Below are 144,179 nucleotides of genomic sequence, written 5' to 3'. Positions count from 1 at the left end.
CCTGTCAGCAGCATGTGAGGTGTCTGTTTAGTGCGATTGTTAAAACATCTATTCCTTACTTGAGCTGCAGTCTGTACTGCATAAGGCCATAATGCTTTTGGGAGCTTGCTCTCTAATAGCATGCATCTAGCCATGTCGAAAAGAGTCCTAAACTGGCGTTCTGCAGTACCATTCTGATGTGGCGAATATGGTGATGACGTCTCATGCTTTATACCATTTTTCCTCAGTAGCCCTTGGTACTCTTTACCAGTGTATTCTGTGCCATTATCAGACCGGATGCGTCTGATCCTCCCATATGAGGCGGTGTCAGCTATGAACTGCTCTGTTGCTTGCACAGTATCACTCTTATGCTTCAGATGATAGATAAACACAGTACTTGAGTAGTCGTCAGTAAACGAAAGTGTAAATCTATGCCCATCTATGGACACTGGGTCAATAGGACCTGCTAGGTCTGTGTGTACCAACTCTAGAACCTTTTTGGCTCTCACATCAGGCTTCCTGTTGAAGCTTTGTACAAACTTTCCCTGAGTGCACACTTCACAGTTCAATTTAGACTTGTCAATTTTCCCTTTAATAGTCATACCATCAACAATAGGCTGGAGTTTCTCAACATCAGCATAATTGCAGTGTCCTAGAATTTCATGCCATGTCTGTATATCAAAACAGCCCTTGCTCTGATCACATTGGTCATCCACCATGGGCAAATAATACAGCCTATTATGCTCATGGATGTGAAATTCAGTACCGTCTCTGTGCTGTAGGACGTCTTCTCCTTGTCTGAAGATCACAGTGGCTCCAGTACCAGTGGTGGCTGCTCTCACAGAGAAGATGTCCTGCGGGAATGAGGGGATGTACAGCGCCCCTCTCAGTGTTGTAGTCAGTCGCCTGCCTCTGCTGTCAATCAAGCACACCTCCGCGTCCCCTCTGCGCTCTGCGACCCCGTTGCTCCTCGTGCCGTCAGCCAACTCCACGCAGTGAGACTCGGCCTGGAATCCGTCATCGAATACCTTGAACTTGGCCAGGTCGGTGATTATATGCGCAGTCGCACCGGTGTCCACCATCAGGCCCTTCTTCTTAACACCACGTCCTGGATCGCCTTCCCTCGTCAGAAACGCATATGTGTTGTTGTCATGACAACTCACTTGCACAGACACGCCTCGCGCATCGTTCTGCTCCGGTCTCCGTCTGCAGGTCGCCCCTTGATGTGTGGAGCTTTTACAGTGGTGACACCACAGCTTGCGTCGACAGGTCCTTCTCATATGCCCACTTTGGCCACATCTGTAGCATATCATGTCTGTACGCTGTGCGCTCTGAATGCGCGCGCTCTGGGCATTCTGTGCACCCCGGTCAGACAGGGCTTGGGCTCGCATAACATTGTCATCCGATGTGGTAACGCGCATTTTCTCAGTGTCCTCAAAACTCCTGAGCTTAGTCTTAAACTCAGAAAACACTATAGTCTCATCACTCTGTGTGACATGTATCGCAAAGGGTTTAAATGCCTCGGGCAGTCCTTTTAATACCATAGCCACGAGTAGACTATCACTCAAAGTCTCATTTGCGTTTCTCAGTGCAGTTATTGCCCTTTCTGCCCGAATTACATAGTCAGTCACCGTTTCACTGCTAGACTTGTGCAGTGTAGTCAGCTCTATATAGAGACTGATAATCCTTGGCTTCCCTGAACCCGCATAATAATTGCGCAATATTCCGATGGCTTTCCGTCCATCATCAGACGCTTCTCACATTACCAGCGATAAACTCTTATCGTCCAGAAACTGGATGAGCTCTGCGTATATCAATGCGTTTTTCTCACCATCTTCTCTCAACTCGACAGCAGACGCCTCGTCAGGGAGATCCGTTTCGAGAGTGTCCTTTAGTCTCTGTAGCCGGAGATGGCCCATGAACTTAGTCTCCCACAGTTCATACTTTTGTTCATCTCCGTCAAACGCTAGACGAGACCAAAGCGAATTCCCTTCCGATTGTCTGGTCGTCATGATTCTAGCGCTCTGGGCCCATAACCTGTTGAATGTCGGATATTGCGTATTGGCTAGACATCATAACCTGGACTATACAGTATATAGAGAGAAGGAATAAAACGCTGTGAGACAGGATTTGTGTATCAAGGAAGCAACATTTTTATTTGTGGAGGTCACTCTTATATACACACACTCAGCTGATATTAATGAGTCCATCACTCAGCTGGTGTCAATCAGTCAATCACTTTGATTGGATGATGGGAGAGCACACTCATTATTGTCAACAATTTCACATCACCTAGCTTTCGATGTCAAAATCCGACTGGGCTTTGAGTAAAGCCCCAGAATGCCACGCAAAAGGGGGCGTGGCAGAATTTGGATAGGTTGGTTCTGAGTGGACGATAATGGCTTACATTCCGTTATATATATATGAAATTTGACCATCGACAAAGAATGACAGGATGTGATGTCATTACTGGGGGAGGGGGGGCTCAGCCTTTTTCACAGGGAGCTTAAGACCCCGCTAGCCCCTCCGCCCCGCCGCCACTGTACCAGCTAGTGCCATTAATGACATGATGCCAGTCTCAAAGTGCCAGTGTTACTAATGACTGCCAGGATACCAGCCAGTGCCACTAACGACATGATGCCAGTCTCAAAGTGCCAGTGATGACTGCCAGGAACCAGCTAGTGCCACTAACGACATGATGCCAGTCTCAAAGTGCCAGTGATGACTGCCAGGTACCAGCTAGTGCCACTAACGACATGATGCCAGTCTCAAAGTGCCAGTGATGACTGCCAGGTGCCAGCTAGTGCCACTAACGACATGATGCCAGTCTCAAAGTGCCAGTGATGACTGCCAGGTACCAGCTAGTGCCACTAACGACATGATGCCAGTCTCAAAGTGCCAGTGATGACTGCCAGGTGCCAGCTAGTGCCACTAACGACATGATGCCAGTCTCAAAGTGCCAGTGATGACTGCCAGGTACCAGCTAGTGCCACTAACAACATGATGCCAGTCTCAAAGTGCCAGTGATGACTGCCAGGTACCAGCTAGTGCCACTAATGACATAATGCCAGTCTCAAAGTGCCAGTGCCACTAACGACTGTTAGGTAACAGCTAGCTCCACTAACAACATGATGCCAGTCAATGGCGTATGCTAGTCGTGTGTGTCAATGTCACTAAAGGATCCAGGCCGCCTGAATACTTTCGACAACAAATGTTTGTTTCCGCGTCTCTGATTGGCCCACGCGTTTCTGGTCATGTGACATGTGCGCCAATCGTGGGACCGCAAGTTTCTACACTGGTTAAGCTTAGGCGCTCTTTCGAAGTTGGTTAAGGTTAGAGTTTGTCTTAGAGCAGGGCGATAGAACGCCAGGTAGTTTGCAGGCTGTTAGACCCGGAAATAGGCGCAGAACTTGCTGGCCCACGATTGACGCACATGTCACATGACCTGGCCAATCAGAGCGCAAAACTCGAACGCGGAAACAAACATTTGTTGTCGAAAGTATTCACGCATCCAGGCCTGACTGCTCTCCTGGAACAGATGTCACATCAGTCTCGCTCTTCCTTGATACAAACTCACACACACACACACACACGCACACACACACAAATAAACACACAAGAGTGTGACTGTGATACACTACTAGCCTGGCAGTAGGTAGCTTGTGATTGGTCCTGACAGAACCAATTAGATTCAGAGAAAGATATGGACATGGGGCTGTCCTCAGGGAGACGAGGTACAGTAGATGAGAAAAGATAAATGGAGACAGACAGACAGGCAGGCAGGCAGGCAGGCAAACAGGCAGGCAGGCAGGCAGGCAGGCAGGCAGGCAGGCAGGCAGGCAGGCAGACAGACAGACAGACAGACAGACAGACAGACAGACAGACAGACAGACAGACAGACAGACAGACAGACAGACAGACAGACACGCAGACAGACAGACAGACAGACAGACAGACAGACAGACAGACAGACAGACAGACAGACAGACAGACAGACAGACAGACATGCAGACAGACACGCAGACAGACAGACAGACAGACACGCAGGCAGACAGACAGACAGACAGACAGGCAGAGGCAGATGGACAGGCAGATAGAGGGATATTGTGAGAACAGAGACACAGTGAGAGAGAGAAAAAGGGAATAATTATATGTAATTATATGTAATTATATAATTATACATAAAGGTGTGTGTGTGTGTGTGTGTGTGTGTGTGTGTGTGTGTGTGTGTGTGTGTGTGTGTGTGTGTGTGTGTGTGTGTGTGTGTGTGTGTGTGTGTGTGTGTGTGAAATGTTTCCTCTCCATGTCACATGCACTTAGTGTTGTCATGCCTCTTTATTTACCATTGTGATAGCAGTCATCTGACAACACACACAAACCTTCACACATGCTCAGTTCCAATGTTACATTAACTGTTTTGATCATGCAGCAATGTGTTTTATTATGTAGTCATGTGTTTTGATCATGTAGTGATGTGTTTTATCATGCAACAATGTGTTTGATCATGTAGTAATGTTTTATCAGGTGGTAATGTGTTTTTTTCATTCATGTAGTAATGTGTTTTATCATGGAGTAATGTGTTGTATTATGTATAATGTGTTTTATCATGTAGTAATGTGTTTTATCGTGTAGTAATGTGTTTTATCATGGAGTCATGTGTTTTATTATGTAGAATGTGTTTTATTATGTAGAATGTGTTTTATCATGGAGTAATGTGTTTTATCATGGAGTAATGTGTTGTATTATGTATAATGTGTTTTATCATGTAGTAATGTTGTTACAAAGGGTCAGATTAAACCGAATATATGTATTTATTGATTGATATATATTGCATAATATTTATATATCGTTTGATATCCCTTGTATATTCTTTGTACATATACACGGAATGTCCCTTTAATCTAGTAGTACAGACCATAATATTTCATTCTCCTATTGGATGGCGTGCCACCAGCGCCAGGGTGCCCCTAGAGCCGACTTGAAAGCTACCGACATGACTTGTCTCAACATGCCCAGCTCTGCCCAGGGATACGGCGACAGAAATGAGATAGGCACTATTTGTTCCCCGTACATATAAATATGGCGCAGGCGAATACCAGAACTTCCCTTTCAGTTCGAGTTGAAGTTCAGTCTTGTTCAGTTACCCAAGTGACGTCTCACCCACTATGCAACGTGCGGTGCAGTAGGGCTCGTATTGCCCCAAAATAGAGTCGTGTTATCCTAATACGTTTGTTCAACGTATCGTTCGCTCCTTACTAGTAAGCCTTCATTACGAGTCAAAGACCACGTGAAGTGAGTAATTGTGCGTCTACATAGAGCACTTATTGCCGCGTGCTAATAGGATAGTAACGTCAAGTTCAACTGTGAACCACCGCGCACCGGAGGCTCTCCCCGGCGCCAGCAGAGCCTTTTCCGGCAGGATTATTATTATTCTTCATTGCTTTGACTGTGGCGGCTGGAGCAGAGAACCGTCTACCCCGCTGCTGTGTGGGATCTACCGTGAGGACATCACTCGAGCCCGTCTCGGTTGGACCAGAGGCTCTACGGCTTCACCTGTGCGGCGCGCACACTGGGATTACAGCTGCCTTTCCCCGCTGACACAGGGAGTAAGATCGCCTGTGGAACCATTGACTTTGCATAGAGCATTGCCTCCCCCTGCTGGCTTACAACCGGTAGTAACCCCTTTCCAGCTATCTCCCCAGAGTACCAGAGATATAATTCCTAATATCCATATTGACTTGCCTACACACATTCTTTGCCTTATAAGCGCATCTAAGTAATGTAATATAATACCTTTGCTGTAATAAATATTCTAAACGAGTATTTGTGTGGAAACCGTATCATTGTGGAGGAGTTCTCATCATATACTTGTGTACGGTATGGCCAGAATAATGTACATAAGACGGTAGTGGTTTAATGATACCAATACTTGATTAATACAGTCAGGGAATTGTACCCCTCAGTTACAATTGGTCCTTCGAGCCGGATAATAATTAGCGTAATATTAATATAATATTAATATTGACATGGCCGATGACGAACACTCCACAAACGGTTCTCCTAAGCTAGATCGCCCGCAGCGCAGACGGCAGCCACCTCCCTATCTAGAGGCATACGCTGTCAGTCCAATACCTAGCTTTAAAGGGAAGTTAAATACGGATAAAATAACTAAAGCGGATAGTAAAATTATGTCCGACCCTATCAACCAGGCTACCCCGCCAACAGAGGCCCTAATGGGTTCTAATGTAACTGACCAAGCTCACGGTGGGGACCAGGAGGGAACTGACACGACTTTATCCCCAGACAACGTCGACGAGGTAGTCCCCGGAGAGCTCCAGGATAAAGAAAGCCCTCCCGGGATGGAACCCGACCCACCACAAGAAGAGACGCGCACCCAGGAGATGGATCTCCTCGGTACGCAACAGGAGAACGGATCTCCAACAAGTACTGCCGGGAGCCGATCGCCCCGAACGGCGTCTTCCCCCAGCGAGGCGGACAAGATGCTGGCGCAAGCACTCATCGCCACCCTGGCAGCCTCCACCGAACGCGATCGACTTCAAGCGCAACAGACGCGCGAGCGCGAACATTTTGCAGGCGAGCGAGAGCGCTTCCAGGCGCAACAAAGGAGTGAAGACGACCGCATAAGACTGGAGACCAGACGCCTCCAGACAGAAGAGAACATTGAGAGAAGCCGCGCCGATGCACAGCGCGACGTCGCAAATGCACAGCTCCACGCCGCCCATGCCAGCGCCAATGCCCAGCGCGCCGCCGCCAACGCACAGCGCGACGCCGCCCAGGCCAGCGCCAATGCGCAGCGCGACGCCGCCAATGCCCAGCGCGAAGCAGCGCGCGACGCAGCCCATGCCCAGCGCGAGGCAGAGCGCGACCGGCTGCAGGCGGAGCTGATGGACAAACTGGTTGCCATGGCGACACCCCCTCACTCCGCACGGAGCTCTCAGAGATCGTCAAGACATGGGTCTAGGACACATTCCCCTACCCGACGAAGCGACCCGGGACCCCGCCAACAGGAGGATCCTGTCCACGTCTCCGAACCCCCTCCCCGGCCGGTCCATACGAGACCCAGCAACCGGGAAGAACCGGACCACGCCGAGAGACTGAACAGAAGACTCCAGGTCCTAGCAGAGGGAGAGGAGGAGGAAGAGGAGGAATGTCAAGCCGACCAGCAGCAACGTACTCTGGCCCAGGAGGCCCAGTACAGCCCCGACCAGCAGCAACGTACTCTGGACCAGGAGGTCCAGTACAGCCCAGAAGTTAGCCCTGAGGCCCTGCGCTACAAACCCCCGACTCCACTCACGGGTGAGTTTGACGCACCGTCAGCCCCGAGGAACAGCACCTGGGTACCCGACCTTCGGTACCCACCAAGTACCAGCCCAAGACGACACGCACGGGGAGACTCGCCTAGGAGGCCTCTTCCCCAACGCTCACTGATGTGCCAGTCATCCATGGCATCGTACCTTGGCACACCGACCATCCCGGACTTCACCCATGAGAACAGAGCACAGTACACGGAGCTACGAATGTGCTTAGAGACAATGTTGTCAGATGTAGCTGACGAACCGTACAAGTATGCTATCCTACTGAAGCACCTCAAGGTGCCCCGAGCGCACAATATAGCGCTGGCCTATGCCAACTCTACTACCCCATACACAGCGGCTCTAGCAGCACTCGACCAACATTATGGACGCGTATGGGACTATGTGATACAGGAGATAAGAGACATTGACCGTCTCCCCCCAGCCAGAGACAACCGAGCATTAGATGACCTGTCTATCAAGGTACAGTCCCTGGTAGGGATGCTGGGGTCCCAAAAGGAAAAGGGTATCTATGAACTGTACGCTAACTCTAATGTAGAGAGGATATTAGAGAAGTTCCCTCCCGCCCGACAAGAGCGCTTCAGGCGGCAGAGAGACTACCGCGACCCCAACGGTCCAGAGGCATCCCTCCTAGACCTATCTGAGTTCCTCGCCAGGGAGGTCAGTAGCCTACGACTCGACACGTTCGTATGGAGTGGACCAAGCCCAAGACTCGGACCTCGGGGACAAACGGATAACCGCCGGTTGGTGACCGTTATGCACCAAGCCGAATCAGTACCGCAGCACAAGAACCACCACACCCCCTCGACGAAAGAGGACCAGTGGAAGATTGAGTGCCAGTACTGTGAGGGAGAACATCGGCTGTACCAATGCGACACTTTCGGTAAGCTGACCACGGACGAGGTGAGTCAGTGGACCAAGGACCACCGCCGCTGCTTCCGCTGCGCGCGCAGCCACCTAGCAGCTGAGTGCCGCTTGAAGAAGAAGTGCAGCAGGTGCGGTGGCACCCACTTGGAGGTCCTGCATGACATCAACAGGCGTCAGCCAGGACAACAGAGTGGGCCCGTCGCGGTGATGTACCATGCCGAGGCGGTGGCACCAGTACCGAAGAGCCACCAGACCGCTCCCTACTGTACCTACTGCGATGGCGGACACTGGCTGGCACAGTGCGCCGAATATAAGACACTGAACCCCGTCCAAGTGGACCAGTGGCGTGAGGCGGCCCAGGCGGGCGCCGCTTAGCACGCAGGGGCGGCCCAGGCGGGCGCCGCTTACCGCGCAGCACGGTGCGGAGCCCACCAGAAGGTCCAAGGCAACCAACCAACAGGAGTGCTCCACATTGACCAGCATAGCGGGACCCCCCGTGTGCTCCTCAAAGTGGTCAGAGTGCTCCTGAGCTACGAGGACAAGGTCCTGGACACTTACGCCGTCCTGGACGATGGGTCTGAAAAGACTCTCCTCCTCGCTTCCGCAGCAGCCCAGTTGGGCCTGCGGGGTGTCAAAGATACCATGACCATACGCACCATCAGAAGGGACCAGAAGACCATAAAGGGTGAAAGGGTCTCCTTCAAGATAGCAGCGGTGGACCAGCCCGAGAAGCAGTATAGTATAACTAACGTCTTCACCAGCCACGACATAGGCCTGTCTCAGTACACCTACCCCATCCCACAGCTGATGGCTAAGTATGTGCACCTACGTCAACTACCTATACCGCTTATCGACGGCGCCACACCGACCCTGCTCATCGGCTCCGACCACGCGGACCTCATTCTCCCAATTGAGGCGGCCCACGTCGGACCCAAAGGATGCCCAGTCGCGGTTCAGACCCGACTGGGATGGACGCTCCAGGGCCCCCTCTACGGACTTGACAGTCAACCCACGTCTACACGCTGCCTACACACAGAGGCGAGCGACACCGGCCTCTCCCCCGTACAGCAGAGGCTATTGACATTAAGCGAGAGGCCCGTGAGAGAACCGTGGGCACCAGAGGGAGTTCGGAACTCCACCCCCCTCAGCTGCGCTTCAGACGTAGCTGACCTCGAACCCAGCACCCCAAGCGACTCCTTGACGGGGCGGCCGGGACCGGCCCCTCCTCAGATGGGGTACAGAGCAAACAAGAGAAACAGACGGAGGAGGAGAAAGCACAGCCAAGCACAGATCAAAGCAGTCTCAGGCCCGCTTCCTCCTAAGCCCCCCTTCATCCCGTCCAGTCGTCATGACCATGGACCAGTCACTACCCCGAGCTGCGTGGCCGGCCGGCCGCGTAAGCAAAGTGACCACTGGTGCCGACGGGAAGGTCAGAGTGGCAGAAGTGCTCGGCCAAGGGCGGACCTACAACCGACCCGTGGCGAGGCTGATAGAGTCGCCAAGGCTCCCCGACTCGCTTAATGACGACCATGACCCCTGACTTTGTGACCTGCCTACCCTCACAACAGACATTGAGTAGTGGACAGTGCGGTTAATCTGTCTCTGCTTAGCTAATTAGGTGGGACTAATTAGGGGGCGGCTGTTACAAAGGGTCAGATTAAACCGAATATATGTATTTATTGATTGATATATATTGCATAATATTTATATATCGTTTGATATCCCTTGTATATTCTTTGTACATATACACGGAATGTCCCTTTAATCTAGTAGTACAGACCATAATATTTCATTCTCCTATTGGATGGCGTGCCACCAGCGCCAGTGCCGTGCCCCTAGAGCCGACTTGAAAGCTACCGACATGACTTGTCTCAACATGCCCAGCTCTGCCCAGGGATACGGCGACAGAAATGAGATAGGCACTATTTGTTCTCCGTACATATAAATATGGCGCAGGCGAATACCAGAACTTCCCTTTCAGTTCGAGTTGAAGTTCAGTCTTGTTCAGTTACCCAAGTGACGTCTCACCCACTATGCAACGTGCGGTGCAGTAGGGCTCGTATTGCCCCAAAATAGAGTTGTGTTATCCTAATACGTTTGTTCAACGTATCGTTCGCTCCTTACTAGTAAGCCTTCATTACGAGTCAAAGACCACGTGAAGTGAGTAATTGTGCGTCTACATAGAGCACTTATTGCCGCGTGCTAATAGGATAGTAACGTCAAGTTCAACTGTGAACCACCGCGCACCGGAGGCTCTCCCCAGCAGAGCCTTTTCCGGCAGGATTATTATTATTCTTCATTGCTTTGACTGTGGCGGCTGGAGCAGAGAACCGTCTACCCCGCTGCTGTGTGGGATCTACCGTGAGGACATCACTCGAGCCCGTCTCGGTTGGACCAGAGGCTCTACGGCTTCACCTGTGCGGCGCGCACACTGGGATTACAGCTGCCTTTCCCCGCTGACACAGGGAGTAAGATCGCCTGTGGAACCATTGACTTTGCATAGAGCATTGCCTCCCCCTGCTGGCTTACAACCGGTAGTAACCCCTTTCCAGCTATCTCCCCAGAGTACCAGAGATATAATTCCTAATATCCATATTGACTTGCCTACGCACATTCTTTGCCTTATAAGCGCATCTAAGTAATGTAATATAATACCTTTGCTGTAATAAATATTCTAAACGAGTATTTGTGTGGAAACCGTATCATTGTGGAGGAGTTCTCATCATATACTTGTGTACGGTATGGCCAGAATAATGTACATAAGACGGTAGTGGTTTAATGATACCAATACTTGATTAATAGTCAGGGAATTGTACCCCTCAGTTACAAATGTGTTTTATCGTGTAGTAATGTGTTTTATCATGGAGTAATGTGTTTTATCATGGAGTAATGTGTTGTATTGTGTATAATGTGTTTTATCATGTAGTAATGTGTTTTATCGTGTAGTAATGTGTTTTATCATGGAGTCATGTGTTTTATTACAGCATTTATTACAGCATTTATTACAGCATTTATTACAGCATCCCCATGTCCATCAAATCTGCCCCCTCCATCGAGTCTTTTAAATCAAAACTCAAACACCACCTATATCGCCTGGCCTTCTCTGACTCACTTTGACTCTTGCCGTACTTGTTGACGTGTTGTTCTGTTTTTCCTTTGTCTATCCGTTGATTTTATATTATTTTTCTGTTTATTTTATACTTTTCTTTGTACTTAGCTTAGCTATGTGAAGCACTTTGGTTGACAAGCGTCATGTTTAAACATGCTATACAAATAAATGTGATTGATTGATTGATTATGTAGAATGTGTTTTATTATGTAGAATGTGTTTTATCATGGAGTAATGTGTTTTATCATGGAGTAATGTGTTGTATTATGTATAATGTGTTTTATCATGTAGTAATGTGTTTTATCATGGAGTAATGTGTTTTATTATGTAGAATGTGTTTTATCATGTAGTAATGTGTTTTATCATGGAGTAATGTGTTTTATCATGGAGTAATGTGTTGTATTATGTATAATGTGTTTTATTATGTAGAATGTGTTTTATCATGGAGTAATGTGTTTTATCATGGAGTAATGTGTTTTATCATGGAGTAATGTGTTTTATCATGGAGTAATGTGTTGTATTATGTAGAATGTGTTTTATTATGTAGAATGTGTTTTATCATGGAGTAATGTGTTTTATCATGGAGTAATGTGTTTTATCATGGAGTAATGTGTTGTATTATGTATAATGTGTTTTATCATGTAGTAATGTGTTTTATCATGGAGTAATGTGTTTTATTATGTAGAATGTGTTTTATCATGGAGTAATGTGTTGCATTATGGAGTAATGTGTTTTATCATGGAGTAATGTGTTGTATTATGTATAATGTGTTTTATCATGTAGTAATGTGTTTTATCATGTAGTAATGTGTTTTATCGTGGAGTAATGTGTTGTATTATGTATCATGTGTTTTATCATGTAGTAATGTGTTTTATCATGGAGTAATGTGTTGTATTATGTATAATGTGTTTTATCATGTAGTAATGTGTTTTATCATGGAGTAATGTGTTTTATTATGTAGAATGTGTTTTATCATGTAGTAATGTGTTTTATCATGGAGTAATGTGTTTTATCACGGAGTAATGTGTTTTATCATGGAGTAATGTGTTGTATTATGTATAATGTGTTTTATTATGTAGAATGTGTTTTATCATGGAGTAATGTGTTTTATCATGGAGTAATGTGTTTTATCATGGAGTAATGTGTTGTATTATGGAGTAATGTGTTTTATCATGTAGTAATGTGTTTTATCATGGAGTAATGTGTTTTATTATGTAGAATGTGCTTTATCATGTAGTAATGTGTTTTATCATGTAGTAATGTGTTTTATCATGGAGTAATGTGTTGTATTATGTATAATGTGCTTTATCATGTAGTAATGTGTTTTATCATGGAGTAATGTGTTTTATCATGGAGTAATGTGTTGTATTATGTAGAATGTGTTTTATCATGTAGTAGTGTGTTTTATCATGGAGTAATGTGTTTTATCATGGAGTAATGTGTTTTAATATGTAGAATATGTTTTATCATGTAGTAATGTGTTTTATCATGGAGTAATGTGTTTTATTATGTAGAATGTGTTTTATCGTGTAGTAGGGGTGGGCAATATGACGATATTAAATAAATATCGGGTACAGTTCATTAACGATACACTTTTTAAACGTATCGTGGACATCGTGATGTTTTGCACAAACCCTCATCCATACAGTATATATGTGTGTGTATTTTTGGCTAAAGTGGATAGAAAACACAGTACTGTGCAAAAGTCTTAGGCACCCAAGAGTGTTTATATAATGTTAGATGTTAATAATTTTCTTTCTGTATTAGTGTGTCAGTAGACTACTCTTTTAAAATGTTTGAAACTTTTAATTTAATTATTTTTGAAAGCATCTTCATGGTTTAATGCAGACATATGTTGCAGGGACTATTATAATCATCATATTTGTGTGACCGTATCCATCAATAGGTTAAATCAAGCATTTTTAAGTGCTTTAGAGGAAATGTCAAAATATTGCAATATATATCGTGTATCGTGATAGAGCCAAAGAATAACGTGATATCATTTAGATTTAGAGGCCATATCGCCCAGCCCTATCATGTAGTACATCATGTAGGTTAAGCACAATTTTTAAAACAGCGTTTTTTCAAAACACTACACACAATTAGCAGAACACCTCATGCTCCTTTGCTAAATGAAACAGTATTGTACAAACTATACACTCATCTATAAAAAAGAAAAACATATTTTGTTACAATATGAAACACACTCATTTTATATGACTTAATTCTGTTTGAACCAGTTACACACTGCTGAGCTTAACCTAAAACACAATTCTACTTCTCAGTGATTACTGTACACAGTAAAGTGAAGTACACAGATAATGTGTAAATATACAATAAACACTGCAAGACCAGTGCTGCAGACTGATGAAAATACAATTTATTTCTCTCCATATACCCAAATCAGTCAACATGTCAACATGGAGAATCAAAACATGTCCCAGTTCTCATGCTACTACAGTAGTGTGCATAACACTGTAAGCTCAGCAAATATCAGACAAACATAAAATATTAATATGTACAAATAAAAAAAGAAATTTTGAAAGAAAACTGCTTCAGGTCTTCCTCTTCCTCTACCTCCACCTCAGCCTCTACCTCTGGCACGGCATCCACCTCTTCCTCTACCTCCTTCTCCTCCTCCCTAGATTCCTTCTCACCCTCACTCTTCTTCTGACTCCTTCCATTTAGATTTGAGTGTTTATGCAATCGAAAAAAATTCAGTAATGTGTTTTATCATGCAGCCATGTGTTTTATCGTGTATCATGTGTTTGTGTGTCCTGCCTTCAACAGGGTCTATGACTACCAACGTGTGCCAGTGTCCTTGCCTCCTCTGTCCCAAGGGCCCGGTCTGGCCAAGCGGCCCCGTTCCTCCTCTTACTCCTCTGGGCACAGACGCAGCAGAGATAGGCCCCCCTCCAAGAGCTCCAGAGCCCACTCCTCCACCAGGGCCAAGTGTGAGTGATACACACATGCTTTGATTCCGAGTTGGCCCGACTTAGAGGGAGAACGCGGATTGTTTGACACAGAGGTATGAAATATGCAAGTGGAGTAAACGTTGCAGCTGACATACCGAGTCACATTCAGATTCATATTCAGATTCATATTCCTTTATTAAGCCAATGTGTAACCACATTGGTAATTGTCTCAGCGTTACAGAGTATGCATTTTTCCATACATTTTCTTTTCACATAACAACAGCAACAACAGACACAGGACAAAGACAGTGCAGTGCAGGATTAATCATTTGAATAAGTATATATATATATCTATTCTAAAATGTATAAAGTGTAAAGTGCAGTGCAGAGTTCCAGGTCAGTCCCAGTGCAGTATTCTTGCCAGTGTCATTGTTATTGTGCCAGTGTCACTTGGGGGCGGAGGGGGGGGGGCTTCTCCCAGAGGGGAGCAGGGTGAAGAGGCAGTGGCCGGGGTGGGAGGGGTCGGCCATGATCTTTCTTGCCCTCTTCAGCGCCCTGGAGTCATGCAGGGACCTGAGGGAGGGCAGGGGACAGCCGATCACCCTCTCCGCGGAGCGAATCACCCGCTGCAGCTTGGCAAGATCTTTTGCCGCTGCAGCGGGGAACCAGGAGATGATGGAGTGGGTGAGGATGGATTCAATGATGGCCGTGTAAAATTGGGCCATCATGGTCTTCGGTAGTTTAAATTTCTTCAACTGCCGGAGGAAGAACATCCTCTTTTTTTGGCCTTTTTAAGCAGGGCCATGATGTTTAGCTCCCACTTCAAATCCCAGGAGATTTTCATGCCTAGAAAGCGGCATGCTGTGAGGGGGCGGGGCTGCTTTCCTCCGGAAGTCCACTACCATCTCCACTGTCTTTAGAGCATTGAGCTCAAGGTTGTTGCAGCTGCATGGTCAGAGTTCTGCCGGTGTGCCGGGCCAGCCGGAGAACTTCAGACAAGCAGCACAAACACATATTGAAGGTGCTGTAAGTGTTCTGAAATAATAATAAAAAACACTAACCTTCTTACTGTCCTATACTACCATGCACTCATCCTACTATACTATGTGTTATGTCTATGCACTCAGTATTGCAGCATCCACGTTTCAGCACTGTTTGATCATTGTTACTCAGCTGAAAGAGTTGTACCCTTCCTGCTGACTTGTCATACATAACTTGTAAGTCGCTTTGGATAAAAGCGTCAGCTAAATGACTAAATATAAATGTAAATGTAGGTGGTATTTTATGTTAAAATAAGTGTTAAATAGCTCTACATTCCATCAGCCATCACTGATATAGAGTGTTTGGTCAGTAACATGGGTCTCCCAGTCCCTCCACTCTGCAGTAAACACAAAATATATTTCCTGGTATCCCGTTCCCACTTTATCCAATTTTACTTGTTTCAAGACATCTTGCCAAGCCTAATTTGTTTACTGCACTGGCAGATTATTTTACTTATTTTAAGCACATAATTGCTTAAAACTATTATTTCTTATTTTTGTTGGACCATTTTTGCAGTGTGGAGTTCTCTGGGACGGGAACAGGAGTGTTTACTGCAGAGTGGAGGGACTGGGAGACCCATGTTACTGACCAAACACTCTATAGTATATCAGTGGTGGCTGTCAGAATGTAGAGCTGTTTAACACTTATTTTAACAATGAAATATAATTTACAGCACCTTTAAAGGAACACGCCAACATTTTGGGAAATTAGCTTACCGTCTTCTCCAGAGAGGACAAGACGATAGATACCAGTTTCCTCTCTGTGTGTTCAGTAGAAAGCTATCTGGCTGCACGTTAGCCTAGCTTAGCACAATGAATGGAAGCGGACAGTGCCGGTTAGCCTAGGCATTGTCCAACTAACACCTCTCCCAAACACCTCTCCCGGCACTGTCCGCTTCCATTCATTGTGCTAAGCTAGGCTAACGTGCAGCCAGATAGCTTTCTACTGAACACACAGAGAGGAAACTGGTATCTACCGTCTTGTCTCTCTCTCTCTGGAGAAGACAATAAGCTAATTTCCCAAAATGTTGGCATGTTCCTTTAATGTTAACAAATATATCTGAAGCCACACCACGACATGAAAAGAAACGTTTTAACCATCGTCAACAGAATATCGTCAGCCGTGTGAATACGGTCATTTGAGATCCTGTATGTATTCCACATTATCTTACTTCACCATACAGCTGTGGTTTAAAGATATCCCTGTACATATCCCCCTGTTCGTTTTCCAACGCTTCATCCAATGCATCTTCTCTGTCACCTCCCTCCCCCCCGCAGTGCGTATGGAGGAGCTGCAGGTGATCAAGAGGGAGCTGACCCTGATAAAGACACAGATCGACGGGCTGCTCGACAGTCTGGACAGGATGGATACGCAGAGGAAGGACCACACAGGTGAGACGACAGCCAGCCACGGAGACAGTAGAGGCAGAGAGGTGTGAGAACCAAAATTTCACCCACTCGGCTCCTCTGAGAGGTGTTCACACAGGGGACGTCTAATCAACTCCCCCCGCTCACAATCCCAATCAGAATGGAAACGATGTTCATCTCTGCTGCAGGCTGATGATTGAGAAACAAACGACTCCCCCTGCTGTGCTTGTTTTGAGAGGCATCTTTTAATCTACTACTTTAAAGGAACATTTTGGGAAATTTGTTTACCGTCTTCGCCAGAGAGAGACAAGTAGATAGATACCAGTTTCCTCTCTGTGTGTTCAGTAGAAAGCTATCTGGCTGCAGGTTAGCCTAGCTTAGCACAATGAATGGAAGCGGACATGGCCGGTTAGCCTTTGGGAGAGGTGTTAGTTGGACAAGTTAGTTGAGACTGTTCTGACAGCACAATATTGATGTAACTAAGAGATTCGCTGGGATCCGGTCTCTCTTTCGGCCAGTGCACTAAATGTCCGGTCCCTAGTTGTTCAGTGGCCGATACGATCAATAGGGTCCAGCTGCAAACCCGGAGCGAGCCTCTCAAGCGGCAAGCCTCTGGCACCAGAGTGGGGCGTGGCCGTTTTTGGTCCCAGACAATAAGAGTGGCTGCAATTGGTCACCGTGATAGCTAAAGATGAATTATTTTTTATTTTCCTTTGGTTCATTACAATTTATCAAGCCTAGTAACAGACACGATATTTCTGACACTGGGAATACATTCCCTGAGATCCATAGATGTCCCTATAGATAAGAGGTTAATGGTGTTACATCTTATCCTGAGTGATCAGTCGACACCAGTCGAAAAAAAAAAAAAAACATTATTCATTGCCAGAACCAGTCCCAGGGTCCCTCCACCATGCTGCTATGATACCTGAATTTCCCCAAGGGGATCAATAAAGGAATATCTTATCTTATCTTATAAATTAAATTAATAAGGTAATATAATAAGGCTTACCTTGTAATTGCATTTCTCCATCTTTGATAAAAGTTGTTTGCTAAGGTAGAGAAACTAACTGCATTCTGCTTTCTGTTGGCAATAAATAAAGTTATTATTATTATTATTATTATTATTAATAACGTTCGCTAAGGTAGATAAACTTCCGTACTTTACGGCAGACGTGCGGGAGACCGGGAGTAGAGAAACTTCCGTACGTATGTTACCCCAGCGCGGCCTGTTGGCGTGTATACCTTCCGCAACGGAATTCGGTTTCCGGGTTCCTCTGATTGGCCGCGACCGCCACGTGACCCGCCCCCCTATCCACCGCTCTGCCGCTGCCCCCTGCGTTGACGCTTGCCTGTGTGTTGACGCGCGCGCGGCAGAGCATGGACTTGACTTAGAGCGTGGAATATTATTAAACAGCAGCTCTGTCATTGAAGTGGGAAAAGTGATTCTTGACTCAAGATGACTATGTGAAAAGCGACAATAGCATTAAACAGCAGCGTTTCTGCACTCAGAAGATGACGCGACAATATTATTAAACAAGAGAGCTCTGTCATTGAAGTGGGAAAAGTGATTCTTGACTCAAGATGACTATGTGAAAAGCGACAAGTCCATGCCGCGCGCGCGTCAACACACAGACAGCGGCAGAGGCAGAGCGGTGGATAGGGGGGCGGGTCACGTGGCGGTCGCGGCCAATCAGAGGAACCCGGAAACCGAATTCCGTTGCGGAAGGTATACACGCGGCCTGTTGGTGCCAGAGGCTTGCCACTTGAGAGGCTCGCTCCGGGTTTGCAGCTGGACCCTATTCGATACGATACACTCAGTCACTCACATGTACTCACTATGTGTAACGGCTCTGAGCAGCAACCTGTGTAGTAGCGCCCTCTGGTGTTCAAAAGGTATAACTGTATACTGTACAATGATGGAATGATTAAAAAAGTATTCTATTTGGGTCCTTGGCCTGCTGTCAGCCTATGTCCAATGTTTCACACATATCACATCAGATAAGATCTGAGAAGGCTGGTGCAGACAGACAGACAGACAGACAGACAGACAGACAGACGGACGGACGGACGGACGGACAGACGGACGGACGGACGGACGGACAGACAGACAGACAGACAGACAGACAGACAGACAGACAGACAGACAGACAGACAGACAGACGGACAGACGGACAGACGGACAGACGGACAGACGGATAGACGGATAGACGGATGGACGGACGGACGGACGGACAGACGGACAGACGGACAGACGGACAGACGGACAGACGGATAGACGGATAGACGGATGGACGGACGGACGGACGGACGGACGGACAGACAGACAGACAGACAGACAGACAGACAGACAGACAGACAGACAGACAGACAGACAGACAGACAGACAGACAGACAGACAGACAGACAGACAGAACCTCCTCCAGCGCTTTGCACTGTGCGGATATAGTAAAGAAAGGTATGCCAGCATTATCCTTTAAAGGTATAATCTGTAATGCTGTCAAACAGAGACCTCAAGTCAAAAGAGCCCTGCTTGGTGCTGCGCTTTGTTTAAATGTTTTTTTTGTCTGACGTGTGGGTTGGAGTATTAACTTATTAGACTGGGACTTTCTCCAGACATCTCTTGGTAGAACCTGAGGTACCAGATGACTGCTCTAGCTCCCGAGCCACTGTCGCCCCATAATTGATGTAAGACCTGCTGCCGCCCTCTAGTGGTCATTTAGACACACCACTACTACTGTGTCTGTCATGGAGGAGTAGTAGTCAGGTCAACTTTACTAATCCCCTTGGGGAAATTCACGTGTCATAGTCGTGTGGGGGGGGGGGGGGGGTACAGGTCGGATAGGTAGTAATAGAGCATAGAACAGTAATAATAGTGATGATAGTGATAATAGTGATAACAGTAGTGAACAGTAGTGAGTGGCAGGATTCAGTCAAGACAGTAGTAATAGTGATGATGGTATACATGGTCCAAACCATAGTAACACACTACACCAGAGTCCATGCAGTGTTTATTATTAAGAGTCAGACAGTCCTAACAGTTCTCAAGTTTACCAGCCGTTAGCATTGCAATGCAATCCTACCTGGAGGGCAGAGAACAGATGGTGGAGGTAAACAGTACTCTATCCCCCCTCCTCCCAGTGAGCTGTGGTGAACTTGAACTTGAACTTGAAGCATTCTAGGACCATTACTGTTCCTAATTTATGCAAATGTATGTCGTCAGCTTGTGACTGCAACTTGTTCCTGTTCAAGTCAAGTCAAGAGTTTTATTTGTCACGGCATACAAGTATACAGTGAAATGCGGGGGGTCTTGCCCGCAACGATTGTGCATAATACAATAATACAATAATAAGAATCCAATAGGATGAGAATGCGACATTTGTGCAATAATACAAGTAATAAGAGTAATGACATATCAGGTATATGTACATGAGTTTTACAAAAGCATGGTAAGACATGCTAGGTCCTGTGATAGTGCAATACACTGTTAGCTACGGATGAGGCACTGGGTCTTATGTACACTACTATACAATGCTATACTATACAATCTACAGTTATACTATGTGTCCTTATGCTAGCTTGCTATCCTTCTGTTTACTATACAAGAAACACTCCCGTTCTTTTTTTTTTTTTTTTTTTTAGTTGACCTTTCAATGTGTAAAGTGACCATAAGTGTGAGCGTGTGCAGCATGTGTGTGTGTGTGTTCATGTTAAAGTGACTGCTAGTGTGTGGGCGTATACAGTGTGTGTGTTGTGTGTGTGCTCATGTGTGCTTGTGTGTGGAGAGTTCAGTGTTCGAGACTCTGATGGCCTGGGGGAAGAAGCTGAGCCGAAGTCTCTCTGTCCTAGTTGCTGGTGTTTGCAGGCGTTTGCCTGACCGCAGCAGCTTGAACAGGCTGTTGTTGGGGTGGTGAGGGTCTTTCATTATTCTGCAGGCTCTGGATTTGCACCTCTTGTTATATAAGACCTGCAGCAGGGGTGGTAGTGCAATACCCGTAGTACGCTCAGCTGAGCGTACCACTCTCTGTAGGGCATTCTTGTCCTGTGCCGTGCTGTTTCCATACCAGGCAGTGATGTTTCCAGTCAAGATGCTGTCTACAGCTCCGGAGTAGAAGGACTGGAGTATCTTCCCCAATACTCTGAACTTCCTTAACTGTCTCAGGTGGTAGAGGCGCTGCTTCGCCTTCTTTACGACTGAAGGCGTGCGACTGTTCGCGGACGACTCAGCCCTTCTGGTCTCTGGCAAGAACAAATTACAGGTTGAAAAAACCCTCAGCTCGGAACTCGGCAGAATCTGCACCTGGCTCGCTGATAACAAACTATCATTACACCTGGGTAAAACAGAGTCCATTCTCTTCGGATCAAACTCAGCAAGACCAACGGCTTCTTGGTTACAGTGGGTGACAATATTGTCACAAGGAAAGATGAAAAAATTACATACCTGGGCCCTCATTCATCAACGTGACGTAGAAAATGTTCTATTTCCATACTTAAGCACAGAATTTAGAATATGTGCACGCACAAAAAAAACGGGATTTATCACACGTGCGTACACAGTTCCTACGCACACCTGTCTTGATAAATATGACTTTGATCCTACGTTTGAGCTCGTGCACTGTTTTAAGTATTTGCATACCAGAACCGCCCCGATTAACCATATACGGTAATGGAATACCCCCATGAAATGTGGAAAAATGGACTAAGCCGAGGGAAGCGTGTTATGTGACAGGCTGACAGACGTGTACACGTACGGTGATGTCGGATATGATATCTATTAACCATTGCTGCCTGGGCAGCGCAAACACTAATAAAGACCGTGCTGGAATATGACTGCCTTTTCCCGTTTTGTTTGATTAATACCCAGGGATTAAAGTTCTCCTCAATTTTATTCCAAATCGCGACGGATTTTCCGTAGATTTTCTACCTGCTGCATATGATTTCTAGAGGCATACAATCTATTTTGATGTCAGTATTGGGTAGCCTATATAAACAATAATACGAGAGCATATACAAGAACAATGAATCTCACTGCCATGTATGATGTAGCCTATACGCCATGTGTAGCCTGCCTATATGTGATCAATACAAACTTGAACTTGAATTCCATCATGTCTGTGTGCGGGTCACTGCGAGAACTCACAAGGCTGTTGTCACAATGTAAATAAGAACGTGCACTGAAAAGTTACAGTATGTAGTTGGTTGATTATCTGTATAATCAAACCCTTGCAAAAAGTATCCGTTTTATTTAATGAATTGAAAACATTCAGCATCGCCTTCCTCCCGGCATGCAGCAACAACATGTATCAGGCAAATGCGCATCGCAACATTGACTGAGTGGAATCCCTTTCTATTCACATAACTGCATTTGTGATGGAGCTTTGACAGCTACAGTAACAGTCTATTGCTCGATCCATCTCCAATATCACGATGGACCATGCCGGTGGCAAAGACCCGAGGGTGGAGAGGACTTGAATGAATTCCATCATCATATTTATATGTTGTGTCTGTCCACTATGTTTGTTACTTTGTTATTCCCCCCCCCCCCTATCTATGTAAAGCGACCTTGGGTCTCTTGAAAGGCGCTATATAAAATGAAGCTATTATTATTATTATCACATCTGTGCGGGAGCTCACAAATAGACTGTTAGTCTCAGTGAAGTTTCAACGGAGGTCATCTATTCTAACCAACAAATTGAAGTAGAAAGCATTTCGTGACCAATCTTATTTGGAAACATGACACACAAAATAATTCGCTTTTTATTTGAAACAATATTTAATCGCGTTTGGAGGTTGGTGTTTTGCGTCTGCCCCCCCGTGCCAAACAAGCAGGCCAACCTCTTGTTCGCGTGTGAGCCCGTTATAATTACACTACTGTCGCTATTTTACAATGAACTATAATGAATTACGGGGCATACAGAAGTTGAACACTAATGCACGGAAGCTTATTTCCACGTTGAAACTAATGCAGAACTGAGGAGCGCTTATGCCGTAGTAACGATGTTCTACCACTGGGTGTCAGCTACGCATGCTCCGAGCTGTGCGTAAATATAAGCACGAAGTCAAGTTCAAGTTGAAATTGATGAATCCCACACTTTGCTTAGAAATGGTCGTACGCACAGGTTAAGCACATATCTGTGCGTAAGTCACGTTGATGAATGAGGGCCCTGGGTTCCATCCTAGAGCAGTGGCGGCCGCTGGCGCTGGTGCCTTGTAGGTCGCAGTTCAGGTCGAGTTGAAAATGTAATGCTCTGAGATGCTCTGGAGCAATCTCTCTCTGTCTCTCGGATCAATCAAATCAAATAATTAACACATGTATGTTGTCATTTTAAGCAACTCACCATTCATTCATTATGCATCAGCAGCAGCTAAATTAATGTTATAGTTCACAACACAGCAGCGCGTTTTGAATCGCTAGCCTATTAATTATCGTCTCAGCAAGCACAGTCAATACTTTTTTCCGTAGCCGCATTTCGCGGAGACAGCTGTGTATAGCGAGAGAGAGAGAGCGAGAGAGAGAGAGAGAGAGAGAGAGAGAGAGAGAGAGAGAGAGAGAGACTCACTGTTTAGTTGAAACGTCCAGGGCAGGAGAGCTTGATAAACGTGTATAATCCACTGTTGAATGATGTATTCCAGACCACTGTCCACTGTCTCCAGACTGCATCCGCCAGTTAGCTTGTTAGCACAACACAAGTACATTTCTTTGTCCATTTTTCCGCGTCGAACAGACTGCAAACTACCTGGCGTTCTATCGCCATGCTCTAAGACAAACTCTAACCTTAACCAACTTTGAAAGAGTGCCTAAGCTTAACCATCTAAAGAACTTGCAGTCACGGCACGCTCTGCTGCCTGCATTTCACAACAACACAACAACACAACTATCTCTCACCAACGGACCGGAATAAGCTAGAATTGGAACATTAGAAATTGGATTCGGCCAATCAGAGATCGTCTCTGTGAAATTCTGCTACGGAAAAAAATACTGGCGTCGGCCAATCAGAGAGCGTCACCGCGAAATGCGGCTACAGACAATAGGCTTGTTCAAGATGGATTTCGGTTTGCCTCGACTAGTAGACGAGAGTAGCCGAGTGAAGCCGGGGGAGGAGTTAAGAGGGCGGACACTGCCGATTTCACGAGAGCCTCTCGCCTAGTCTCGCGCGGCAGATACGCTTTCACGTCACCACACACACATTACACACCTGTCCAGCTCATTATAATGCAATGGCCGTGTGCAAAATTAGATCAGATTCAAATGTACAGCACACCATATACTGCTACAGTGGAATATACTATTCATATACCATAATGTATACCATCTTGTTGCGCGCTCCTGGCCGCACGCACACACAACACACTGCTGTATGTGTGTGTGCGTGTGTGTCTGACAGCTTGAAGTTTATCATGATGATATGATGATAAGTTGATAACGCATAACATAATAAAGTTTTCAATCAATCAAACGTCTCATAGCTCCCTGGCTGTCACATGGCTGGTGACTGACAACTTTTCTGAGCCAATAGGCGCTTTGCGCGACCGTAGCAAGTCGCTTCCCAGCCGGGAGCAGCCGGCTGAGAGGTACTGTGGAGCCTCGCTCTGAAGGCTGCTTGTGGCTCGCTCCCGCGGGAGTTCCGCGCCTCGCCTCGCCAGATTTTCAGAGCAAATCGGACAACATTCTAACCGTCATGCAACGCGCTTGGCGAGGCGGTAGTCAAACCTGCGCAGATCTGCGTCCGCCTATCCCATCTTGAACAAGCCTATTCTTGACGCTACTGGCTAGACCGCTTCAAATCGCGCCCGGATTCCAACATAATAGTCATATTTCAACGCACAACGCGTTACGCACTGATTGGCTTCGACGGATACAGCGATCAAACCGTGACGCGCACTCAGAGCGATATTGCGTCTAGCCCGGGCCGAGAAAAAAAAAAAAAAAAAAGTGATGTCACTTCCTGTTCAAGAAAACGAGTATTTTTTTATTTTATATAATAACGTTATATTGTGCATTGGAAACACAAACATACTTAAAATGAGTAAATATTATTAATTTTAAACATGTTTATATTATTTATATGGCTATAAAACTAAAAACTAAAACGTTTTATTTTATTCTTCTTCTCTGATTTAACAGCAGTCAGCAGGTGGGTCGGCGCCCTTGCGCCCCTAGTGGCAGAGCCGCCACTGTCCTAGAGGCAAATCTTTCCTGTGACAAAATGGCAACCAATGTAATCAAAAAAGTCAACCAACAAATTCGATTCTTGTACCGGATCTTCTCTCTGGTAAACAAGAATACCCTGAAGACTCTGGCAGGAGCACTCATTCAAGGGTACTACGACTATGCTTGCACCTCATGGTACCAAAACACCTCAGATGCACTAAAAACAAGATTACAAACATCACAAAACAAACTGGTCAGACTACTGCTTGACCTAAAACCCACCTCACCCCTGCCAATTTGACAACCTAGGATGGCTTAGAGTAGATGACAGAGTACAGCAACTGGCAATGGGCCTGGTCTACGACTACAAGATACACTACACCACTAAGATACCCATGTACATGTCAAAATACTTCCCAAAGGTCAGTGAATACCACGACCACAACACCAGAGGGAGTTCCACAAATCATGTTCAACCCAGATTCGGCACAAACAAGGGACTAAACACGTTTAGCAATTATGCCACAACAATGTGGAACGCCCTACCCACAGCCGTAAAAACATTTTTAAATCCCTACCCACCTTCAAAACCACTCTCAAAGAGCACCTACGGGAGGCTGCAATTGGAAACTGGCCACCGTAAATGTCCAAACCCCCCCTCCCACCCACTCACCCCCTCCTAATGTACAGTTTTCTTTTGGTGAAGTGCCCCTTTAAGAAGGAAAGGTCATTTTAAGCACCAGTATGTAGTACTACTTTAAAGCACCAGTATGTAGTGCTACTTTAAAGCACCAGTATGTAGGACTACTTTAAAACAGATGTGTATTTCAGTATGTGGCGTAAAATTATGGAATTCTCTACAGAATGATTTAAAGAGTTGTACAAATATCTTTCAGTTCAAGAAAATGTATAAAGAAAGAACAATTCAACTTTATGAAGTTGAGAGGTAACAGGTTTCCGTTAGACTTTTTTTTTCTCATGTTATTGTAAGTATTGATTGTTAAATAATTGTAATGAGATATTTTCTTCTCCCTGCTCCTTTTCGCTCATGGAATGTGCGAATTGAGAGGTGCTTTGATTATGAATTTTTTTTTAACCGTGCATTACCATGAATGGAACAAATAAAAAAATGTAAATGATCAAATCAAATCTAATTAAATATTCTATAGGGCAGGAGCAGCAGATTTTCCAGGGACATCAATACGGCTCTTATCTCCTTCCTTTTAAAATAAAGATACAAATCCAACAAATTGTAGCAGCTACAGAACCATGAACCTTCTGTGTGTTGATCTTAAGATTTACACCAAGGTCGCGGCCCATCGGAACTACAGAACTATACCACATCTCTGGCTCTATTAAAGGATCTCCCGTCTATACGGAGCTACTGAGCAGTTTGATCCCGTAGCTAGACTGGCTGACGCGCCGTTCTACTTGTCTGGTCTGATACCAAAACAGTCCTTTGTCCCAATGATACATGTAGGCAGCTTTACTGTGAAAATGGTATTTATGTTCCCTCACCGTCAAACAGAATGTCTTCTTAAACTGATAAAATAATAATGAATACAATAACTAATTAGATACAAACATTTCGACCTGTGACCTGCATCGTGCGTGCGGTCAAAAACCATTGCCCTTTCCGGGTCAAAACTCCTCCTCATACAGGTGTACCTGACACTTAAATAAAAGAAGCTCCACCCCCTGGTCACATAAATCCACTGCTCATTAAATCCGTTTTGGCCGTTACACTCCGGCCCCTAATTGTTAAGGCAGGCAGACATAACAATTCAAAAATAAATAAACAAAACAAATAAGAGCCAAAACATGTCATGGATTAAGTGCATCTACATCCCATGAACCAAACACAGTTTTGTCACCGGCCTTACAATGGTGCTACTTTTAGTCTGCAATTTCACAGAACGCACCAGACCTTGTTTGTCTGGAAATACCTCCAGAACCCTGCCAAGTGGCCAGGACCCACGAGGAGCTGAAGAGTCCATGATGACCACAACATCACCAGCCGCCAAACTCCTTTTCCTCTGGTTCCACTTTTGCCTCTCTTGAAGCAAGGGCAAGTACTCATGTACCCATCTTTTCCAGAAAAGATCTGAAAGATACTGGACTTGCTGCCATCGTCTTCTTACATACTGGTCATGTGGATCGAACACTCCAGGTGGCAAAGCTGGTTTACCCTTCAAGAGAAGAAGATGGTTCGGTGTAAGTGGCTCCAGGTCGTTGGGATCATCCGAGAGTTTGGTTATTGGACGGTCATTCAAAATGGCCTCCACTTCACAGAACACTGTATGAAGCCCATCATCATCCAACCTCTGCTGACGTAGGACAGAACTGAGAACCCTTCTCACCAGGCGGATCATTCGTTCCCAGACGCCACCGTGATGTGAACCTGCTAGTGGATTAAAGCTCCAACGGATTCCAACTTGTGCCAGAACTCCATGAATCTTGTCTTGATTCAAAACGGCCAGAGCCTCCTTCAGTTCTCGTTCTGACCCAATGAAATTGGTACCATTATCGGACCGTAAGTGTGCCACTTGTCCTCTCCTGCTGATAAAACGCCTCAGAGCATTGATGCATGCGTCTGTGTCCAATGACACCGCTACCTCCAGATGGATGGCCCTGCTTGCCATACAGGTAAATATGACTCTGTACCTCTTACAGGTTGATCTTCCTTTCTTTACTTCGACTGGTCCAAAGTAATCTACCCCTGTGTTGGTAAAAGGTGGTAGGTCAGGAAGGATTCTGTCTGCTGGAAGATCTGCCATCTTTTGCTCCACTGCTCTGCCATTGTAGCATTTGCAAAATCTGCATTCAGTGATGATCTTCCTAACAGCTGCATGGGCGTTGGTGATCCAAAATCTCTTCCTCACTTTGGACAGTGTGTGAGTCCTTCCACCATGTCCCAGATTCTGGTGTACATGCTTGAGAATGAGCATTGAAACATGCTGGTCCTTGGAGAGAATGAGCGGATGTTTAGCTTCCTCTGGCATTGATCCTCTGCTCAATCTTCCTCCAACCCTCAAGAGTCCATCTTCAAACACTGGATCCAGCTTATATATGGGACTCTGTCGACTCACTGCTGCCTTCCCAGATGTTAAAGCAGCAATCTCTTCACTGAATCTCAATCGCTGACAGTAGCCAACGATGGCAACCTCTGCTCTCTGCAGATCCTCCAGCGTCAAAGTGCTGCTCATAGATGTTGCTGTGAGCTTTTGACTTGTAGCCTGCTTTCTCAGATGGCTCTGTTCCAACAACATGACCCTCAACCTGAGGAACCAGGCAACTGCAGTCTTCAGCCTCTTCCAGTCTGAGAAGTAGGAAATGAGCTGGTAACACTGATAGCGTTTACTGTTGCCTCCTTTTTGACCTCCTGGTCATTTGAATCCACTGAGACGTCCAACACAGTTTTGGGCCAATCCTCTTCTGGCTTCCAAAGAAATGCAGGACCTTCAAGCCACCTGCTGCCATTCAGGAAGTCCAAGACCCTCATTCCTCTTGACGCATCGTCAGCTGGATTGTCTTTGGAACCGACATGTCTCCACTGTGAGGATTCAGATGTTTCTCTGATGGTCGAGATCCTATTGGCTACAAATGTGTGGAAATGCCTGTCCTCATTGTTAATATACTTCAACACTGAAGTGCTGTCAGTCCAAAATACTGACTCCTCCAACTGGAACTTCAGCTCTGCCTTCAACAGTGAGTCCACTCTGACAGCAAGGACAGCAGCCATCAACTCCAGCCGAGGAATAGTCACAGCTTTCAGTGGTGTTACTCTGGCTTTGCCAAGCAGAAAGGTAACCTGGATGTGGTTCAACATCCGGACATACGATACAGTTCCATATCCACCTTCACTGGCATCGGCAAAGTGGTGTAGTTGGGCATGTCTGACCTTCCCAAAAGCCACTGGCTTAATGCACCTATTCGCATGGAATGCAGCCAGCTGCTCCAATTCCTCCAACCACCTTTTCCATTGGTGTATGATGTCCCGTGGCAAGTCATCATCCCACCCACAACCTCTTCTGCAGAGTTCCTGCTGCATTATTTTTGTACGCAAAGTGACTGGTGCCAGGAAACCTAGAGGATCGTATACTGAGCTGGCAATGGACAGCATACCACATCTGGTGAGAGACTGTTGTTTCAACTCGATCTTGAACCTGAAAGAGTCCGTCTCCACACACCATAGTAGTCCAAGAGCCCTTTCCATTGGAAGTTTGTCTCTGTCCAGATCCAACTCCTTTAGATCCTTGGCCCTTTGCTCTGCTACAATGGACTGTAAAACACCACGACTGTTGCTGATCCACTTCTCCAAGATGAAGCCCCCCTTGCGACACAGAACAATAAGATCCGTTATCATCTGGATAGCTTCTTCTTCAGTCGCTGAGCTCTTCAAACAGTCATCCACATAGAAATTCTGCTTGACAGATTGAGTGACTTCAGCTGAAAACTCAGCCTGATTATCATCAGCAGTTTTCCTCAGGGCATAGCTTGCGCAACTAGGGGATGATGCAGCTCCAAACAGGTGCACAGTCATCCTGTACTCCTCAAGGTCCCTAGTGACATCTCCCTCTGGCCACCAGAGGAAGCGCAGAAAATCCCTGTCTTCCTCAGCGACCTTCACCTGGTGGAACATGGCTTGAATGTCACCCATGAATGCCACCGGTTTCTCTCTGAAGCGAGTTAGCACTCCAAGCAGTAAACTGGTAAGGTTAAGACCCTGCAGAAGTTCACTGTTCAGAGATGCTCCTTGGAATGTGGTTGCACAGTCAAACACCACACAGAGGTTTCCTTTCCTCGGATGGGAGATACCATGGTGTGGGATGTACCACACTTTTCCTTTCTCACCATGCAGTTGTTGCTGCGGTACTTTCTCTGCATAGTTCTTCCCAATAAGCTTGTTCATGTATGCTGCATACTCCTGGTGCAAGCTTTTGTTATTTAGGAACCGTTTCCTCAAACCCTGGATCCTTTGCCTAGCGACTCCCACATTGTTGGGCAGACAGACCTCCTTGTTCTTAAAAGGCAATTTCAAACAGTACCTTCCCTCCTGAAGCACTGCTGAACTTTCCACAATTTCCAGAAACCTTAAGTCTTCTCTGGACATTTCCTTCTCCTTCACAGCTACTTCATTGAAGTCGTGATTGTACTGATTGGCCAGTCTGCACACTGAGATCCGGTTGACCATAGCAGAGGGAAACTCTGTCTCCACAACACCACTGTTTCCATTCAGTGGACCATTAACGACCCATCCCAGCACCGTCCTTATAGCATACGGGCCATTCCCGTGACTGTTGATGACCTCCCAAGGTTCCAATATCTTGGGAGCGTTGGTTCCAATCAACAGGTCGACATTTGCTTTTAGGCGTGGGATGTGTACGTTGGACAAATATGGCCATTCCGACAGTTCTTCAGGTGTCACCATGTTCTCAGCCGTGACTGCATTTTCTTCTGTGTGAGAACTTCCGGAAGAACATAAAAGTCATCGCTGTCCAAATCAGCTATCTCCAACCCAGTCAAGGAGTAAGCTGGAACAACTGTCTCTTGCCCCATGGTGCTCAACAGGAAGTTGGTTCTTCTGCCTGTGATATTCAGCCTCTGCATTAGGTGTTCGGAGCAGAATGTGGCTGAGCTACTAGGGTCTAAGAAGGCGTAGGTTTGTATGATGGTATTTCCTTTTGCTGCTTTCACACGTACAGGGAGAATGGATAACACACACCGGTCCTTACCGGCCCCTGTATGTCCACATGTTTGCAGTGAAGTTGGTTGCTTATTGGATGGTTCCTTTAACTGTTCTGGAGAAGATGGTTGCCTTTTGATGTGAAGCAGGGTGGGGTGAGTTTGACCACAGACTTTGCATATCAAGCACCTTTCGCAATCTCTGCTCATGTGACCAACACATAAGCATGCAAAGCAAACTCCCTTTTCCCTAAGAAAGTGTATTTTCTCCTTGTGCTTCTTTTCCTGAAGTTGTTTGCACTCCTCCAATGAGTGACTGCGAGCACAGAAAAGGCATCCAGCTCTCCTAGCATTCATTGTACCTGATGTTGGTGATGTCAGCTCCTTGGCACTCTCAGATATGTCCATGGTTGTTACTGTGGTGGCGACAATATTTCCTTTTACTCTGTTGGGTGGATATGATTTAAACCTGGTGAGAGATTTTGTGCCAACCACACCAGAATTTGGATCCTGTATGTCACCAAACAGAGGGTCAGAAAGAATACTGACGCGTCGCTCCACAAACTTGATCATATCCTCGAAGTGAGCTCTTTCCTGGGTATTTTCCATGATGCCATGAGCCGTACTCCTCCATTGCTCCCTCATCTTGAATGGCAATTTTGATATTATGGCCCTCATGTTGACAGGCATGTCCAACTCCTGCATGTACTGAAGCTCCTCCATTGCATTGCAGCAGCCACACAAGAATAAGGAGTAGGCTTGAAGTGCCTTGACATCCTCCGATTTTATTGTTTGCCATGCCAAGGCCTTTTGCATGTAGGAATTTCCTATTTTGTACTGATTTCCAAAATGTTCCTTAAGAAGACCCTTTGCCACTGCGTAACCACGCTCAGGAGCCATATGCTCGCAGCTACGCACCAATTCTTGTGGCTGTCCTCTTGTGAACTGCTCCAGATAATACAAAGCATCAGCTTCTGTTGCCTTTTCCTCCACTCCTTGTTCAAATGCTTTGATAAATGTTCTATATTGGAGAGGGTCACCTTCAAAGGTTGGGATATTTCGTGGTGGCAGAGACCTGGAATGCTGATGATGTACCAGAGCAGCAGTTATTTAATTTTGCCTCTCCATGATGGTAAGCATGTTTGCAGGTTGGTTTGAATTTATTTGAACATGATTAGTTGTTCCCATTCTGCTTTCCTGTTCCTTGTGGTTGTGGTTATATTGGCGGTTAGTAGCAGTGCTATGCCATTGGCCACGTTCCTTTGGTCTCACATCCACAGGCTTGTTTGGTGGTATTGACAATTGTGTCAATTTACTTCGTTGTGTTAATGTCCCAGGTTGATATTCTCTTGTAATAGGGTTTAAGACCTTGTGGTGTTCCTTTTCAACATAGGAATTCATTCCATTTGAAGGTGCACGAGATGAATGTTTACTTTCAGAGGAGTGCAACACAGCCAACCTTGCAGTGGTTGCAGCCAATTCAGTGTCCACCTCCAGTTGTTCCTTTTTTCTCTTCAGCCTTAGTTCCTGCTCCTTCAACTGTTGTTCCTGCTCCTCCAAAGCATGTTTTTCCTTTAGAGATTCAGCACGAGCGAGAAGTGCAGCTCTATCGGCTTCAGCTAAAATCCTGGCAGATGACCTGCTACTTGTTTTTTAATATTTGCTCACAATGTTTGACACACTGTCATTTGGAGCAATACCATCATCACTTAAATGCAAATCACCTTCAGTTGTTTTACCATCAATTTCATCATGTACATTCGTTATACCTTCAATATTTGAAACCCACAGTTTTGCATTTGAAATACACTCATTGTTTGACAAAATGTTTGCTTTAAACCAGATGTTTTGTTTTTCTTTTTCATCATGTAACGTATAACCCAACAGATTGTCATGTATGCATTTCGCCTCATAACACACCTGACTCAAATCTGTAAGAGCATTCTCTACTTTTGCCTTCTCATTATTTAACATGAAACCAAGAATTGCATCTCTTATCTTGGCTGCCATGTTAAATTTACGTTTTCTGCTGGCTTCCAATTTGCCACAATGTTCTGCAACAGCCTTTGCAGTCATTTTAACGACACGTTTCCCAGTGACGTCACCGCTAGCAGCGGAGCGCACTGCGGTCTCCATGGAAACGTTTGACGCCGGTTTGCGCGTCTCCGTGATATTAGATAGTCAGTGAGTTAAACGAGATGGCTGGCGAGTCGCGCAACAAAGTCAATACAAAAAGGTCCGCGTGTAAAAGTAAAAGTCAAGTGTCATTCCACTTCAGCAACCATGGATTTATGCTCAACCCCAAGTTATGTGCGCACACAATTTACATGGCCATGCATTTATATAGCGCTATAAACATACCTCCTTGCGTTGGGTACCATGCTGTCGCTCGCGGACCAGTACTCGCAGTCCAGTACTGATCCTCAGCCAAACTTCGGGTCAGCACCGGTGTGTTCCTCGTCCACGAACGGCTGCAGGCAGCTCCCCGATGCAGCAGCAAACACAGTGGAATCCTCTTCCTCCACAATGACAACAGCAGCTCCTCGTCTTTCTCCGGTGGCGATTCTCCGACGTCCCAAACGCAGCGAATCTTCCCCAGTCTCAAAACGAGAGTCCAACTGGTGCGTGGTTTTTGACTAATACTGCTACTGAGCAGTTTGATCCCGTAGCTAGACTGGCTGACGCGCCGTTCTACTTGTCTGGTCTGATACCAAAACAGTCCTTTGTCCCAATGATACATGCAGGCAGCTTTACTGGGAAAATGGTATTTATTTTCCCTCACCGTCAAACAGAATGTCTTCTTAAACTGATAAAATAATAATGAATACAATAACTAATTAGATACAAACATTTCGACCTGTGACCTGCGTCGTGCATGCGGTCAAAAACCATTGCCCTTTCCGGGTCAAAACTCCTCCTCATACAGGTGTACCTGACACTTAAATAAAAGAAGCGCCACCCCCTGGTCACATAAATCCACTGCACATTAAATCCGTTTTGGCCGTTAAAGGCTCATTGTGACTAAAGTGGTTTCTCAACGTGGTTGCTCTGCTTCCAGGCGAGAGACCCATGTGTTGTGTGTATTTCTACACTCCACTGCAGGGTCTCCACTGCGGGAGGACAGTCTCGGCGGCTCACCGTACACCTTCAGCAGCCCAGAGTGCTCCCCCTCCCCGCTCTCTCCCCCCAGTCCTCGCCTTTGCATCCAGAGAGAGAGCCCCGGCCTGGGGGAGGCCACTGACGACGATGACCACCACACGGTAAGCACAACCTCATGAACCAGGTTTACCTGAAACCTGCACCTTGTGTATACTGTTACTTACTCATAGTATATTCAAATTAAATAAATCTATATTTATTGTAACGTATATTACCAATAGGGCATACAGACCCTCATCTGCACCTTTGTTTACACTGTTGTATGTTGTATGTATTTTTCTCAATATTCTTATATTCAGAATTAATTATATTGTTTACACTGATTATTTTTATCATATTTTTGTATTCAGATTTAAGCTTATATTTGTCTTTATTCTATTACCCTGCCCATACCTGTACCTCCCCTCACCCCTCCCCCATGCTGCTATGATGCCCACATTTATAAACTATAACTATAAACTAGATAAGCTATAAATAAACTATGAACTAAAACTATAAACGAAACTATAAAACGAAATATAATACACAACTTATATTCTATCTATACAAACTATGCTATGCTAACTGTATAAATAGCTATAAACTATAGACTATAAACTAGATATATAAACTAGATTATAGACTAAACATAATACACAATATATATTCTATCTATACAAATGTATACAATACAAGGTATGTTAGCAGCAGTGTGTGCATGAAATACGTGTGCTTGTGTGGTGTGTAAGTCACTAAGGTGCTTGTGTGTGTGATGTTACAGGATGTTACGATGCTTTATTACACATTGAAATGAGTGCAACATGAATAATGGTGAAACTGACCAATACAGAGGATATGATGTAATAGAGACCTTGCATGGAATGTCTGTGTAGTTCTCTTTCTTCCAACATGGCTGCCTGTAACCATTGGTAACCACTTTTTAAAGAAAATGCCTAATTTCTTTGCAGTGGTAGAACACAATGTCCAATAGTCCAGTTTAGAATTTACTCAGAAATGTATCTTTGACAGCCCTAATACATACATATTTATATTTGATGTTGAGTTGATGTTCTCTTTCATCTGACATGCAACAAAGAAAAGACGAAAGAGGTGAAAAGATCATACTGACTGAAAGATGATGTCTACACATCACCAGGCAACTCTGGGACTTGGCTTCTGTGAAGCAATCTTTGTTTGGAAGATGAACATTCACTTGGTCATTTCAGGACTGCTTTTTGACGAATTGTCTCTCTGTTTTCTCTCTTATCGTTCTGTCAAATTGTCTGTCCGTTTGTCTTCTGTCTGTCTGTCCATCTGTCTGTTCGTCTGTCCATCCACCTGCCTGTCTGTCTGTCTGTCTGTCTGTCTGTCTGTCTGTCTGTCTGTCTGTCTGTCTGTCTGTCTGTCTGTCTGTCTGTCTGTCTGTCTGTCTGTCTGTCTGTCTGTCTGTCTGTCTGTCTGTCTGTCTGTCTGTTTGTCTGTGTGTCTGTCTGAATGTCTGTAAGTCTGTCTGTCTGTCTGTCTGTCTGTCTGTTTGTTTGTCTGTCCGTCTGTCTGTCCATCGGTCTATCCGTCTGTCTGTCTGTTTGTCCGTCACAGATGAGCAACCACAGCTCTGACCTTGAGGAGGAGATGTGAGGGGAGCTCTGGACTGCTGAGGAAACAGCAGAGACAGAATGAGTGCTGTACTGTACATAGAGGAAGAGAGGGACATCCATCAAACCAACCCAGTGGGCATTTTTCCAGAGGCTCCATTCCCTACAATATAACATTATAACAGGCAAGAGGAGTGCAATTGAGAAAAATGACTTCAACCGTAATCTCCCATCTCAACTAAAGGACTGGTACAAAAGTAGATAGCACATGTCTCGTACTATATCTTGTACTGTAGTAATACCTTTGGCACAAAGGGAGATAAACTCTGAAGTAATTCTTCTGTTTTTTGCCTTTGTAGGGCAGAATGCACACAGCCGAGTGGCATAGTGGTAGTTTAGGAGGCAGCTATATTTTCAACGTCATTATATTTGTCACGTCAATGGTTGATATAGGCTGGTATTATATTCCCAGAGAAAGAGATGGGTGTAGCCTATATATACAGTACAGTCAGACTGTATACCCTCCACTATACTGCCAGGGTTGGGAAGTAACAGATTACATGTAGTGGGATTATATTCATCAGATTACAGATACGTTTAGGAGCTAGAAAACGAACAGAAACTGGCTATACTAGTTGGATTACTAAGAAACATTGTGTTTAAGGTAAATGTATTTTCTTTTCAAGGTTATGTATGCTATTATTGATGTAATTTTTTATTATGGATACTTGTGGTTGTAGGTAATAAAGTAGAGTGGAATAAATTTACTTTTGGGCTTCTGCAGATTTTGAAAAGTAATCAAAATAATAATTGCTAGTAATTTCTTATGAGTTGGTGAGTTGGTGTAATCTAATAGATTATACTACTGATTATTACAATTTTAAGCAGGCAATCTGTAATTTTTTTAAGTAATCTTCCCAACCCTGGCCACGGCATACAGCTGTACCACAGCATCTCCATTTTCATATATATTATATTTCATATAATATTTGCTTTTACATATTAGGTTATTTATAAATCAAGAGTAAAGGAACCATTTTTTCTTTTACACATTAGGTTCTTTATAAATCAAAGGTAATCTTCCTCCCTAACCGTTCTCTTGTCCTCCCTCTATACAGTAAGAGATGTGTCAGGGAACATATACATGCTAACAGATCATTACACCCTCTTACACACCACAGTAATCTACATACTAATCTTCCCCAATCCTATTCAAGCAGCTCACACTATTTGATTTGCATACTCGCACACCAATAGACCAGTATTGCCAAACATTGGACAGTATTCAGAATAATAATTTGTAAACCAGCCTATTGTGGTTATCCGATTGAGGTTTTATTCTCAGTAAGCATGTGCTGGTTAAAACTGGATATGAATTACCTTATAGCAACTATTCCAACTACTACTATTGTAGTTTGCACCACTAGTTTGCACCACTACTACTGTAGTTTGCACCACTAGTTCGCACCACTACTACTGTAGTTTGCACCACTAGTTTGCACCACTACTACTGTAGTTTGCACCACTAGTTCGCAACACTACTACTGTAGTTTGCACCACTAGTTTGCACCACTACTACTGTAGTTTGCACCACTTTGATACACTTGAGTGTATCCAAAACAGTACAGCTAGTAACAATACAATAATACAGCTAGTATACGGAAATGGTACACCACTGTAACATGTACACAGTAACACCACAGTAACATGTACACAGTAACACCACAGTAACAGGTACACAGTAACACCACAGTAACATGTACACAGTAACACAACAGTAACAGGTACACAGTAACACCACAGTAACATGTACACAGTAACACCACAGTAACATGTACACAGTAACACCACAGTAACATGTACACAGTAACACCACAGTAACAGGTACACAGTAACACCACAGTAACAGGTACACAGTAACACCACAGTAACATGTACACAGTAACACCACAGTAACATGTACACAGTAACACCACAGTAACATGTACACAGTAACACCACAGTAACATGTACACAGTAACACCACAGTAACAGGTACACAGTAACACCACACAGTAACATGTACACAGTAACACCACAGTAACATGTACACAGTAACACCACAGTAACATGTACACAGTAACACCACAGTAACATGTACACAGTAACACCACAGTAACATGTACACAGTAACACCACAGTAACATGTACACAGTAACACCACAGTAACATGTACACCGTAACACCACAGTAACACCACAGTAACATGTACACAGTAACACCACAGTAACAGGTACACAGTAACACCACAGTAACATGTACACAGTAACACCACAGTAACAGGTACACAATAACACCACAGTAACATGTACACAGTAACACAACAGTAACAGGTACACAGTAACACCACAGTAACATGTACACAGTAACACCACAGTAACAGGTACACAGTAACACCACACAGTAACATGTACACAGTAACACCACAGTAACAGGTACACCGTAACACCACAGTAACAGGTACACAGTAACACCACAGTAACAGGTACACAGTAACACCACAGTAACATGTACACAGTAACACCACAGTAACAGGTACACAGTAACACCACAGTAACATGTACACAGTAACACCACAGTAACATGTACACAGTAACACCACACAGTAACATGTACACAGTAACACCACAGTAACATGTACACAGTAACACCACACAGTAACATGTACACAGTAACACCACAGTAACATGTACACAGTAACACCACACAGTAACATGTACACAGTAACACCACAGTAACATGTACACAGTAACACCACAGTAACATGTACACAGTAACACCACACAGTAACATGTACACAGTAACACCACAGTAACATGTACACAGTAACACCACAGTAACATGTACACAGTAACACCACAGTAACATGTACACAGTAACACCACACAGTAACATGTACACAGTAACACCACAGTAACATGTACACAGTAACACCACAGTAACATGTACACAGTAACACCACACAGTAACATGTACACAGTAACACCACACAGTAACATGTACACAGTAACACCACACAGTAACATGTACACAGTAACACCACACAGTAACATGTACACAGTAACACCACACAGTAACATGTACACAGTAACACCACAGTAACATGTACACAGTAACACCACAGTAACATGTACACAGTAACACCACACAGTAACATGTACACAGTAACACCACAGTAACATGTACACAGTAACACCACAGTAACATGTACACAGTAACACCACAGTAACATGTACACAGTAACACCACAGTAACATGTACACAGTAACACCACACAGTAACATGTACACAGTAACACCACAGTAACATGTACACAGTAACACCACAGTAACATGTACACACTACAGTAACACGACAGTAGAGTAACATGATGGCAGTTTATCTATTGTTTCTCTGTAGTTAAAATTTAGAGCATGCGCAGGCTATATAAACTCTTATACAAACGAACACTTAATTGGACTATTAAACTAAACAGGAATATTAAATGGGTGATGTGCTTTTGTTAACCACATACACAACTGAGTATTTACATTTTCAGAATGAGGGAAATAGCTGGGATATTGTGTGTACAGTGGATAAAGGTTTATATTGCAATACTTCATATTAAGTTCACAAAGCAGTGTTGCTTGTGAAATGGGAAAACTACTCCCCCTAAGCACTCAAATGCATTTTTGTTCAAAGAGAGTGTTTGAATGACCTCTGAACTCTCTGACTGACAGTGTTATTACAGTTTTACTAGAGTGTTATTTTCTGTCAACATGTCGAATGGGTCTTTTAGAATCACATGACCTCTTCAGAGATATAGGGAGGGGATTTACTAGGTGTCCTCATCACTCATTGACCTATCTCAAACCCTGGGGCCTGCCCTCTCTTCTTGATCCTCCAATCACTCTCTCCTCGGACAAAAAGCTGTGATTGTAGGATCAATGTAGTTTGAGATAGTTGTTCCAGTGTTCCAGGACACAACCTTTGTCATCTTCTGTAAACACAAGTCTTTCTACTTTAAAGGGGAATACCACCCATTTTAATTCCCATAGCTCTTGCTGTGCTGCAGGACACTTCAGTGAGTATTTGTGAACACGCTCCACTCTCTCTTAAAGGAGCAATAGGCGGCCATTGATTTTGGACAGAACTTAGAAATATTTTCAGATCCTTAAACCGAATTCAACAAGGCCTTTGTGTACACGCACAACTGTTATGCACATAACAAGCACGCCTGTCACTAGAGGGTTTGATAGACAGCTCGCTCGTTCCAATCATTTTACTTGGTCGTTTGTTTGATTGGATGTCGTTGTTTAGCTCCTGCCCCCTATTGGAACGACAGATTATTTAAATTTCGTAGTTATCTGGATGTAAAATCTGAAGCTGCTCCATAGATAATCCAATGAATGGGGCTCTGATTTTGTGAGGTCATAATGTTTGTTTGAATGTACACACCCAAATGAGGTTTATCTTATTATTATAGTACTGTAATAGGGTCTGAACCAGAGACGTAAGAGCTCACACAAACATTTTATTGCGTGACAAAGGCAGAGCTCCATTCATTGTATATGTAGCAGATTTTACATGTGACGTGTGAGGGTTCTTCTCTTGGTTTCTACCTTCAGGATGGCGCAAGGCTGCAACACGGTCTCATCAGAACATTTTAAATAAGTACTAATCGACCACAGGAAAAAAAGTACATTATGTTATAGCCATAAGTAATATATTTACTTATTGTGTAAGTAATATATTTACATTTCGTATCGGCAAAAGTCCGAAACAAATCACTGTGACCAGGAGTCAAACCAACAATGATTGCTGTCGCAGGCAAGTAAGATTAGACTAAGACACCCATCCTGATAGCCTGATTGCTTTTACCAACGCGTTCGTGTTTCCGCGTCTCTGATTGGCCAGGTCATGTGACATGTACGCCCAATCGCGGGACCGCAAGTTTCTACACTGGTTAAGCTTAGGCGCTCTTTCGAAGTTGGTTAATGTTAGAGTTTGTCTTAGAACATGGCGATAGAACGCCTGCCCTGATTTCAAACTCTAACCTTAACCAACTGCGAAAGAGTCGCCTAAGCTTAACCAGTGATAAACTAGGCGTTAGGTAGTTTGCAGGCTGTTCGACCCGGAAATAGGCGCAGAACTTGCCGTCCCACGATTGGCGCACATGACCTGGCCAATCAGAGTGCAAAACGGGAACCCGGAAACACGAACGCGTTGGTAAAAGCATAGACGCATCCTGATACAAACACAGCTCTCACCACTAGACTAAGACACCCACCCTGATACAAACACAGCTCTCACCACTAGACTATGACACCCATCCTGATACAAACACAGCTCTCACCACTAGACTAAGACACCCACCCTGATACAAACACAGCTCTCACCACTAGACTAAGACACCCACCCTGATACAAACACAGCTCTCACCACTAGACTAAGACATCCACCCTGATACAAACACAGCTCTCACCACTAGACTAAGACACCCACCCACCCTGATACAAACACAGCTCTCACCACTAGACTAAGACATCCACTCTGATACAAACACAGCTCTCACCACTAGACTAAGACAACCACCCTGATACAAACACAGCTCTCACCACTAGACTAAGACATCCACTCTGATACAAACACAGCTCTCACCACTAGACTAAGACACCCACCCACCCTGGTACAAACACAGCTCTCACCACTAGACTAAGACACCCACCCACCCTGGTACAAACACAGCTCTCACCACTAGACTAAAACACCCACCCTGATACAAACACAGCTCTCACCACTAGACTAAAACACCAACCCACCCTGGTCCCTGATACAAACACAGCAATAATATAATGATGGTTTGTTTGAATGTTTAATGGTTATGATTAAGATAGAAAGTTAGGGTTAAAGTTAAGGTTAAGGTTAGGGTTAAAGTTAGTTTAGTTAGTTTAAGGTACAGTAACAGTGTGGTTAAGGTTAGGGTTTGGGTGAGTATCAGAAAAGTGTGTCTTGGTAGTCTTGAGGTAAAGGTACTTGACTCCCATGCAAGTGTTCTTTGTTTTTTTCCCCCACAGGGGACCTCAAATGTTAAAAGTAAAAGAAAAATGTAATGTGTAATATATGTACTTATTTGTAATACGTACACATTGTACATTTTCGTAAAATACGCCAATATATTACTTATGGCTATAACATAACGTACAATATGTACCTTTATCCTGTGGTCCATAAGTACTTTATGTACATATTTTAAGCGAGATCTGGAGAGTGAGGAGAGAGTGGTGTCTATACTGAACTGTCCTGGGATGCGTGAATAACATGTGACGTCTTAAACTGACATTTGAGTGACATTCCCCTTTAAAGCTAAAGAACGGCTGTGTCCTCGTCTCCTTCCACTATGTACAAAGCTGCCAGAGTGTCCACGGTCAGTGTGTAATATTGTGTATTTCTGTAAACTTCCCTGTAATCACTCAGCTGTCTGATTTTAAATCCTGCATTTTCTTTAGGGGTTTTATTTTTTTTTTTTTTTTTTTCAACAGAAGCAAAGAATGATGTTATTGTGAATCAATGGTGTTTGATGTTTTTCTGTTTTGTTTTGTTTGCATTCATATGAAAACCCTGAGTGGAAACATCGATGTAACTGTAGTAAAGTATTTTCATATTGACTAAACATGACTGGGAGTGATGTTTATTATTCCTTTCATCGTGCTGTTGATATATAGCCTATATAGAGAGAGACAGAGAGGGGGGGGGTGAGAGAGAGAGAAAAAGAGAGAGGGAGAGAAAGAGGGAGCTAGAGAGAGAGGACAGTGGAGAGGACATCCTATCAAGACATAAGGAGGTCAAGGGGGTAGAGGTGGGGGGTTACAGTACTGTAACTGTAAGTCAAACAGCGTTTCAGCCATACAGTATGTACTGTATGTAGTATGTAGTACGTACTGTATGCATGCTTCAGTGTAGAACAATAATATTTGTGATTTATTTATTTTACCACTGAAAGGAGTAAACCTCCAGGTATCAAATAATTGCTCTGTTTTGGCAAAAATGGGAAATTATCACCAACCCATTATTGTCACCCTCAACACACACACACACATACACACGCACACACTCATCAGTATGTCTAATGATTAATGCAGAATAATGCTGTTAGGATTACATAGTTCACAATTCAGAATACACAATAAAAATATGTATTTATTTATAAGCTTCTAAAATTGTAGAAATTCAGATGAGTCAAATTGTATCAAAAATAGAACGTCTTGTTTACATCAGGGTCCCCCATTTTCAATTCATCATAATGATTACACACCACATTTATATGGTGAAAAGAAAACACAGGTTGGGGCTTTAAGAATGTGAGAGTCTCACTAAAGGATTCAGAACTGTGTTTTGTGATTATCTAACCACACACACACACAGTTCAAATACATTCAATCTTTATTTAATCTCAAAAGATCATTGAGAGCAGGCTCTCATTTATTTATTTAGTCAATCAATGAAACAATTTGAATCAATCAAAACAACTACAGACTGAGGTGAAATGGTTGCCATTATAGATTTCCTAATTCGCTAAATGTTTGTTAATGTTTGAACGTGGGTCTCGAAGAGGGGGTGTAGGCCTGTGGTCAGAGAATATGAGGCCATTGACCCAGAAGTCAAAACACCCGTTCTACAAAACGACTGGAACGTAAAACAGATCTACAGTATTTTATTACATCAAGATGGACTGCATTCACTTTTATTTCAAAACAATCCACCTCGTCATCTATTAGCCCACCGTATAAAATAAAACATTATCAAATAAAAAGTGACAGTGAAGAGTGAACCTAATGTTTACACAAGCGCTTTGAGAGGAGTGAGTTCACTCTGGTGCTGCACACTCACACAGAACCTTGTGATCTGATGCAGTGAAGTTCACCATCAGGTTCTCAGGTTGAGACTGCTGGCCTGCTGTGGTTTCCTCTCTCGTGGCTGCTGCTCGTTCGTCCGGATGAGTGCTCACAGGCTGCAACACATACAAAGACATATTCTGTCTGGAAATAAGGTAGGTTTATAACTTACATAAACTACTTATAGTAGGATATGTTATGGAGACTCAAACTAAACAAAAAAAAACTGTTAAAAGCAGGTGAGACTAAATGGGTAGCCCTTTGTGTTGTTCAATTAACACTGCATTTTGGCCAATAATGTCCCATTAGACTGGTGCTTCTATATAACTATTTATACACCTGCAGATAACCCATATACCTCTCTATGATAGCATGTACAATAATGCTGTATATACCGTATATACATATATTTATATTTACCATATATATTTATCCACATCTGTCTGTATATAACTAACTTTTCCTGCATTGTGTAATTTTAATTAAAAGACAGACACTTGCTTCACGGTCTTGGGTGGTTTATTCTGGTAGCAACACACAAAAGATCCTGGTCAGACAGGTTATGTGGTCGGCTCATCACACACCTCGAACACCGCTCACATGGACTCATTCCTTGTGTAATGGTCAATATAATAACATGAAATAAACAATGTACAATCCAATGACAATGTTTAGTACCTGGTAACACACAAAAGATCCTGGTCAGACAGGTTATGTGGTCGGCTCAAGTTACAGGTTACAGGTTGAAAAAACACTCAGCTCAGAACTCGGCAGAATCTGCACCTGGCTCGCTGATAACAAACTATCATTACACCTGGGTAAAACAGAGTCCATTCTCTTCGGATCAAATAACAAACTCAGCAAGACCGACAGCTTCTCAGTTACAGTGGGTGACAATATTGTCACAAGGAAAGATGAAATTACATACCTAGGTTCCATCCTAGAGGCAAATCTTTCCTGTGACAAAATGGCATCCAAGGTAATAAAAAAAAGTCAACCAACAAACTAGATTCTTGTACCGGATCTCCTCTCTGGTAAACAAGAATGTGTAACTAGCAGGGATATGAGGGCTGTGTGTAATTAGTGTGACCAGGTGTCCCCCTTTTGGTTGTACTGTCCCACCATTTGACCAAATGTCCCGCGTCCCTCATATTGAGAGGATGTCCCTCTTTTCGAAGCCAAAAAAAACATGCGTCTAAAAGCCCCTCCCTACAGACAGTAAATGTAGCAACCCGCCTCTTGTCCACACACATTGCTCTGATTGGTTATAGTACTTTAGCGTGCTGCTTGCCTGCTTGTGACGTGACTGAGACTGAGTCGTGACGCTACCTCATATCGCAAATCTGATTGGTCAAAAAAAACACAACAACATTACAAGCGAACTAGTTCAAGATGGAAAGCAGTAAAAAGAAACGGACCTGCAGTTACAACCAAGACTGGCAAACGACACATGACTGGGTGAGGCAGATGGCAGGCAATCCGCAGCAGGCTTTCTGTGTTTTGTGTCATAGTTCGTTTTCAATTGCGCATGGAGGAGAATACAACTTGAAGCGCCACAGTGGACGTGAGTCTCACTTGAAAGTGGCTCACCAAAAAGAAACATCCAGATCTATGGATACGTTTCTTTTTAAACCAAACAATGATAGCCAGACGGACAAGGTCACTGCAGCTGAGATAACAAGTGTCTATCACACAGTACAACACTCCCATTCATACAGGTCAGCCGACTGTGGTAACCTTTAACCTTTGATTTAAATCTATTCGGTGAAGACCATGGCAGTTATTCTAATATAGAAACACAATTTATTTGTATTATTATTTTTGTATTATACTACACTGTTTTCCCTAGTTCTGTGTTATCAGGGAATATCAAACACAAGACATTCCTGTCAAGTGATGACGTTTGAATATTTAAAACATATGTTAGGTGGTATTTAATTTGTATTTATTTTGATTTAACCTTTAACCTTTGATTTAAATCTATTCAGTGAAGACCATGGCAGTTATTCTAATAAAAAAAATTACATTATCTATCTGTCCCACTTTGTCCCACTTTGTCCCACCAAAATCGTACTGTTGTCCCACTTTGTCCCACCAAAATCTTACTGTTGTCCCACTTTTGGACTTTTTGCATCTGGTCACCCTATGTGTAATGTATGTGTAACTAGCGGGGATATGAGGACTGTGTGTGATGTTACAAATCAGCTGTGACTTCGTAAACAACAATGATACAATGACCAATTTCAGGGCAAGAAAGTGGATGCTGGATACAGGTTGAAATTCAATGGTTTTCAGATTTCTCCAGTTGATTTATTCAGCAGGGCATCAGCGGTAGAATAGAGCAAATTCACAGGATACAAATAATCTCTCAGAGTGACACAGACAACTTGGTTCTGTCCAGTGTGTTCTAATGTCGAGACTGCTCAGTATTTAAACACTTTCTCGACCCCCGTACCTGGTACTGGAGTCGACTGGTCCACATAGCATAATGACAATACATTTATTTGATCACAAAGGCTGACTTTCGTTCTAGACATTAACATGGTAATTCACTCATTCTGGCTCCTGTGTGGAGGGTAATCTTGTTCCACCGGTATGTGGGTCCTCAATGTTTTAGTTTCATGTGTGTGCGTGTGTGTGTGTGTGTGTGTGTGTGTGTGTGTGTGTGTGTGTGTGTGTGTGTGTGTGTGTGTGTGTGTGTGTGTGTGTGTCACATGCATCTAGTGTGTGTCTCTCTCGTTCATCAGGTTTACAACAAAACTGGTTCCTGGGTGGGGGTGAGATAGTGTGTGTGTGTGTGTGTGTGTGTGTGTGTGTGTGTGTGTGTGTGTGTGTGTGTGTGTGTGTGTGTGTGTGTGTGTGTGTGTGTGTGTGTGTGTGTGTGTGTGTGTGTGTGTGTCAACTTAATCAGGTTTACAAAGGTCAAGCCAAACTGTGGTCAACTAGCCATTCTGAATAATGCTATAATACCGTTGAAATAACTATTACTAATCAATCAAAAATACACTATAATATCAAATCTATTGGCCATATGAACATAAATTGTTACTTAATGTGTATACTAGGAGGGGTATGAGGACTGTGTGTATGTGTAACTAGGAGGGATATGAGGACCATGGCCGTAGCCAGCTATGAGGTCACAGAGGTCCGGACCTCTGTAACTATTTGTAACTATTAAAATATTAAAAATATTAAAATAAAAAAAAATTATAGAAATATCACAATATAAATGTACACTCGGGAGTTGAAAATGTCCGGTAACGGTAATGTCTGATGTTTGGCAAAGGTACTCCCCCCTGCATCGCTACAGCACTATACATGGTCGCTTCTGCCCAGGCAGGGGACATGCAGGTAGGTGGCTTTGCTTTGAACTAACGTTACTTGTTCAAAGCATGCGCGAGCAGAACAGCAGTGACTGACAAGCCTGCGCCGTGGGCTGTTTGGTCAATGACCGGCCCACTAGCCTGGCCCAGCGGCTCATTTGGTACTGACTGACACTGGGCCGGCCCAATAATCACATCTCTTACTAAGCCCCTCCCCCACTAGGCTGGGAACAGCGGTCCATTATGCTGGCCCGCCGGCGTGTATATTTTCCCTAACGGAGTTGCACTTCCGCGTTCGGTTTGCGCGATCTGATTGGCCACTGACGTTTTTTTCAGCGCCAATCGCGTTACTCCTAACAATCGCGCCAGCAGGCTGTTACCCTAACCCTAACCCTAACCTTAACCAACTAACCCTAACCCTAACCGTCCTTAACCAACTAACCCTAACCCTAACCTTAACCCTAACCTTAACCAACTTCGAAAGAGAGCGACTTCGAAAGAGTCGCCAAGCTTAACCAGTTTGTTAGGAGTAACGCGATTGGCGCTGAAAAAAACGTCAGTGGCCAATCAGATCGCGCAAACCGAACGCGGAAGTGCAACTCCGTTAGGGAAAATATACACGCGGCCCGCCGCCCAATCACGTGTATGCTTTTACCAACGCAGTTGTGTTTCCGGGTTCCCGTTTTGCGCTCTGATTGGCCACTGACCTACACGCGTACGCCCCCCTCGCTATCGCCTTTGGGGCGTGAGATATGAAGACAGATTTAACTGGGTATAGGAAGGCACTGCAGTACCATACAAGCCGCAAATTGAACATGCAGTGAGTCTGCGACAACAACCCAATAATAAACACTCGAAACAGCTATTACCAGACAATTACAACAGCAGTGGTGCCTGCTTCTGGGGCGTGCGATATGAAGACAGATTTAACTGGGTATAGGAAGGCAGTACCATACGAGCCGCAAATTGAACATGCAGTGAGTCTGCGACAACAACCCAATAATAAACAGTCGAAACAGCTATTACCAGACAATTACAACAGCAGTGGTGCCTGCTTCAAATGTCACGTATTATAGGCTATAAGCCCGTGTAGATCTATTCGGAATAATAAACATATACACCCTCTAGCAAAACATGACACAATGTGATCCTATCTCCGATAAAGCGGCTGGTCGCAGAGACGCGAGTTGAACGAACACATCGGGAGGAGAATGAATGAATGAATGAAAACTTCATTTAACAGATTGCAGAATGGGTACAATACAGTACGGCTCAATACACACAATTGTTAAGGAGATGCAGACCAGAGAAATACTTTTGTCTTGTTTACATCAGGTTCATTCATTCATTCATTCTCCTCCCGATGTGTTCGTTCAACTCGCGTCTCTGCGACCAGCCGCTCTATCGGCGCTAGGATCACATTGTGTCATGTTTTGCTAGAGGGTGTATATGTTTATTATTCCGAATAGATCTACACAGGCTTATAGCCTATAATACGTGACATTTGAAGCAGGCACCACTGCTGTTGTAATTGTCTGGTAATAGCTGTTTCGACTGTTTATTATTGGGTTGTTGTCGCAGACTCACTGCATGTTCAATTTGCGGCTCGTATGGTACTGCCTTCCTATACCCAGTTAAATCTGTCTTCATATCTCACGCCCCAAAGGCGATAGCGAGGGGGGCGTACGCGTGTAGGTCAGTGGCCAATCAGAGCGCAAAACGGGAACCCGGAAACACAACTGCGTTGGTAAAAGCATACACGCCGCCCAATCGCGTGATTACCAAAGGTAGCCGCATTTCTGGCAGACGTTTCTGGTCATGTGACATGTGCGCCCAATAGCGTGACGAGCTGTGTCTTTGCCCATTTCCACGTCAAACAGCCTGCAAACTACCTGGCGTTCTATCGCCATGCTCTAAAGCCTAAGCTTAACCGTCGAAAGAACTTGCCGTCACGGTCTAAGACAAACTCTAACATTAACCAACTTCGAAGAGTGCCTAAGCTTAACCAGTGTAGAAACTGACGTCGGCCAATCAGAGAGCGTCTGCCAGAAATGCGTCTACCTTTGGTAATCACGCCGCCCAATCACATCTCTTAATAAGCCCCCCCCCCCCCCCCCCCCCCCCCTCCTCTCTCACCTGTTTCTCGTGGTGTAAAAAGAACAGATGTGGCAAACACAAAGAAAATGGAGAAACAGAAGAAGCGTAAAGGGGGTGCAGAGAAATTGCGGGCGAAAAAATTCAGAAATCTAGAGGTGGATGCTGAAAAATATAATAAAATCACAGACATGTTTGCTGCAGCTGCAGCTTCAACGTCGTCACCCACAATGATAGTGCAGGCTGTGCAGCAACAACAGCCGGTAGCCAGCCAGGCAGAGACACAGGCAGAAGGGCCGAGGACGAGGAGGGACAGTGAGCAGGAGGAACCTGAGGTAGTTTGTGTGTGCCATGCCATCACTGCCATGGTGATGTCGATAATAATATGAATGATAACGTTATTTGGTCAGCATCGCGTTTACTGTGAGTGACCGTCACCTAGGTCCATAATCAAGCTGATCAGCACTACTAACGAGACGCTGCCCCCTAGTGGCCGGCGGTAATTTGTTTGGGTCAAAGTCTCCAAACAAACAAGCACACACCATTGATTTAATTGCCATATAAATCACACATACAAAGATCTAACTATTACTCCTCTCTGAACATGAATATAAAACAAAAATGTGATCCATTAACTGTGTAAACCTTATGCAATATTCATCATTGATATTTGGATAATATGTATGAACTAAGTAGTTAGTATCAAACAGTGGCGGCTGCTACATTCTTTCCATGGGGGGGCGCTATACCAAACATTTTGCAAACATGTACCACGCATGTACCACGCATTGGCATGTCACTGGCAGCGGACAGCTGACCAAGCAACACACAACCAGTCAAATAAAGTACAGTCTAATTCACAACTTGAAACACAATATATAAATAGAAAAGTTAGAAACAAACTCGCTCCGTCTCCAAACACACGCAGAGAGAGAGAGAGAGAGAGAGAGAGAGAGAGAGAATCACATTAGTTAGAGAGAGAGAGAGAGAGAGAGAGAGAGAGAGAGAGAGAGAATCACGTTAGTTAGTTAGGGAGAGAGAGAGAGAGAGAGAGAGAGAGAGAGAGAGAGAGAATCACGTTAGTTAGTGAGAGAGAGAGAGAATCACGTTAGTTAGTGAGAGAGAGAGAGAGAGAGAGAGAGAGAGAGAGAGAGAGAGAGAGAGAGAGAGAAAGAGAGCGAGAGAGAGAGAATCACGTTAGTTAGTTAGGGAGTAGTGTTGTCAAAAATATCGAAGTATCGATACATATCGATACTGAATATTTAAAACGGCTTCAATACTCATTTCCCGAAGTACCGATACTTTCTGCAGTATCGGTACCAGCTGGCTTGCTCCCGCAAGTTGTTGACAGACAGACGCGCTGCCAGAGCCTTGCCCTTCCGCCTCCTCCTCCTCCTAGCTCAGAGCAACAGACACAAGCTGCTGCAGCCTCCTCCCCCTCACAGCCGGGCAGCGCAGCTCTGTCTTCAGTTTTAAACAACGCTATTATTAGCTAACGTTAGCTGTCATTCCTCCGTTAGCTTAATGCTAGCTAGCTGGCCACCTATTACTTCATGGAAACGGAGTAACGTCAAGCCGAGCCCACTACACCAGTACATGCATGAACTCGACACAACTACCCCGTTTCCAACGTTCGGTCGAGCGGAGCCGGAGCCCATCCTACACTAGTACACGCATGAACTCAACACAACTACCCCGTTTCCAACGTTCGGTCGAGCGGAGCCGGAGCCCATCCTACACCAGTACACGCATGAACTCGACACAACATTACCCCGCCTCCATGAAGTGTCCAATTAGCAGCAATGTTGTTGAAAATGTAACGTTAATAAATGCTCCGAGCATAGCTCCGGAGAAATCTCTCTCTCTCTCTCTCCTCTCTCTCCTCTCTCTCTCTCTCTCTCTCTCTCTCTCTCTCTCTCTCTCTCTCTCTCTCTCTCTCTCTCTCTCTAGTACCCTTGTTTTCGGGTCATAACTAGAAAGGTGCGCTCAGTAGACCTAAAATCTCCAGCAGCCACTCTCTCTTTCTCTCTCTGATCTAAAGATAAACAAAGGGTTTTAAAAGTGTATTTATCTTCTCGTATAGTACCAGAGAGAAGCTGAGGAGAATCAACCAGCAACAAAAGCAAAATTCGTAAAAAAAAAAAAAAAAAAATATTATAATAAAAGAAAAATATTATAATTTTTTTTTTTTGGTATTGAAAGTATCGAAAGTATCGATACTTTTCAAGGTATCGTATCGAAGTCGAAATTCCAGTATCGTGACAACACTATTAGGGAGAGAGAGAGAGAGAGAGAGAGAGAGAGGAGAGAGAGAGAGAGAGAGAGAGAGCGAGAGAGAGAGCGAGAGAGAGAGAGCGATATCGCAAATCTACCTTGTTGTTAAGTTGACAGCAGGCAGAAGGGCTTGATAAAGTATCCACTCCATTGTCCAGACTGTGTTGATGTCCATTGTCCATGCATGTCCCTCCACACTGCATCCATATATAGCTTGTTGTTAGCCAACAAGTACTGTGTGAGCTAACAACAAATAGCTGCATCACAACACAACAGCATAAACTCACTTTGTTTAATTGAAACGTGGTCCAGCCGGAGGGCTTGATAAAGTGTATAATCCGCTGTTGATGATGTATATCCAGACCACTGTCCACTGTCCAGACTGCATCCGCCATATAGCTTGTTAGCCAAGTGTTAGCTGTTAGCACCACACAACACAAGTACTTGATTTCTTTGTCCATTTCCGCGTCGAACAGACTGCAAACTACCTGGCGTTCTATCGCCATGCTCTAAGACAAACTCTAACCTTAACCAACTTTGAAAGAGTGCCTAAGCTTAACCGTGGAAAGAACTTGCAGTCACGCTCTAAGACAAATAGCTGCATCTCACAACAACACAACTATCTCTACCAACCTAGAAAACCTAGAATTGGAACATAGAAACCTAGAATTGGAACATAGAAAGTGGCGTCGGCCAATCAGAGAGCGTCTCCGCGAAATGCGGCTACGGAAAAAAAAACTGGAGTCGGCCAATCAGAGAGCGTCTCCGCGAAATGCGGCTACGGAAATTCTTGACGCTGCTATGGATGCTTGCCTAGACCGCTTCAAATCGCGCCCGGTTTCCAACATAATACATCATATTTCAACGCACAGCGCGTTACGCACTGATTGGCTGCGACGGATACAGCGATCAAACAGTGACGCACACTCCGAGCGCTATTGCGTCTAGCCCGGGCCGAGAAATACGGCTAGGAAAAATGCGGCAGGAGAAATGCGGCAGGAGTGAGTCACTTCCTGTTCAGGAAAACAAGTATTTTTTATTTTATATATTAACGTTATATTGTGCATTGGAAACACAAACATACTTAAAATGAGTAAATATTATTCATTTTAAACATGTTTATATTATTTATAGGGCTATAAAACAAAAAACAAAAAAATTTTTTTTTCTTCTCTCATTTAACAGGTGGGTCGGTGCCCTAGCGCCCCCGGTGGCCAGCCGCCACTGGTATCAAATGAAATAAGATGGAACAGCTCCATGCATTAATTGAATAAACAACTATTTGCTGATTACCAGTATGGTATTGTTTAAATTGTACATCTTTTTGCACATCTTTGTCAGGGAATTCCAACAATTCTGGACCTGAATGTACCAGTACATTTTTGGTGCACTCTTTAAGCCACTCATCTGTAAGTGCCCCACGTCCTGTAAATTACTTTTGTGAGTGACTGACTGATTGATTGATTGATTGATTGATTGAAAACTTTATTAACAGATTGCAGAATGGGTACAATACAGTACAGCTCAATACACACAATTGTTAAGGGGATGCAGACCAGAGAAAGACTTTCGTCTTGTTTACATCAGGGTCCTGTGTGACCTTAAGTTGATCTCTAGATAATGGCTAGCCAGTTGCGTAAGAATGTTTGTATTAAAAAAAATTAATGGACCTCCCTAATTTCTAAACCCTGGCTACCCTGATGAGGACTGTGTGTTATGTGTAACTATAGGAGAGATATGAGGACTATGTTTAAATTTCAATTGCCTTGTGTACATTGACAATAAGGTCATCTTCGTATTCTTCTAAACATTGGAGTATGACACAGTGCGCGGTTACAATTTGGCCGCATTTCCATAACTATTTAACAGTAATGTTGTCACCTATACTCCACCAGCGCAATAATGAGCATACACCATACCGCCATCTCCCATTGGATGGCTGACAGCAGTGACAGGTGACATATATTTATCAGCCTTGGCAGGTCAGGGGAGGGTGGGGGGTAGTCCGACTTTCCAGCGCGCCCTAAGCAAAAGAATGGCTTTCCACTTTGTTTTAAAGTCTTTTCAGACGGTAAGCAACATTCCTCGCCTGCACACCCGCTTGTATCATTCTGCGCCTCCGTGTGAATATAGACAGGCGCTCCACGAGCAGCGCGCTCTGCGCACGGTAACTATAGACAACGCGTCTGTGCACCTGCTGTGTCCATACAATAACATTAGCCTAAAAATTGTTAATGTGGCTATTATGATAATGTGTGTGTGTGTGTGTGTGTGTGTGTGTGTGTGTGTGTGTGTGTGTGTGTGTGTGTGTGTGTGTGTGTGTGTGTGTGTGTGTCAGAAGAGGAGCCACTACTTCTGAACAACAGATATTGTGAGAGCGTATCATATGCTATACTGGCTAAAATGATCTCATGCATAAATTATCAATATAGTAGCTAATAAGCGGAAACGTGCCTAAACATAAACAAGACGAGGGGTGTTGTATAGATCGTAATATGCCATGTAATTGCTCTCTTGTTTATATCCAACGCAGTTATTATTATTATTATTATTATTATTATTATTATTATTATTATTATTATTATTATTATTATTATTATTATCAGGGAACTCATAGAATGTCCCTCTATCATGGTGTGTGTGGTGGTGACTGGTGACACCGTGCTTAAAAGTTTAAGACATTTATGGCGGTTGAGACGAGACACGAACTAGAACTACTATAGCCTAGTCCTACTATATATATCAACTTTTGTTCCCTCAGCAATCAGACTGTTAAATAAGAAGGACATAACATCACCATAGGGTCTAACGGTCGTTTAATTGGTTAGGGCTAGGTGCAATGGTAATCCTTGTGCAATAATCGGTATGGTGTTGTTTTTATACTACAGTATGTTAGGAACTGCATATAGGGGACTGCATATTGTGTATGCATGTATTTATTCCTGTGACTGTTTGTCTATACTTTTGCAACTTTTTGCAACCACTCGAATTCCCTACTTGGGATAATAAAGTTGTCCTTATCTTAAATTAACAGGGGGTACAACTTGGGTCTGTTTAGAATATGTGTCTTGTCGAGATGAAACCGTCCATAATATAAAAACATAGCCTATTACATAGGCGTTTCACGGGATTGCGCCCCGCTTGTCGCTCCGCCTTGCCAGACTGCCGCTCGCAAAATCAATTATTATTATTATTATTATTATTATTATTATTATTATTATTATTATTATTATTATTATTATTATTATTATTATTATTATTATTATTAATTATACACGAAGCGAGTATACGCGGCGTGACGCGAACGTGGGAAGGAACTGGAGAGCTGCAGCCGCGGGGCATCGCGTCCCAAGCCGCGGCAGAGGGTGAATTTCATATGTTGTTAAACAAACGTAGTTAAATGACACCGGGATACGTTCTAGCACTTTACTAAGTTACTAGACTTGGCTCTCAGTAATCGTAAATCATGATCAACTTCACGCCACCTTAGCAACTGTCCCTTGCTTTGCGCGGCGCGCCTGGCAATCAGCAGTCAACCGTATCCGTGGAGTGTGTACGCGGCGTACCTACTTACCGGAACGCGGTAAGAGGATACTTTAATTACAAAAGATGAAAGCAGCTACACCTACACCAGTCACTGGAGCCGCGCGCCCTAGCGCTTTGACCGCCAGGGCGTCCCTCTGTTTACTCCCCATTACGTGCGACAACGCTGTAGAAATGCATTGAAAACAGTATTTGAATGGCTTAATAAAGCTCCCAGCTGGTGATGCAAGGCAGCACATTGGATGCCATATCTATTTTATGGAGCCTCTGTATCCATAATTAAAACTACAGTAGGCTAGGCTCTAACAACACTCCAACACACTGAAAATGGGAGACCCTGATGTTAACCTCGTTCCCAGTTTTATCTCCTCCGTGAGATAAAGACTGGTTTTGATTGATTGATTGATTAAAGCACTACTGCCGAAAGTGTGTATGGGGTAGAATTTCCGGTGTATGTACTTCCCGCCTAGCCCCTTTCGTGACTTTCGGTTTGCAAAATAGTCACGAAAGGGGCTAGTACTTCCCCTGGAAGCTGCCTCCGAACGGACCAAATTTTTCCCGAATCCTGTCGGCAAACAAGCTAGAACGTCCAGGTCATGTAGTAAATTATTCAGGCAACGCCGTTGCAGTGGCTTAAACGAGGAAATATTGTGCACTTCACACGTTTCTATAATTGTTTTGTCGAAACCGGAAAGCCTGTAGCCGGTGTTCTGCAAAATCCTACTCCCTGCAGAATTCTGCGTCTATACAAATAGTAGCTCTAGTTCTGCAGACCCCTCTCTGATTGGTTGAGCTCCATTTCTGCAGCCTCTCTGCTGGGAGGCGTCGCTCTAGTTCTGCAGACCCCTCTCTGATTGGTTGAGCTCCATTTCTGCAGCCCCTCTGCTGGGAGCTGTCGCGCGGAATTCTACTGCCGAGCGCTCCTGCGCTTGCGCACGCATGCGCATGACCCACAATCGTTCACTACAATATTCTGCCACCTTGCTAACGAACATCATGTTGAGTCTTGTTGATATATCTTAAACAATATCTTAAACATATGTTTTTCATTGCACCTTTTGAACTGTATAAGCATGTAAATATTTGCATGTAATTGGCTTTGCAGCTGAATGTATTTGTAGATGATAACATGTCGGTACACCTGTTGGAGTTCGGAGTGAACTATAGGGTGACGTCACCCAGCTGTCAAAAGATATAGGCGATTCGCGCTACGGCAGCAGTTTTTGAGGAGGGAGTAGAAACACCGGTACTTCCAGTTCCTGTACTTCCGTTTTCACACTTTAGGAGTCATAGATAGCTTTACCAGCCTACCCTGATGTAAACAAGACGAAAGTCTTTTTCTGGTCTGCATCCCCTTAAAGGGGAACTCCAACATTTTGGGAAATTAGCTTATTTAACATCTTCCCTGGAGTTAGACAAGAAGATACATACCTTTTTTGTCTTTGTGCGTGCATTTTAGCTTTGGGAATAGACGCTCCGTTAGCATAGCTTAGCTTCATCACTGGAAGTGAGGCAGGACAGTAGCCTTACAGTGCCTTACAGTGTATTGCAAGGTCTGACATTGACCAAACTTGATATGCATGACCTTGGTGGGCTCTAGGTCAACTCCTGAAAAGGGGGTCAATGTCAGACTTTGCAATCAAAAGTTAGGGGGCTAATAACCCTTGCCATAATTTCAGTGCGCCCCATAACTTTTGATTGCAAGGTCTGACATTGACCCCCTTTTCAGGAGTTGACCTAGAGCCCACCAAGGTCATGCATATCAAATTTGGTCAATGTCAGACCTTGCAATACACTGTAAGGCACTGTAAGGCTACTGTCCTGCCTCACTTCCAGTGATGAAGCTAAGCTATGCTAACGGAGCGTCTATTCCCAAAGCTAAAATGCACGCACTGAGACAAAAAAGGTATGTATCTTCTTGTCTAACTCCAGGGAAGATGTTAAATAAGCTAATTTCCCAAAATGTTGGAGTTCCCCTTTAACAATTGTTTGTATTGAGCCATACTGTATTGTGCCCATTCTGCAATATGTTAATAACGTTTTCAATCAATCAATCAATCAATCTCCATGCTAAGTATCATCTAGTAAAGATTCAGTAGCCTACAATAATTTTTTATTCAGTCATAAATTGCTTATTGTGGAATGTTAATGTGGGGAGTGTAATTCTTTTCAGTTTCAGATGTATAATTAGTTAATTTGTTGTTTGTCAGATGAAGTGTTTGAGCACAGCCAACTCTCAGTAGGCTGAGGGGGCGTGGCCTTCTGTTCACTGTTAACTCAATCAGCGCCAGTTCCACAAGGAAGCATACTAGGTCCGCTACTGTTCCTAATTTATGAAAATGACATGTCGTCAGCTTGTGACTGCAACTTGTTCCTGTTTGCGGACGACTCAGCCCTGCTGGTCTCTGACAAGAACAAGTTCTGGTAAACAAGAATACCCTGAAGACTCTGGCAGGAGCACTCATTCAAGGGTACTACGACTATGCGTGCACCTCATGGTACCAAAGCACCTCAAAGGCGCTAAAAACAAAATTACAAACATCTCAAAACAAACTGGTCAGACTACTGCTTGACCTTACTCCTAGAACCCACCTCACCCCTGCCCACTTTGACAACCTAGTATGGCTTAGAGTAGACGACAGAGTACAGCAACTTGCAATGGGCCTGGTCTACAAGATACACTACACGACCAAGGTACCCATGTACATGTCAAAATACTTCCCAAAGGTCAGTGAATACCACGATCACAACACCAGAGGGAGCTCCACAAATCATGTTAAACCCAGATTCGGCTCAAACAAGGGACTAAACACGTTTAGCAAATTATGCCACATCAATGTGGAACGCCCTACCCAAAGCTGTAAAGGAATGTGAATCACTACCCACTTTCAAAAACACTCTCAAAAAACACCTACGGGAGACTGCAATTCGAAAACTGGCCCCTGTAAATGTCCTAACACAACCCCCTCCAATGTACAGTAAATTACCAAGTATGGTCTTGTCAATATTCCAATGTACAGTTTTGTTTGTACAGTTGTACAGTGTCCCCCACCCACCCCTCCTACCCAACCTCCCCCCCCACTCCTACCCACCCCCCCCCCCCCATTCCTTGATTCCTTAAGGGCTCGAAATTGCCTGGGTTTTAGTCATATGCTCCCGCTGTTTGGCTACTTCTATGTGCAGTGAAAACTACTCGAATGCTTTATAACCTAGTCATTGATTTAGTTCAGGGTAATCTAAGATTAGCCGCAGAGCTAACGCTAGTTAACGTGAGCTAACGCTAGTTAATCAAGCTCACAGAGAGAGATAAACAGCTGACAGCGGATAGTACAGGACGGTACAAATACAATAAAAAAGCGGGTGGGGGCTGTTGTGTAAACCTTGTACTCTTTAGTTCACATATAATAAGAGACGGATTATTTGCTCGCTCCACCAGTGCACCACAACAACACACACCAACTCTCGTCACAACGCTTTACGGTATTTTCACAGCACTGTCGCAACATTACCGTAAAACGTGAACACCGTTGTGACCCACTCGCTCCACTAGTGAGGACTGGTCTCGCCCTCTGCTGGCGCGTGTGTGCACTACACTCAAAACTCTGTTTCACTGTAATAGAAACTGAAGCGCATCTGTGATTTTGACGGTTTTGACGGTATTGATTTTCAATACCGTCGGGATTTCTAAATACCCTGGTATACCGTATACCGCCATACCGCCCAAGCCTAGACTAAATTATGATCTGCCTTCATCCAACAATGATTTCTTTTTTTTTAAACTTAAGTTTTTATTTTCATTTTTTCAACAACATACATAGACAACATTCATAGACAATACACAGTACATAAATATAAAACAAATAGACAAAAAATTAGTAAAGAAAAAGTGTGGCATGGGTCCTTCGGTCCATTCTACATTTGCATTATTTATTTACATTTTTATTCATTTCCTTGTATCCTTTTCAAACCTCTGTGATGTCGTTACTTCCCCTCCTGTATTCTTCCCATTTTCCCCATTTCCATTCAAACTTTTCTTTTTGCAGCCTCAGCAGATGTGTGATTCTCTCCATTTCCTGTATCCCCTCTACCAACTCTATCCATTGGTCCTTTGTCGGCCCTTCTACCTTGTACCACAGTTTAGTTAAAGCTTTCTTGGCTGCCACTATCAATATCTTAATCAAATATTTGTCTTCCCCTTGGATTCCTTCTTGTGACAGATTCCCCAAATACAACACTTGGCCTCCCTGGGGTATTTCGTATCCTATTATTTCATTTATTATCCCTCCTATCTCTTCCCAGTAGTGCCTTATCTTCTGACATCCCCAGAATATGTGTGTATGGTTCGCCCCCTCCTGTCCTCCAACAATGATTTCACCTCGATCGCAACGTGTGTGTGTAACGTTACTCCACAACGTATGCCGTTGGTGACGATCAAAGCATCAAAAAACGACCCCCCCCCCCCCCCCTTTCATGCATTCATGATGAAACATAATAGCTATTATATACATTTGATTTGGAAATAGCGTGTCCAGGCGAGAAACGGCAACACTTTTAGTGAAATCCCACGTTTTGCTGCATATCGTCGTTTTCTGAGATTAGACAGGATCACTCTAAAACTATACTTAAATATTCACCACGGTATAACACGCGAACGTATTGATGAAAAGAAATATTATTTTTCACATATTGAACGATAGATAGTTGATGTCGAATGGGCCATAGTATTGTATCCATAGCTATAATATAGAATATATATATAGCCCTGCAAACACCGCCACTTATTCCTATCTTTTAGAGCGTCGGCGTGGTAGGAACAAACGATGCTCAAGTCAGTGGCGTCCAAAGAGTTAAGGACACTCACCTTGTCCTTACACCACCCAGCTAGATGTGACAGATGATGGGCCAATCAGAGTAACCCGAGAACATTATGCAATATCTACAACGAGGCAGATTGGATATTTTAATTATTTTCACTACAACAGTTTTAACATCTTCTGATTGTATAAAGTGAGAACGGGATACCAGGAAATTTATTTTGTGTTTACTGCAGAGCGGAGGGATTGGGAGACCCATGTTACTGACCAAACACTCCATATCAGTGATGGCTTGTCAGAATGTAGAGCTATTTAACACTTATTTTAACAAAATAACTTACAGCTCCTTTAATGTGTAAAAACAAGATTACAAACATCACAAAACAAACTGGTCAGACTTCTACTTGACCTTACCCCTAGAACCCACCTCACCCCTGCCCACTTTGACAACCTAGGATGGCTTAGAGTAGACGACAGAGTACAGCAACTTGCAATGGGCCTGGTCTACAAGATACACTATACGACTAAGGTACCCATGTACATGTCAAAATACTTCCCAAAGGTCAGTGAATACCACGACCACAACACCAGAGGAAGCTCAACAAATCATGTTAAACCCAGATTCGGCTCAAACAAGGGACTAAACACTTTTCGCAATTATGCCACATCAATGTGGAACTCCCTACCCAAAGCTGTAAAGGAATGTGAATCCCTACCCACATTCAAAACCGCTCTTAAAGAGCACCTACGGGAGGCTGCCATTCGAAACTGGCCACCGTAAATGTCCAAACCCCCCCACCCCCTACTAATAGACGGTCTCCCCACTGCATGTATATATTCTCTCCCCACCGTATGTATATTTCTCTCCCACCCACCCACCCCCTCCTAATGTACAGTCTCCTCCCCACCGTATGTATATATTCTCTCCCCACCGTATGTATATTTCTCTCCCACCCACCCACCCCCCCTAATGTACAGTCCCCTCCCCATCATATGTATATACTCTGTCAGGATCTATGGGTAACAGTACTGTATATTTGCATATCGTATATGTCACAAATGTAACAGTACTACATACCTGTATGTCATGTATGTCCCTATGCCATAAATGTCATGTATGTTGTGTATGTCATTTAATGTCACTATGAATTGAAAATGGGGGACCCTGATGTAAATAGGACAAACGTCTTTATCTGGTCTCTGCATCCCCTTAACAATTGTGTGCATTGAGCCGTACTGTATTGTACCCATTCTGCAATCTGTTAAATAAAGTTTTCATTCATTCATTCATTCATTCATTCATTCATTCATTCATTCATTCATTCATTCATAGGTGGTCAATCGCTCCCCGTCTGAAAAGACAGTCACAGGGGGTCTACACGGTGTGTAGACTACACCAAGCGGGTGCAGTTCACTACATGAGTGTAATTTACTGCATGCATAACACGCAGCTGGAAAGGCGTATGACTGATCACATAATGCAAGTGAAATAAAATAATGTGTCAAAAAATACAATTTTTTATATTTTATCAAAGCAAAAGCATTTCCAATTCAGTAAAAAAATTGCCAGCCATCAGTTGAGTCAGTGTTTGTGAATAAAGCTAGAAATCGGATACAGAACTGGGATGTGAAACCTGGGACTGCTCCATAGAAAATGAATGACAATGAATGAGGTTTTAATTCTGGTTCAGACCTTCTCACAATGCTAGAATCTAAACTTAATTAGGGTGTGAAAAAACATTTTCTGGCCTCATAAAGTCAGAGCACCGTTTGTTGTCTATGAAACCCACATATTTTACATCCCAGTGACATCACCGATCGGAGGGTTCTCTCTGATTTCTAGCTTTAGGAGAGAGTGGTGCGTGTCACTAATACTGACAACTGTCCTTGGATACAGGAAGAATATATGAGAATTCTTACAACCCCTTTAAGCCCAGACCCCCCCTTCTTCCGCCAATTTCTCATACATGGCTTTCACTTTTTTTGTTCTGGCAATTCCATCTTGTGTACCGTAGACAATATCAGAAATGGCGGTTGCTGGCAGCCCCCTGACCACCCATGTCTTGAACACTGGAACAGGCGTCCCTGGGTCCTGTATGGACCTCAGCCTCCATCGACTGGACCCCACCTCGACCGTTTGGAATCAGATTTCCACAGGGTAAAACCTGAGAGCATGCAGAAACATATATATATGTTTATTTCTATATGTCTGAATATATACCTATTTATACACCTGCATATAACCCATCGTTAGCCTCATAGGATAACTGCCTAAGTCATTTTTCAAGACTTTCGGGAAAGAAGAAAAAAATAATTTTCACACAAGTCACACGAGTGAGTTAGGCAGAAAGAAATGTTTAAAATAACAAGGTTCTGATTGGCTGAGCTGAGGACACAGCCACTAAGCCAGGGTGGTGCAGCAGTGTGAGGAGAGTAGAGTTAGGCAAAAATATCAATTTGGCAAAAAAAGTACTTAGGCAGTTATCCTATGAGGCTAACGCCATATAACTGTATGATAGCATGTACAATAATGCTGTATACCGTATATATACGGGACCAGATATACGGGATACGGGACCCAAGTAGGTGACACTGAGACAGTTGTAAGCAAGAAGCCTGTGGGAAGAAGCATAGTGTCTTTATACCTGTATCACTGTACATAATAATACTACAACTCTGTGTACATACATCTGATTAGCACTATTACTCAGTAGTACTCTTTATATATTTTATGTCCAGTTTAATCACCTGTACATTGTATATTACATTTGCACTCTGGTTGGATACCAAACTTAATTGTATTGTGCTATACTTGTGCTGTATGATGACATTACATTTTAATGAATCCAATTCACAGTCTTTTAGAGAACGTCTTACACATACAAACAGTACAGTTACAGGACAATTACACTTCAACACGGTTTTTAACTTCAAAATGTTTATTCATAATTTCTCTTCACAGGACCACTAATGGTGATGGACGTTGTCCAGGTCTCATCAGCAGAGAAAGCTTCACAGCTGGTGTGTACAAGATGCGCTTTGAGACCGGCCAGTACTGGGAGAGTCTGGGGGAGTCCTGTTTCTACCCCTATATAGAGGTGAGTGTCCCTCCTGATCGGGACCGCACACGCTGCATTTTTGGGGGTTGAGACCCGTTGCAGACAGAGTGGAGGTAATGTAATTATTACAAATGTTTGTAATAATTAGAGGCGGCTGGGTGGCGCAGCGGACATTGCGCTCGTCACCAACGCAAGAGACACCGGCGTTGAGACGACTGGCGTTGCCTCCGGCTTGGGCCAGTCGTCATACTAACTCAATTAGCATAGTTAGCGGGTGGAAGTCGATGGGTGGTAATCTGGACGTTGTGGACAGCGACTCCTACAGGTCGGTTGGGGGACGCCTGCACAGCAGAGACAGGAAATGGCGAGGGGTAGTGTGAGCCTCCCACACGTTACACCTCGCCAATGAGAGTCCGCGCTGGCAGGTGAAAAGATGTGACAGGCTGCCTCCTCGTGTATCGGAGGGGACACGTGATGCAAGGCTTCTATCCTCCCTACAACCGGCCAGTGGGGGGCATATGCAAGCAACGTTCAAGACAGGGGAGGGGAGAATTGGCACAGCGGGTAATTGGCATGGGAGAAAAATAGAAAAGAAAAAGTGGATCACATTTTTTTTTTGTAATAATTTAAAAGGTTTTGGCTGACAATACGCATTAAGCATTGGGTATATTGCTGTGCATTGTTATGTCCCTTGGAACGAGACATAATAAAATCGGTTGTGTGTGTGTGTGTGCGTGTGCGACTCTGTGCAATATCTTGTTATTGCTGCTGCCATGTGCTTAAGATGTGTTCTAAAAATTGATTTCCCTAAACAATTACTCCTACTTGAGCACTACTCAAGTAATTCATGTGAGTACTCGATCTGGGAGAACATTACTCGTGCCCATCTGTAGTTGGGGCTCAAGCAACAAAAGGGCACCCCCTCACCTAAAATCTTCAGAGTAGGGATGGGACGCCAGTTTTGTAAAATAGGGTATCTCTGCTCTGATGGATATTCTGCTCTATTCTAAATGGAGATGATGGTAAATTAAAATATGCACACAAAAAGAATAAACACCTCGTCTAGTAGCATGGCTACATGGGTAGAGCTCCGGACTCATGATCGGAAGATCACCAGTTCGAGCCCTGGTCAAGGCCGTTGTCGGAAAGTTGTGTTGTTGTCCAGCAGGGAGCACTCTGTCCTCTGGATTGATTGATTGAAAACTTTATTAACAGATTGCAGAATGGGTACAATACAGTACGGCTCAATACAAACAACTGCTAAGAGGATGCAGACCAGAAAAATACTTTTGTCTTGTTTACATCAGGGTCCTCCATTTTCAATTCATCAAGACATTTATGACATACAATACATACAAATATACAGTACTGTGTGAGAAAAAGAGATCATAAAAAAATATATACATCCGAAGGGGAAGAAACTGTACATTGGAGGGGGTTGGGTGGGTGGGTGGGGATGGGGGGTTTGGACATTTACTGGGGCCAGTTTATAATTGCAGCCACCAGTAGGTGCTCTTTGAGAGCGGTTTTGAAGGAGGGTAGGGATTCACATTATTTTACGGCTGTGGGTAGGGCACTCTGTCCTCTGGACCTGGTGGTGTTGTTGTCCAGCAGGGAGCACTCTGTCCTCTGGACCTGGTGGTGTTGTTGTCCAGCAGGGAGCACTCTGTCCTCTGGACCTGGTGGTGTTGTTGTCCAGCAGGGAGCACTCTGTCCTCTGGACCTGGTGGTGTTGTTGTCCAGCAGGGAGCACTCTGTCCTATGGACTTGTCAGTAACAATGCCCCTGTTACGGTGATAGGGACATCATACAGCTGCGAGTGCCGCCCTTCGGATGAGACGTTAAACTGAATTTGGTCATTAAAAAACCCAGGTATCCTATTGTAAAGAGTAGGGGCTTCCCCACCGTTCCTGGCCAAATTCCCTATCAGGTCTCTGACATCAAGGCTACCTAATAATCCCTCCCCTTTATTTGGCCTCCTAAAATGACACTTTTTGGACAAAATGCACTTTCATGGCTGGTCCAGTTTCATATTTCCAGATGTTCTGACTAAAGACAGTAGCTCAGTTGTCATCCCTATTGTTTTTCTGAAAGGTTATCATGTTGTCCAACCAGGCTTCACTGTGTTATTCTATTGTTTTTTCTGAAAGGTTATCATGTTGTCCAACCAGGCTTCACTGTTATTCTATTGTTTTTCTGAAAGGTTATCATGTTGTCCAACCAGGCTTCACTGTGTTATTCTATTGTTTTTCTGAAAGGTTATCATGTTGTCCAACCAGGCTTCACTGTGTTATTCTATTGTTCTATTGTTTGTGTATATATATATATATACAAACAATAGAATAACACAGTGAAGCCTGGTTGGACAACATGATAACCTTTATATTATAAATTATTATATATATATATATATATATATATATATATATATATATATATATATATATATATATATATATATATATATATATATATATATATATATATTTTTTTTTTTTTTTTTTTTTTTTTTTTTTTTGAGGTTATCATGATGTCCAACCAGGCTTCACTGTGTTATTCTATTGGTTTTTAAAGGTTATCATGTTGTCCAACCAGGCTTCACTGTGTTATTCTATTGGTTTTTAAAGGTTATCATGTTGTCCAACCAGGCTTCACTGTGTTATTCTATTGGTTTTTAAAGGTTATCATGTTGTCCAACCAGACTTCACTGTGTCATTCTATTGTTTTCTGAAAGGTTATCATGGCTAATTGTTGATCGCTCCTTCGTTTGCTTTGTTCTGTTACAGATTCCTTTCACCATAACCGACCCCAGCCAGAAGTACCACATACCTCTGCTCCTCAGTCGCTTCTCTTACAGTACATATAGAGGGAGCTAGCGAGCTTCACGTGACTATCGTACGCTACCTCCGCCAACTGCCCATCACTCACTCACGGTACATCAGAGGCAACTACACCAAACACACTCATCTCAACACCAGCCGAACCCTTAGAAAGCAAACCAACTGACAGGGAATAATAAACGTGTATTTGAGGTGATTGCGGTGTGTTCATTGTGTGTTCATTGTGTGGTTATTGTGTATTTTATTAAACTAAAATTACCTTCAGCCACTAGATGTCGCACTACAGCACCAGCATGTCCTTTATTAATCAAGAATTATTATAATAATTTTTTTAATGATTAGTCTACATAAACATTATCTGTAGCACCTTTATATATAGGAATTGCTCTTATATATGTGTTTTTAAAATGTATATAATGCTGCTCATTTATGTCTAGATGTGTAATGATGATAAATGGAAATGTTTTTCTTTGTTCCTCATCTGTGATCCACTCAGTGCACACTCCAACGCAGAGCTGTCTCTACAATTGGTAATTTTATTACCAATAAATAACTATTTATTTACGTCACAGACCTGCTATGACGCACCGGAACGACGTCCCAAACTCTGCTTAGAATGGAGAACGCAAAGCGCTGAGATTGTGTTGTGGGGCTCCAAGTGGATGGGTGAAATGCTCCTGCATATTAGAAGAGATCAGTTGGCACTAGTGTATTGGGCCAACCTTAGAGGTCATATGGATGAACATAATTAGCAAAAATCTCCAGGAAAAAGAGAAAGCTCAATTAGAAAGTTCTGGATGGATTATAGAACAAAAAGCCAGAGAGATGGGCCTTCTGGAATCTCCTTTCTCCCCTCTAACTCTAATAGATCTATATGGTGGAGAGCCATATCAGGCTTATACTGATGCATCTAAGATAGAATCAAACAGAGTGGGTGCTGCATTTACAATCCCCAGTCTTAGAATTTCAAAAAAAAAGAGAGATTAAGTAACAGACTATTAGCTGTAATGATAGGTCTATTCTCCTCTATCCAGGATAAAGCTAAGAGTGAGGTCTTAATTGTGTCAGACTCAATGTCTTCATTGATAAGTATTCGAGATGTTTTGTCCCAGTCAAGGCTGGACATTGTGCTGGAAATAGTGCAGATGGTAGAAAGACTTCGGCACTCAAGTATCAATGTTGTCTTTTTGTGGGTTCCGGCCCATATAGGAGTTTGAGGGAATGAGTTGGCAGATAAGTTGGCCAAAAAGGCTTGTGAACTTCCTCGAGTCACAATAAATATACAGAGTAGTAGTAAAGCTGAAATCCAAAGTATAGTCAAACTAAAGGCTAAGTAAAAATGGAAAGTCATGTGGGATAATGAGAGGACAGGGAGATGGTTTTATGGGGTTCAAAAAAGGGTGGGTTGGAGTAGGGCTACTAGTAGAAACAAGAAAGAAGAGGACATGTTTACAAGAATGAGGTTGGGACATACAGGGTTGAACAGTACTTTAGTAAAGTTAAAAAAGCATACTAATGGGCTATGTGAGTGGGTTTTCGCAAAGGAAAAGGAACAAGAGATGCAATCTGCCAACTCAGAATCATTGGTGAAAAATCGATAGACCAACAGAAGAAGCTGTATATTTGCTTCATCGATTTCACGAAGGCCTTCGACAGAGTTGAACATACAACATTGATGAGAACAATGGAAGAATTCAAAATACCAGTTTCTGACCGAAGAATAATTGCCAACTTATACTGGAGGCAGAAGGCTAATGTTAGAATAGGAAAGGAGAAATCAAGAGACTTCCCGGTGGAGAAGGGTGTAAGACAAGGATGCATCTTGTCCCCTGTACTCTTTAATATGTACAGTGAATCACTGATGAAAAAAGGTCTGAGAGGAGGGAAAGGAGTAAAACTTGGCGAAGAGAACATCACCAATATAAGATACGCGGATGACACTGCTATAGTCTGTAACTGTCAAGAAGATCTACAGGACATAATGAATAAGCTGAATGTCGAATGCAAAAACTATGGAATGTCACTAAACACAAAGAAAACTAAAGTAATGATCATTGAAAAAACACCAGGAACTGTTTGTAAAATACAGGTGGATGGAGAAAAACTTGAACAAGTGAAGGAGTACATGTACCTTGGAAGCTGGATCAGTGAAGGTGGAAGAGCTAACATGGACATTAAGAGAAGAACCGGAATTGCAAAGGGCGCATTCTGGAACCATAAAGAATTATTGAGAAGAAACATAAGTTGGAAAACGAAGACCAGGATTTTGGAAACGTATGTTATGTCAGTCTTTTCATACGGAGCAGAAGCATGGACGCTGAATGAAGAGGCAAAGAGGATGATAGACTCTTTTGAAATGTGGACACTGAGGAAGATGCTGAAGATAACATGGAAGGATAAGATCAAGAATGAGGAGGTACTGAGAAGAGCGGATATGCAAGGGGGACAGCTGCTGGAGAGGTTGAAAAAGAGAAAGATGGAGTTGTGCGGGCATGTTCTGAGAGGATCCAGCGGGGAGATGTTCAAGAAGGTGGTGATGGGGAAGGTGGATGGAAAGAGAGGAAGTGGAAGACCAAGAAGAGGCTGGGTAGACGATGTCTGTGATTGGAGTGGAGTGAGAGGCGGAGTCACGGAGTTGGAGAGAAGAAGTGGGGACAGAATGGGTTGGAGAGTGATAGGCAACCTTCGGAACGAAGAAGCCACCTAATGATGATGATGAGTGCGGTGTTAGTCAAGAAACGGTAGAACAGTGTCTATTATATCAACGACAAAGAACAGTTCTTATCAGGAAATTGCAGAGTGAAAAGATTGCACTAAAATAACTGACATATTGCAAAGAAATTCTGGAGAAGTTTGTCTGAAGAGTTTTATGAGGGCCGACGTTCCACTCTACTGGTTAAAGTTGCTTACTCGTGAGTAGTACGTTCGTTGATAAAGAAAAATACTGTCCACAGCCGCTCCAGTGTAAAACAAAGATATCCAAATGGTTTATTTCTCTTCCACAGCGAAGTCTTTCTTTACAGAAGTGGTCCTAAAGCTATTTTCCTAAATATTCACGTTACTACTACAAGGTAAGAAAACTGTATTTTCCCAGTCTCCAAAATCACTGCAGACTCGACACATGAAAAGATTCCTCCACACTGGAAAGCCGTAAATCAACTTGCCGGCTCTTTCCACAGCAAAACGGTAGGCTTGGTTCAGTCTTTGTTGTTGAGTCTGTTCCATAAGCTACAGGACATTGACATCAACCCCACCATCAACCACTGGATCCTCAATTTCCTCACCAATAGAACCCAAACAGTCAAAGTAAACAACAAATCATCCCGCCCTCTGACCCTCAGCACTGGGGCCCCCCAGGGCTGCGTCCTTTCCCCTTGGCTCTTCTCCCTCTACACCAACCAGTTCACCCCCCTGGACAGCTCAGTCAAGGCCTTCAAGTACGCCGACGACACCACCATCCTGGGCCTCATCTCCAACAACGACGAGTCCATTTACCGGCAGGAGGTGGACAGAGCAGTGAGGTGGTGTGCATCCAACAACCTCCTGCTCAACACCTCCAAAACCATGGAAATTGCCATAGACTTCAGGACTTCAAAAAAAAAAAACCATACTCCCAATAACCATCGCAGACCAACCCATAACCCTAACTGATTCATTCAAGTTCCTCGGCACCCACATCAGCAATAAACTCAAATGGGACATTAACACCACTGCCATCATCAAAAAGGCCCAGCAGCGCCTGTACTTCCTCAGACAACTGAGGAAGTACAGAGTCCAACAACACCGGCTGCTGGTCCAATTTTACACTGCCATAATTCAAAGTATCCTCACCTCATCCATCACAGTCTGGTACGGTTCCACGGACAAACACACCAAACACAAACTCCAACGCATCACCAAGACAGCCTCCAAAATAATTGGCTGTCCCCTCCCCTCTCTGGACTCCATCTACACCTCAAAATAGTCAACGACCCCTCTCACCCAGCACACCACTTATTCCAGCACATGCCCTCAGGGCCCTATTCCCCGTACCTGGTTCAACTAAGTTGATCAAGAGTCCCATTATCCAGATTCAATTAACCCGATGTTTGAAGCCGGGATTTTCCTGTTCCTCGAAGGTGGATTCAGTCTCGTTAACTCGAACCAGACTTGAGACCCAGGATAAGTGCGCGCGGCCGCTTCAGTTGAAAAGCCAGCATGTATCAATAGCAGAAATCCTGATTTTCTAACGGCATTGATTGATTAATTGATTTAAAACTTTATTAACAGATTGCAGTACGGCTCAATAGCCTCGCCGACAAGTTAAATGCATAATCTATAGGCTAATTTTAAGTCCCTCATTACCCCAATCAATCAGATTATATTTCTTTAAACTTGCCTGCTGGCAGTAGGTTTATGGATTGAATAATCAAATGAGATCTTGCTAGCGAAAATAATTAGTTCAACTGTTATACAGAATAAGGATACGGCTCTCTTACCCATTGATTGATGTATGGTGGATGTTTTACTTATCTGCACTGTGGTGTGACTGTTTGTGGTTTTGACTTTCACGCAGACGGCCCGGGTTCGAATCCCACTTCTCCTAGTCTTTTTCTTCTTTTTGCAATGTAGGAATAATTCAATTTGGTGCACGTTGAGAGCTATATAAAGAATGACATCCTCAATGCATGTAGATTTATAATATTTTAACTTAAAACTAGGCTACTTTTGCGTATAATCATTAATATTATATTCCAAAAAAATTATATTGGAAACGCGGGGTTTCGAACTCCGGCCGTCGGGTTCACAGGTTTGAGCACTAGCCGTTGGACCACTGTGCTAGACGGAATATATTGATTGTGTATCCATCAATGGACAAAGAACCGTGTTTCGAATATTTTTCTTTTGAATGAAGTTTTATCTCTTTATTCTCAAATGCATTAATGTGACGTCAACGGCTCATTCAATTTCGCAAATCTACAGCGGAGAATATATGAAACTAATCAGAGCCAAACGGCCGATAGGTTTCATTCATTAAAAATATCCCCGCGGGATTCACATTTGCAATGCGTCTGCAGCGTGTATCGCACTCCGAGCGCCGTATATGACGTGCATTATTTTATTTAGGACAAAGTAAATCTATAGGCTGAATATGATTTATTATCAGCATTTAGTTCTATTATTATACATTTCAAAAGCCCCCTCTAGGAAAACGAAGCACAGAAACATAATTCAGAATGGTATAAATGGGATCTCTAGACTGTGAGAATCATTTCAGGAAGCGAGCTGTCATTTATTTGCGGGGGCGTGGCCATGGTTCATCCGGCTAACTGAAGTTAACCCTGCTCTCGACCAGGCTCAAACTTTTTGATCTGTTGTCATGGTGATTTAGACAATCGAGCGTCGGGGAACAGAAAGGTCCGGCTTAAGTCAGGCTATCCTGGAAATTATCCGGCTAACTCAGTTAGCCAGGTACGGGGAACGGGGCCCAGGTCGCTACAGGTCCATCCTAACCAGACACGCACGTTTCACAAACAGTTTTTTCCCCACAGCAGTCCGAACACTGAACACCCTGGCCCGCCCCCCTTTGCACAAACGGGCAAGCATCTGTCACCGACCGACACTGTTACCGTTAGGGTGACCAGATGCAAAAAGTCCAAAAGTGGGACAACAGTAAGATTTTGGTGGGACAAAGTGGGACAACAGTAAGATTTTGGTGGGACAAAGTGGGACAGATAGATAATGTAAATTGTTTTATTAGAATAACTGCCATGGTCTTCACTGAATAGATTTAAATCAAAGGTTAAATCAAAATAAATACAAATTAAATACCACCTAACATCTGTTTTAAATATTCAAACGTCATCACTTGACAGGAATGTCTTGTGTTTGTATCTGGTCACCCTAACTGTGTGATAGACACTTGTTATCTCAGCTGCAGTGACCTTGTCCGTCTGGCTATCATTGTTTGGTTTAAAAAGAAACGTATCCATAGATCTGGATGTTTCTTTTTGGTGAGCCACTTTCAAGTGAGACTCACGTCCACTGTGGCGCTTCAAGTCGTATTCTCCTCAACGAACTATGACACAAAACACAGAAAGCCTGCTGCGGATTGCCTGCCATCTGCCTCACCCAGTCATGTGTCGTTTGCCAGTCTTGGTTGTAACTGCAGGTCCGTTTCTTTTTACTGCTTTCCATCTTGAACTAGTTCGCTTGTAATGTTTTTTTTTTTTTTACCAATCAGATTTGCGATATGAGGTAGCGTCACAAGTTCAACTCTCACGAGCAGAGCAGTGCGCTAAATTACTATAACCAATCAGATTTGCGATATGAGGTAGCGTCACGACTCAGTCTCAGTCACGTCACAAGCAGGCAAGCAACGCGCTAAAGTACTATAACCAATCAGTGCAATGTGTGTGGACAAGAGGCGGGTTGCTACGTTTACTGTCTGTAGGGAGGGGTTTTTAGACGCATGTTTTTTTTTGGCTTCGAAAAGAGGGACATCCTCTCAATATGAGGGACGCGGGACATTTGGTCAAATGGTGGGACAGTACAACCAAAAGGGGGACACCTGGTCACCCTAGTTACCGTGACTGTCCTATATGTATTTATGTATATATGTTTTGACGTTTTTGATGTTTGATGTCTGTTTCATGTTTGATATAACCAGTGCTCAACATCTGTACCGAAAACAATTACCACCAACCATCGTTGTGTGGCATTAAAGTATCTTGTAGTCTATCCGTTCAGTCCTGTTCAGTCCTGTTTCAAGCTACACACTGTTCTTCTTCTTCTTCTTCTTATTTGAATTTCCGGCAGAGTAGACGCATCGTGGCGTATTACTGCCCTCCGCAATTCTTTTTATGGGCTCTTCTTCTTCTCCTTCTTCTCCTTCTTCACCTTCTTTTTCTTCTTCTACTGGACCCCGTCATCAACTACATTGTCCATTGGAGTGCAGCTACTGCTGCTACTTCCTGCCTGAGCCCCCCTCCGCGGGACCCTCCTTGCCCCCTGCTATCTTATCCTGGGGTGCTTTGTCCCTCGCAGCCTTGTCCCTCGCAGCCCCCTCAGCCAATTCATTACACACCTCCTTCCAGTCCAGACCTTCCAATCCCAGATGTTGAACCGCTATCCTAACAATCATCTTCACCATCTCTGTTCTACCCTTAGCCTCTGCCATACCAGTAACTACCCCTGCCACGAAGGCCACAATACCTAATTTCTCCTCCCTTCCCCTCTCTCTTTCCACCTGCTCTACCCTCACTGCCAAATGCCCTCCTTCAACCCCCTGCACCCTTTCTTGGCTACCCTGTCCTGCCCTGCTAACCGCCCCAGCATACGTCAACTTACCCTCCCTTCTCTCTCTCCGATCCGCGACCTCCTTCATCATCACCTCGCACCCCCGAAACGCTACACTATGCTCCCCACCACAAGAGAATTGTGGACTATATAGAGACACAAATGTTCTAGAATGTTCCGTTATGACATCATACAGTGACATCACGAATGTTCCAGAACGTTCGATCATGACATCATACTGTGACATCACAAATTTTCTAGAATGTTCGGTCATGACATCATACTGTGACATCACAAATGTTCTAGAATGTTCTATTATGACAAATAAGACGGTTCAATGACTTTATCTAAATCCAATCAATATTCCTAATGCCGTTTCAATGTATGCCATTTAATAGCTGTTAAACCCAGATTCGGCTCAAACAAGGGACTAAACACGTTTCGCAATTATGCCACATCAATGTGGAACGCCCTACCCAAAGCTGTAAAGGAATGTGAATCCCTACCCACATTCAAAACCGCTCTTAAAGAGCACCTACGGGAGGCTGCAATTCGAAACTGGCCACCCTGATGTAAACAAGACAAACGTCTTTCTCTGGTCTGCATCCCCTTAACAATTGTTTGTGTGTATTGAGCCAGCCCGTACTGTATTGTACCCATTCTGCAATCTGTTAAATAAAGTTTTCATTCATTCATTCATTCATTCATTCATTCATTCATTCATTCATTCATTCATTCATTCAAGGTTATAAAAATAAACATATAAACATTCATACAATACAATAACCTAAATATATACCTTTGGCTCCTACAAGTTTATTTAATTTTCTGAGAACAACAGGTTTATTTTATGGGATTTAGATTAGAACAGGATACACTACACGACCAAGGTACGTACCCATGTACATGTCAAAATACTTCCCAAAGGTCAGTGAATACCACGATCACAACACCAGAGGGAGCTCCACAAATCATGTTAAACCCAGATTCGGCTCAAACAAGGGACTAAACACGTTTCGCAATTATGCCACATCAATGTGGAATGCCCTACCCAAAGCTGTAAAGGAATGTGAGTCATTACCCACTTTCAAAACCTCTCAAAGAACACCTACGGGAGACTGCAATTCGAAACTGGCCCCTGTAAATGTCCTAACCCAACCCCCTCCAATGTACAGTAAATTACCATGTATGGTTTTGTCAATATTCCAATGTACAGTTTTGCTTGTACAGTTGTACAGTGTCCCCACCAACCCACCCCTCCTACCCAACCCCCCCACCCCACCCACCCAACCACCTCCAATATACAGCCCCCCCCAACCCCACCACACCTACCCAACCTCCTCCAATGTACAGTTTCTACGTCAAATGTATATACTCTCTTTTCTGGACACTTGTTGTATCACAAACAGTACTGTATTTGCAAATCTGGTATGTCATAAATGTATAGATGTAGTAGTACTGTCTTATCTGTATGTCGTGTATGTTATGATGAATTGAAAATGGGGGACCCTGATGTACTGTAAACAATACGAAAGGACATAGTATACACCATATTATCAATTAAGCAATGCGAATTTTAATTTGGCCCCCTTATTACTCATGTGATCTGAATATGGCGTGAAACACAAAATAAATATTCTAACCAACATAAATGGCATAGTCATACTCCCCTATTCAATAACAATGCACTCAAGAGCGTTTTCGGCGGCAGAGAGACCACCGTGACCCCCACGGCCCAGAACCATCCCTCCTAGACCTTGCTGACTTCCTAGCCAGGGAGGTCAGCAGTCTACGAATAGACACATTCGCGTGGGGTGGCTCTAACCCTAAAGATGGACCGAGAAGGTTCAACGACAACCGCCGGCCCGTCACCGTGATGCACCAGGCCGAGGCTGTGTCACGGCAGACGAGCCACAACCCCCACGCCAAGGAGAAGTGGAAGGCTGTCTGTCAGTACTGTGACAGTGAACACCAGCTGTCACAGTGCGACGCCTTCAAAGACCTAACTACAGCCGAAATAGGTCAGTGGCTTAAGGATAAACGCCGCTGCTTCCGCTGCGCGCGCGGCCACATGGCAGCCGAGTGCCGCCTCAAGAAAAGGTGCGGCAAGTGTGACGGCGCCCACCTAGAAGTCCTGCATGAGAGCAACAAACGCCCACCAGGAAACCAAAGTAGGCCCATCACGGTGATGTACCAGGCCGAGTCGGTGTCACCACAGGCCAGCCTCAACCCCCCCGCCAAAGAGGAATGGGAGATCACCTGTTTTTACTGCCACGGCGGACACTGGCTGTCACAGTGCGACGACCACAAGACACTGACCCCCGCTGAAATGGATCAGCGGCTTAAGGCTAACACGCATGACTCCGCTTACTGCGATACACTGCGCGAGGCCCACAAGAGAAGACTAGCCCTACAAGGCAACTCACCAACAGGAGTGCTCCACATCGACCCCACGTATAATGGGAGCCCCCGAGTACTCATCAAGGTGGTCAGAGTGCTCCTGAGCTACGAGGACAAGGTCCTGGACACTTACGCCGTCCTCGACGACGGGTCAGAAAAGACTCTCCTCCTCGCTTCGGCCGCAGCCCAGTTGGGCCTGCGGGGTACCGAAGAAACAATGACAATCCGTACTATTCGGCGAGACCTAAAGACCATAAAGGGCGAAAACGTGTCATTCACAATAGCAGCGGTCGAGCAGCCCGAGAAGCGGTACAGCATCACTAATGCATTTACAAGCCATGACATAGGTCTGTCAAGCTACGACTACCCCATCCCACAGCTGATGGAGAAGTACGTGCACCTACGCAGACTGCCTATACCGCTCATCGATGGCGCCACACCGACCCTGCTCATAGGCTCCGACCACGCGGACCTCATTGTCCCAATCGAGGCGGCCCACATCGGACCCAAAGGATGCCCAGCCGCGGTTAAGACCCGACTGGGGTGGACGCTCCAGGGCCCCCTCTACGGACCTGCCAGCCAACCAACGTCCACACGCTGCCTTTACACAAAGGTGAGCGACACAGGCCACTCTCTCGTACAGCCCGTTGAGAGGCTATGGACATTAGACGCGATGCCTGTGAGAGAACCGTGGGCTCAAGAAGAGGGAGTTCCGAACTCCACCCCCCTCAGCTACGCTCCAAGCGACGTAGCTGACCTCGAACCCAGCACCCCAAACTACCTCTTGATGGGGCGGCCGGACCCGGCCCCTCCTCAGACGGTGTACAGACAGAACGAGAGGAACGGACGGAGGATGTGGAGACACAACCAAGCACAGATCGACCAGTCTTGGGCCCGCTTCCTCCTAAGCTACCTACCATCCCTCCCAGCCCGTCAGAAGTGGGTAAAGGACAGGGACAACTTGAAAGTGGACACAGTCGTCATGATAATAGACCAGTCACTACCCCGAGCTACGTGGCCGGCCGGCCGCGTGAGCAGAGTGATTACTGGTGCCGATGGGAAGGTCAGAGCGGCAGAAGTCATAGTCCAAGGGCGGACTTACACCCGACCTGTGGCGAAGCTGATAGAGTTGCCGGAGCTCCCTGACTCCCCTGATGACGACCATGACCCACTGACTTTGTAGATTGCCCTACTCCTCACAACAAGTATGGAGAAGTTGACTGGACCCTAATATTAATCTGTCTCCCTTAACTAATTAGGTGCGGACTAATTAGGAGGCGGCTGTTGTGAAGGGCCAGATTAAAGCTGAGAATCTACGTTTTATTGTTTTATATAACTTGTATATTATTTATATATATAAGCTATATCCCTTTAAGCCTGCGTTTGAATCCTAGTAATATTCACTTTCCTCATTGGATAATGCCCTTGACGTTCTCTGCGCCAGGCAACGCGCCCCTGAAGTCAGGTTCAAAGGCGAGTCTGGGCATGTTGGAACATGCCTGGTGCCGGCGCATTGATTCGAGACGAGAGCTGAGGCTTGGCACTAGAAAGCCACTTAAGTATATATATCGTGGAAGGCGCAGCAGCAGTAGTGTGATTCTAATGTAGTGTGAAGCAGTTCGTCTAAACAGAGTGTTGTGAACCTAACGTGCGAAGTGAATAGTAAAAGTGTCAGAGTTAATGCAGTAACGTCAAGTTCGACTTAGCTTAATGTGAAGTAAAGAGTCGTCATTTAGTGTGAATCGTGTTACAGCAGTTCGTTCGGTATGTAGCATTACAAGCAGTTCGTTCGTTTAGTAACTAGTGAAACCTTAGCAAGTGTGCGTGGACTTAGTAATTAGTGCCAGTACACGAGGAGGGCCTAGTCGTGGAACTACTGGACATGTGCATATTGGAACCTACTGCGGCAATTGCAGAACCAGTATTGGTTGGATTATAGTGATTGTGGAACGTACTACCGTGGAGAAGAGCCTCGTTAATACCCACTGTCGTTTGGATTTAACCACCTTGAAGATCTTACCTCGGGCTAGCTTCGAGGACCGAAGCTAGCTGGCTATCGTCATTGCTATCGAGCAATTGGATTACAGCTATTGCTTTGTTGCTGAGCATTTGGATTACAAGGACTGGATTCTGTACGAGAACCCCCTTTCTTCAAGTGAACAGACTGAGTATCCGAACATTCTTCTTTCCTCCAGAGCTTACATCTCTGGGAGGATACCCCCTGTCTCCAGCGGTACCATCGTTTGCCCCCTATAGTGCCATCCTACGCCAGGCGGCGTTTAGTCTAGTTTCCCAGCTTAGGAATTATTCATTCCAACTGACTTTGCTACTGACTGACTTTATTCATATTCTTCGCCATACAAGCGCGACCCTTAATTCCCATTCTGTACAATTACTGCATAATAATAAATACTATAAATGATATTTCTTTGTCACCGTGCCGTCTTATTCTGAGTGTCTGCCATATTATAACTGTACTTTCTGGCAAGTAATAATAATAATAATTAGCAGTGGTTTAATCTATCACAATCTTTAATACAGTCAGGGTTTTGTAACCCCTCAGTTACAGTCTCTCTTTTGCGTGCTGATCATGACGCTCCTTCTGCTTCTACTGCTTCCTCTGTACTTTCGCCTTCATGTCTGGACGCAGCAAGTCCAATCTCGCCTTGGGCCTACGCCCCATCAGCATCTCTGCTGGCGTGCGCCCCGTTGTCGTTTGAGGCGTGAGGCGATAGGTAAACAGGAAACGTGAAAGTCTAGTGTTTAGAGAGTCTCCTGTCATCCTCTTTAACCCCTCTTTCACTGTCTGAACAGCCCGATCAGCCAAACCATTTGAGGCTGGGTGGAACGGCGCCGTCCTAATGTGATTAATGCCGTTCTGGTGCATAAATTCACTGAACAGCTCACTGGTGAATGTTGGGCCATTATCCGAGACCAGGGTGTCTGGCAACCCATGGACTGCGAAGACTTGTCTGAGTTGGTCTATGGTTGTGGGGGCTGTGATATTGTTCATGATATGGGCTTCTATCCATTTTGAGTGTGCGTCTACCATGATCAGAAACATCTGTCCCATAAAGGGTCCTGCAAAGTCTACATGCAGCCTAGACCAGGGGCGGTCTGGCCACTCCCATGGGTGCAACGGAGCAGGCGGTGGATTGTTCTGATTAGTCTGACACTGTGTGCATGATTTTACCTTGCTCTCCAGATCATCGTCCATTCTTGGCCACCAGACGTATGATCTCGCTAGGCTTTTCATCCGGGAGACTCCTGGATGAGTCTCATGTATCTCCTCCACAACTTGTGACCGTCCTGGGGGCGGTACGATGACCCTCGACCCCCAGAAGATGCAGCCGTCCTGTAGGCTCAGTTCTGTTTTGCGTTTAGCATACGGCCTCAGTTCCTCTCCCTCCACGACACTGGGCCAACCTTGCAAAAGGAAGGTCTTGACCCGAGACAGGACCGGGTCCCTCTCTGTCCACTGCTTAATCTGTGTCGCTTTGATAGGTGTCTCTGCTAGCCTCTCCAATGAAAACACAGTCTCTGGAGGCACATATGTAGTGGCGGGTGTCTCTGGTAACGGCAGTCGACTCAGTGCGTCAGCATTTGCGTTATCCTTGCCCGCTTTGAACAATATAGTGTACTGGTAGGCTGAGAGTGTGAGAGCCCAATGCTGTATCCTGGCTGAGGCCAGCGGTGGGATGCATTTTGTCTCACTGAACAGACTCATCAGAGGTTTATGGTCTGTTGTGATAGTGAATGCCCGTCCGTATAGGTATTGATGGAAACGCTTCACAGCAAAAACAACAGCTAGACCCTCTTTATCCAACTGAGAGTACCCCTTCTCCGCTGCTGTTAGGGTACGTGAAGCAAAAACAACAGGCTTCTCATCTCCATCCTCCATGATGTGTGAGAGCACTGCTCCGACTCCATAAGGCGAGGCATCACTCGAGACGATGATCTCTTTATCTGGGTCGTAGTGAACGAGCAGCTTTGCAGACTGGAGCAGCTCTTTCACTTCCTTAAAAGCTCTCTGCTGCTCTCCACTCCACTCCCACTTAGTGTCAAGGTGCAGTAGCTTGTACAGCGGGGCCAAAACATTTGATAAATCCGGCAGAAATTTGCCATAATAATTCACCATGCCCAAAAACGATCTCAGTTCATGGACACTCTTTGGCCTCAGAGCCTCCTTTATGGCTCTCACCTTGTCTTCCAAAGGGCTGAGCCCCTGTGCTGTGATCCTGTGTCCCAAGTAGGTCACACTCGGTGCCAGGAACACACACTTGGCACGCTTCAAACGCAGTCCTGCGTCTGAGAGTCGTTTCAACACCTGTGCTAGGTTAGCCAGATGCTCCGCCTCCGTGGCCCCCGTGATGAGGATATCATCTAGATATACCACTACGTGCGGGATACCCTGTAACAGCGTGTCCATTGTTCTTTGAAAAATGGCGGGGCTGGATGCCACTCCAAACACAAGGCGATTGTATTTAAATAAGCCCTTGTGAGTGTTGATGGTGACATACTCTTTTGACTCTTCGTCAAGTTGCAGTTGCTGGTAAGCATGGCTCATGTCTAGCTTTGTGAAAAGCTTCCCCCGACAAGGTTGCAAACAGGTCATCCACTCTTGGTAGTGGATACTCCTCCAGTTTAGAGACCTGATTTACCGTCACCTTGTAGTCTCCACATATGCGTGCTGTATTATCCTCTTTCAGGATTGGCACAATGGGAGCCGCCCACCTTGAAAATTGGACGGGTTCAATGATTTTTTTTGATTTGATTTGAAGTCTTTATTTCGAACATGCAATGAATACAACAAACAATAACAAAAAAAGAAAAACAACTCAATCTGCATGTTCGAAAAGGAGTAGGAAGAAGTATACACTTATTTAATCCTACCCCTTTTCCACTACTCAAATGAGTGTACTATTTTAAACATAAAAAAGAAAAAAAAATATATATATATGCAAAACAAAAAACAAAAACTATATATGTATAAAATAAAATAAAATAGAAAACAAAATAAAAATGTAAACACCCGTGAATATCAAGTCCCTTCCTCATCCCTGTACCTTGTGAACATAATTTCCTTATACATCAGTTTGAATTGTCTCATGTTTGGACATTGCTTTAGCACCACATTTAGACTGTTCCACAGTTTCACTCCACATGCATTGCAGATGCAGTGTTTTCTCATGGTAGTGCGTACGTTTAGCACCTTTAAATTGTGTTCTCCCCTCAGATTATAACCCCCCTCCCTATCAAAGAACAGTTCTTGAATGTTTCTTGGAAGTGCATGACTTCTTCTGCCTGCATGCCTTGCTTCTGCAAACGTTCCAGCTCCTCCTCCACCTTGACCTTCATGGCATACGGCACCGACCTAGGCTTGAAAAACCTTGGGGCGGCCTCAGGGTCAACATGGAGTTTCACAGTTACCCCCTTCAGTGTGCCCAGCTCGTCCCTGAAAACATCACTGTACCGATGCAGGATGTCCTCTGTCGTGTCTGTCGTGTGCACATATTTAACATTATGCCAGTTTAGCTTAATTTTCCTTAGCCAATCACGGCCCAAAAGACTTGGCCCCCCCCCTTAGCTATAACCAGCCTGGCCTGGAAAAAATGTGTCGGAAGGTATGGGTTCTTACATATCTCGATGTGATCTATCTAGAAATATCTACAGCAAGAATTTTAGGTGTCAGTGAAGCCAAAATTGCAATCTGGTTAGAAGTGGTGGAGAGAATAAAAGCTAGCATATGAATTGTAGTGCCTGGTTAGGAACGAATGATAATGGATGGATTATCCAAGTGGGGGTCCGGGGGGGGGGGGGGGGGGGCGAGCGAGAGCATAATGTAGGGTATTAGATAGCAAGTATTAGGTGTATATCTCGTATACTACATTTATTTAAATGGTGATTTCATTGGATGTTTACTGTTAATGCTTGTATGTCTAATTTTATGTTATGTTTAAAAAATAATAAAAAAATAAAATATACAAACAATACGAAAGTATTTCTCTGGTCTGCATCCCCTTAACAATTGTATGTATTGAGCTGTACTGTACTGTACCCATTCTGCAATCTGTTAATAAAGTTTTCAATCAATCAATCAACCACTCGATTCTTGTACCGGATCTCCTCTCTGGTAAACAAGAACACCCTGAAGACTCTGGCAGGAGCACTCATTCAAGGGGTACTACGACTATGCTTGCACCTCATGGTACCAAAGCACCTCAAAGGCGCTAAAAACAAAATTACAAACATCTCAAAACAAACTGGTCAGACTACTGCTTGACCTTACTCCTAGAACCCACCTCACCCCTGCCCACTTTGACAACCTAGGATGGCTTAGAGTAGACGACAGAGTACAGCAACTTGCAATGGGCCTGGTCTACAAGATACACTACACGACCAAGGTACCCATGTACATGTCAAAATACTTCCCAAAGGTCAGTGAATACCACGATCACAACACCAGAGGGAGCTCCACAAATCATGTTAAACCCAGATTCGGCTCAAATAAGGGACTAAACACGTTTCGCAATTATGCCACATCAATGTGGAACGCCCTACCCACAGCTGTAAAGGAATGTGGATCACTACCCACTTTCAAAACCTCTCTCAAGGGACACCTACGGGAGACTGCAATTCAACACTGGCCCCTGTAAATATCCTAACCCAACCCCCTCCAATGTACAGTCATTTACCTAGTATGGTTTTGTCAATAGTTCAATGTACAATTGTGTTTGTTTGTACAGTGTCTCCCCCCCCCCCCCTCAATGTACAGTGTTACTTGTTTATACAGTGTGCCCCCCGCCCCCAACCACCTCCAATGTAAATTACCCAGTATGGTTGTCAATATCCCAATGTACCCAACCCCCCCCACCCAACCTCCTCCAATGTACAGTTTCTACGTCAAATGTATATACTCCCTTTTCTTGACTCCTTCTGTATCACAAACAGTACTGTATTTGCAAATCTGGTATGTCATAAATGTATAGATGTAGCAGTACTGACTATCTGTATGTCATGTATGTCATATATGTCTATATGAATTGAAAATGGGGGACCCTGATGGAAACAAGACAAACGTCTTTCTCTGGTCTGCATCCCCTTAACAATTGTATGTATGAAAAGTTTATTAACAGATTGCAGAATGGGTACAGTACAGTACATCTCAATACATACAATTGTTAAGGGGATGCAGACCAGAGAAAGACTTTCGTCTTGTTTCCACCAGGGTCCCCCATTTTCAATTCATCATAACATATATGACATACATGACATACAGATAGACAGTACTGCTACATCTATACATTTATGACATATCAGATTTGCAAATACAGTACTGTTTGTGATACAAAAGTGTCCAGAAAAGGAGTGTATATACATTTGGCGTAGAAACTGTACATTGGAGGAGGTTGGTGGGGTGGGGTTGGGTGGGTTGGGTGAGGGCTGTACATTGGAGGTGGGGGGGGGGGGGGGGGGGGGGTTGGGTAGGGGACACACACACAATTTACACTGTACATTGGAATGTTGACAAAGCCTTACTTGGTCATTTACTGTACAACTAGGTTAGGACATTTGTAGGGGCCAGTTTCGAATTGCAGTCTCACGTAGGTGTTTTTTGAGAGTGTTTTTGAAGGTGGGTAGTGATTCACATTCCTTTACAGCTTTAGGCAGGGCGTTCCACATTGATGTGGCATAATTGCGAAACGTGTTTAGTCCCTTGTTTGAGCCGAATCTGGGTTTTACATGATTTGTGGAGCTCCCTCTGGTGTTGTGATCGTGGTATTCACTGACCTTTGGGAAGTATTTTGACATGTACATGGGTACCTTGGTCGCGTAGTGTATCTTGTAGACCAGGCCCATTGCAAGTTGCTGTACTCTGTCGTCTACTCTAAGCCATCCTAGGTTGTCAAAGTGGGCAGGGGTGAGGTGGGTTCTAGGAGTCAGGTCAAGTAGTAGTCTGACTAGCTTGTTTTGAGATGTTTGTAATTTGTTTTTTAGTGCCTTTGAGGTGCTTTGGTACCATGAGGTGCAAGCATAGTCGTAGTACCCTTGAATGAGTGCTCCTGCTAGAGTCTTCAGGGTATTCTTGTTTACCAGAGAGGAGATCCGGTACAAGAATCGCGTTCGTTGGTTGACTTTTTTTATTACATTGGATGCCATTTTGTCACAGGAAAGATTAGCCTCTAGGATGGAACCCAGGTAGGTAATTTCATCTTTCCTTGTGACAATATTGTCACCCACTGTAACCGAGAAGTCGTCAGTCTTGCTGAGTTTGTTATTTGAACCGAAGAGAATGGACTCTGTTTTGCCCATGTGTAATGATAGTTTGTTGTCGGCGAGCCATATGCAGATTTTGCCTAGTTCCGAGCTGAGGGCTTTTTCAACCTGTAACTTGTTCTTGTCAGAGACCAGCAGGGCTGAGTCGTCCGCAAACAGGAACAAGTTGCAGTCACAAGCTGACGACATGTCATTTGCATAAATTAGGAATAGTAGCGGTCCTAGTATGCTTCCTTGTGGAACACCACAGCTCACTGTGAGGGGGGGGGATAGGGTACCGTTTACTTCCACCATCTGTTCCCTCCCCTCCAGGTAGGATTGTATCCAGCTCACTGATAAACTATCAAAACCAATTGCTTTTAGCTTGTCAATCAGAATGGTGTGATTGACAGTGTCGAAGGCCTTTTGTAGGTCCAGCATGACCATGCCGCAGTATTTGCCCGCGTCCACCTCTTGTTTGATGTGGTCGTTCAAGTAGAGAAGGCATGTGTCAGTGGAGTGGGATGTTCTGAAGCCAGATTGGAATTCGTAGATTAGATTTTTTTCCGCGAGGTATTTTTCGATCTGTTCGTATACTATTTTTTCCATGACTTTCGAGATGGATGTAAGGATAGAAACAGGGCGGTAGTTACCCGGGTCTAATTTGCTGCCCTTTTTGTGCAGGGGTGTTACTCTCGCAATTTTGAAGTCCTTGGGGACGTGTCCCTGTTTTATGGAGAGGTTTATTATGTGTGTGATGACTGGGGTGATGGCTGCTGCTGAGTCTCTGAGGAATTTGGAGGGGATGTTGTCATGGCCAGTGGCCTTGTTTGGTTGGAGGGCGCTCAGTTTTTTGAGTACCTCATCTGTAGTTACTATTTCCAGTTTGAAGTCGTCTTTGTGGACGCCTAGGTTCATGTAGTATGCTACTATGTGTTCTACCCCATACTGCCCTGAGTGGGAGGGTAGTTTGTTTACCAGTGTTGTGGCTATGTTTGTGAAGAAAGTGTTTAAGTAATTGGCTACATCCAGCTTGTCTGTGATGAGCGTGTTGTCCGTCTTTATGTTTATGTTTGAGAACCTGGTTTTGAGTTTTTTACTGCAGCCTAGTTGATTGTTGAGTAATTTCCAAAGTTCACGTGGTTTATTTTTGTTTTCCTCGGTTTTGTCCGTACTGTATTGTACCCATTCTGCAATCTGTTAAATAAAGTTTTCATTCATTCATTCATTTCATTCATTCATTCATCAAACATCCAGATCCACACTCCTTATCAGTAGATGGCGGTAATGCTCATCATGGAGCAGAACGGAGAACGCGTACTCGGTGCTCATCTGCTAGTTTGCATGCTGTTCGAGGCGGAAATGGGCAAAGACACAGCTCGCCACGCGATTGGGCGCACATATCACATGACCAGAAACGTCAGTGGCCAATCAGAGAGCGTCTCCGCAAACTGCGGCTACGAAAAAAGAGTACGCTGCTTCGCACTGTCGGCTGTCTGCTGTCTGCTGATATTTCTGAGTTTTCTTTAGTTCGATTGCTCTCTCCTGGCGCTAAGAGGCCTTGCCCCGTTTCCACCATAGTTGCGGCACAACAATAACGTTCTCCCACACAATAGAAGACCCACGTTTCTTATTTGAGTTAATACTAGATTATATACATTATGGCAGACGACGAATTGGAAGCGATCAGACGGCAGCGGATGTCTGAACTGCAGGCGAAACATGGGGTAAGAAATATTAAACACGAGTCAAGAGAGGGCGTTTCATTAGCCTCCTTATAAGGAGCTGCAGACATCATTCAGGCTAATATAGTTGTGTTATGTTTGACACGATATGTACTTGAGACACATTTAAGTGTTTTCTGACTGAACATTACATTAAAATGTTATTCCGTCGTCATAAATGAGTTGCAAAGTGAAGCTAACCAGTGGCAAAGATAGCGTACCCCCTAGCTTAGCTTGACAGCCTAAACCCAGCTAGCCAGACCCCCGTTTAGCTGAATAGTTGTCCAACATAAGAGTATAGCTATAGAAAATGAATGAATTTTTTCATCAGACGTCTTCCTCAAGAAGAACACAATTATACAAATATTATGTAAATTCTATGCAACTTCTATGTTTTATGTCTGCACTTCGTGCATTGATCTTATTCTGCCAAATCTATGCAAGTTTTATGCCCATTTTACTGCTGTGAAGCACGTTGGGCTGTAGTGTGTAAGTTGCTATACAAATACAGTTTATTATTATGAATTAATATCAGTCAGTAGGGTAAATGTACCATTTAACCCCCATTACAATCTATTTTCAAGCAATGAAACAAAAGTATGAATACAATGTAAAGATTCACCTCTCATTATGTTAAGTAAATTATGTCTGGCATGGAGAAATCTGACAGAGAAAGTGTCCAGTTTTACTATGACATTGCATCTATTTGTGCTTTCATTTATTTAGTTTGTATTGATCTTTGACAAAATAGGGACTGGACAAAATAGTTCTACATATCTCACACTGAGAACAATAATTATTCAAACTATTAAAATAACGGTTGGATTTCTGTCATGTTGAATGTGAGATCAAGTTGATAAACAACAATGGTATTTTTTCCACAGTCTCTTTGAAAGATAGACCACCGCAACACTTCACTATTCTGAAATCATGGGGGAGAAAATGAATGAATGTGGATGAGAGCCTTGGCATTAAGTGGTTGTAGCTATGGCTGTGGGGGTGTGGAAGACATGATCCAATAGACTTTTATACGCCTGAGACTCCTGAACATGGAGAGACCTATCCCAAGTCGATCGGCACTTTCTCGGCCGAGCTATAGTCACTTTTCCGCACCTACTCCCAAACTTTGCATGTGTCATGCTAAGCATGTTGTTGGAAGTTAATAGTGTGAATGATAGAGATTTTTTTTTTATCCACTTTTTCTCCCATTTTTTCTATATTTTCTCCCATCCCAATTTCGTATCATCCAATTCAACCCTCCCCTGTCACGGACGCTGTTTCTTGCCTCCCACAAGCCGGCTGCAATGTGGACTAAGTCATACATAGCACAAGTCCCCTCCGGTACTTGAGGTAACAGCAGTCGCATCTTTTCACCTGCGCAGCTCGATCTCTCAGTGGCGAGGAGTAACGCGTGGGAGGCTCACGCTGCCCCCGACACTTCCTGATTCTACTGCGCAGGCGCACCAACCGACCTGTAGGAGTCGCTGTCCACAACGCCCGATCCCCACGCAGGGCTCTACAGTGCGACCATATTGCTCGCATATGCCCCTAAAAATATGAGCGTGCGAACATGCAAAATCAAGTACTCGCACGGCATGCAAGTGGGGCCAGCGAGTGCAGAGTACAGCCTCTCAGTCTCATTCGTCCTTTTTTTCTCCGCTGCGAGAATCGTTAAAAAACTACAAGTCCCACAGTTCACAGCCGCATAAACGTTCCAATCACAGTAGTTTCCTGTGGTCACGCGACTGGAAACCGAAAGTAATGATCAGCGGCTGCGTCACTGTCTGAGTCAAACAATAATACAGCCATGTCGAAGCCCATTCATTTTTATTTTGCGCGAAAGATACCGGAGAATGAGAAGTCAGGCGAGGCAGCTCATGTTACAGAGGTGATGGTTAACGTTAACGTTAACCAAGATACTGACGCTAGCCAGCATGCTAGCAAAGTTGGCCAAGCTAGCGAGGCTACACCCACTGTAGCAACCAATGTAGCCACTGTAGCTAGCGAAGCTACACCCACTGGAGCCGGAGGGAAGACATACAAATTTAACGTGAATTGGCTAAACATTTCCCCATGGCTAGAGTTCGAAAACAATGTCATGTTTTGTAAATATTGCAAAGTAGGATCGATGCATTGCGATGCATTGTTACACCCCTACAACTGGCCCACTGTGTATGTGTGTACAGCTAACTTGGCTAGCGTTATCAACCGCAGAGGTGGGCAATGGGTCCAGCTGTAGCGCCGGACGGCCAGAGTGCAACGGTGTGACGTCGTAATTGGCAGAATCGACTGTCAATCAATGGTCTACCTGACACGCAAACTACTGTACTGGAGGTGTACAGTATTTCAATAGGCAACCCTGAAAGGATTATTTTTCTAAAAGAGCAACACTAGCTCCCCCCTCTACTGATGGCCCTGGTTGTAAAGCCAGTGTCTCCTTTTTGTTCAATATCACTGCCTTTCTTATTAGGCCCCTAGTTGTTGGCTACAACTTTGCCATAGTAGGCATTAATCACTTAATTAATAGTTCAAATGTCTGTCCCATTCCCGTTTGCACACGCAGATGATACACGCACACAGTGGGCCAGTGACTTTGGTGGTATGTGCTATTGCACAGATGTGTCCCGTTCCCGTTTGCACATGCACGCACAGTACAAATATACATTTATTTTTGAAAAAAAAAAAAAAACTCTGTTACTTGACATATTTTCACTGTGCTCCTAAATATTTTTGGGTGCTCCTAAATTTCTTTGTGTGCTCCTAATTTTTTTCATTTAGGAGCACCTGTGCCCCTAGTGAAAAAGGTTAGCGTAGAGCCCTGCCACCCATCAGTTTCCCACCCCCTAATACGGCCAATGTATATTAGTACGGACGACCAGCTAAACTGAAAGCAAATGTGGAGCGCTGGGCTCGAACTGACGAGCCCAGCGTCTCCAGCATTTTGTGGCGAGTGCCTTGCCCACTACGCCACGTAGCCGCCCGTGTGAATACTTCATTCCCCCCCTGACTTCCACTAGCCAATAGTACTGTATACTTCGTAGATGCATAGTAGCAGTATTATCCTTGCAGCATGATGCTACCAAAATGCTAACTTCGCCTCAGAAATAATTGCATGCAGACTTGAGGTGATCGCTGTCATTTCGTGCTGTAGTTCAGAGAAAATCTACGATGTTCATTGCAGTGATTAATTATACTGATCAAAACAAACAAATATGTCTCTGTGACTTGTTTGAATGCCTTTTGGAAATCAATGGAGTTCTATGATTTATGGATGTGAGCTATAATCTGGTGTTGGTTGAACGGACCGGGCTTATGAACAGAATAAATTAGTAATTAATTTTGGTCTTTTCATAGACTGTGTTGACATTTAATTATACCGACAATATCCTTTTAAGAAGCAAGTTAAGAACACAGATAATTTAGAAGACTATTAGAATGGATTCATGATTACCCGGCCTCACCATTGATGTTCACTTTTTCATTCAGTGTGTGGATGGATTTCTCCCTCAATAGGCCATTTGGTGAAGCCTGAAAAGTGGCTAGACAATACCATCATGGACATTGGGTTAAAAGTTCTCTGCAGAATTTAGTCAGGGGCCATAAATGTATATATGTATGGAAATTACAAAAAAAAATGTTTGGAAGACAAAATCTCTCTGAAATTGACATTTACACATGTACCTAAACATCTGAGTCAAATATTGGTGCATTAGTATACTTGAATGTGAATTTATACCATGATATGCAGCACATTTTTATTAAAAAAAAACGTGTTACCTTGTGATTCCCAACCTGCAATATTAAAGATGCTGGTACAATTTTGTAAAGATTGAGGTTACTTGTACACATAAAACAGTTCAGGATAGTATAATGAGAAAAATAATAGACTCACACACTTTTGATCAAGATCAGGGGTCTCAAACTCAATTTACCTGGGGGCCGCTGGAGGTAGAGTCTGGGTGAGGCTGGGCCGCATCAAATATTCCACAAAAAAAGGGTTTCAAGCATTCAAAAAAAAAAGTACAACTGATCCAATCTTCTCAATCTTTAGCAATACCATTTCAGAACATGAACAGTTCTTCAGAACATGAACAGTTCTTCAGAACATGAATGGTTCTTCAGAACATAGGCAGCTATGGAAATGCACTGTGCATTTCTTTTTATTCTATCACAAAGCTGTTTAATCAAATCACCAGCCAGTATTTCAGTTATTCTGGTTGCTGTGCGATCTGAGGGGGCTTTGCTTTTGTTTGCCTTCAAACATGGTCTCCATCACTCAGTCATACATTATTTTCAAATTGCCACCCTTCACAAGAGCTACCGTTTCTTGGCATATAGTCACATTGGTTTGGTGCTGGGACTCAGGATGAATGCATATTTTTCAGTCCATTCACCTTTGAATTGCAGTCGACTTTTCTTTTACTGACCATCTTTGAAAGCTAGAAACTAGGCTAGTAGCTACATTTATCTCACGGAGATAAAACTGGGAGCGAGTTTACTGCGCTGTCAACTGACTCTGACTGAAAGAGAGAGACGACTTGCATTCCGTGAAGACCCGCCCTACTCCCCTACTCTGCATCTGATTCGCAGACTGTGGGTGAGGGGGGGGGGGGACGCTGACGGGATGCTGAATGTGATTGGACCAGCCCGTTCACAGACACAGACAGTGTGGCAGACAGTGCAGCCAGCCGCTTATGCAGAGCACTGCTCGCAGTCAGAGGAGATAGCGAGGATGCATTTGCCTTCCACTTTACTTGATATCACTCCGGAATCACGTTTCAACCAAGTCACTAACATAACGTTGCTGTCATGAGCCTGCGCTATGGTAGCCTACAAGTGATCAAATAAATAAAACGTCCAACTCTCACGCAATGTCTCTGCAAACAGTAGCGCGCGGGCCGCATTAACACTACACTTTGATGTCAAGTAGGGGGCCGCAAAATATCATCCCTCGGGCCGCAATTGGCCCGCGGGCCGCGAGTTTGAGACCCCTGATCAAGATGGTTAACCCATTCTCCGCCATTGACGGATTAAGACGTCATTCCTCGCCATGCTTAATCTGCCAATGACGGATTACGCCGTCATCGAGATCAGTATTTCAAATTTTCGTCATGGTATTCACATTTCACCCACAGAGTCATGACTGGTGCTGTAGATCTCCACTCGACTCTCCAGCGCTTCAATACCGCCACCTGGTGGCCGATCGGCGAGTTGCCAAACCGGAAGTGGGACCGGAAGTGCTTGGTGTCACCCCTATTCCGTCCGCCACTCGCTATCGCTCGCGGGACTCGATCTGGACACACTGGATAATCGATCCGTTGCCATAACTCGATAAACAACATTATTTGGACGTGTATATAGTATTATACAACCTGGAAATGGAGCGCATAGATCAACATCCCATAATAGCGATCTTTTTGCTCCAGTATCATCCCCCATCGCTACGAGGAAGCTGCGGTGAGTTTCAGCGATTTTGATTATTATTATTCATACAAACTGCTATGATCAATATATCACCCATACTACATGATTCATTTAACGTCGGTCATTGCATTATAAACGACCCCCTCCCCCCCAGGGCTGTACGCTAAGCTTTTTCACTTGGGGCACACTTGCCCCTAAATGAGAAATTTAGGGGCAAAGAATATTTTTTAGGGGCAAATTTTTAAATAACTATTTTACCATTATAGTAGGGCTGGGCGATATGGCCTCTAAATGATATCGCGATATTTTTTGGCCATATCACGATACACGATATATATCGCAATATTTTGACATTTCCTCTAAAGCACTTAAAAATGCTTGATTTAACCCTTTGATGCATACAGTCACGCCAATATGATGATTATAATAAGTCCCTGCAACATATGTTTGCATTATTAAACCATGAAGATGCTTTAAAAAATAATTTTATGAAAATGTACTAAGAGTAGTCTACTGACACACTAATAAAAAATGTATTTACATCTAAGACCATTTATATAAAAACTTTTGGGTGCCTTTTTTTTGCACAGTACTGTGTTTTCTATCCACTTTAGCCAAACACACACACACATATATATATATATATATATATATATATATATATATATATATATATATATATATATATATATATATATATATATATATATATACACACACACTACTGTGAGAAAATAATAATCACACACACAAAGGGATAATGGCTTATAGCAGACTTAATGATTTTAGAATATTTCAGATAATGAAATTAAATGTTTATATCATCAACTATCCAGTTAGTATTTATACTGTCTGTAACGTTTGGCTACTTTAAATCATTGAATGTAGAGAGCTGTACTGTATTGTACCCATTCTGCAATCTGTTAATAAAGTTTTCAATCAATCAGAGCGAGAGAGAGAGAGGGGGCGAGAACGAATGAGAGAGCCAGCCCCCCCCCCCCCCGGGTTTTGTTCTAGGTTCACGTTTTGATCGTCTAAGCTGCCGTAGGTGATGACGTCACACTCGAATGTAAACGGGAAGCGTTTAACAGACGGAGATGGAAAGTGGATGATATACAGTAACAGAAACGAATAACCAATAAATATGAAGTTATGTTTAAACTTTTGTTGTCAAGCGTTGTCAATATAACCCACCCCCTTTCCTCCCGAATGGAACTAGTGTTGTGGAGTCCGCTTTGACTGGTGTCCAGGGTTAGCAGCAGCTAACGCTAGTTAGCTTAGCATAATCCTAATGGATACCGTGGATAGCAGCTAACGTTAGCCCATTGCTCGTGTCAATCAAATTGCATGTTATTAAAGGTCCGCGCTGGTCTGTCTAATGAAATTACAACCGCAACATTATGCCCTGGTTGTAGGCTAATGTTTTATCCAATTTGTATGGATTAATTTAGGAGTGAAATGCGAATGAAGGGTTGCAATCAGGGGAGGAAACTAACTTTTTGGCTTACCAGCCAACTGGCGAGTATCTGATTTTTTTTACCAGACAAACTGATTTTTTACCAGCCCAAAAAAATCGCTAATTGTGATAATTACTTCTTTGTATGTCTTTGTCTAAATTGATTTTCAATCATAGTAAAAATCACACCGTGTCTCTACTCTTTAAAATATTTATTAGCATAAAACATTAATAACAGTCTCTACTCTTCACAATATTAGCATACAACATGTATTAATCACACTGTCTCTACTCTTCAAAATATTAGGATATCACATATTAACATGAAAGAGGGAACTATTCTGGACTGGGTTGGGCTGAACTAGGCAGTGAAAGATGCTGGGCTGGACTGGACTAGGTTGGACTGGTCTAGGTTGGACTGAGTTGGGCAGTGAAAGAACCAAGCATTTCACTGTAATGTAATAGCTAAATAAAACAACTTGACTTGTTACATTTGCACTCTGGTTGTATGCCAAATGTATTCTGGTTGTACTGTACTTGTGCTGTAAGATGACAATACATTGGAACCGAATCGACAACGCTAGGGGTTCAGCAGGTGTATTCTGAATGCCAAGTATGACAACATCACCGTTGTGAAGGGCATATGGGCGAGTGGTGATATGGGGGGAAACCCGGTAATAATAAAATGTCACTCGGCTGCATTTAAGCAAAGCCGCTCAGTATAGTCCACTATGTTGAACGCGCGTTATGGTAGCTTGTTACATGCTAGGTAGCTAGCCGGCTAATGCTGGTGCCTGGTTGACTTGTCATTCTCATCCGACTCGAAGGAGAACGTCGTGTGCTGTTGTTCGCCCCCATGTCAGACCGCACTGATATCCGAAAGCGACGACACTACATGCAATTATTTTCATCCACTGATGTGTTTTTGTCTAAGTTTGTCTACGTTGTCAAGCCGGTGGCAGGAGTCTGTAGGTCCGCGCGCAGTGATCTGTCCACTTCCCCTAGATGGGCGGCATCTTCTAGAAAATGAGTGTTCATTGGAGGAGCTTAGAGCGCATCTGTACAACGATGATGTTCATTGGTTATGGTTGGATTGAGGCGCAAATGGGAGGAATCAAGGGGGGAGTCAGAGTTCGGCTTGTGCCAGTGAGCGAATCAGCAGATTGCAGAATGATTTTTTTGTTTGTTTTGTAATTACAAGTACTCGCCAGACTGGCGAGTGCTCTTCATGAATTACTCGCCAAACGTAAAAAATACTCGCATTTGGCGAGTAAAGTGGCCTAATTTCCTCCCCTGGTTGCAATCACTACTCGCAAGCTTGCCCCCAGATGATATTTTCCACTCGCACCGGCCAGATTAGGGGGCAATTTGCGACGAGATGATCGCAGTGTGTACAGCCCTGCCCCCCCCTCCGGTCAATCGCGCATGATGAGTCATAACGTCTGGGACCTTGTACAGTTGAAATTTTTAATCTGGCATCAATCGGTATCAAATTGCATTTGATGATGTAATATATGCATTTATGGCTATAACTCACGTTCTATGAAATACTGCAGAAAACGATAAAAACATATTTATACTCTAGACCGTATTTTTGTATGAATGTGTGAATGAAAAAGTAAAACATTCCTACATCCTGAACGATAGCTAATCGATGTTTAATGGGCCATAGTAATGTCAATTTAGCAATACAATTTAAAAAGTTATAGCCCTGCAAAGTAGGTGAACATCTCCATAGACAAATAGAGCTGGCAGAGGATGGTATAAGAAGGGTACAATGCCTGGCGAAGAATGGGTCAATCAAAACACTACACAATCCCCTTAATTTGGCATAATGTCAAAACATTTACAAATCAATAAGTTACTCATTAAACTTTTTTATTTTCCATTTAAAAACAAAATACAAACAAATCACACTATACCTACTGTATAACCATAATCCCCTCAATATACATCCCAACCCCAGTCCACTCCACACACCCTCATCCACCACCACAGGTCCCAGGCAACACCGTTTCAAGTTCAAGTTTCTTTATTAGTTGTCATACAGAAATACAGAATACTTTTGTATGAAATGCTTCTTTCTGTTTTGCTCCTGAGAGTGTGCTAGATAAAATAGATAAGTATAATAAGTATAAAATAGAAAGTCAAGTATGTAAACAGTGTAAACAAAACAAATGTTCAATATACAATGCAGAGTAGAGAATGATCATCATCATTACACTGATGTTAATCATTCCTCACCACTATCATCCGAGTCATCATCCCACATATCCCTATCCTCAGTTTCCTTAGAAATATTTGCACAGTTTTGGCATTGACCTATATATCTGTCCATGGCAGTTCTGCAGACACACAGGAACATCTTCCTGTCTCACATTTGCCTTGTTTGCAACCGCAGTGGACACACTATCAGGGGCCGGATTTGTAGTCATCCAGGTCACTGTTAACTCCCCATCCTCGACGTGCCACCCATTGCCAACGGGTGAAGGGGCACACATTACAGTTTTAAATTAATGTCTCATTTATTATAGGGTAAAACTGCTACCCAGTTCTGTAAATGCAGTCAGGTACTCCTTTTTCTCACAAGCAACATAAAATGTATCCCCCTTTCCATGAAAGGCATTTGTAGAGTCACAACCCCAATAGATCCCAATTCGTGCTGAACACACATTGGTGCCAAGGGCTGATGACACCTAAGCCAGCTACACTAATATGAAACTAGCATTCTAGTTTTCTTCAGATACTGTAGATCTAGTTAGCTCCCCCCTCCCCCAGGGGTGCATGCTAGCTCTATTGTCCTAGTGTGTGTGGGGGGAGGAAGAGGTGAGGGTAACACAAGCATTGGTTCTGAAAGCTAACATACTTTAAACATCACTATGAACTAGCAGAGCTACATAAACATCACTGTAAAACAATACAACTAGATGGCATACAGTATCTGAATAAAACTATAATCCTAGTTATGTAAACTATAAAAACACAGCTAAACTGTCTCTCAGCACAGCATCAAATAGTGTATCCACATCTTGAGCCGCAGAACACGTTGGAACTTGTGACCCGTTTCTCAGCTGTATCCAAGCGCTTTTTGTCGATAAAGCGCCTATAGCAAGTAGCATGAAAACCAGAATTTTCAGGAACATTGGCAAACTAGATCTCTAAACAATGTTTGTATGTCTCCGCAATTGTATGATTCTCGCCTGGCAAGTTAAGCCACCGTTCAATGCAGTTTCTATATCTATCCCACCGTGTCTGTGTAAAATCTTGTACACTTTCTTTCTGAACGGACGTGGGATGCATATAACATTGTTTAGAAACCTTAGAAGGTGTTTTTTGTCCATTTTCGTCCACTTCTCTACTCGTCGATATATGGATTCCATGCTACTGCTAGACTGTTTACACAAATTTGTTGTCGTCCGTAACCTGGCAACAAAGCGGCTGCTATTGGTCGAGCGCAAGACACGTGACAGAACTCGCACCACTTACATCAAATATATCAACGCCGATGAACAATGTATCCGTTTGCGAGGAAAGATCTAGTCCCGACTTTAAAAGTATAATTGCGCAAAACCGGCAGGATTGTAGATGGAGAACTTTTTATTCCTAAAGCTACACAAATGGATCTTTCACCCAGAGTGAACATTTCGTAGTCTCCCAAGTAGGGGTGGACGGTATAAACGGTATACGGTATAAACGGTATGAATTTGCTCTACGGTATGGATTTTGAGTATACCGTGTAACCGGTAGTGCAGCTCTAAAATAGCAATGACGTCATGTAACCACAGCGCGACTATTTCACTGGCATTTGCCCCTAAAAATAGATAGAATTAGTCATAGATAATAGATATGTGCGAACTGGAAAAAGTTATTTAGGAGGCTTCGCGCAGTGGGCGTGCCAGCCCCTACCGCACGCATGTAAACACGGGTCTAGTAGTCTAGTGGGACGGGACACGGGAGCTGTCGGCGTCTCCCTGAGCTAACGTTAGCTTAGCTACCGTTACAAAATGACCCAGTCAACTATTCACTTTTAGTTTAATACATGATGGGGCATTGTCTAACCGAACGGTATCTAGTCGGCCAGCTACCGATAGCTCCTGACATCAACAAACGCTCCACAAAGTCTAGTACTAGAGACGTGTATGCTACCTGTTAGCTCACGTTAACACAAGTTAGTTCACCGTTCAAAACGAAATGTCCCATTGAACTAAATAATTCACTGAGGCGTTGTATTAACGTTATATATGCAGTAGCTACAGATAGCTCATGATATCAATGTCTTATAACACTGATTCGATGCGTATTCGAGCTGAGGGCTTGCTAACGTTATAATACCAATACAATAGGGTCCAGGTGCAGCGCCGGAGAATCCTGGCCGTAGCTCTGCTCGAGGCTACTCGAGTATAGGTCCAGGTGCAGCTCCGGAGAATTCTGGCCGTAGCTGGAGGCTACTAGAGTACACACAGACAGTGGAGCTTGTTGCGTGGTGGCGATGTCTCGCAGATAATACCAGTACAAGTCTAATTATATAATATATATATTTTATAAAAAAAATAAAATTATATAAAATAAAAAAAAAAATTATCAAAAACGATGATACCGTGATATATACCGTTACCGTCTATGCTTCAAATTATACCGTGATATAAATTTTAGACCATACCGTCCACCCCTACTCCCAAGGTGGGGACGGGATGAAACGATAACGGGGTTCACCTTATGGCCTAGAAGGGCTGCCTGCTGGTTACCTGGGTTCTGGGGTAGCTATAGCCATCTCTGTCTTAATGTGGTGTTTGCAGCAATGCTGTATGAGCTCATAGCCTGCTAATAAAGTAGCCTATTTGTATTTTGTATTTATTGGTTTAAAATACAGAGACTGCACATTAACTAGTGTTGTCACGATACTGGAATTTCGACTTCGATACGATACCTTGAAAAGTATCGATACTTCGATACCATTTCGATACCAAAAAAAAAAAAAAAAATAATATATATATATATATATTTATTTTTTTATTTTTTTTAAACAAATTTAGCTTTTTTTGCTGGTTGATTCTCCTCAGCGGTACTATAAGAGAAGATAAATATAACAATTTTAAAACCCTTTGTTTATCTTTAGATCACACATTTAAAAATAACTGTTCATCTCACTTCAATCATTTTGAGAGAGAAGCATTTAGTAACGTTACATTTTCAACAAGATTGCTGCTATTTAAACACTTCATGGAAGGGGAGCTCCAGTAGCTCACCATGTACCTCGACGCGAAAGCGTCAGGGAATACCGTGCTGCGTCACGGATCTGGTTGACTCCGAGTTCGATTCCCGGACCCGCCGTCATTTGCCGAATGTCTTCCCCTGTTCTCCCTCCCGTTTCACCCTGCATCTGTCGGTCATGATTGACCAGAAAAGCGATAAACTCTAAAAAATGAAGTTAAAAAAAAAAAAAAAAACACTTCATGGAAACGGGGTAACGTTAACCTTATGTCAACTGTAGTATTGTATGACCTCGACATAACGTTTTAACGTTACTCCGTTTCCATGCAGTAATTATAAAAGTGGCCAGCTAAGCTAAGGGAGCTAACGGCTAGCAGTAGCTAACGTTAGCTGATATCTGTAACGTTACTAACAACGAATCAGCTGTTGATATTATGCGCCATCAGTAGACAATGTCTCATGTATTAAACTAGAGTTAATGGTTTAATGCTTCAGTCACAGTGACGTTGAAAGAGCAGCTGTCACGAACCTCTTTCATTTCTTTATGGAGATCCGCGTTGGCACTGCTCTGTAACACCGCTTGCAAATAGCATTGTGGCATCTATAGCTTGTCCTTCGTTGTTTACTTCAAACCCGAAGTACCTCCAAACAGCACTTCTGCTGTTTTCTTTATCCACAAGCACAAGTTGCGGAGGCTCTGCATTTGCCATCTTCAGCTAAAATGTTTGTTTACAAACTGAAGACGGCTCTGTGAGGGGGAGGGCTGGACTCGGAGGAGGCGGAGGGACAAGCGTGCTCTGAACAGCGCGTCAACAACTTGCGGTAGAACACTCGCCAGCTGGTACGATACTGCAGAAAGTATCGGTATTTCGGGAAATTAGTATCGAAACCATTTTAAATATTCAGTATCGATATGTATCGATACTTTGATATTTTTGACAACACTAATATTAACTAGGGCTGTCTTAAATACTTCAAAGCTTTGTTCGATGGCACAAGCTTCGAACATAAAAAAGAAATCGAAGTTAAAAAAAAATAAAAAATATGAATTTTCTTTTCAAACATTTTTTTTTCAATTTTTTTTTTTTACTTCGGTGTGTGTGTGTGTGCATGGGGCCATTGGGTGGGGCCGGGGGACAAATACACTGGAGGAAAGTAACCCAGCTCAGCACTGCCCAAATTATATCATCACTATTGCCTGTTTGAAGGATATCATCCTCAAACTCAAACACATATACACCACCTACACGCCTATTCTCAGTCCTTGCCCCACAATGGTGGAATGAACTACCCACCCCAGTTAGGACAGCCGAATCCCGTCCAATCTTTCGCCGTCGACTAAAGACGCACTTCTTCAACCATTATCTGAAATAAAATAAAATAAAAAAAATCTTAATAATAATCTTAATAAACTAACCTACACTGTAACACGCAACACTTTGATGAATATTGTTACTCGGCTGATAGAGTTGTATCCTTCCTGATGACCTGTCGTTAGGGATGGGTACCGAATTCGGTACTTTTGAGGTACCGAACCGAAACACGTCGGTACTACAGAGTATCGAATCAAGTGAGAAACAATTTTTTATCTTTTTTTTTAAAATACATTTTTTTTTTTTTTTTTTTTGTAACTTTCTTTTCATGTCAACGTTCACACACACAATATATGCTTACCTAGGATTTGACTTGATTCAACAACAAAGCAGTCGGAGCAATGACAAGCCGAAAACTGTCGAAATTGTAGTTTGAAATTTTTTTTTACGACTGAGGTAGGTAAATTAAATTTCTTGAGACTAAAGTACCGAAAAAAGGTACCGTTGGGTACCGGTATCGATTCACAGGTACCGGTACCGGTATCGGTTCAAATGTGAAAGGTACCCATCCCTACCTGTCGTACAGAACTTGTAAGTCGCTTTGGATAAAAGCGTCAGCTAAATGACTAAATGTAAATGTGAATGTAAATGCCTTGTAGAATTCCACACATAAGAAAGAAAGATACTGGGATGAATAAACAAAATAGGAAATAAAATGTAGAAATGCATGCAATACATAAATAAATATGAATCTCCATATATGAAATAGAACATTTAGATAAGGTGCTACTGAGATGTTTTGGTGAGTTCTTTGTTTTTTTGTGGAAGTAGCCCTTCTTAAAAATGCATGAACATTCACTGATAATTGGTCTGTAGTGGAGTCTACAAGGTCTACATTGCCGGACCATGTAGAATCCGGATCATGTAGACTGACATAATTCTGTGCATAGTTTAGTCTACACAGGCCATATTTCAAATAATCAAAATCTTACTTCATTCATCTTAAACATTCTTGATTTAGGGGATTGGTAGTTCCCATGAAATCTGAAGTTGTTCAAACGACAACAGCGATCCACCTTGAATTAAATCACACAGCCGTGTTGGCTGCGTCACAGTCACGAAAGGGGCTACTTAATTCATTAATCCAATCCACTTTATTTATAGAGCACATTTAAAAACAACTAAGTTTACCAAAGTGCTGTACAAGTCCGACAACATAAGATAAAAAAAAATATATATATATAAACAAAAAATAATAAAAGAAAAATTTAAATTCGAAGCTTCGAATTAAAAGCGAAACTCGGCCCCGAAGCTTCGATTGCCAAAAAAAAATTCGAAGGTCAGCCCTAATATTAACACATTGGTTGCCAGCCGGATATGACGATTTATCGCTTGGATGCCACCACGTTAATTAATGGGAGGACAAGCACATTTGCGAGCGATTAAACTATATCTTAAATTATGTGTCTAATACACCCGTCGCTTATCAATGACTTGCTTGCAGTTAACTAGTATGAAACGGATAGTTTTTTCATCAGTACATTTCCGTTTTATACCGTTTTGAATACGAGTATAGTTTCGGAGAGTTCTAGTAATTTCAGAGAAATAGCCATTTACTGGAATACACAAAACACGTTGTCATTTTCCGGCTGATTTATGACTCGTTTTCAAATAAAAGCTAGATTATCGAGAGTATTTCTGTTCTTATGCACGATACAAAAGCGGGCTGAAAAATCATTTATTCGTGCCGCGCTCAGCGCCTAAAAACAACTCTGATTAACCCAAAACTGGTAACATAGATTCCTTACCTCAGATCAGATGTTCTGCAAAAAGATGAATCCAATTCCTGATCGCCATTCCAAATATTGATCGCGTTTATTGATCCAACGTTATAGTTAGGGATGCCCCGATCACGTTTTTTGCCACCGATACCGATCACCGATCGTCGTGAGCCATATCGGCCGATACCGATCCGATACCGATCGTTTTTGATTAAAAAGAAATTAAAAATTATTTTATATAATTTTTTTTTTTTTTTTTTTTATAAAATATATATATTATATAATTAGACTTGTACTTGTATTATCTGCGAGACATCGCCACCACGCAACAAGTCAAAATGCTCGCTATCTCCACTGTCTGTGTGTACATACTCTGCTTTGATCAAATCACATTCGGCTCTGCAGATTTACCCTAGGCTCTGCAGATATACCCTACTCCCTCAGCTATCCCCGTTAATGACTGCGACGCAAGCCGGGCTTCGAATATGCATCGAATGAGTGTTATAAGACATTGATATCAGGAGCTGTCTGTAGCTACTGCTAGCCGGAAATATAACGTTAAGACAACGCCTCAGTGAACTATTTAGTTGAATGGGACATTTCGTTTTGAACAGTGAGCTAAGCTAACGTGAGCTAACAGAGGTATCATACACTAGTACTAGATAACTAGACTATTGCTGGAGCATTTGTTGATATCAGGAGCTATCAGTAGCTAGCCGGCTAGATACCGTTCAGTTAGACAATGCCTCATCATGTATTTTTTGTAGCGGTAGCTAACGTTAGCTCATGGAGGTCCCGTCCCACTAGACTAGACTAGACCCGTGTTTACATGCGTGCGGGAGGAGCTGGAGGAGGAGCAGACGCGCAGCACTGTGTGCAGCTCCCGGTGTCTGAGACAGAACTCAGCGAGTGAGATCTGTTTTGACGATCGGCAAAAATAAAACAGTAACGATAGCTAGGTAGCTAACGTTAGCTCAGGTCGAATGCACTATCTAGACTCAGCGTGTTTACAAACTCTACACGGGTACGGGCGGGGCTAGGGAGGAGGAGCAGTTTGCCGGTCCTGTGCGTCTGAGACAAGCGAGTGAGATATCCACTTGATCAGTTTCCGCGATCTGCGAATATGACTCATTATCGGAATTCCCCGATCGCATATTTATACTGATTATCGGCCGATAACGATCGATGGCCGATCGATCGGGGCATCCCTAGTTATAGTCCGAAACGCATAATCGAAAGCTGCTCCGAGGCTCGGCAGGGAATCTGGTAACAGACACTGCTTGCCAGAGATGGGAAAACCCTGGACCGGAGTTTTTCTCTGATGCACTTTTTCACTCAATCCAATCCAAAGATATACATTACCATCCAGGAGACGATATGGGTCAGTATTTGCCCTTTTCGAGCTCGGAGCCATTCCCAATGATAACGTCAGGCTGGACGGATGAAAAATGAATGGATATCGCTAATAAAAGAAATAACGATTAAATAACGAGAAATCGCGTTATTGGCAATCAACGCATGGCGGCCAATAACGAGAAATCTCGTTGTTGGCAACCAATGTGTTAAGGAACATTTACTGTAAATATGCCAGTTTAGCCAGGTTGGCAAATTTTCAACTGTAGTCTCTGGGGCAGGTGACATGAGCACTACAATAATTAAGACATAGTACAATAATTAAAAGACAGTAGGAATCAGTAGGTTACAATACTGACTAAAATACATTAAAATAAATACATTGAAATACATTAAAATACATCACAACCCCTCAGTTAAAATGGTTGCACACTTGACCATCTCTCAACCATGATTTTAAGTTCGATTTAAATTAAATGTATCTTTGATACTCCCTGAGCCGTGTTGGCAGACTGTTCCAGGTGTGGGCTGCTCTCATGTAAAAGGCCAAGCCATGTAGGATTTTATAGGTAAGGCAGGCATCTTTAAATTTAACAAGATTGTCCCAGTTCAGTAGGTTCTGGTTTGTTATGCTATTTGGTTTGTTATTACTTCAGCAGTGCCTTCAACTGGCTAGAATTGTGGGTAGGGCTGCAACTAATGATTATTTTGGTAGTCGAGTCGACTAATCTGTTGATACTTTTTTTGATTAGTCGACTAATCTAATGGATTATTTTATTTCTGTCACACCCTCCATCTCTGCTTCCTGTGGGTGCGGCTCTTTTTCCGGGCTCCAGTGCATGTTTTACCTCACATGCTCAAGTCTGCACACCTGTGAATGTCACCCTGTTGTCCAGTCCCTCTGCCTTAACATAACATGATCCCATAGGAAATTTAAATAATGACTCATGAAACATTTGAATTTGGATCTTAAGCTTCTTGCTTAATCAAATGTATTTTAATAACATAAATATAATAATCAATCATAATGAAAACATTAAATAATACAAATTTAAGTGCAATTTTAAATGGAAAGATAATGTGCAAATAATGTTTTAAAAGTAGCAGCCTCTGCCCCAGCATTGCGGTTCTGATGGGGCTGTTAACCTGGTGCAGGAGGGTGACGTGGATCCACTCACTAGGCTCCACCATCTCCAACAGCTGTAGGGGGAGAGGAGAGGAGGATGAGTCGGATCAGACAGACTTCTAGGTATTTTCTTTGCTGTGTGTGAGTGAGAGGAGCTGTGTGTGTCTTACTCTGATCTCCTACATGGGAACACACAATTGACCAATGACAGCGTCCATAAAGGAACCCGCGTGATTGCATTGCTATAGCGCAAACTTATAAATCATCAGATATAAGATAGCTCGCACTAACGTTCCCTGTCTCTGCAGTCTTGCCTGCGCTTTAGCCCAAACAGTTAAACTTTTTTCAACTGAGGAAAAAAAAGCACCCTAGAGACCATGGCGCATGGTGGACGTTGGCACTAGCTATCTTAACTTAGCTAATAAATCCTCCAGTCTGCAAAAATACGATACTCTGTGCTAATTGACGGAGCTGTAAACACCGGTAGCCTAGCTAGAAGCTCTAGTGTGCTCTAGTAGGCTGTAAGCTTGGCACTGTTTAGCTAATGTTACATACAGCTCGTTGGTGGACACGCAGCCTCAACATATGAACTGAAATAGCCTTCGCTTAGCAAGCATTATCCATGAGACATTCTGGTTTCCAACATGTAACATGTTCCAACAATACTATGGCTAACTAGCTAAAACTTACCCATGATCCGAGTAGCTGTCATCACGGTTCCAGGGTGCTTGCTTGTGCATCACTGTAGTGCTCGCTGCTGCTTTCTTCTTCTTTGTCGTTAGTACACAGAATGCAGTCATGGCAGACAATGGAAATTATACTGCCCCCACCACTTCCTGTAGTGCATTGCAGTTACAAATGAACATTTGCGCAGTTACAAATGAACATTACCGGCTCTGTTTTTATACGACGCATCAACACAAAAATTCCGCGCCAACTAGTTTTTATGATCGACGTTGTTGATTATGTCGACTAATTGTTGCAGCCCTAATTGTGGGCATTGAACTTTAAGTATGTTAAAGAAACACGCCAACATTATGGGAAATGTGCTCACCTTCTCCAGAGTCAGACAAGAAGATAGATACCAATTTCCTCTCTGTGCGTTCGGTAGAAAGGTATCCGGTTGCAAGCTAGTCTAGCTTGGCACAAATGAATGGATACGGGCCAGATAGCCTTAGCTGTTGGCCAAAAACACCTCTCCCGGAGTTGTAAGCTAGGCTAGTGGTCCGTATCTGGCCTGCTTCCATTAATTTACTAAGATAGGCTAGCTTGCAGCCAGGTAGCTTTCTACTGAATGCACAGAGAGGAAATTGGTATCTATCTTCTTGTCTGACTCTGGAGAAGACGCTAAGCACATTTCCCATGTTATGTAACGCTACCTGCCTTAAAGGTCCCATGTTTTGCTATTCCTTTCACTATTTGGGCAATTTTGCACAATTCCTGAGAGTCTTTGGAACACATCTGTAAGTTTTTTTAAATTCATTGTTTTTTTGTATTTCTAATCAAGTACTCTAAGGGCCCGGGTCCACCTATCTCACATTTTCACCTGAAAAACGCTGGCAGTGCGCCCGGTAGTACTGGGGCGGGCGCATGCGGTGAGAAAAAAAGTTCAGCAAGTTTAAACTTTAAACGCTGGTGCGGCCGCACAATAAAGCTGAAAGGCACTGAAAAAAGAAGCCGACTGCAGCGCACTTCCTATAGGCGGCCGCATACGGCCCCTCCCCATTGGAATACATTGAAAAAAGACGCGTGCGGTCATAAATATGAGGCAGGTGGACGCGAGCCCTAAAGCAGCATTTTTCCACTTCAAGATTTCAAGCTGTTTTGGGCTGGGCTCCGCCCATACTCGCAAAACGCTTTGAGTGACAGTCACCCACAGTCTGCACTGGCAGACAGAGGGAGACTAATTAATTTCGCCACGGGGGGCATAATCCCACGGGACAATGCATTGGTAACTTGTGAATACATTTTTTTTTATTTTTTTTTAAAGGTTTTTTTTTATGCAGTCAGGCCACTGAACATAGAAGCAGGCCAGGCCATTGTTTCTAGTTGCAGCGGCGCAATAGTTAGATAACCTAGGTGGGGAACAACCAGGAGATCACTGCAACTCACACAAGTTGGAGAACTATCGCTCTCTCTCTCTCTTGCTCACACACACACACAAAGGGAGCCGCATGTGATTGGTGGAGGCGGGACCCTTACAAAAAAATAAAAATCCATCAAAATCAGTGTTGTTGCTAATCATTGACACTAGGGCTGGGCGATATGGAAAAAAATCATATCGCGATAACGATATGATAATTTTATTTTATTTCTCGATATCGATAATTATCGAATTGTTATAAGTATTAAAAAAAAAAAAAAAATGTCTTCTTTTTTTAACAACAGATGTATGTTTATTTTGCAGCAATTCTTTGTCGTTGCCGCCATCTTTAGTGTTACATCCCCTCACACTCCAGTTCTCAGGCTGCAGCTGGTTTAAAAGCTAAAGTAAACCGGCTTCTCTGCTGGCTGTGGCTCCAGAGGAGTTGAACGGTTCTGGCTCTGTTAGTTTATTTTCGATCTTTTGGCGCTTTTTTGGTGGACAAACCACCGCACATGTGCACTGTGACTCGTGACTGGAGTCTAGTTCTGCTAGCACACATAGCCTACTGTGTACAGACGGTTTCAAAATGTATTTTAAATTAGAAAGCAAACAAAATAAAGAGAAAAAGAAATCTGAATTTGGTCAGTATTGTCATTTGGATAAGCAAAGCCATTACTTTAAGTTGCAGGCAAGAAAGACAAGTCTGTCCACTGCCCTGTTGCAGGTCACAAAAAAAAAAAAAAAAAAAACGTTTTTTTTTTTTTTTTTTTTTTATATATCGATTATTAAAATATATCGCGATATTTATCGTTATCGTTATATCGCCCAGCCCTAATTGACACATGCTAGCCTGTAATAATCCCTCCAGAAAAATCTACTTTGCATTTGATATATTGCAAATATATGCCATCACACACACTGGCATTTAAAGGGTTAGAATTACAAAATGAATATGTGGTGTTATGATCAGGGCTGAAGTTGAATAAAATATTGTATTATTTTCAATCTGACATTACAAAAAAACTGAATCCATCAAAATCAGTGTTGTTGCTAATCATACATGCTAGCCTGTTTTCTTAACAATAATTTGTGATGCCATCACAAATACTGGCATTTAAAGGGTACAAATAAAAAGAATCCCTGCACCAGAATACAGGAAATTAAGTCTTTGTAACAAAAAAAATCCTGGTGGGGGACCCCCCCCCCCTTTTTAAAAAGTGGCCTGACTGGGGATATATTTCGCACTATATTTCCTGGCCTGAATGATTTCCCCAGTCCGGCCCTGGTTAAAAGCCTCCAATGCTTATTAGTGTGTGTGCGTTTGAACGTTTGCATGTTTCAACCATACATTTCCATTAAAAAAAATACAAATAAAAAAGAAAGTATCATTTTTAAAAAAGATTTTAAATATTTTTTTTTACCTCCTATAATAGTGGGGGTTGCGGCTCTCTGACACTGTTATTTCGGGGGTCGCGGCCTGAAAACTTTGGGAACCCCTGGACTAGAGCAGCTAGTCACAGCAGTAGCAATAACGTTAACGTTACTAGGCGACACTCGACGTTTGCAGTGGTCGTTGCATAGTGTTTAATTGTACTGAGTTTTTCTCCACTTGCTCACGAACCTTGCCATATAATTTTGGCATTTCAATTCGGCTAAGGAGGCTGAGACGAGACTTGCTTTAGTACAGCAACGGGCTAACGTTAGCCGCTAACGTGCTAACGTGACTGTGGCATCAGTTCCATTAGTGAGGAAAGGGGGGGGGGGGGGTTATATTGACGAGGCTTGACAACGGAGGTTCAAAGATAACTTCACATTTAACTTCACATTTATTTGGCTATTTGTGTCTTTATATCGCTTTATCCATTGGGGCTGCTCCCGTTTTCAACTGTGTTGACAATGCTGGTGTGACATCACTTTGTTCAACTTTGTCAGTGCTGTAAAGTTTAAACCTTTTTAAATCTTAGACAAACTAAACACTTTGCTTTCATGAAATATTGTAAGCCGTAATTTGAGGCTTTATAAAAGCGGCACAATGAACACAAATCTGTCAGTGCCGAGTCCGACCTCATCTTAAATAACAAACAGCATTGCTTGTTGAAATTAACAAAGAGAGGCAGAGTTGATTTAGCAAAAAAAAAAAAAGTATAATAATAATTAAAAAAAAATTATATTCTAATTATTTTTTCATATTCAAATCCCATGCCCATCGAACGAAGCGTTGAAGTATTTAATACAGCCCTAGTTGGAGTTGTATTGTGTTTGAGTTGTTTGATGGAAAGAAACCTCCTGTCCTGCTGTAGTTTGTATTTTCACTTTGTGCCGCTTGATTTGATTGTATTTCATGAAAAAAGTGTTTTTCAGAGATGGAAGTAACTTGAGAAAAGGGTTAGCATTTTTCTATGGCAGTTTTGCACAATAAATGTTCTTAAAATACCTCTGTGTACTATGTGAAATATGTCCTAGTAATACAAGAGTACAATGATAGCTGCCATACCAGTGTTTTACCACTTGAGAAGCATTTATATAGACATTTTAAGATAAATGATTATACCGTGATATACATTTTAGACCATACCGTCCAGCCCTACAGTCCTGTCTTTATCAGAGGAAAAACAATCTCATATTGGTCTAGTCGTAATACATGCATTTTGTGTTTAGTTGGTAACGTTATGGTGCACCAGTAGGGATAGGCACTGGCCACTGGCCATGACAACATCCCCTCCAAATTCCTCCGAGACTCAGCAGCCGCCATCACCCCAGTCATCACACGCATAATAAACCTCTCCATAAAACAGGGACACGTCCCCAAGGACTTCAAAATTGTGAGGGTGACCCCTCTGCACAAAAAGGGCAGCAAATTAGACCCAGGCAACTACCGTCTACCGCCCTGTTTCTATTCTTACCTCCATCTCGAAAGTCATGGAAAAAATAGTCTACGAACAGGTCGAAAGATACCTAGCAGAAAAAAATCTAATCTACGAATTCCAATCCGGCTTCAGAACATCCCACTCCACTGACACATGCCTTCTCTATTTGAACGACCACATCAAACAAGAGGTGGATGCGGGCAAATACTGCGGCATGGTCATGCTGGACCTACAAAAGGCCTTCGACACTGTCAATCACTCCATTCTGATTGACAAGCTAAAAGCAATTGGTTTTGATTAGGGCTGTCTTAAATACTTCGAAGCTTCGAAGCTTCGTTCGATGGCACAAGCTTCGAACATTAAAAAAAAATCGTAGTTAAAAAAAAAAAAAAATGTTTGTTCATTTTTTTTTCACATTTTTTATTTTTTTTTTACTTCGGTGTGTGTGTGTGCATGGGGCCATTGGGTGGGGCCGGGGGACAAATACACTGGAGGAAAGTAACCCAGCTCAGCACTGCCCAAATTATATCATCACTATTGCCTGTTTGAAGGATATCATCCTCAAACACATATACACCACCTACACGCCTATTATCAGTCCTTGCCCCACAATAGGGATGGGTACCTTTCACATTTGAACCGATACCGGTACCGGTACCGGTACCTGTGAATCGATACCGGTACCCAACGGTACCTTTTTTCGGTACTTAAAAAAAAAAAAAAAAAAAAAATTACTTTTTTTTTACTTTTTTTTTTTTTTACTTTTTTCTTTTCATGTCAACGTTCACACGCACAATATATGCTTACCTAGGATTTGACTTGATTCAACAACAAAGCAGTCGGAGCAATGACAAGCCGAAAACTGTCGAAATTTAATTTACCTACCTCAGTCGTAAAAAAAAATCCAAACTTCAAATAACTACAATTTCGACAGTTTTCGGCTTGTCATTGCTCCGACTGCTTTGTTGTTGAATCAAGTCAAATCCTAGGTAAGCATATATTGTGCGTGTGAACGTTGACATGAAAAGAAAAAAGTAAAAAAAAAAAAAAAAAAGTAAAAAAAAAAAATTAATAAATTTTTTTTTTTTTATTTTTTTTTTTTTTTTTTTTCGGTTTCTCACTTGATTCGATACTCGGTAGTACCGACGTGTTTCGGTTCGGTACCTCAAAAGTACCGAATTCGGTACCCATCCCTACCCCACAATGGTGGAATGAACTACCCACCCCAGTTAGGACAGCCGAATCCCATCCAATCTTTCGCCGTCGACTAAAGACGCACTTCTTCAACCATTATCTGAAATAAAAATTTAAAAATAAAAAGTCTAACCCTAACTAACCTTACTGTCATGCACTTGTCCTAATAAACTAACCTACACTGTAACACGCAACACTTTGATGAATATTGTTACTCAGCTGATAGAGTTGTATCCTTCCTGATGACCTGTCGTACAGAACTTGTAAGTCGCTTTGGATAAAAGCGTCAGCTAAATGACTAAATGTAAATGTGAATGTAAATGCCTTGTAGAATTCCACACATAAGAAAGAAAGATACTGGGATGAATAAACAAAATAGGAAATAAAATGTAGAATGGCATGCAATACATAAATAAATATGAATCTCCATATATGAAATGGAACATTTAGATAAGGTGCTACTGAGATGTTTTGGTGAGTTCTTTGTTTTTTTGTGGAAGTATCCCTTCTTAAAAATGCATGAACATTCACTGATAATTGGTCTGTAGTGGAGTCTACAAGGTCTACATTGCCGGACCATGTAGAATCCGGACCTTGTAGACTGACATAATTCTGTGCATAGGTTAGTCTACACAGGCCATATTTCAAATAATCAAAATCTTACTTCATTCATCTTAAACATTCTTGCTTTGGGGGATTGGTAGTTCCCATGAAATCTGAAGTTCAAACGACAACAGCGATCCACCTTGAATTAAATCACACTGTTGGCTGCGTCACAGTCACGAAAGGGGCTACTTAATTAATGAATCCAATCCACTTTATTTATAGAGCACATTTAAAAACAACAAAGTTTACCAAGTGCTGTACAAGTCCCACAACATAAGATAAAAAATAAATAAAAATATATAAAAATAAAAATAAAATTAATTAATAATTTTTTTAATTCGAAGCTTCGAATTAAAATCGAAGCTCGGCCCCGAAGCTTCGATTGCCAAATAAAAATTCGAAGGTCAGCCCTAGTTTTGATAGTCTTATCAGTGAGCTGGATGCAATCCTACCTTGAGGGGAGGGAACAGATGGTGGAGGTAAACGGTACCCTACCCCCCCCCCCCTCCCAGTGAGCTGTGGTGTTCCACAAGGAAGCATACTAGGACCGCTACTGTTCCTAATTTATGCAAATGACATGTCGTCAGCTTGTGACTGCAACTTGTTCCTGTTTGCGGACGACTCAGCCCTGCTGGTCTCTGACAAGAACAAGTTACAGGTTGAAAAAACCCTCAGCTCGGAACTAGGCAAAATCTGCATATGGCTCGCTGATAACAAACTATCATTACACATGGGCAAAACAGAGTCCATTCTCTTCGGTTCAAATAACAAACTCAGCAAGACCGACGGCTTCTCAGTTACAGTGGGTGACACTGACAATATTGTCACAAGGAAAGAAGAAATTACCTCCTAGAGGCTAATCTTTCCTGTGACAAAATGGCATCCAATGTAATAAAAAAAGTCAACCAACGAACTCGATTCTTGTACCGGATCTCCTCTCTGGTAAACAAGAATACCCTGAAGACTCTGGCAGGAGCACTCATTCAAGGGTACTACGACTATGCTTGCACCTCATGGTACCAAAGCACCTCAAAGGCGCTAAAAACAAAATTACAAACATCTCAAAACAAACTGGTCAGACTACTGCTTGACCTTACTCCTAGAACCCACCTCACCCCTGCCCACTTTGACAACCTAGGATGGCTTAGAGTAGACGACAGTACATCAACTTGCAATGGGCCTGGTCTACAAGATACACTACACGACCAAGGTACCCATGTACATGTCAAAATACTTCCCAAAGGTCAGTGAATACCACGATCACAACACCACGGCAGGGCTCTACAGTGCGACCATATTGCTCGCATATGCCCCTAAAAATATGTGCGTGCGAACATGCAAAATCAAGTACTCGCACGGCGTGCGAGTGGGGCCAGCGAGTGCAGAGTACAGCCTCTCATTCGTCCTTTTTTTTCTCCGCTGCGAGAATCGTTAAAAAACTACAAGTCCCACAGTTCACAGCCGCATAAACGTTCCAATCACAGTAGTTTCCTGTGGTCACGCGACTGGAAACCGAAAGTAATGATCAGCGGCTGCGTCACTGTCTGAGTCAAACAATAATACAGCCATGTCGAAGCCCATTCATTTTTATTTTGCGCGAAAGATACCGGAGAATGAGAAGTCAGGCGAGGCAGCTCATGTTACAGAGGTGATGGTTAACGTTAACCAAGATACTGACGCTAGTCAGCATGCTAGCGAAGTTGGCCAAGCTAGCGAGGCTACACCCACTGTAGCACCCAATGTAGCCACTGACTGTAGCTAGCGAAGCTACACCCACTGGAGCCGGAGGGAAGACATACAAATTTAACGTGAATTGGCTAAACATTTCCCCATGGCTAGAGTTCAAAAACAATGTCATGTTTTGTAAATATTGCAAAGTAGGATCGATGCATTGCGATGCATTGTTACACCCCTACAACTGGCCCACTGTGTATGTGTGTACAGCTAACTTGGCTAGCGTTATCAACCGCAGAGGTGGGCAATGGGTCCAGCTGTAGCGCCGGACGGCCAGAGTGCAAGCGGTGTGGCAATAGGGTCCAGCTGCAGCGCCGGACGGCCAGAGTGCAACGCCTGCAACGGTGTGATGTCGTAATTGGCAGAATCGACTGTCAATCAATGGTCTACCTGACACGCAAACTACTGTACTGGAGGTGTACAGTATTTCAATAGGCAACCCTGAAAGGATTATTTTTCTAAAAGAGCAACACTAGCTCCCCCCTCTACTGATGGCCCTGGTTGTAAAGCCAGTGTCTCCTTTTTGTTCAATATCACTGCCTTTCTTATTAGGCCTAGTTGTTGGCTACAACTTTGCCATAGTAGGCATTAATCACTTAATTAATAGTTCAAATGTCTGTCCCATTCCCGTTTGCACACGCAGATGATACACACACACGCACACAGTGGGCCAGTGACTTTGGTGGTATGTGCTATTGCACAGATGTGTCCCGTTTGCACATGCACGCACAGTACAAATATACATTTATTTTTGAAAAAAAAAATAAACTCTGTTACTTGACATATTTTCACTGTGCTCCTAAATATTTTTGGGTGCTCCTAAATTTCTTTGTGTGCTCCTAAATTTTTTCATTTAGGAGCACCTGTGCCCCTAGTGAAAAAGGTTAGCGTAGAGCCCTGAACCAGAGGGAGCTCCACAAATCATGTTCAACCCAGATTTGGCTCAAACAAGGGACTAAACCCGTTATGCCACATCAATGTGGAACGCCCTACCCAAAGCTGTAAAGGAATGTGAATCACTACCCACTTTCAAAACCACTCTCAAAGAACACCTACGGGAGACTGCAATTCGAAACTGGCCCCTGTAAATGTCCTAACCCAACCCCCTCCAATGTACAGTAAATGACCAAGTACGGTTTTGCCAATATTCCAATGTACAGTTTTGCTTGTACAGGTGTACAGTGTCCCCCCCCCCCCCCCACCCCTCCTACCGGTATGCTCTCATGCTCCACAGTGTTGTCTTCCTGCAGCAACTCACGCCCTGTGGGATTTCAATGTGAGATTTCTGTTTCAGTGGCACAAACAAGCACTTGGTGATAAAAAATTATTTGTATCGAGCACCCTCAAAAACCCCTCTAATTCATTTGAAATGGCGAGTAATGGATTACTTACGCCCGTCCCTAGACACCAGTATGTGGAAAATACTCAAGTGAGGGTGACCTTTTCAGTGACTATATAGTTCTATGAAAAAGTCTCGACAAATTTTCACTTTTGTGATAACTTCGTTCTCAGCATGGCTGCTGTTTGCTTGCTGGTATGAGATCTGACTTATAAACCAACTAACTGGGTGAATGTAAGAATCTAAGTGTATGCTGACGATGTCCTCCTTTCAGGACTCTTCAAATGACCAGCAAGGCCAGCAGGAGGCCAAACAGAGGTAAGATTTACCATTCCTTTAATACCGCCTCCGTTTCACCCAATCAGTTTACTAGGCCTGACCTTCGAATTTATTTTTGGAATTCGGAGCTTCGGGGCCGAGATTCGGTTTTAATTCGAAGCTTCGAGATTTAAAAAAAAAAAAAAAAAATGTAATTTGGGGCACAATGAACACAAATCTGTCAGTGCCGAGTCCGACCTCATCTTAAATAACAAACAGCATTGCTTGTTGTAGTTAACAAAGAGAGGCAGAGTTGATTTTGCACAAAAAAAAAAAATCATATATATTTTTTTTTAATAATCGAATTTAATTTTCATATTCGAATCCCATGCCCGTCGAACGAAGCTTCGAAGTATTTAAGACAGCCCTACAGTTTACTCTCCGATCCGTAGAGATGATGGCATGCAGTCTACAGTTTGGACCATGTATTGTATACCATCATCACTATTACTACTGTTTGATTGAATCCTGCCTCTCACTACTGTTCACTACTACTACTGTTATCACTATCAGTATTATTACTTTGCACTTTGTTCTATGCCCCCCCCCCCCCCCCCCCCCCCCCCCCATGCTGCTATGACCTGAATTTCCCTAAGGGGATTAATAAAGGAACACTTGACTTGACTTGTTATGTTCTTATCCTGAAATTCCACAGGGATACGGAGATGAGGAACTCTATATTGGCTCAAGTTCTAGACCAGTCTGCCCGTGCCAGATGTGAGTATCTTCAAATTGGATTAACTTTACTTGATTGAAATTGTGTTTCCTGTTCAAGTATTATTTAGCCTCGTTAACCATGACATGTTATGTTGGGGAGTAGATTTTTTATTTAATTTTTTTGATCCGTATCAATATGAACATGGGAGGAGCTGTTCACAAAACGTGATATTTGGTTCATATCAGTTTTCAGGTCGGTACGGTGCAGCAGGGAGAATATAATATAATATCATGTTTGGCCTTCAGTGTATCAGTTGAAAGCATAAGGAACACATACTTGTCTATTATTAATTATTTGTTCATTATAGGTGGCTCTCGTAAGGAACACATACTTGTCTATTATTAATTATTTGTTCATTATAGGTGGCTTTCCCGTTAATCAAAGAGTTGTGGGCAATTGGTGTATCCTTCTGTAGGCCTAGTGAGTGTATAGAGTTGGATAATTCTTTGACAATATGAACACATGGTGCTCAGTTTCCTGCATCTCTTTTCAGTGAACAACCTGGCTTTGGTGAAACCAGACAAGGCTAAAGCTGTGGAGAACTATCTGATACAGATGGCTCGCTACGGGAAGCTGGGAGGAAAGGTGAGAGTGTTATACCACTTCTTGAAACATGTCAATGTTCTACCTTGTACCTTTTTAGTAACAAGTGTATGGATTCTCTCTCCTGTCAGATTTCAGAGTCAGGCTTGATCGAGATCCTAGAGAAAGTCAGTCAGCAAACAGAGAAGAAGACGACTGTCACGGTAAGAACCTCAGCTGTTCAATTAAATTCAAACCTATATTTATTCTCAAAGGACAATTGAGGTCACCCTCATTTTCAATGTCGTCGAGACTTAATGATAATAAATAATAATAACTATATAGCCCCTTTCACACATGGACCACAGCCCAAAGTGCCCCACAGCAAATAGCATAAAATGAACATAGGCATAACATTAGCATAGTTGATCTAATAAAGACATAATAGACATAATAAATAATAAAGACATAAGAATAGGTATAAAAGACAATAAAAGTAGTTAATGTATTATTCATAATGTAGTAGTCCTGCTATCAGGATTTTCTTAAACGAACACCAACATTATGGGAAATGTGCTTAGTTGCTTACTGTCTTCTCCAGAGTCTGACAAGAAGATGGATACCAATTTACTCTCTGCACCTTCAGTAGAAAGCTATCCTGCTGCAAGCTAGCCTAGCTTAGCACAAATTAATGGAAGCCGATATCGAGCTGCTAGCCTAGCTGTTGGCTAAAAACACCTCCTAGAGTTTTAAGGTATGATAGCTAGTCCGTATCCGCTTCCATTAATTTGTGCTAAGCTAGGCTAGTTTGCAACCGGATAGCTTTCTACTGACTGCACAGAGAGGAAATTGGTATCGATCATCTTGTCTGACTCTGGAGAAGACGTCAGCGCATTTCCCCATAATGTTGATGTGTTCCTGTGATTTCTCTCTGCCTTTCTAGTTCAACAGACGAAAGGTGATGGATTCAGACGACGAGGATGAAGACTGACACCCTTGACAGGAGCCCCGACACCAAACTAGATCAATTTAAAGCCAAGAATTGGAGAGAGAGAGAGCGCGCGTTAATGCTTTAGTGTGGGATTCTGTTGACTCTTGTTCATAGGCGGTCATGTTCACAAGGCAGTCAGTCAACTTTGCCTGGTAAAAACTCAGAGGGGTGAATCCTGCTCTGCCACCTCAGCTTTAGTGGTTCTGGAATCTCTTACATGTCTCAAGGTAGAACAATGGGGGCGGTTGATATTCTGGGTATATACATACCTACGACTACGATACATGGGACGATGACTATTTGAGAGCACGTTTGCCATCAAAGATGTCACAAATTTGCACTGATTTTTCTTGTGCCTCCAATCTGAATATGATCAGACTCCTTGTTCTTCCTTCTGGTTACATATTTCTCTTTATTTACTGTATACTTTGGTTGGCTTTTTATTTTATTTTCTCAACACAAGGAACAGGACAGAATTGGACAGACAACTGCTGCAGATGGGTTTTCTCTAGACTGCTTTGTGAATACTGTACATTATCCTAGTCAGTGCCAGCTTACCCTCCAACTTAGATAGAGCACTTTTTCACATGTTGTTTACTTTGTTTTTTTTGGTGGCATGTATTTTGAGAAGTTTACAAAATAAAATTTAAAAAGCCTTAAATAAAAATTCATTTTACACTTAATCTGCTATGATGATTTTGTGTATGGGCCCAGTTATTATCTTTAACACTGGCTTAGGTTGACCCCAGTTATTATCTTTAACACTGGCTTAGGTTGACTCTGAAAAGCAAGCTGGATGTTGCATTTGGAACATGTGTGATGTTTTGGGGTCAAATGGTTCTAGTTTGCTACAGTATCAAATGTTGTCTCACCTACTTAATAAACAATGGACTTGCTGGATATGAATGAATGTTGATTGCTTATTGCTTACGGTTTTACATGAACCACGTATGAATACAAAGGAGCATTTGCTCATCATCACATTCATTGATTAACAATGTGCTGTATCCACTAAACTAAATAAATCTTAATGACAAACTGCATCTTTAATCATATTTACAAGGTTTTGGGAATGTATGATGCTAGATTTATATTACTAACTGATCTGTACAGTTTTTGGGTTTATATAGTAGGTAGCTTACTACATACACAAACTAACACGTAAAAACCAAGACACATACACAGAACAACATAATACTCAAAAACACATCACACATACTGTATAGACCGCTTCGCTGTAGGCTACGACTCACACTCACAGCCATGCTGATTTGGCTAAATGTCATCCAGCCGTTTTCGTTTGAAACAACTTTTAATCAGAAGTGTCATGGTTTCTCCATTGAGCCACTTCGTTTTTCTTTAGCGCAGCAGCTCGCGCAGGTAGGGGGAAACTTAGTCACGTGACTCAGTTGGTATTGCTGATTGGCTCGAACATGGTTTGTTTAAAAAAATATATAAAAAAACAGCGAACGGGTCTATACACACTATATAACTATCACACAGAACAAACTATTACACACGCACATACACAGAAAAACTCGCACACATCTATACTATGGGGGTAGATTTCTATCAAAAACACACACTTGAACATTCACATGCACTCCAGCGCCCGCGCACACTGATAATCTATCAGTGAGCTGGATGCAATCCTACCTGGAGGGGAGAGAACAGATGGTGGAGGTAAACGGTACCCTATCCCCCCTCCCAGTGAGCTGTGGTGTTCCACAAGGAAGCATACTAGGACCGCTACTGTTCCTAATTTATGCAAATGACCTGTCGTCAGCTTGTGACTGCAACTTGTTCCTGTTTGCGGACGACTCAGCCCTGCTGGTCTCTGACAAGAACAAGTTACAGGTTGAAAAAACCCTCAGCTCGGAACTAGGCAATCTGCATATGGCTCGCTGATGACAAACTATCTACACATGGGCAAAACAGAGTCCATTCTCTTCGGTTAAAATAACAAACTCGGCAAGACCGACGGCTTCTCAGTTACAGTGGGTGACAATATTGTCACAAGGAAAGAAGAAATTACCTACCTGGGTTCCATCCTAGAGGAAAATCTTTCCTGTGACAAAATGGCATCCAATGTAATAAAAAAAAGTCAACCAACAAACTATTCTTGTACCGGATCTCCTCTCAGAATACCCTGAAGACTCTGGCAGGAGCACTCATTCAAGGGTACTACGACTATGCTTGCACCTCATGGTACCAAAGCACCTCAAAGGCGCTAAAAACAAAATTACAAACATCTCAAAACAAACTTGTCAGACTACTGCTTGGCCTTACTCCTAGAACCCACCTCACCCCTGCCCACTTTGACAACCTAGGATGGCTTAGAGTAGACGACGGAGTACAGCAACTTGCAATGGGCCTGGTCTACAAGATACACTACACGACCAAGGTACCCATGTACATTTCAAAATACTTCCCAAAGGTCAGTGAATACCACGATCACAACACCAGAGGGAGCTCCACAAATCATGTTAAACCCAAATTCGGCTCAAACAAGGGACTAAACACGTTTCGCAATTATGCCACATCAATGTGGAACGCCCTACCCAAAGCTGTAAAGGAATGTGAGTCACTACCCACTTTCAAAACCACTCTCAAAGAACACCTACGGGAGACTGCAATTCGAAACTGGCCCCTGTAAATGTCCTAACTCAACCCCATCCGTACAGTAAATGACCAAGTATCGTTTTGTCAATATTCCAATGTACAGTTTTGCTTGTACATTTGTACAGTGTCCCCCACCCACCCCTCCTACCCAACCCCCCACCCACCCTACCCAACCTCCTCCAATGTACAGTTTCTACGTCAAATGTATATACTCTCTTTTCTGGACTCTTTTTGTATCGCAAACAGTACTGTATTTGCACATCTGATATGTCATAAAGGTATAGATGTAGCAGTACTGTCTATCTGTATGTCGCGTATGTCATATATGTTATGATGAATTGAAAATGGGGGACCCTGATGTAAACAAGACGAAAGCCTTTCTGAATGAATGAATGAATGAAAACTTTATTTAACAGATTGCAGAATGGGTACAATACAGTACGGCTCAATACATACAATTGTTAAGGGAATGCAGACCTGAGAAAGACGTTTGTCTTGTTTCCATCAGGGTCCCCCATTTTCAATTCATATAGACATTTATGACATACACAACATACATGACATTTATGGCATAGGGACATATAGGTATTTAGTACTGATACATTTGTGACATAACGGTATTCAAATATACAGTACTGTTACCCCTAGATCCTGACAGCGTATATACATATGATGGGGAGGGGACTGTACATTAGGAGGGGGTGGGTGGGTGGGAGGGAAATATACATACGGCGGGGAGGGAATATATACATGCGGTGGTGAGGAGACTGTCTATTAGGAGGTGGTGGGGGTTTTGGGCATTTTCGGTGGCCAGTTTCGAATTGCAGCCTCCCGTAGGTGCTCTTTAAGAGCGGTTTTGAATGTGGGCAGGGATTCACATTCCTTTACAGCTTTGGGTAGGGCGTTCCACATTGTTGTGGCATAATTGCGAAACGTGTTTAGTCCCTTGTTTGAGCCGAATCTGGGTTTAACATGATTTGTTGAGCTTCCTCTGGTGTAGTGGTTGTGGTATTCACTGACCTTTGGGAAGTATTTTGACATGTACATGGGCACCCCGGTCGTATAGTGTATCTTGTAGACCAGGCCCATTGCAAGTTGCTGTACTCTGTCGTCTACTCTAAGCCATCCTAGGTTGGCAAAGTGGGCAGGGGTGAGGTGGGTTCTGGGGTTCAGGTCAAGTAGTAGTCTGACCAGTTTGTTTTGTGATGTTTGTAATTTTGTTTTAAGCGCCTTTGAGGTGCTTTGGTACCATGAGGTGCACGCATAGTCATAGTACCCTTGAATGAGTGCTCCTGCCAGAGTCTTCAGGGTATTCTTGTTTACCAGAGAGGAGATCCGGTACAAGAATCTAGTTCGTTGGTTGACTTTTTTTTATTACATTGGATGCCATTTTGTCACAGGAAAGATTTGCCTCTAGGATGGAACCCAGGTAGGTAATTTCGTCTTTCCTTGTGACAATATTGTCACCCACTGTAACTGAGAATCCGTCGGTCTTGCTGAGTTTGTTATTTGAACCGAAGAGAATGGACTCTGTTTTGCCCATGTGTAATGATAGTTTGTTATCAGCGAGCCATATGCAGATTTTGCCTAGTTCCGTGCTGAGGGTTTTTTCAACCTGCAATTTGTTCTTGTCAGAGACCAGCAGGGCTGAGTCGTCCGCAAACAGGAACAAGTTGCAGTCACAGGCTGACGACATGTCATTTGCATAAATTAGGAAGAGTAGCGGTCCTAGTATGCTTCCTTGTGGAACACCACAGCTCACTGTGAGGGGGGTGATAGAGTACCGTTTACCTCTACCATCTGTTCTCTCCCCTCCAGGTAGGATTGCATCCAGCTCACTGATAAGCTATCAAAACCAATTGCTTTTAGCTTGTCCATTAGAATGGAGTGATTGACAGTGTCGAAGGCCTTTTGTAGGTCCAGCATGACCATGCCGCAGTATTTGCCCGCGTCCACCTCTTGTTTGATGTGGTCGTTCAAATAGAGGAGGCATGTGTCAGTGGAGTGGGACGTTCTGAAGCCAGATTGGAATTCGTAGATTAGATTTTTTTCCGCCAAGTACTTTTCGACCTGTTCATAGACTATTTTCTCCATGACTTTCGAGATGGAGGTAAGAATAGAAACAGGGCGGTAGTTGCCTGGGTCTAATTTGCTGCCCTTTTTGTGTAGAGGGGTCACTCTCGCAATTTTGAAGTCCTTGGGGACGTGCCCCTGTTTTATAGAGAGGTTTATTATGTGTGTGATGACTGGGGTGATGGCGGCTGCTGCGTCTCTGAGGAATTTGGAGGGGATGTTGTCATGGCCAGTGGCCTTGTTAGGTTGGAGGGCGCTCAATTTTTGGAGTACCTCATCGGTTGTTACCATTTCAAGTTTGAAGTCGTCTTTGTGGACCCCTAGGTTTTTGTAGTATGCTACTATGTGTTCTACCCCATAATGCCCTGAGTGGGAGGGTAGTTTGTTTACCAGTGTTGTGGCTATGTTTGTGAAGAAGATGTTTAAGTAATTGGCTACATCCAGCTTGTCTGTGATGAGCGTGTTGTCCGTCTTTATGTTTATGTTTGAGAATCTGGTTTTAAGTTTTTTACTGCAGCCTAGTTGATTATTGAGTAATTTCCAAAGTTTGCGGGGTTTGTTTTTGTTTTCCTCAGTTTTGTCGTTGATGAAATTTCTTTTTGCAGTTCTGATCATGGTGTTTACGTCATTTCTTAGTCTGTTTCTTTGGATTTTTAGTTCAACCACGTGGGCTTGGAGTTCACTGTTTGAGCTTTTGGAAAGCTTTGTCTGACTTTTATGAAGTTCTCTGGTCTGCATCCCCTTAACAATTGTATGTATTGAGCCGTACTGTACTGTACCCATTCTGCAATCTGTTAAGTTTTCCATCAATCAATCAATCAAACACACACACACACGCTAACCACGTTGGAAGCTTGCCTCATTTTCGTATGATTGTGGTCTGATGGCTGTTCATTGGCCGTGGCGATTCATTGACTAGAACGACACTGCTATGATTGGTGGTGAACCAAAGCCACGTGTTCCAATTCCCACCAACAGGGAGAGGCTTTGGGAAGAGCGCTGCCCTTGCGTGCAGACATTACTGTATACTTAGCTCCAGTACCTTTAGAACACAAGACAGTGAAGACACTCCGTATACTGCGACTATAAACCTCTGCATCAAAGACAACATATAGTTTGAATTAGACTTGGACAACAACATGCCTGAGGACAATGTGGACAAGACGAGCATTGTGACGTGTACCGCTCCGGTCAACATAGCTGTCATCAAATACTGTGAGTCGTGTTAGCCACACTGTAGCTTCATCACTAATGTTTACTACTAGTTGTCGCATTGTTGAACACCGAGCAATAACCATAGTTCTTCTAGTTAGGCACCCTATGCAGGGACTGAAGTTGGAAGTTGTATTGATGTATTGATTGATGATCTCTTGCAAACTGACCTAAAATTTAGTACTTTTCGATTATATTATATTATATTACAATAGATTATATTAGATTAAAATGTGTTGTCATTATAAAGCACACGTTTTACAACGAAAAAAGATTTGGCATCCAACCAGTGCAAATGTAACAGTAAAGTAATATACAATGTCCAGGTGAACACTGATGATTAGATTGGATATACAATATATAAATGAGCTCTACTGAGTAATAGTGCTAATCAGATGTATGTACAAAGTTGTAGTATCAATGTACAGTGATACAGGTATAAATACACTGGTAGTAAGTCATACTGGCCAGCAGTGTAACTAGTAAGGGATATGTACAGATAGCGGCCTCTATATCTACATTGATTGATTGATTGAAAACTTTATTAACAGATTGCAGAATGGGTACAGTACAGCTCAATACATACAATTGTTAAGGGGATGCAGACCAGAGAAAGACTTTCGTCTTGTTTACATCAGGGTCCCCCATTTTCAATTCATCATATACACGACATACAGATAGACAGTACTGCTACATCTATACATTTATGACATATCAGATTTGCAAATACAGTACTGTTTGTGATACAAAAAGAGTCCAGAAAAGAGAGTATATACATTTGACGTAGAAACTGTACATTGGAGGTGGTTGGGTGGGGGTGGGGGGGACACTGTACAACTGTACAAGCAAAACTGTACATTGGAATATTGACAACACCATACTTGGTCATTTACTGTACATTGGGTTGGTTTAGGACATTTACAGGGGCCAGTTTCGAATTGCAGTCTCCCGTAGGTGTTCTTTGAGTGTTTTTGAAAGTGGGTAGTGATTCACATTCCTTTACAGCTTTGGGTAGGGCGTTCCACATTGATGTGGCATAATTGCGAAACGTGTTAAGTCCCTTGTTTGAGCCGAATCTGGGTTTAACATGATTTGTGGAGCTCCCTCTGGTGTTGTGATCGTGGTATTCACTGACCTTTGGGAAGTATTTTGACATGTACATGGGTACCTTGGTCGTGTAGTGTATCTTGTAGACCAGGCCCATTGCAAGTTGCTGTACTCTGTCGTCTACTCTAAGCCATCCTAGGTTGTCAAAGTGGGCAGTGGTGAGGTGGGTTCTAGGAGTAAGGTCAAGCAGTAGTCTGACCAGTTTGTTTTGAGATGTACATCTGGTTTATTTTACATGTTTTATTATTTCTAAGGGGGGAAGCGAGATGAGGAGTTGATTCTACCCATCAATTCATCTCTGAGTGTCACACTGCATCAAGACCAGGTATGAGGACCGACTGCACCACTAACATGGCAGCTATCAAGATAGATGTGTTTACATCCCATCTTGTGAAATAAAATAGTAGCAACATACTTGTTGCTAATGACCATTGTCATTAAAACCCAAGTAAATGGTTGTAATAGGAAGTCCTCCATGGCCAAGGTAGATATTAGACTTGCTTCATAGTCTGTTAACATGCATTGGTTTCATATCATTTTGAGTGTCTGATGAATTAAGATAATCAATCATGCAATTCCGTACAAGGGCTAGACTTTGGTAGTAGAACTTAGTATTCAGTCATCAAATCTAGCAAAACGTGTACATACTGGTGGTGAAGCCCATTGCACCTGAGCTACATAATAATACAACTTCAACAGGGGTTTAATTGCAGCTAAGCACCTATAGTGCAGACCACATTAAAACAAATCAAGTAAACCATTGTATATAAACATCTTATTCACCAATAGCTAAATGTTCAAACTTTTTATGTTGGTACCTTCAGTGCTACACAGCTAAACAGTTTAACATTTCACATAAAAAGTATAATGTCTGTGCTTTTATTTAGAAGGCAAACATAGGAACCAGTGCCCTCTCAGGAATGTAGCATGTCTATTTTTACCATGCACATCTTATGTCTTACCTGTTTTTTTTTTCAATGACAATTTTATTATTGTATTATTGCACAATCGATGCAGGCATGACCACCCGCATTTCACTGTATGCCCTGGTATAATGTGACAATTAAACCTCTTGATTCTTAAAACTCCTTAAAGGTGCTATAGATAACATTCAGCCACTAGATGTCGCACAGGAGCACCAGCATGTCATTTATCCAATCAGGTGCATTCCACGTGGGGCAATGGAAAGTAGGGAGGGGATACATGCATGTAAACAACAACATTAATTTTGGACCCGCACATTTTTTTAAATGATAGATTCATTAATCAATATTTTTTTTAAAGGGAAAAGGAATACTTTTATTCTGCATCTTTCTAAAAGCTCTGTGGATGTACTATTATTATAAAAAAATATATAATAATTATTACTCTACATACAATGTTATCTATAGCACCTTTTAAAGAACAAGTGATATTTCTGCTAGTTGCTACTGGTTTGCCACAGATTTGCCACATTTCTTTCCCTCTTGTAGCTGAAAACGACCACAACAGTTGCATGTAGCAGATTATTCCATGAGGATCGTATTTGGCTCAACGGTAAAGAGGAGGACATCACCCAGCCCAGGCTGCAGTCCTGTCTGAGAGAGAGTGAGTCTTTGTGATCCTGATAAATACACAGTAGCAAAAAACAAAACAAGATTGAGAGTAGAATACACTCCATACTCCCACTAAGATATGATAAGATATTATATGATGTGATAAGATATACAAAAAAATATGACAAAATAAGATCAAATAGATATGATATGATATGATGAAATAAAATAAAATAAGTTAAGAGGGGTGAGGGAAGGTACGGGTATGGGCAGGGTAATAGAAAGACAATAAATATAGGCAATAAAGTTGAATCTGAATAGAATATGAGAAAATTAACAGTATACACAAAGGTGCATGTGTGAGGGCTGAATATCCTATCGGTCATAATATACGTTACAATAAATATGGGCAATAAAAAATGGAATCTGAATATAAACTGGATCAAGTAAACCGTAGACAAAGGTACAGATGAGGGTCTGTACCCTATTGGTCATAATATAGTCTGTGGCGTGAAACTGGAATTATCTACTGAATGATTTAAAGAGTTGTACAAATATCTTTCAGTTCAAGAAAATCTATAAAGAAAAAACAATTAGACTTTATGAAATTGAGGGGCAACAGGTTTCTGACAATTTTATTTCTAAGTACGGTATTAGTTGTTAAATACTTGTAATTGACAAACTATCTATTTCTATTGTTTATTTATTGTTTTGAGTAAGGAGCAGGCTAAATAAGATTTTCTTCTCCCTGCTCCTTTTCACTCATGGAATGTGCTAATTAGATTAGGTTCGATTACATTAAAAAAAATTATTGTCATTATACAGCACAAGTGCAGTACAACGGAAATAAGTTTAGCATCCAACCAGAGTGCATTATGTAAACAACAGCTTTGAGAGGCGCTTTGATCATGAAATACTTGTTTTGTTTCTTTTATGGAACTGTGCATCATTTCAAATGAACTATATAGTATCATTGATTCCTGTTGATCCTCTGGTGCTGTGCTTCCTTGTTGTCTGTGATTGGTTGCCGCCTCAGTCCGTCGCCTGGCGAGGAAGAGACACAGTGATGTACAACCTGGCGTAGGCGTGGCCGGTTTGTCTCACAAGGTCCACATCTGCTCCGTCAACAACTTCCCCACCGCTGCTGGCCTGGCCTCCTCCGCTGCTGGCTACGCCTGTCTAGGTGAGTGTGAGTGTGTGTTAGGGTTGGGCAATTAATCCAGTTTAAATTTGAATGACCCATCCCACAATGGGTCCAGAATCCCCGATAATCAAGGGCTTCTAAAATGTGGTCTCTCCGTGTCTTGATGATAAGATATACAAATAAAATATGATAAGACTCTGTGGTCATTTGATGAAATGAAATAAAATAAGATAAGAGGGGGAGGTACAGGTATGGGCAGGGTAATAGAAAGACAATAAATATAGGCAATAAAGTTGAATCTGAATAGAATATGAGAAAATTAACAGTATACACAAAGGTGCATGTAAGGGTCTGAATAATATCGGTCATAATACGTTACAATAAATATGGGCAATAAAAAAATTATTCTGAATATAAACTATGGATAAAGTAAACAGTAGACACGAAGGTGCAGATGAGGCTCTGTACCCTATTGGTCATAATAAACTGCTGTGAAACTGGAATTCTCTACTACTGAATGATTTATCCCACAATGTCTCTCCGCACCCTTCATGCTGTCTCAGTGTACACACTGGCGCAGGCCTTCGGGGTGGAGGGGGAGCTGTCTGCCGTGGCTAGGCAGGGATCAGGCAGCGCCTGCAGGAGCATGTATGGAGGGTTCGTCCAGTGGAACATGGGTCAGCGGGAGGACGGCAAGGACAGTCTGGCCCAGCAGGTGGAGCCAGAGAGTCACTGGCCTGAGCTCAGAGTCCTGGTGCTAGTGGTAGGTTGTGCGTTTATTTAATTTAATTTAACCTTTATTTAATCAGGCAGGTCAATTAAGAAGAACACATTCTTATTTACAATGACGGCCTGGTGAGAGGACAAAAGGACCTGGTGAGAGGACAAAAGGACCTCTCGAAGGGTAACAGGGAAAGGGGACAAAAACATTTGAAATTTGTATTAAATTAAAAAGAAAATCCAAAAGAACAATCCAGATAAGACTGTTGGACACAGACGATACATACATCACAGAGGTAAGGGACATCATTAAAACACACACCAAACAAACAACATGAAGCAGAACAGACAATTATCTGAGTTTCAATTAGGCTGAAATGTTGTTTTCTTGATGTGCTGCAGGCCAGTGCTGAGCGTAAATCAGTGGGCAGCACCTCCGGCATGCAGACCAGCGTGAAAACAAGCCGTCTACTGAAGGTAAGTCACCACCGATAGTCCTCCTTTATTTACCAACATGATGTGACGAGAGAGAGAGAGCGCATCCAACTAAACTGGTCATTGGTCTTGATGCCATCACAATGATCAACAGCAAAGTCTTCTAAGTAAATCCATTGTTATCATCCTGTTCTCTCTCTGCTTTTAGCACCGAGCAGACTCTGTGGTCCCGGGCAGGATGGAGGAGATGATTGATGCGGTACACAGGAGGGACTTTGTTACCTTCGCTGAACTCACCATGAAGGACAGTAACCAGTTCCACGCTACCTGCCTGGACACCTACCCCCCCATCTTCTACCTCAGTAACGTGTCTCGTCAGGTCATCGGCCTGGTGCACCGGTACAATCGGCACTACGGAGAGACGAGGGTGAGCGAGGGTTTAAAGACACGCGTCTGTAGTATTTACCTCTTCTTTTTAGCATGGACCACTTGTCAGAAGAACCCCTTTCGAAGTATCACAGTTGGGGGAGAAGAATTCAGCAATGCTTTGGCGGCCAATGTTCTAAAAGTAATGCTCTTTATTCATATAATTAAAACCAAGGCGTTTCAGCAACATGTCTTCATCAGGGTTACATGACAACCTAAATACTTAGCTTAAATACTCACCTTATCAAGACGACAGACCAATCAGAACAGCTTACATTCCTAGACTCACCAATGAAATGTCCACATTATACATCCACGACAGAGGCATCAGCCAGTAAAATATCTATACAAAACATAAAAACAAAACAATAAAAGCTCAAACTATAGAGATTATAAAAAATGATTAACATTGAACTCCTCATTCACCCCATTAGGGCTTGTGTCCACAGCGGACGTTTTATGAGTTGTCAGCTCCTTTCTGTCATTCATTTCTATGCTACAGACGCGACAGGCGCGCTCCTTTTCCCAGCGCCGCGCCTCGCGTTTTAGCGCTCTCGGCGGCAGCATTTTTGGGCGGAGCGCTCCCAGCGCCACTAGTTCAACTTTTGGAAAGGAGCACGCTCATCAAGGTAACTTTTTCCGACCGACCAATCAACATCGAGCAAGTGGGGGAGCCGCAGCAGTCGCGAGACTCAGGAAAACGCTCTGAGCAATTTTCTTTTTGCTTTTCAAAGCGGTCCACCTTGAAAAAAACTTCCGCTATGGACACAAGCCCTTAGGGTGCAGACTTTTAAAAATCTTTTCCTCAGGGCATTAACATCACACCCCAGGAGTAATACTTTCATTAGCATCACACCCCAGGAGTAATACTTTCATTAACATCACACCCCAGGAGTAATACACTCATTAACATAACCTCCTTGTACCCCAGGAGTAATACTCTCATTAACATCACCCCCTTGTACCCCAGGAGTAATACTCTCATTAACATCACCTCCTTGTACCCCAGGAGTAATACTCTCATTAACATCACCTCCTTGTACCCCAGGAGTAATACTCTCATTAACATCACCTCCTCGTACCCCAGGAGTAATACTCTCATTAACATCACCTCCTCGTACCCAAGGAGTAATACTCATTAACATCACCTCCTCGTACCCCAGGAGTAATACTTTCATTAACATCACCTCCTCGTACCCAAGGAGTAATACTCTCATTAACATAACCTCCTCGTACCCAAGGAGTAATACTCATTAACATCACCTCCTCGTACCCCAGGAGTAATACTCTAACATCACCTCCTTGTACCCCAGGAGTAATACTCATTAACATCACCTCCTCGTACCCCAGGAGTAATACTCTAACATCACCTCCTCGTACCCAAGGAGTAATACTCATTAACATCACCTCCTCGTACCCAAGGAGTAATACTCTAACATCACCTCCTCGTACCCAAGGAGTAATACTCATTAACATCACCTCCTCGTACCCAAGGAGTAATACTCTCATTAACATCACCTCCTCGTACCCCAGGAGTAATACTCATTACCAGTAAAGAAGAAAGCAGTGACAGGGTGGTTGGTGTTGTGGTAGATTCTTCAATATGCCACTTAGGCTACGTTCACACTGCAAGCCCTTAGGGGTGGACCCAACCTCAGAGTAGGTCCAGACAGACGGTCTCGCCTCACATGGGCTGTGTTCACACTGCAAGCTTTAGTGGTCAATTCTGATTTATTCAGATACATTTTTTTCTTTGTTTGGCTGTTCAGATTATTATTATTATTATTATATATATTTTTTTAGATGTATCCAATACCAGATTCCAGTGTGAACTGGTCACACTCCTGAACTGACCCGCATGCGCACTGAAGTCACAGGTTATGATTTAATTTATAAGTTGAATGCAGTGGAGGCCAGCTAATTAAAACAAATCAGACCTGTATCTGATTTAGGACCACATTATGAAAGGGGCCCAAATCAGAATAGAAAAGATCAGATTCCATGTGATTTATGCTGCTCTGAATTTATGCTGTTATGAAAGTCTGCCTACTGTCTGAATGTAGCCTTAGGTTGCTACTTTAGTTTAGTGCTTTTAACGACTCGTATCCACTTGTCAACCAACTTGTCATCAAATATGTGTTTATGCATCAGTGAGAGAGTTGGCCAGACTACTCGCATATACAGAGGAGGCAGGAATAGCAATTTTGTAAGTGTACTGAAGATGGTCCACACAAAGCAATTCATCATTTATTGTCCAAACGTCAACCTTAGTCCACAACCTGAGTTATTTCTTATTTTCTTACTGACGTACGGTCAAAAACCTATATCACACCAAACAGATAATAGTGACCTCCTTCCAGCAAGTTCAACAAGAGATGAATGATTACTGCACAGCACTGCACATTGACACTAGGAGGCGCACTTGACTAACGGATCACATTTCAGGATGAAGGCAGTACTACAAGAAAATAGAAATAGCTTATTTACAGAGATGTAAAAATCAAACACAACAACAATACTACATGAAGTCTACTGGCTTGGCTCCTACATTTGGCCTCCTTAAAATGCCTCACTAACGGACTTTGATTCAAATGCCTTGCTACAGGACCTTTATTAAAATGTCTTGCTACAGGACCTTTATTAAAATGCCTTGCTACAGGACCTTTATTCAAATGCCTTGCTACAGGACCTTTATTCAAATGCCTTGCTACAGGACCTTTATTCAAATGTCTTGCTACAGGACCTTTATTCAAATGCCTTGCTACAGGACCTTTATTCAAATGTCTTGCTACAGGACCTTTATTCAAATGTCTTGCTACAGGACCTTTATTCAAATGTCTTGCTACAGGACTTTTATTAAAATGTCTTGCTACAGGACCTTTATTAAAATGTCTTGCTACAGGACCTTTATTCAAATGTCTTGCTACAGGACCTTTATTCAAATGTCTTGCTACAGGACCTTTATTAAAATGTCTTGCTACAGGACCTTTATGTCTTGCTACAGGACTCAGCTGCTCCCTTGACCTATTTGTTTATGCAGTATTTCCCGGTATTTGTTCCTCAAGGCGGTGTAGCCCTCTTTTACAGTCAATAGGTTTCAGGCTGTGGCTCGGGTACTTCTCTATATGTATTCTTTTTAGTTCTTTAGAGTTCTTCCAGCGTGTAGCAGCTGTGGGTCGACTAGCACCTCTTCTGATGGTGTAATAAAGATGTGAAACCTGTGGGATGGTTGTGAAAGTAGTGTGTGAGGTAGTTGTTCTCTATAGACGTTTAACCTGTGTTGAAATCTGGGGAAATACTTATAAAAGCAACTTACAAAAGATATGCACACTGCAAAAAAGAGCCATACGGATAGTACATCATGGTAGATATTTAGATCACACAAATAGTCTGTTTGTAAGGAGTCAAACATTAAAATTCATGGACTTAATCAAATTCAAATCTGCACAAATTATGTTTCTGGCAATAAAAAACAAATTACCAAGCAACATTCAAAAAATGTTCACGGCTAGAGAGAGTGTTTATAATTTTAGAGGGACATTAGCTTTAAAGCAACCTACGGTACGTACAACTCTTAAAAGTATGTGCATTGCAGTTTGTGGGGTATCACTCTGGAATGGTCTGGATGCGAATATAAAATTAAGCAAAAATATCAATAAATTTAAAGGTAGCTATAAACAAGCACGTATGGACACATATAAGAGAGAGGAGCTTGAGCAGTAATGTGACTGCCTATTATTCTTTCTCATTTGGATATTTGGATATATAAAAAACTGTACTTTTTTTTTTTTTTTTATTTGTTATATTTTTATTTTTATTAAATTATAATGTCAAATATTGTAAGGAAGGGGCAGGGCTTGATAAGTTGTTTTACTTCCCCCTGTTCCTTCTCGAACACTTATTGTATGGAAATAGTCTTTGACTATTTACCTTTTTGTTTTTTTCTATGTTCGAGACAAATAAAAATCAAATCAAATAAAAAACCTGAGTATTTCTACTCTATTATTATTATTATTATTATTATTTTCTATTATGTTTTCCCTGCCTGTACCCCCCCCCCCCCCCCCCTCTGCTGTGACATCTGCATTTCCCCCAAGGGGTTTAATAAAGGAACACTTGACTTGACTTGATTTAGACTTGAATTAATTTACCTTTTGTGAAAAAGACGATCAATTCAGAGACGACTTCCTGTATGATGATAAGTGTTATTTCTCGGCTTCCCCCCCAGGTGGCGTACACCTTTGACGCAGGGCCTAACGCTGTGGTCTACACTCTGCAGCAACATGTCGCTGAGTTCATCCAGGCGGTGTGTCACGTCTTCCCCCCAGAAACCAACGGAGGACAGTGAGTTGACATTTCCACAACCTACTACAACATTTATAGAACACTGTTTCTATGTTTAAAATAGACACGTCTGAATCTACACACGTTTCCTATAGTATTTATTTATTTTTAATTTTTTTACTCGAAAGGTTTCCTTTATTTACAGTCACATCGAGTGTACATACAGAAATAAGCAAAGAAAAGCATATAAAATCACATGGCATATAAAATCATAACAATAAGACACTAACACTAACAATAAGACAATAACAAGACGAGGCAAAGAGCAAGGATAACAAATCAATAATAACACGTACAACTTGATTGACAAAGGTTGGAGATCAAGGTTTTAAACTCTGCAACAGAGGGGAGAATCTCAATATTTAGGGATCTGTTGGAGTTCTCTGTAATTAAAGGAGCAGCCAGTTCCTTTAATTGCAGAACACGAACACATGTGACATGGCAGTGAGACAGTCTCCTTCCTGCTTGTACAGGTTTGTAACAGGTCTTCCAGTAGACCATGCAGTCCTGTCTGAAGAGCTCAAACAGGCTATTGGTATGGAGCCCATGGTGAAAGGAATCAACTACATTATCAGCACTAAGGTATCTTATGAACACACGCATGCACACACACACACCAGTACATTACATATTCCAGATGTAAAATTACTGTAATGTGATGTAATTATTGTATGATCATGTAAAGAATGTCACTATCGACTATGTTCTCATTTTACTTTTTTGTTTTTGTTTTGAGGGTGCTTGATTTATTTTTATTTTACTTTTATTTATTTGGTTACCACCAAATATGTCCACCAAAAGTGCCTGGTTGTGCCAATGAAACAGAAATTGGCTTTGAATGAAATCTCGCTCTGAAATCCTGCGAGGCGTGAGTTGTTGCAGGAAGTTGGAAGCTGTGGAGCATGGATAGTACACTTTAACGTTATGCGAAAAGTTTGTTATCTAAAAGATAAAAACAGTGGTTTGTGTTTGTGCATTTCCAAATGTTGCCAACGACATGTCACCCACTTTGCGTAGCATTCAAAGACTAGTATTGATATGGACATACCGTTCCATGAGTGGAGATACCTGCTAATTTGCTGTGCATTATGTCCGCGGAGAAATATTTTCTTTTGCATTGTCCCTGACAAATAAATAAATAAATAGATAAATAAATAAAGTTCAATATGGTTTAAGGACATATAGGGACAAAAGCCTGTTTCCTTTTTCTTTACATCTACAATCCTTGAGGCACTAATCTTTGGTTTGTGAACCCGTATGGCCTGCTGAGAAACTCCTTCCTTTTTGTAATTTCTGTTGTTTCATAACTAGTGTTCTGCTATTTGCTGTTATTAACTTTGTGATTTTTTAATCTTCTCATCTTGCCTCTCATACGGCTGCACAATATTTACAAAATACCACATGTTGTTTATTTAGACTTTTTCTTTCATTTAATTGCAATTTCGATATCAATTAATTTGCAATACGTTGTTTTAAAGTTGCTATAGATAACATTCAGCCACTAGATGTCGCACTAGAGAGCACCACTATTATCATCAGCAGTCAATTATCATCAATCGGGTGCATTCCATGTGGGGAAATGGGAAGTAGGGAGGGGATATAAGCATGCAACATGTAAACAAAAACGTTCATTTTGGAACTGCACATTTCTTTTTAATGATAAATAAAAACTATTTTGGTGGGGGAAAGCAATATTTTTATTCCACATATTTCTAAAAGCTCTGTGGATGTATTATTTATTTTTATGATTATTCTTAAACAAATGTGTGTAGTTAAATCTATTTCCTATAGCTATAATATAACGGTCTGTTACAGTATACATTCACCTGCTTTTTAGTTAAAGTTAAAGGAACAATGGGCATTGAGACAGTTAAGTACATGACATGAGAGTCGAGACAGTGAAGTACATGAGAGTTGAGACAGTGAAGTACATTACATGAGAGTTGAGACAGTGAAGTACATTACATGAGTCGAGACAGTGAAGTACATGAGAGTTGAGACAGTGAAGTACATTACATGAGAGTTGAGACAGTGAAGTACATTACATGAGAGTTGAGACAGTGAAGTACATTACATGAGAGTTGAGACAGTGAAGTACATGACATGAGAGTCGAGACGGTGAAGTACATGAGAGTTGAGACAGTGAAGTACATTACATGAGAGTTGAGACAGTGAAGTACATTACATGAGAGTTGAGACAGTGAAGTACATGACATGAGTCGAGACAGTGAAGTACATGAATTGAAAATGGTATGATGAATTGAAAATGGGGGACCCTGATGTAAACAAGACGAAAGTCTTTCTCTGGTCTGCATCCCCTTAACAATTGTATGTATTGAGCTGTACTGTACTCACTGTACCCATTCTGCAATCTGTTAATAAACTTTTCAATCAATCAATGACATGAGAGTTGAGACAGTGAAGTACATTTCATGAGAGTCGAGACGGTGAAGTACATTACACGAGAGTCGAGACAGTGAAGTACATTACATGAGAGACGAGACAGTGAAGTACATTACATGAGAGTTGAGACAGTGAATGAATGAATGAATGAAAACTTTATTTAACAGATTGCAGAATGGGTACAATAAATACAGTACGGCTCAATACATACAATTGTTAAGGGGATGCAGACCTGAGAAAGACGTTTGTCTTGTTTCCATCAGGGTCCCCCATTTTCAATTCATATAGACATTTATGACATACACAACATACATGACATTTATGGCATAGGGACATAGGTATTTAGTACTGATACATTTGTGACATAAACTGTATTCAAATATACAGTACTGTTACCCCTAGATCCTGACAGAGTATATATGATGGGGAGGGGACTGTACATTAGGAGGGGGTGGGTGGGTGGGAGAGAAATATACATACGGCGGGGAGGGAATATATACATGCGGTGGGGAGGAGACTGTCTATTAGGAGGTGGTGGGGGTTTTGGGCATTTACGGTGGCCAGTTTCGAATTGCAGCCTCCCGTAGGTGCTCTTTAAGAGCGGTTTTGAATGTGGGTAGTGATTCACATTCCTTTACAGCTTTGGGTAGGGCGTTCCACATTGTTGTGGCATAATTGCGAAACGTGTTTAGTCCCTTGTTTGAGCCGAATCTGGGTTTTACATGATTTGTTGAGCTTCCTCTGGTGTAGTGGTTGTGGTATTCACTGACCTTTGGTAAGTATTTTGACATGTACATGGGTACCCCGGTCGTATAGTGTATCTTGTAGACCAGGGCCCTCATTTATCAACTTGACGTACGCACAGATATGTGCTTAAGCCGTGCGTACGATCATTTCTAAGCAAAGTGTGGGATTTATCTATTTGAACTTGTGCTTGACTTTGTGCATATATTTAAGCACAGGTCGGACCATGCTTAGCTGACGCCCTGTGGTAGAATATGGGGACTGCAGACGGACGGCATAGATCAGTTGCATGCATTAGTTTCAACGCGGAAATAAGCTTGACTGACGTGTTCTGTATGACCCCCGTAATTCATTATAGTTCATTGTGAAATAGCGATATTAGTGTAATTATTGTCAAACCCTAAATAGCATGTGGAATAGGTCTTTCTCTCCGAATGAATGCAGGTTTATATATATAGCGTTATCGGGTGCACTGACTGCGCTCGCAGGAACTGTTTTCAGAGATGGCATCAGATAGGGATGAATGAATGAATGAGGGGCAGTCTAATTGCAGAGAGAACATAATATTAACTAGAGTCCACTACCCGAGACACCTCCTTCATTTGTACCGCAATTTGGGACCCAAATTGGAGCTATAAGCTTAAAAGCTTTTCCGTGCTTATTTGAGAAGGTCCAGCTGCAGAGCCGGAGAGACAGACAGCAGAGAGACAGACAGACAGATAGACACTGTTCCACAGTGTGTGTGTGTGACCACTAGTCTCCTAGTAGAGACCCCCCCCCCCCCCCTCTGGACCACCTCCCAGTAGAGACCCCCCCCCTCTGGACCACCTCCTAGTAGAGACACGTTTTCTGAAATTTATGTTTATATATGCAAATGAGGCACTTCCCCATTAAATATGTGGACATTTATGGATGCAATAAGGCAAAATGAAGTAAAATAAACAACTAAATGTGTGTTATTGACGTTTTATTGTCACTAGTTTCATAGAAGACATGTTTAGGAAGCAAAATATAACAATCTCAAAAAGTACATTACACGAGAGTCGAGACAGTGAAGTACATTACATGAGAGACGAGACAGTGAAGTACATTACATGAGAGTTGAGACAGTGAATGAATGAATGAATGAAAACTTTATTTAACAGATTGCAGAATGGGTACAATAAATACAGTACGGCTCAATACATACAATTGTTAAGGGGATGCAGACCTGAGAAAGACGTTTGTCTTGTTTCCATCAGGGTCCCCCATTTTCAATTCATATAGACATTTATGACATACACAACATACATGACATTTATGGCATAGGGACATAGGTATTTAGTACTGATACATTTGTGACATAAACTGTATTCAAATATACAGTACTGTTACCCCTAGATCCTGACAGAGTATATATGATGGGGAGGGGACTGTACATTAGGAGGGGGTGGGTGGGTGGGAGAGAAATATACATACGGCGGGGAGGGAATATATACATGCGGTGGGGAGGAGACTGTCTATTAGGAGGTGGTGGGGGTTTTGGGCATTTACGGTGGCCAGTTTCGAATTGCAGCCTCCCGTAGGTGCTCTTTAAGAGCGGTTTTGAATGTGGGTAGTGATTCACATTCCTTTACAGCTTTGGGTAGGGCGTTCCACATTGTTGTGGCATAATTGCGAAACGTGTTTAGTCCCTTGTTTGAGCCGAATCTGGGTTTTACATGATTTGTTGAGCTTCCTCTGGTGTAGTGGTTGTGGTATTCACTGACCTTTGGTAAGTATTTTGACATGTACATGGGTACCCCGGTCGTATAGTGTATCTTGTAGACCAGGGCCCTCATTTATCAACTTGACGTACGCACAGATATGTGCTTAAGCCGTGCGTACGATCATTTCTAAGCAAAGTGTGGGATTTATCTATTTGAACTTGTGCTTGACTTTGTGCATATATTTAAGCACAGGTCGGACCATGCTTAGCTGACGCCCTGTGGTAGAATATGGGGACTGCAGACGGACGGCATAGATCAGTTGCATGCATTAGTTTCAACGCGGAAATAAGCTTGACTGACGTGTTCTGTATGACCCCCGTAATTCATTATAGTTCATTGTGAAATAGCGATATTAGTGTAATTATTGTCAAACCCTAAATAGCATGTGGAATAGGTCTTTCTCTCCGAATGAATGCAGGTTTATATATATAGCGTTATCGGGTGCACTGACTGCGCTCGCAGGAACTGTTTTCAGAGATGGCATCAGATAGGGATGAATGAATGAATGAGGGGCAGTCTAATTGCAGAGAGAACATAATATTAACTAGAGTCCACTACCCGAGACACCTCCTTCATTTGTACCGCAATTTGGGACCCAAATTGGAGCTATAAGCTTAAAAGCTTTTCCGTGCTTATTTGAGAAGGTCCAGCTGCAGAGCCGGAGAGACAGACAGCAGAGAGACAGACAGACAGATAGACACTGTTCCACAGTGTGTGTGTGTGACCACTAGTCTCCTAGTAGAGACCCCCCCCCCCCCCCCTCTGGACCACCTCCCAGTAGAGACCCCCCCCCTCTGGACCACCTCCTAGTAGAGACACGTTTTCTGAAATTTATGTTTATATATGCAAATGAGGCACTTCCCCATTAAATATGTGGACATTTATGGATGCAATAAGGCAAAATGAAGTAAAATAAACAACTAAATGTGTGTTATTGACGTTTTATTGTCACTAGTTTCATAGAAGACATGTTTAGGAAGCAAAATATAACAATCTCAAAATCAACATAAAAAGTATATTTGCCTATTCACCTGCAGTGTCTCGCCTTAATCCTCATCTTCGTCTTCTTCCTAGAGAAGTCTCTACTAGGAGGTGGTCCAGAGGGGGGGGGGGGGCTGAGTCTCTACTATTAGACTAGTAGTCACACGCACACACACACACACACACACACACACACACACACTGTGGAACAGTGTCTGTCTGTCTGTCTGTCTCTCTGCTGTCTGTCTCTCTGCTGTCTCTCTCAAAATAGTATAAGTGCTATCTTGGCCCTGAGAGTTGCTCTCCGGCTCTGCAGCTGGACCCTTCTCAAATCAGCACGAAAAAAGCTATAAGCTTATAAAACGATTTAATATGCTAAACTTCGTTTTAAATTCTTTAATTCACTTTTGTTTATTTCATAAGGATTTTCCCGACATAATGCTACCTGCCCCGACCAGATCCGTGACTCTGTTGCGATACAGATGAATTATCTACTCAGAAAGCTTATAAAACGATTTAATATGCTAAACTTTGTTTTTAAATTCTTTAATTCACTTTTGTTTATTTCATAACGATTTTCCCGACATAATGCTACCCAGACCAGATCCGTGACTCTGTTGCGCTACAGATGAATTATCTACTCAGAATAGTATTATAAAGTGGCTATCTTTTATGCTGTAGATCACTGCTGGTATGTGCGTGCAGAACCTTTATTTCAGCGGGGACTGTAGTATTTATTTGACGTTACTGTACAATATGTGTATTAAAAGACGGAGCTGTCTTTTATTGTATTATAATAATTATTAATATTAAAAATAAATTAAGAAAGGCATTCTTATTCCAGCATGCATTAATGACACTAACGGGCAACGGCAAAACAGTGGTTAATGGTCTTTATTAGTGTTTGCGGTGTCCAGGCAGCAATGGTCTTTTAGGAAGTTAATAGATATAATATCCGACAGCGTACAACACCCTCGGCTTAGTCCACTTTTCCACATTTCATGGGGGTGGTCCATTACCGTATATGGTTAATCGGGGCGGTTCTGGTGTCATATTTATCATGACAGGTGTGAGTAGGACCTGTGTACGCACGTGTGATTAATCCCGTTTTTTTTGTGCGTGCACACATTCTAAAATCTGTGCTTAAGTATGGAAATAGAACATTTTCTACGTCACGTTGATGAATGAGGGCCCAGGCCCATTGCAAGTTGCTGTACTCTGTCGTCTACTCTAAGCCATCCTAGGTTGTCAAAGTGGGCAGGGGTGAGGTGGGTTCTGGGGTTCAGGTCAAGTAGTAGTCTGACCAGTTTGTTTTGTGATGTTTGTAATTTTGTTTTAAGCGCCTTTGAGGTGCTTTGGTACCATGAGGTGCACGCATAGTCGTAGTACCCTTGAATGAGTGCTCCTGCCAGAGTCTTCAGGGTATTCTTGTTTATCAGTGAAGTACATTACATGAGAGTCAAGACAGTGAAGTACATTACATGAGAGTCGAGACAGTGAAGTACATTACATGAGAGTCGAGACAGTGAAGTACATTACATGAGACATGAGAGTTGAGACGGTGAAGTACATTACATGAGAGTTGAGACGGTGAAGTACATTACATGAGAGTTGAGACAGTGAAGTACATTACATGAGAGTCAAGACAGTGAAGTACATTACATGAGAGTTGAGACCGTGAAGTACATTACATGAGCATTGAGGCCAAGATGCCACATAGATGGTAACAGGGACAGAATCCTTCTCCAAAGGGAGGCATGTTGGATATTTATTTATTGTTTATCATTTATATTGTTGTAACCTACATCATGAGACTCTGTGCTTGGAGTTGTTGGCCGCCTCCTGTTGTCTTTTGATTGTTGAATTGTCAGAATGCACACTGAGGAAGGGCGTCTCGCCCGGAACTACCACACCAGTGGATGAGTTTATTATTTGGTATTAATCTCAAAGTGTGACACTAATCTGATCATGTGTGGTTTGTCTTCAGGCAGGACCAGGCCCTCTGGTGGTGAAGGACCCCAGTCAGCATCTTCTTAGACCTGACGGGTTACCTAAGGAGAAGGTCTGATGCCCTGTAGCCCTGATGGGATAAGAGCTCCTTAGTGATGGGATAACAGCTCCTTAGTGAAACGGGACCACGATCGACCGAGACATATTCTCTGTATCCAACCGGTTGCCATATTGTAACTAGGTCATATAAACTCTCTCAACTGGTTTTTGGTTGCTCCTCTCCCCTGCTCTCGTAAAGTTATATATTCGTACTTGGCTTATCGCGTCCCGCTCTATAAGCCTATCGAGATACCCCTTATCTCCTGTACCTATTGTACTCCATCACGAAAACAACTTGTACACCCACACCTGACCGGGTCCCGCCTCTATGGAGGCGTAGCCTATAAGACCATGACCATGGTCACCAACACACGCTTCCTCTATTTTCGTTCCATCATATTGGATGCAGTGCACCTTATGTAACTAGTAGTATGAAAAAGATTGGAGGAATTGCGTAATGTTGAAAGCTTACCGGAGGTTGCGTGCCCCTGGCATCTTCGAAGCATGTTTCAGCGACACGACGGGCCTATGTTGATGTTTCCTCATCTGACGACAGCAGATCGAGGGGCAGCGTACATGGTTTGGCTATCAGGCCAGCTTGTACAACGGTGAGCCCTGTGTCATCAGGCACGGGTATTAGTGTTAGTAATGCTGGGTTGTTTGTTACACAACCATGTTGTGTGTCGGCGCCAGGGGCGGGATGGTTTGGTGAACGGTCACTGCAGTGAACGGGTTCCAAACGGTCCTGGGCGTGCTGTTAAACAACTAATGCTAGCTACATGCTAATACTAATGCTACATGCTAAACACTACTGCTACGCTGTTCTAATGTCTCCGCCGTGAGATGTTGTCACTTCTCCCTCCTCTTGCCCGGTTCATCAATGAAGGTCAGTCGGTAGTGGGGGTTTTGCTGAGTCCTATTTACCTTTTTACGGGTAAATGGGTTGACAACAGGGTAGGCCGTGGCTAGGTAGCCTAGCCAGGTACGTTACCTTTGTGTTCCGGCGGGGTCTGTTGAACGGTGTCCCCATCTGGGAGCCGATGCGTGAGCTCGGCGGTGTAGCAGTAGAGCTATACTACTGCAGGATGGGACTTAACGGCGGGTTATGGCTCAGCTGGCTAGTTCCTATCCACATTGGCGTCGGGTAGTGGGGCTATGGGTCCAGCCGACATTGTAAACATGTTGCGTGTTTGTGCGCAGGCGGTTGTTGATCTGGGTCCCACATCGCCTCACGCTAGGCTATAGTAGTGTAGTGGGCTACTGTTTTGTTCCGTCACTCTGCTATGAGAAGGTCTGTCTATGCTACAGCTTTCTCTCCTCTCAACCATTTCATGCTGACGGTCAATCGGTGTCTATTGTGGGAGAATGCGGGGGGGGCTTTGTTTACCCTTTTTGGTAAATGGGCTAAGCTAGGGCTGGTGTGCTGTTGTGAATATTTGAATGAATGCGGGACTAGTTCGCTCTGGTCCGCCTCCCCTTAACGTTGTGTATATGGGCTTGCTCATTCTACAGTATTTTGGGGTTTAGTTCTTTTATTCATTTAACCCCTTCATGGTGCACACCACAGTGGAGGTTGCTGTTTGCAACCACCAATGGTGCTCCGTGTTAACATCGGTCCTTTGCTTTTGACATATTGAAACAGTGCCCCGCCCGGCCGACGCCATGGGTGGGTCGGCCTGGCGGGCTGCTAAAGCCTGTACCGCCACGGTATGGAATTGGCAGCGATTAGAACTGTGTTCGAATTGCTGTTTTTTTTCTATCAAAAAAAATTGTCTGGTGGCGGGGCCTTGAGGGCCAGCCGACGTCGACACATCGCGCGAGGTTGTTGACGTTATTAGCTTTGGCCTAGCCGCAAGCTATAACCGCTCAGGGTTCCCCTCTCCGCAGGGGATTTTGGTCTTCTGCTGGAGCGCGGGCGGTATTGTCCTAGGCCCCACACCGCCTCACACCGTGCAGCCAGAAGAAGAGAGAGCACGGCCTCGTCAGCGGCGATGACGAGGCCCTCGACAGGCGGCCATGTTTTTCCCCCGCCAGAGGTATCCTGGGCGTTGAATCGACAGGTGTCCACAAGGCCGACAGCCTTGGCGGCCGAGGGATCAGCCATGTTTGATGGGTTCGGCTTGAACAACAAGCCGTCACCGTCCTGCCGCCAGCAGCCCGCTCTCCGATCACTCCCTCCCCCAACACCAGCGGAAAAAGTGGGCTCTGATTGTTTCCTTTGGCTGCGGAACGCGTGCCTTCGTTGAAGCGCGGGCGTCCCCACTTTTCGCTTCTCATGGGGACAGGGGCTGACACCCGGTTGATGGCTGAGCTTGGGTCTGTCCGTGAGAATGTTGTGCTGTCAAGCGGCTCCCACACTATAAGCTGTGTTGGTTGAGCCTGGTGTTACGCCTGTCAACTATAAGTGTTGTCAGCAGGGGGGCTCGAAACCTTTTGAGGCACACAGTGCGGGCTTCCCCGGCCTCGCCTTCGCCAGGCCAGGTATCATGTTGGTGCCTCCCACTCCTGAAAGATTGGCAGTGGTCTCGCAGGCACGCGTGATTTGGGTGGTAGTAATATCACTGCAAGGCTACGGTGTGTAGGAACCCATGGGGTCCTCGCACCTTGCATGTCCGGCTGCAGAACAACTCCTCAGCATGTTCTGGAGGGGTGTTCAGTGGGGGGGCTTTTTTCACCTAGAAAGCCCCCCGTATCAAACCGGCCCCGGCCCTTTCTGTCGGGGTCCCCCCTTGGGTGCGATTGCCTCGTGGGTAGTGTCAGGGTCAGATGTCCCGACACGGAACGCTCTGCTCGCACGGTTCCAGGGTTGGCTACGCACAGCGGGTGGGACCGGGCCAACTATCTACAGTTCCTGGCGGACCTGCGCCACATGGCGGCGGGTGCGTTGGGAGTGTCATCACATATGACTACGGCAGTACCATATGTCGAGGTGGATGGAGAGAACGCTGAGGCGGGGACTTGTGTTTACACAACCCCACCCGTTTTCGGGTTTGGTACAGACCCTATTGTCAGGGTCTCCAGCAGTGACAGCTCTGGTCAACGAGATCCAATCTCTGTGGACGAAGCAAGCCATCGTCGTGGCGTTCTCCCGGTGTTCTCTGGTGCCTGAGAAATCGGGAGGGGGGGTGTCAGACCCAGGCTGGACCTGTCCCATGGGAAGGTTCAGCATTTTTTGGATCGTCTCCTGCCTGTTGAACACTTTCAGGTGGGGGTCTGGTTCTCCTCCATAGACCTGTAGGATGCGTATGCGCATCTCCGATCTTCCATCCTAGGGCTTACCTACGCTTCCTTTGCAGGGTTAGCGTATGAGTACCAGAGGCTGCCGTTCGGTTTTCTCTGGCTCCCCGCATCTTCACCAAGTGCGTGGAGGCCGCACTGGGGCCTCTGCGTCGTCAGGGGTTACGGAGTGTATTCTGCCCTGATGACGTTCTGGTCCTTCGCAGTCAAGGTGGATCGTCAGGTCTCGTACCAGGCAGGTCCCTACCAGCCTGGGGTTTTGCTGTAGACTGGAAGTAGAGTACTCCTCTTCCCAGTCAACGGTTGGAGGGCTATGGGCATCCCTCTCGGAACGTGTTGTCAACACGCTCGGGAGGTTCCGTCCTAGGAGGGTTACGACTGTCTCACGTCACGTTTTTCACCGACGCCTCCCTCGCTGGTGACGCGTCGGGCCAACGCAGTAGGGGGCAGCTGGCAAACCATGCTGCCCGGTCTGCGCTACGTTCAATGTGTTGGTATTGAAAGCGGTCCTTCTGGTCCTCACACGGTGTTGATCAGGACGGACAATACGACGTCAGTGTCGTATATCGACAGACAGGGAGGAGTACGCTCCCCCTGTCTGCACCAGGCGGCTGGCTATGGGCGTCCTCCATCTGCGCGGCCTGAGGGCTCTCCACATCCCCGGCACGGTGACTGTGGGTACAGGTGTACTGTCGCAGGGCGGTCCTCATCCTGACGGGTGGGGATTACGTCCGGACATAGCCAGGCAGGTCTGGGACCAATGCCGTGCCGCCTGGGATTCTTCCCCATACATCTGTTAGGTCAGTTGTTAGGACGGGTACGTTGAGGGGCGCATGTTCTTGATCCTGATGGTGATACCTCCACTGTCGCGCTTTACGCGGGCAGATGACGTATGTTCCAAGTGTGGTGTAAGGCGGGGGGCCGGGACCCAGTCTCCTGCCCCCTGGATGCTGTCCTTAGTTACCTCCAGTCTCTCCTTGATAGACTGTCGGCTTCGACGGTGAGGGTATATGCAGCAGCTATATCCTCCTATCATGAGGGATTTGAGGGGATGTCTTGTTCAGCCACCCTCTTGTGAAGCGTTTCCTGCTTGGCGCTCGACGCGTTAAGCCGGTGCAACGCTCCTTGGCTCCGTCTTGGGATCTTCAATTGGTCCTCGGTCGGTTGTCCTTGGCCCCGTTTGAGCCGCTCGAGCAGGCGCCGTTGGAACAGCTGTCTTTCAAGACCGCGTTCCTGCTGGCTGTCACTTCCGCTAAACGCGTGAGTGAGCTCTGTGCTCTTTTGGTACGTCCAGAGTGCCTGTCTTTTCGGGCCGATTGCGGTGCCACTCTGCGACCTAATCCTGCTTTCATGCCTAAGAATATCCGGAGTTCCTTCCGCTCCCGGGATATTGTGGTTCAGGCGTTTCGTCCTCCTCCTCATGCTAGTGAGTTAGATGCGGGCCTTCACCTGTCATGTCCGGTCCGTGCTTTGGGAATTTACCTCAGCCTTACTCAGGACCTCAGGGTCACCGTTCAGCTTTTGTCTGTCACGGTGGTTCTCGTGCCGGTAAGGCACTGTCGAAACAGCGCCTGTCCCATTGGTTGTGCGAGGGCATTGCCCTCTGCTACACGTTGGCTGGGCAGGATCCCCCTGGGGGCGTCAGGGCGCACTCCACTCGTGGGGTGGTGCCTCTGCCGCTCTCCTGGGTGGGGCCTCGGTGGAGGCCATCTGTGCTGCAGCTTCATGGTCCTCCCCGGGCCCCTGTGTAAGGTTTTACCTCATGGACATGACCGGGGGTTCTGTCTCCCAGGCGGTTCTGGGGTCTGTGGCCTTTCCTGCTTCCCGTCCTTGGTAGGGTAGCAGGAGTGTGTGGGTATGGGCCACAGTGTGTTAGGTCACACTTGGTTCCGCCTGTGCTGTGTGTTCAAGGGGTTCTAGTTCCCTCTTGCTCGCACTCAGGTGGAGTTGACTGCGCCCCCCCTTCATTAGGAAGGATGGGGTGACAGGGCTCCCCGAACCCCTTGATGTGGGCTTACGGGTCCTCAGGGGGTACATCTGTCGGGCCTCGCGTCCGCTCTAACCCATATCTCGATAGGCTTATAGAGCGGGACGCGATAAGCCAAGTACGAATATATAACGATAGGTTATGTATATAACCTAGTTATATGAGTACTGGCTGAGCGTCCCGCTCTTAAGCGGCCCTGAGTTCCCTTTTGAGGGATCTTTTACTGGAACGGGATTTTGGCGAGGAAGGGTGTGTTGGTGACCATGGTCATGGTCTTATAGGCTACGCCTCCATAGAGGCGGGACCCGGTCAGGTGTGGGTGTACAAGTTGTTTTCGTGATGGAGTACAATAGGTACAGGAGATGAGGGGTATCTCGATAGGCTTATAGAGCGGGACGCTCAGCCAGTACTCATATAACTACATAACCTATCGTTTTAAGTAGTCCTATTATGTTGTGAGAATAAATCACAAAGTCTCCTATACATGTGGAAATATATTGCAGAAAATTGTTTGAAATGTATCTGAATGTTTCATACCAGATTCTGTATATTCTAATAAATTATATTTTAGTCTACATACTGAATGTCAAGTCTTGCTTTGTGGGGAGTCATGTAAAGATCTTCCATCATCATAATAAAGTATTAAGCCTCATGTTTCTTTTACATTGAATAC

At 43.4% G+C, this 144,179-nt stretch overlaps 4 protein-coding genes across 5 annotated transcripts in view; all 4 read left to right on the top strand.

Moving 5' to 3' along the window:
- The window catches only part of LOC311223473 (RNA-binding Raly-like protein), a gene marked incomplete at both ends in the record, with an annotated part of 261,903 nt that extends 226,678 nt beyond the window's left edge, over positions 1–35,225 (top strand). The window contains 4 exons of the mRNA XM_084308259.1: positions 14,080–14,243; positions 16,523–16,636; positions 33,552–33,709; positions 35,187–35,225. Coding sequence (XP_084164385.1) covers positions 14,080–14,243; positions 16,523–16,636; positions 33,552–33,709; positions 35,187–35,225 — 475 coding nt within the window. The remainder of the gene's footprint in view (positions 1–14,079; positions 14,244–16,522; positions 16,637–33,551; positions 33,710–35,186) is intronic.
- A 17,553-nt stretch (positions 35,226–52,778) lies between these two features.
- uraha (urate (5-hydroxyiso-) hydrolase a) lies at positions 52,779–65,228 on the top strand. 2 transcript variants are annotated; one of them, XM_084308663.1, is made up of 4 exons: positions 52,779–52,857; positions 61,159–61,301; positions 62,106–62,241; positions 64,989–65,228. In XM_084308663.1, exons 1-4 carry the CDS (start codon positions 52,822–52,824, stop codon positions 65,076–65,078), a joined length of 405 nt encoding a protein of 134 aa, XP_084164789.1. In that variant the 5' UTR covers positions 52,779–52,821; the 3' UTR covers positions 65,079–65,228. The 2 variants fall into 2 exon arrangements, with proteins under 2 accessions (XP_084164789.1, XP_084164790.1); XM_084308664.1 differs by lacking the exon at positions 52,779–52,857 and adding an exon at positions 54,135–54,369.
- A 19,246-nt stretch (positions 65,229–84,474) lies between these two features.
- On the top strand, positions 84,475–115,716 carry pdcd5 (programmed cell death 5). The gene is made up of 6 exons (XM_084308665.1): positions 84,475–84,703; positions 112,465–112,508; positions 113,164–113,225; positions 113,720–113,811; positions 113,901–113,972; positions 114,692–115,716. Exons 1-6 carry the CDS (start codon positions 84,638–84,640, stop codon positions 114,737–114,739), a joined length of 384 nt encoding a protein of 127 aa, XP_084164791.1. The 5' UTR covers positions 84,475–84,637; the 3' UTR covers positions 114,740–115,716.
- A 4,767-nt stretch (positions 115,717–120,483) lies between these two features.
- On the top strand, positions 120,484–138,552 carry mvda (mevalonate (diphospho) decarboxylase a). The gene is made up of 10 exons (XM_084308657.1): positions 120,484–120,649; positions 122,008–122,078; positions 123,226–123,340; positions 124,325–124,471; positions 124,996–125,195; positions 125,555–125,629; positions 125,796–126,014; positions 130,242–130,357; positions 130,831–130,939; positions 138,221–138,552. Exons 1-10 carry the CDS (start codon positions 120,574–120,576, stop codon positions 138,299–138,301), a joined length of 1,209 nt encoding a protein of 402 aa, XP_084164783.1. The 5' UTR covers positions 120,484–120,573; the 3' UTR covers positions 138,302–138,552.
- The last annotated feature ends 5,627 nt before the right edge of the window (positions 138,553–144,179 follow it).

The sequence above is a fragment of the Notolepis coatsorum genome (assembly GCF_963971535.1).
Source record: "Notolepis coatsorum genome assembly, chromosome: 2".
Classification (NCBI taxonomy): Eukaryota; Metazoa; Chordata; class Actinopteri; order Aulopiformes; family Paralepididae; genus Notolepis; species Notolepis coatsorum.
The sequence above is the reverse complement of the archived record's forward strand: the minus strand, read 5'-3'. Positions and strand labels throughout refer to the sequence as shown.

What these genes read in the sequence shown, in the direction of transcription:
- uraha (XM_084308663.1), top strand. Translation starts at nt 52,822, where the DNA reads ATGGCTTTCCACTTTGTTTTAAAGTCTTTTCAGACG. An exon ending in TTTTAAAGTCTTTTCAGACG is followed by an intron (nt 52,858 to 61,158) that starts GTAAGCAACATT and finishes TGTGTACCGTAG; the next exon opens with ACAATATCAGAAATGGCGGT. An exon ending in TGGAATCAGATTTCCACAGG is followed by an intron (nt 61,302 to 62,105) that starts GTAAAACCTGAG and finishes TTCTCTTCACAG; the next exon opens with GACCACTAATGGTGATGGAC.
- pdcd5 (XM_084308665.1), top strand. Translation starts at nt 84,638, where the DNA reads ATGGCAGACGACGAATTGGAAGCGATCAGACGGCAGCGGATGTCTGAA. An exon ending in CAGCAGGAGGCCAAACAGAG is followed by an intron (nt 112,509 to 113,163) that starts GTAAGATTTACC and finishes GAAATTCCACAG; the next exon opens with GGATACGGAGATGAGGAACT. An exon ending in ACGGGAAGCTGGGAGGAAAG is followed by an intron (nt 113,812 to 113,900) that starts GTGAGAGTGTTA and finishes CTCTCCTGTCAG; the next exon opens with ATTTCAGAGTCAGGCTTGAT.
- mvda (XM_084308657.1), top strand. Translation starts at nt 120,574, where the DNA reads ATGCCTGAGGACAATGTGGACAAGACGAGCATTGTGACGTGTACCGCT. An exon ending in CATAGCTGTCATCAAATACT is followed by an intron (nt 120,650 to 122,007) that starts GTGAGTCGTGTT and finishes ATTATTTCTAAG; the next exon opens with GGGGGAAGCGAGATGAGGAG. An exon ending in ACTACATTATCAGCACTAAG is followed by an intron (nt 130,940 to 138,220) that starts GTATCTTATGAA and finishes GTTTGTCTTCAG; the next exon opens with GCAGGACCAGGCCCTCTGGT.